Source organism: Megascapheus bottae, chromosome 4 (assembly GCF_031878675.1).
Source record: "Megascapheus bottae isolate mThoBot1 chromosome 4, mThoBot2.hap1, whole genome shotgun sequence".
NCBI classification, from domain to species: domain Eukaryota; kingdom Metazoa; phylum Chordata; class Mammalia; order Rodentia; family Geomyidae; genus Megascapheus; species Megascapheus bottae.
In genome coordinates, this window is record NC_143512.1 from 5,274,959 (window position 1) to 5,419,137 (window position 144,179).

At 42.0% G+C, this 144,179-nt stretch overlaps 1 protein-coding gene and 1 pseudogene across 2 annotated transcripts; one reads left to right on the top strand and one right to left on the bottom strand.

Moving 5' to 3' along the window:
- Nucleotides 1-5,217: 5,217 nt before the first annotated feature.
- On the bottom strand, nucleotides 5,218-6,013 carry LOC150063904 (small ribosomal subunit protein uS5 pseudogene; annotated as a pseudogene).
- A 3,990-nt stretch (nucleotides 6,014-10,003) lies between these two features.
- Sh3tc2 (SH3 domain and tetratricopeptide repeats 2) lies at nucleotides 10,004-68,892 on the top strand. Of its 2 annotated transcripts, none has more exons than XM_090331260.1 (17): nucleotides 10,004-10,124; nucleotides 17,484-17,582; nucleotides 22,550-22,677; nucleotides 25,918-26,023; nucleotides 27,858-28,001; nucleotides 29,623-29,824; nucleotides 30,539-30,612; nucleotides 33,461-33,656; nucleotides 40,032-40,165; nucleotides 43,070-43,111; nucleotides 43,236-44,927; nucleotides 45,036-45,216; nucleotides 61,481-61,631; nucleotides 63,142-63,264; nucleotides 65,046-65,196; nucleotides 67,078-67,274; nucleotides 68,701-68,892. In XM_090331260.1, exons 1-17 carry the CDS (start codon nucleotides 10,073-10,075, stop codon nucleotides 68,890-68,892), a joined length of 3,864 nt encoding a protein of 1,287 aa, XP_090187386.1. In that variant the 5' UTR covers nucleotides 10,004-10,072. The 2 variants fall into 2 exon arrangements, with proteins under 2 accessions (XP_090187386.1, XP_090187387.1); XM_090331261.1 differs by lacking the exon at nucleotides 10,004-10,124 and adding an exon at nucleotides 12,425-12,493.
- The last annotated feature ends 75,287 nt before the right edge of the window (nucleotides 68,893-144,179 follow it).

The following is a 144,179-nucleotide window of genomic DNA, read 5'->3' on the forward strand; positions in this document are numbered from 1 at the left end:
GAAACACTTCCACTAACACAGATGATCATAACATAAGCAGTTCTGTCTCTTTCCCTCTTTCCCCTCCTCTCATCCCAGCTATGAGAGCCAGATGTCCACTGCTCTGCTTCCTGTGGGGATCTACTGGACCAGTTCAGAGACATCTGTACACCAGTGGAGGGAAAATACAAACTGTACACACACACATACATACCTATGACTGTTGATGGTCAGGATATTTTAAACAATTTTATTTTATTTTTTATGTGCCAGTCCTGAAGCTTGAACTCAGGGCCTAAGAGTTTTTATGCTCAAAGACAAAAAGGCACTGGCACTTGAGCCATGGTTTCACTTATGCTGTGTATGTGTGCGTGTGTGTGTTTAAGTGGAGATAAGAATCTCACAAACTGTTCTGTGTAGGCTGGCTTTGAACTGAAATCCTAAGATTTCAGACTCTAGGGTTACAAACAAGATTACAATTTAGGGCACTTAGTCTTAAAATTTATTATTATTTTTGTGCACGTTATGGGGCTTGAATTCAGGGGGCCTGAGTACTGTCTCTGAACAATTTTGTTCAAGACTAGTATTTTACTACTTGAGCTATAGCTCCATTTCTGGCTTTTTGGTGGTTAATGAAGATAAGAATCTCACAAACTTTCCTACCTGGGCCAGCTTTAAACCACAATCCTCAGATCTGAGCCTCTGGAACAGCTAGGATTACAAGCAAATTTATTAAAAAATATTTTTCTTTTTTTGTGCTACTGATATTTGAACTCAGAGTCTCCAGTTTCTCAGCCTTGGAACCATGTTTTCAGGTCCTATTTTGCCATTTATTTATTTATTGTGGGTCATGGGGCTTGAACTCTGTCCTTGAGCACTTCAGCTCAAGGTTACCACCCTACCCCTGGAGGCACAGTCCCACTTCCAGTTTTCTAGTGGTTAATTGGAGTTAAGAGTCTTATATTCTTTAGTGCCCGGGCAGGCACTGAACCACAATCCTCAGATCTCAGCCTCCTAAGTAGCTAGGATTACAGGCATGAGCCACTGCGCCTGGCTTGTCTCTTATTTCTGAGAGAGCGTCTTGCTCCCTGCCTGGACAGTAGTCTACCTATTTTCTGCTTCCTATTGTAGCTGAGATGACAGGTACACACCATCATACCCAGATTCCTTGGCTGAGATGGAATCTCCAGGGCTTGTCTGCTCAGGCTGTCCTAGAACTGTGATCAGTGATTTCAGCTTCTCAACTAGCTGTGAGACCCTGATGCCCAGCTCGGTATACCCTTTCCACAAACAGAACCATTATGAGCACTGTAGGGCAGGCTCCTTTACGGGCCACATAACAAGATGCGTTAGGGCTTCTTCCTCACCTCCTGGACACCTTCTTGGTTTTCACTGCTAAGCAGGGCCTCCCAGCCCTGGGCATTTGAGCTCCTCCCAGGTCTCAGTCTCCACGTGTCCTCTCAGCCTTCTCCAAGTGTGGGAGCCATGGAGGAGGTGTGAGGAGTGCAGTGTGAGCTCCCTGCAGGAGTTACACCCAGTGACCTGGGCTGGCACCTCCTTCTTCCTGCCTTGCTGGCTGGGGCAGATGCCTGAGACCCAAGTTTCTCTGGAAGAAAAGTTGAGCAGAGGAGGAATTCCTCTGCCTGGGAGTGGTAGGGAGGGTCAGCTTAGGTCATGAACTTGATACACACACACACTCACACACACACACAGACTCTCTCTCTCTCTCTCTCTCTCTCTCTCTCTCTCTCTCTCTCTCTCTCTCTCTCTCTCTCTCTCTCTCTCTCTCACTCACACAGCCTCCTATCACAGCTTCTCACTAGGGAAGGTCACTTTCAGATGAGAATTAAGCAGTGTCAGTGTGTGTGGACACAGGTAGCTGAGTTCTGACTTGGGAGTTTCAGTATGGGTTTCCCCCAACATTCCAAGGAAACACAGATCACGTGACCCAGCCTGGCCCACCTTGGTTTCTCATCCTGTGGGTGTAGAGGAGGAGAGGAGGAGAAGACTTAACAACACTGAAGTACTTGTACAATGCTGACCTTTCTGGGTGAGGCTTCTGGTTGTCGGCCCTTGGCCTCAGCTTGCTGTGAGGTCAAGGAACCAAGCACTGACTGATACCATTTCCGAAGAACAGAGGCTCTTCGGGCTGGGGCCAGAGTCAGTTTAGTGACCTCTGCCCTGGTCATCAGCCTGCCTTTCCATCTGGTCTGCAGCTGATTCTGTTAGGGGCAAGTGCCCAGCCTCGCAGAGGAAAGCTGGGCTGACATCTCGAGATTACACAACGATTTGCATTACAAGCTGAGTTTTGCTCCACAGATGTCAGTGAAGCAGAGAGATAGGGACAAAGTACCTGGTTCCCATCCTGATTCTCTTGCATCTGCTGTGAGAGCAGGACAAACCACTTTCTCTTCCATTCCTCATGTGTAGATAGGTATGGAGATGATTAAATGTGGGCTTTTTTGTGAATCCACCACAAGAAGTATTAATGTCCACAAGGAATAGATTTGAAAGTAATGGATAATATTTGAGGGGTTATGAATACAAATGAATTGTGACTTAAAAGCTTTCCATCCTGGCCACCTTTCCATCTCTGGCTCCATCCCAAATCAACCCTACACCTTCTTCCAATGGAAAGATTATTTCCCATACCCTACCCAGGACTAAGTCTAGCATTGTTTCTAATGGCTTTATATCAGTCAGGAATTTTCTTTCAACCTTCTCCACTCTATCAGATTCCTATTTATCCAGGCCACTTCCTCCATGAAGCTCTCCTGGTTTTTCCTACTGCCTCCATCATGTCTCTGAATACTGACGTTCCTCTTTCCTTGTCCAGCATCATAATACCTAGGATGCAGAGACCCGATGCCTCTCACCCACTCAGCCAACCTGGTTTCAGGCCTCCATCCTCCCCCACTCAGAAGCAGAGAAAACATTGATTATAAAATGGGAAAGCCCAATACTTTTTTCTAGTTTCACGCACAATGCCACCCTCCATATAGAGTTGACTATTTTACTACTGGTCACCAGAATGTGTGTGGGCTCCTCCCACCCACCAAGCCGTTCTCAGCAGATGAGAGAAGCACACGCTCTGTAATCTGATTAGCGTGAACATGCTCTGTGTGCAGTGGCTGTTGGATAGGGTTCAGTCTCCCGCAGGTGTCTTGGGGAAGGTGCCAGCCAGACATCTCAGGCCGTGGACTTCTGAGCAGCTGGCTGTAGCTGGTTCCCACTAGATGCTGCTAGTGGCTCATGCCTGTAATCCTAGTTACTCAAGAGGCTGAGATCTGAGGATTGTGGTTGGAAGCCAGCCTGGGCAGGGAAGTCTGTTGAGACTCTTATCTCCAATGAAGAACCAAAAAGCTGTGGTTCAAGTAGTAGAGTGCCAGCCTTCAGCCAAAAAGCTAAGAGGCCTTGAGTTCAAGCCCTAGTACTGACATCAAACCAATTAAAAAAATCAGAGAGTTATAAAAGGTATAAGTGAACAGCCAGATAAAGAAATACTGAGGGCAGAGTGTGTGGGAAGAGGGTTGAACCTATAAACCATCTTCCGGCCATTCTGTGTGTTGGGCTTCCAGGAAGCTCTTTAACTCAATGCTTTTGAACTTCATTACTTAGGCATAGTAGATTAAGTCACTGGGCATTGGTGATCAGTTCAGCTTTCAGCCTCTCTCCCCTTCCAGAGGAGGTCAAAACATCTGACCTCAGGCCGGGAGTTTGGTCTAGTGGTAGAGTGCTTGTCTAGCATGCATGAAGACCCAGGTTCAATTCCTCAGTACCACATACATAGAAAAAGCTGGAAGTAGTGCTGTGGCTCAAGTGGTAGAGCTCTAGCCTTGAGAAAACCCAAGGCTCCGGCCTTGAGTTCAAGCTCCAGGACTGGCAAAACACCACCACCACCACCACCATCACCACCAACAACAACAATAACAACAGACTCTAACCTCCGATTACACAGCTGGTTCTCTTAGCAACCAATACCCAACTTGAGGCTTGAGGCTTTCATTGCTCATCAACTGTAGCTTTTTGTTTGTGTGTTTGCTTGGTGTTTCAGTCTGAGACTGTGGCACGATCTTGGTGTCTGAGTTTTCGCTCATTGACTGGTACTGTACTCTTGGCTGTAAAGGAGGCTGAGATTTGAGAATTGAGATTTGAAGACAATCTGGCAGGAAGTCTGTGAGACTCATATCTCTGATTAACTAGCAAAAAGTCAGTAGGGCAGTTGTGGCTCAAGTGGTAGAGCACCAGCCTTGAGTGTAAAAAAGCTCCAAGGAGAGGTATAGTGGCTCATGCCTGTAATCCTAGCTACTCAGGAGGCTGAGATCTGAGGATCCTGGTTCAGAGCCAGCCTGGGTACTAAAGTCTGTGAGACCCTTATCTCCAATTAACCACCAGAAAACCAGAAGTGGCACCTTGGCTCAAGGGGTAAGGTGGTAACCTTGAGCTGAAGAACTCGGGGACAGTGCCCAGGCCCAGAGTTCAAGTCCCACGATCAACGACAACAACAAAAAAGCTCCAGTACTAGCATGCATGAGTGTGCATGCGTACACACACACACACACACACACACACACACACACACACATATGCATATGCACACACCAGTGGCTTCTTGGACAAAAGATATTCTCCTCACTCAGGAAACTCTATGGGCTTTTGGAGCTCACAGGAGAAAGCAAAGATCTGTTTCCTGTGGTGTCACAGATCAGTCCCTCATTACTGCATCAGCAACATCATCCTTCTAATCAGGCCTTTCCCCCAACCCCAGCTCCTGCACCACACCATTCTGTTACTCTTGAGTAACCAAGATCTCATGGCTTCTCAGGGGTGTAGATCCAGCCACACTATTCTCTGGTCTGCATAACCACAGGAGGCTCCTCAAGACACTCGTCACTTCTGCCCTCTCCCAGCCAGTTTTAGTTCTCCACATGGCTGAAGGGCCCTGCCAAACCTTCAATCCTGTCCCAGCCTTCTATGGCTACCAGGACCTCTGGTGGCTACCACTCTACTCAGAATTAAGGCAGCTACCTTTAAATGCTTTCCCCAGCTTGCTTGCTTCCTTCCTTTCTTTCTTTCTTCCTTCCTTCCTTCCTTCCTTCCTTCCTTCCTTCCTTCCTTCCTTCCTTTCTTTCTTTCTTTCTTTCTTTCTTTCTTTCTTTCTTTCTTTCTCTCTTTCTCTCTTTCTCTCTTTCTTTCTTTATTCAAGCTTGATTTGCTTGATTATTTTTGTATAAAATCTTATGTTGTGGCCACAGCTGGAGCTTGGGTCCTCTGCACCGAGACTCTGGTGTGGGTTTTCACGAGGTGGTCAGTGAATTCCTGGTAAGGAGATTTGGTGAAGACGGCTTCTCCTCAGAGGTCAGGGGTCAGGTAACTGGAGGTCTTAGAGATGGCATCAAAGGTGGCCTTGGTGAAGTTGCCCGAGGTGGCGGCAGTACAGCCCCTAGCTGAGGGGTAGCAGTCGTTCGATACCAGCCATCATCCACAGCCTCTTGGGGACAGGAGCTGAAACATTCCCTGTGCCTCTGGGGGCAGGGAGGAGACCACCAGCCCCGAGCCACAGCAACCTGTCACCTTGCATGGGACAGTGTGGTGAGGCTTGCCAATCTTGTTCCCCCAGTGGCCTCTCTGTATGGGGACAGTGGAGATCTTGGCCTTGATGATGGCCCCTCGATGGCAGTGGCAACCTCCCTGGAGCACTTCAGACCAGGCAGACATGGCCGATGTATCATCCAATGCCTTGAGCCTCGAGCGCTGGCCAGCGTGGGTCTGCTTCTGCCCTGCATGTTTTCCACACCTCGTCCTGGAGGGAAGCCCCAGGAAGAAGTTAACGATCGCAGACCCCTTGATGGAAGGGAGAAAAGATAGTTCTCCTCCAAAGACTGGATCTTCATGTCCTGAACCAGGTAGCCCAGTTTGGTGATGGGGATCCATTCCTTGTCTTCAGCCTTGCCTCCACCAGCCCCGCGGCCAGGACCCGGCGACCGTGACCTTGGCCCCAGAGGCCATGACAGCCTCCCAAGCCTGGGTCCCCGGGGCCTGTAGGCCGTCCCACCATTTGGTGTCCTCCCAAAGAAGAAGAAGCTCTCCCCAGCTTTCCATACCCAGGCCCCATCCTTTCTCTGCCTCCTCCCATGGCTTCGTTTGTGCCCTTGGTTGGGCTGTGACTCCACTTCTCTCTCAAGGACATTGGTCCTGACCCTTAGCCTAGCCCCGAGGGACCTCGTCATTATCATCTCATCCTCAATTTGTAAACCACTCCCTCTTCATTTTTTGTGTGAGTTCCAAGGCTTGAGTTTGGGGCCTTGGGCTGTCACTCAGCTTTTTCACACAAGACTGGCATTTTACCACTTGAGCCACTCCTCCATCTCTGGCTGAATTTATTTATTTAGTTGCTGGTTAATTGGAGATAAGAGTTTCTCAGATTTGTTTGTCTGAGTTGGCTTTGAACTGTGATCCTCATATCTGTCTCTCCAGGAGCTGTGTGTGAGCCTCCAATATCTGGCTTTATTTATTTTAAATGATAGGATACTACTGTATTGGAGATGTGTCTCAGCAGTACAACGTGAGACTAGTAAAGATGAGAGCCCGAGTTCAAATCCCAGGATTGTCTTTCCCAGTGTCATAACAGATATGACCTCTAGTCCAGTTTGACTTCATCTTAATCAATAAACTTACTTCCAAATGAAGTCACATTTTTCAGGTACCTGGGGCTTGAGACTTCAGATGTATAGCATGACGCTGTAATCCTAGCATTTGGGACACTGAGGCAGGAAGATTGAGAATTTAAGGCCAATTATGACTTGAATACATACTATTACCTAGTCCTTATTCCATCTCTCTCTCTCTCTCTCTCTCTCTCTCTCTCTCTCACACACACACACACACACACACACACACACACACACACACACACACACTTTTTGGAGAGAGGATGCAGTTCAACCAATCAGGATTTTTCAGTTCTTTCCTGCAACCATAGAACTCAAGTTACTATTGTCTCAACTAGATCGCAATAATTTCAAGAAAAGAATTAATTTCACATCTGATTTAGGATGGATTTGATTTGCATATTCCTGTCCTTTTCTTTCCTGTACAGACCACTCAGAGCTCTGGAAGAGTGCGTTTTCTAACATAATTTAGAACATTTAAAAGTTGGGAAATTAAGTGTGAAGATCTAGATTTCTGGTTTCCATGATAAGTCCGGATGTCAAGTCACCAGGCTTTTCTCCTGCTGCTCCTTCTGTCAGGGATTCTCTCTTTATTTTTATTTTATCATATATTTTTATTGTAATTAATAGAAGGGTTACATGATATTTGCCAGATAGATGGTGCATTAATTCACATACATTGATACCCTTTCATATGTCTTGGTCCCCATTTCCCTCCCCCCCACCCTCACCCCTCCTCTTGTTTTCCCCCGTTCCCTATCCAATTTCAAATAACCATATACAAATAAATCCCATATATCAGGTAACAAAGTGAGATACTGTAACAATATGACTCTCTTTATTTTGTCTATTTTTTTTTGTTTGGTCATGGGACTTGAATTCTGGGCCTGGGTGCTGTTCCTGAGCTGTTCTGCTCAAGGCTACCACCCTACCTCTAGAGCCACAGGTCCACTTGCAGCTTTCTAGTGGTTAATTGGAGATGAGAGTCTCACATTCTGTAGTGCCCAGACTGGCTTTGACCCATGATCCTCAGATCTCAGCCTCCTGAGTAACTAGGATTACAGGTGTGAGCCACTGTACCCGTCTCTAGGAATTTCTTTATTCTGATATACCATCTGACCCATTCATGAGCAAAGCAGTCTTGGTTTCTTGCATCTCAAGGGAAGCTGTGACTTCTCTAAGAATGAACTGTTTTGTTTCAAACTTGCTAACATGTATGCAGCTCAACTAACTGCTGCAGGGTGGCATCTCTGACAGTTGGTCTGGGAATCCTTCTAATAGTTGGTCTTAATCATTTATGGTTACTATCCCTACGTCAGAGTGGTGTGCAGCTAGACACCAAAGCTCATGCCTGTAATCCTAGCTACTGGAGAGGCTGAGATCTGAGAGCTGTGTTGGGGAGCCAGCCCAGGCAGACAAATCCAGGAGACACTGATCTCCAGTCAACCAGTAAAAAGCCAGATCCGAAGGCATGACTCACCCAGCAGAGCAGCAGCCCTTACTGAAAAGGCCACGTGAGAACCCATGGCTCTAAGACCAATACTGGTGCATTCGGGCACATACAAATACACAAAGTGATGTGCAGACAAGGAAAAACTGCACAGGCAAGTTGGACAAGTCTCATCTTCACTCTCATGAGACTCTTCTGATTCTCATGTGGTTCTGAGTCTCTGTGTGACATCTTTTAAAGGAACACTTATCATTTTAGGCCTAAGATGTTAATCGTGTGTGTGTGTGTGTGTGTGTGTGTGTGTGTGTGTGTGTGCCAATCCTGTTTCTTGAACTCAGGGCCTGGGCACTGTCGCTGGGCTTCTTTTTTGCTCAAGACCATCTCTTTATTACTTGAGCTATACCTCCATTTCTGGATTTTTGGTAGGTTTTTTTTTTTTTTTTTTACCAGAAATAGTCTCACAGATTTTCCTGCTAAGCCTGGCTTTGAACTATGATCCTCAGATTTCAGCCTCTTAAGGAGGTAGGATTACAGGTGTGATCTAACATCACCTGGCTTAAGGTTCACTTTAATTCATAATGGGTTTTTGAAAGGGTGGCATGGGACAGGCATATTGTGGGAAATGAAGACTTAAATAGGTGTGCCCATTGAGAAAATGCTCTGCTTAGGCAAGCATGGTAAGAGACTACATTCTCCCTGAGCCCCTGTTCCCTCTGGCCTCTGTTCCCCAGTCCTTCATTCCCTGGCCCTCCTCTGTGTGTCCTGGAGTCAGAAAGGTGATGTTTCTGGACATGGGATCAACTAGCCTAGTCTCATTCCTAAATGGTGGGGAGGGAGTTAGCAAAGGACTCTATCGCTTCTGCCACAGCAGCAAGCTGACTCTGAGCTCATCCTCTTCTGTTTGCTTCCTGGTTTTGCAGCTAGCATCTAAATCTGAGCAGGCCTATGACCTCCTTGAAGAGCACATGGCCTTCTAGTTTCCACCTCCTCTCCAGCCACAGGGTCTCTTTTCCTTGGATCATTCACTGGGACCTTGGCTTTGAACATGAAGGAAACACCAGGTGGTCAGGAGTCCCTGAGCTTGTTAGACTAGCTATGGCTTTGTAGCCTGCAACACATTCAGTCCTGTCTTCTTCATCTCTTCTGAGAGATCTTCTGGGAAATGATCTGAAATATGTCCACACTTGTCCCCTGTATTCATTCTGCTTTGCTGGCTCCCTGAGATAGGCAAAGAAATGCATCTGGAACTGGCACAGCTAATATTTCATTCACTCTAGAGTTGAATGTGTTGGCATCTCCAGCTTCTCATTTATAAGTTGCTAGGCCATAGGTGGTGATTTTTCTGGATTCCTTCACACTTGAACTTGGGGAGTCAGCAGCTGGGTGGTAGCCTGTCGAACAAAACTCAGCCCGCGAGGAATGGTTCACTGGTGCAGTGAGATTTTTGTGCCCACAACTCCAGCAGCTTCATCAGATAGTCAAGAAGGCTTTTGCCAAGAGAGGCTGGATGGGATCCCTTTCCAAGTGCTGGCAGGGGAGTCTGTGTGGGCCAAGGCAGTCAGGGAGCCAGTAAGAAAACAGACCTGATTCTGAAGGATGCTCTCCTCTGCCCTCCTCTGCTCTGGCAGCTTGCACAAGAACCAAACTGTGTGTATCTGGATTCTAGAATTTGAGGAATGTGCCACAGCCTGATAGGCACGAAGCAAACTGCAGGGAGGCAGGGAGGAGCAGCTCCCAGGCCAGAGGCTGACAGGGAAAGGAGTGTCAGGCCTGCTGAGGCCCAGAGGCCCCTCCCATCCTCCCGGGCCTCCTCACTGCAGCTGGGATATCAAAGACTGCATTGTGCTTTGAGTGGCCTTGGTCTCTCTCGCGTGCCAGGGAGGAGGCGGGAGGAGGGACACTGCTGGGAGACTCCCCACTCTCTTCTAGCTGGTGTTCCCAGGGGCCCTGGCCTGGGAAGGATGGTGCACACATGGGTGGCTGCTTCTGTATCCCCGGGGAGCGGAGTCCATCCTGGGGCCAAGGTGAGTTTCCTGATGGGAAGTAGAAGGACTGCCCTGGCTGGTGACTGGTTCAAGAAAGGCATGTCTCACTGTTGCTGGTTTGAGGTAGAGGACCTTCTTAAGTTTGGAAGGTGGTTATTCTTTCTGGCTACCTCATTTCCCTTCCTACTTTTGCATCTGCCATTCTGGCTTTGTAAAACTAAAGGAATGGAAGCTGGAGGGGCTGCTTTTCCTGGAGCTAGGGGCTTTGGGCTTTCTTTGTAGAGGGGGAGCAAGCTGCTGTTCTGGGCAGCCACTCCTAGGGTGTGACTAAGCCCTTCCTTCCTTTCTTCCCAAGATTCTCCAGGGCAGGAAGAAGTTTCCGGCAGTGAGTTCCTCTGTGGCCTATGGGGGGGTCATAAATTTGGCTTCAGTCATTCAACTCTATTTTTGTCTGGGTTGTTGCCTCTGAAGAAAAACAGGCTGTTTCCTGCCTCCTACCTGTTACACTGGTGGTTTGAGGCACACCAAATTGAGGTCATAGGGAATTGTAGCTTTCAGATGCAATCAAGTCATCTGGGACCAGATCCAGACACAGTGACCAGCCATCCATGTTTGCTGGGCTTTGAGGGGTTTTCTGGGACTCACTGTCAGTGCTAAAGTTTGGAGAGTCCCAAGTAAATGGACATGGCTGGCCACCCTGAGGCAAGCTCTCTGCTTCTTTCCAGGGCAGAACCCAATACTGAATTCAAGAGCTTACAGGCCATTGTCAGGATGTATAGTGGCTTTGGGGAAGAGTGTGGATTGGGGAAGTCTCACTCAGAAAACAGAGGAATTTTACTCCAAGAACTCATTCCTCGCTCTAGTCTTCCTGGAGCACAGCCCTAGTTTGCCAGAGCTCAGGGGAGAAAAAAGCGCCCAACTAGGGGCTTTCCCTTGTAGACAGATAACTCTCCTGTGGTCCTGTGACCCGGGCTCTTAGAAGGTACTCCAGGTCCTTAAAGTCTTGGCTGAGCCATCTTGGCATGGATAGGAGGGAGGCCTTCCTAGGCACAGGCCAACCTGGACCTAAATCTAGAAGCTAACCCCAAACCATATCACTGGCATAGCAGACCATATAGCCTTTGCCTACAGCATAGGGATTGATCAATTTTCAAACCCTCCCCTTAAATCCTAGGGTTGAATCCAGGGGGCGGGGGAGGGGCACTGGTCTAGAAGGCATTGACTCAGCCAGTTTCCATTAGACAGGTATCATCAAGAGCCAACGGTTCTGAGACTAAAGTGTCTAGGTAATTAATGGAGTAATTAATGCCTGTCTTTCAGTTTTCTCATTTGCCAATTGTGGGAAATAGGCATTCCTCAGGACGTGGTGCTGGGATGTGAAGTCTACACGTGAAGCATATAAAAAAGCATGAGACACCATTAGGAAACATAAACACCATTAGGAAACATAACGATCCGGTTTTGAGTTACATTTTTATGAGTCTAACAGATCAGCTTCTCTCTCGAGGCTTCATTTGTTCATCTATGTAGTGTAGGGTTGGTGGAGGGATTTTTCAGGAGCTGTGTTTCTGTGGCTTCACTCCACCTGCAGCTTCCTCGGGATACCAGGTAGGGCTGGTATAGCTCTGTCTCTGACAAAAGCTTCCTGTAGAGCAGAGTTCTGTAATGTGAAACAAAGGAACCTGCACTGAAGACGGTATCAGAATTCTAAGGCACTCTCATCTGATTACTATATTTTATCATCTGTGTTTTGCTAGTGGTAACTAGGTCGGTCCCTTGAACTTCACCAAGAGTCAGCCTACTGGTTTTTTTTTTTTTTTTCTGTTGAAGTTGTTCATGCCCCTCCCCATATCTTTCTCCTCACACGTCCGGGCATTTCCTGGAGGGAGGTGTTGGGGGGGGTGAGGTCATTATCACACCCTAGGTCTGAGGCCAGTTGATATACACTTCTATTCTAGCTTCTCCTAGATATTCTAGAGAAATGATACAAAGCCACTTAACAGTTTGATCTTAAGCATACGTCTTTTATGTGTCCAGAACCTCCATTCCTGTCTGTGGATCTATGCTAATGTCCGTCATACAGGACGTTGATGAGGATGCATTGGGTAATTCAGCCCAGGGACTTGCCAGAGAGTCTGGACTGTTTTATTGTTGGTGGATATTGGTCCCTCCCACATCCCTACTTCCTGCTTCCTGTCACAGCTGGAGCAGCCATCTGTGCTCGTGCTTTTCTGGCTGTTTCTGCTATTTTGTCTGTGAGATGGGAGTTAGCAGTGAAGACCAAACTGTGTGGTCAGGATAAGGGAGGCAGGAAAGAAGAGATCTCCTGATAGCCCAGAGCTCTGGACAGCTGATTGGCTGCTGTATCACAGTGTGATGCAGTAATGAATGTTGGCGTGGACTGTCCGGTGAGCTGCATGTTCTTGGGTGGACCCTGCCTGTGGCATCTGGTGTTCTTAGGGTTTCTCATTTGCTCTCAGATATCTCCCACGTGCACCTGGTGAAAAGGTGGTGCTTGGTCTCTGGCCAACCCCTCTGACACTTTTGTACGCGCTTCATTTTTGCCAGTGTGTAATAAACTGTGAAGCAAGTATAGATCCCAGAGAATTGTCACGTCACTGTTACCTCATCTAGAAGTGTCTAGCCCTTCTCCCTTAGCTTCTTTATGAATAAATGGTGGCAGACTTTTTTTTTTTGGTGGGAGAGAGAGATTTGTCTGAAATGATCCACCAGTGTTTTTAACTTTCTGTTCTGCCTTCTGGATAAGTGTGAATCGTTAGTATGATAGTAAGAGATCAGGGAAACAACTGCTGACAACAGTAAGGGATGGATTGTTATTGTTATTTTGCTGGTACTCAGCTCCTGAGTGGCGGGTTCTCTATTACTTGAACGATGCCTCCAGTATGACTTTTTGCTGATTAGCTGGAGATAAAATTTTTGTAGTCTTTTTCTGTCTACGCTGGCTTTGAACCATAATTCTTTGGAACTCAGCCTCCTGAATACGTAGGATTACAGGCATGAGCCACTAGGACCCAGCTCTTTCCTTTTTAAAGAAATAAACCATTACAGAGGCACTTAGGGTCCCCTAGATAGCTCTTTTCAATCTGATTCTTACCAAAGTGAATCACTTTCATGAATTCACTGCATTTGTGCTCAAATCTACAATTATCACAAAGATTTGTTCTGAGGATTCTTAAACAAGCAATATCATTATACAGCTTAGATAGATGTAGCTGTAGCTCTCATTTGATATTTGTTCCAGCATGGACAATGTGGGCTTACATCATAAAAACTGCTGATGATACGCTTGTTAGATCAAAAAAGAAAAAAAAACAACGTGGGTGTCAAAAAAAAGCATTCAGGGAAATCTTCAGTGCTTAATTTGCGGGGAGGGGGTGAGTAGGTGAGTAGGAACATAGAAGTTAAGAGAGAAGGGAGTGATTTTTTATTGCTAGAAATTTCCATGTGTGAGATGTTTTACTGATCAGAGACTTTAGACCTTCTAGTTCTAAGTCTGTTACTATAGCAGAAATAGCAAGGTCTGTACCCAGTGATGTGGATGACCTCTGAGTTTTGCTAACTTGCGTGACCTTGATAAAATCACCACTCTCCGCCAGGAGCAAGTGGCTCACACCTAGTAATCCTACTACTCAGGAGGCTGAGATCTGAGGATCATGGTTCAAAGCCAGCCTGGGCGCCAAAGTCCATGAGACTCTTATCTCCAATTAACCATCAGAAAACTGGGAGTGGTGCTGTGGCTCAAAGTGGTAGAGTGGTAGCCTTGAGCTGAAGAGCTCAGGGACAGCATCCAGGTCCAGAGTTCAAGCCTCATGAACACCCCTGCCTCCCCCCCCCAAAAAAAAATCACCACTCTTATCTGGGCCTTAGTATCTCAACAGTAATTTTAGGAATGGAGCTAAATGACCTCTTTAAATCCTCTATCATTCATTTTCTCGAATGATTCTTCCCTGCCTTCCTGCCTTCCTGCTTTCTTGCCTGCCTGCTGGCCTCCCTCCCTGCTTGCCTCTCCTTCTTTCCTTCCTTCCTTCCTTCCTTCCTTCCTTCCTTCCTTCCTTCCTTCCTTCCTCCCTCCCTCCCTCCCTCCCTCCCTCCCTCCCTCCCTCCCTTCCTTCCTTCCTTCCTTCCTTCCTTCCTTCCTTCCTTCCTTCCTCCCTTCCTTCCTTCCTTCTTCTTTCTGTTCTTTCTGTACCTATCCTGGGCTTGACCTTAGGGCCTGGTTACTGTTTGTGCTATTGTGTTCAAGGCTAGTGCTTTACCACTATGAGCCACAACTCCATTTCCAGCTGTGATAAGAGTATCACAGACTTCCTGCGTCGGCTGGCTTTGAACCGCCTTAGATTTCAGCCTCCTGAGTCGCTAGGATCACAGGTGTGAGCCATGAACACCTGGTTCCCACAAATCCTTCCCACCCTCTTCTCCACACTGAGGTCACTGTTGGGATTGCTGTTGGCAAGCCACCATCTCTTCTTACGTTGTTGTGTAACAGGGACGCAATCTTAGACTTCTGGGGCCATGAGTCAAGGGGGGGACTAGGTGCCTGGGATCCATGGTGGCCCCCAGGGAGAGTCACACAGATGGCTGCATGAGAATAAGGGCTGTGTGCTGCATATCGGCTCGTTTTCATGAAAGGCCAAACATCTGGGTTATGGTTAAACACTCGGAGTTCTAAGTGATATTAAGCATCTCAGACAGACAACACAGAGTGTTGTGGGATTTCTCTAGCCTGTGGTTCAACTTTGTCCTAGGGAAGGGTGCAAGCAGCCATGGCAGGTGTAGTTCTAGAACCAGTGGTTGAGCCTCACCTGGAACACATTAAAACTGCAGAGCCTTGGCTTTCGGTACGGAGGCAGAATCTACATTTGATCGATAATCCACATGATTCACGCACACAATGAAGTTTGAGAAGCACAGTTTATTTCTGTGGTTCTCAACCCTGGACACATTAGAATCATTTCAACAACAACAGCAATAATAAGTAGCTGCTGCACTTGCTACAGACCCCCCAAATCAGAATCTCTTGAGACAAAGCCAAGGCTTTGGTAGTTTAAATTTTGGTGTTTGAACAGAGGGTCTATCATTCGAGTCACATCTCTAGCCCCTTTTTGCTTTCTATTGTATTGTTTTGTTCTGGTTAGCATGGACTGTGATCCTCCTTTTTATGTTTTGCATGTAGTTGGGATGCCAAGGGCATACCACTATACCTTGCTTTTGTTGTTGTTGTTGGGCCTGGTAAGCTTTTTGCCAGAGTTGGCCTTGAGCCACATAACCACAGTCTTCCAAATTTCCATTTCCCGAAGAGTTGGAATTAAAAGCATGAGCCACCATACCTGATACATTGGTATTAAAAAAATAAAACTATTTAGGCAATTTAAATTGGGCAGTTGGGATTTAGAAGCACTAATTTGTGCCAATCCTTCACTGCTGAACGGAGAAATTAAAAATCTCCAAGGCGGAGAGATCAAATGTCTTGACCAAGGTCATTGACCGAAGATGGTATGAGAACATCTGACTTGTGGTCATTTTCATATCCAGTGCTTCTTTTTTTCTTTTTGCTTCAGTTGCTGCTGGTTGTGGGTATGTGTGTGTGTGGGGGGCACGGAGAGTAGAACTCTTATGTGAAATGATCTTGTCCCGTTGTTGCTCATTACTGGCAGATTTCTGGCTAAGCTGCTTAGCTTTCAGCACTGAAGAGCTAACGAGATTTTCTGGGTGAAGAACCATGTGTTAAAGGGTTTCTCCTTCTTCCTGTCTGAGCTGAGATCTGTTTTATTCTCCTTGTGTATCACTGGAAATGGTGCTGACTTTTCCCACTGGGATAAAAGAGTCCTCAGAGGAAGCACAGAATGGAATGGTGCTTGGGTGTAGAATAAGGTCTGCCAGTAATGCCCAGTAATGAGCATAACTCCTCCATGCTCTCTGCACTCATAGATTGTCACTGGAGACACAAGTCTAGAAGGTGGTAGCTCTGTACCCACTATTCCATGGGAAACTGAGAGGATTAAATGAGTGACCCATAAAGAGTAGTCGAGCCAAGATTCGGAATCGTTTCTACAACCAGCATAAGCTGTTACTATTCTAACCCCATGGTATAGTTCTTGAGCCCTTTCATGGTCAAAAGGACACAGACCATAGCACCCAGCAGTGTGTTGGACTTGTATTTCTTTGTTGCATTTTTGATGGTAGCATAAAGGATGGCTTCATCCAATAGCAATCTTGGTTGACGTCCTGGGTTCTTTTGTATCTATTTCCTTGTGTGCTTTATAGCTATATTCTCTTTTCTTCCTTTCTTTGCTAAAAATAAAATTATTTTAAAAAGCGGTTTCAATTCAACCAATCAGTTTATAAGTGCAATGTATCTTAATCAATAGCACCCCTTCCATTGTTCTACATTCTCTTTTCTGCCTCCTCCTCCTTCTTTTTCCTTCTTCCTATCTTCTTTCTCTGCTTCTTTCCTTCTTCCTTCTTTCTTCTTCCTCCTCCTCCTTTCTCTCCTCTCTTTTTCCTCCTTCCTCCTCCCTACTTCCTCTTCTTCTGTGTGTGTGTGTGTGTGTGTGTGTGTATGTGTGTGTGTGTGTGTGTGTGTGTGTGTGTGTGTGTGTGTTATGTTCCTGGGGCTTGAATCTAGGGCTTAGAACTGTCCCTTAGCCTTTTTGCTCAAGGCAGGCAGAGCCACAGCTCCACTTTTGGCTTTTTGATGGATAACTGGAGATAAAAGTATCACAGACCTTCCTGCCCAGAACGCCTTTGTATGGTAACCTCAGATCTCAGCCTTCTGAGTAGTTAGGATCTCAATCTTCTGTCATCAAAATACCATCCCTTCCCCCCTGGGCCTGTGTCCAGATCTTTATCTCCATTTCTGTTGTTTCAGATAGAAACTTTTCAGAACCAGGAAGAGAGAGGTTTCAGAGAGGATTGTAGTTAGTGGCCAGACAGAAGAACAGTTTGGGAACAGTCACACATTTCAGAACTGTAACAGCTTGCTCCTTCAGCTTTCTAATCATCCCATTTGTCCTTTTGTCACTCCAGTTTCTCATTAGCTATTCAAGTGGCTTATACTGTGGTAGAGTCCACTGGTACCACTACCTTTAGTGTAGAAAGCCATGGAAGGTACTGGGCCTGTGGTGGGAATCTGATCTTTTAATAAAAGTGGGGACACTTGGGCTGTTGCAGGATTGAGATAGGATGCATGATAGTTCGTTGCTAACACTGGACTACAAAATAATTTTTGGTTGATGGTGGGAAAATGAAGAGTTCTTCCATCCCCTCTTCCTCAAGACCTGGAGAAAAGACTATCATTTGACAAATATGTGTAGGCTATCCTTATAACTTGTTTTCACTCTTCCCAGCAGTCTCTCATTTCACCATCTTCTTCTTTAGGCAGAGAAGGCCCTTTCAAGTGTTCAACCACATCAAGCCAGCACATTGCCTCATCTGAAAAGGAGGAAAGATGTTTCCCACATCAGAAGATGACTCAAGGTATCCAGGTCCCAGCTACATGTGATTTTCATTAATACTTTCTGTGTGAAATACGTAGCTATCTATCTTTCTCATTTGTAGAACCCCAGCCTTTTATCCACCTTTCCAGGTGCCACACTAAGTGGAGTGTGTGTGTGTGTGTGTGTGTGTGTGTGTGTGTGTGTATGTGTGTGTGCATATCATTACTGGAGTTTGAACTCAGGGTCTGGGTGTTGTCACAGCATTTTTTTGCTCAAGGTTAGCACGTTACCACTCGAGCCACAGCTCCATCTCTGGCCTTTCTTTTTAGTAGTAGTTAATTGTATATAAGAATCTCAATGATTTTCCTGCTCAGTCTGGCTTTAAACTGTGATCCTCAGATCTCAGCCTCCTGAGTAGGGAGGATTCTAGGCTGTTGCCATCAGCTCTTGGCTCCCAGATGCCTGTTAGCATGACTTTATGATATTGGCTGCTTTACTCATAAACCTTCCTAGGCTAGAACTCAAGGCTTTTCAGAATCTACTGCATATGAGGAACCCCATGTATACATTCTGAGTTAGAGATAGTATATCTCTAATTTAAGGTGATGGAGCCTCATATTTATATATAGTTATATAATAATTATATATTAATACTTATTTATTATCATATATTTATAATAATCATACATTCAATAATAATGATTATATTCAAATAATTATGTATTTGATATGATACTTCAAAAGTTGTTTATATGCAGTTGGTGCTCAGAAATGTTTGGAAAGTTAAATATAGGAATCATTTTATGAGTACATGGAGGTCATGTCTATATTCTGTATCATGCCAAATAAAGTCGTAGAAATATAGTAGGATTTGAACCAATAATTATTAAATAAATAAAAAAAGGAAAATGTGCAAGATGAGATTGGCCAAGCAGAAGGGAGTTTATGTGATTCTTTCAGGAGCAGGAAAAAAAAAACAAATGTGAAATCATATGAGAAAAGCCTAATATATTTCTTATAAGGTCGTCTCTAAGAAACTCTAATGAAACCAATAAAGGAAAGTAGGTGGTGAGTGGGTGTGGTGCCACACACTTGTAATCACTACTTGATGCAGGAGCATCATAAGTTCATAGCCAGCTTGGACAAAGAGAGTAAGATCCTGTCTTGAAAATGAAGTAATGCCAGGGCTGGGAGCATGGCCTAGTGGTAGATTGGCCTAGTGATAGAGTGCTTGCCTAACATGCACAAAGCCCTAGGTTCGATTCCTTAGTACCACATAAGTAGAAAAAGGCTGAAGTTGTGCTGTGGCCCAAGTGGTAGAGCATTAGCCTTGAGAAAACCCAAGGACAGTGCTCAGGACCAGAGTATAAGCCCCAGGCCTGGCAAAATAAATAAATAAATAAATACATACATACATACATACATACATACCAAAGAAGGCAGGGACATCGTTCAAGTAGTGGGGTGTTTGTGCCCTGTGTTCAATCTCAACCACAGGCTCCTGGTTCAAGTCTAAATTGTTACCAAAAAGAATTGCTAGTAGCAATCATTACACTTGGGGTAAACCTTTTACTAGAAACTCCTAGGACAAGCCTGCGACAGAGCAGGGAGCTTTATTCTGCGGAGGGCCATTTGGATAGTTATAACATCACTTCAGGGAAGTACTAGATTATCAATACAGGCAAATAGGCTACAGGCAGCTGACCAGAGAACATCATGAGTCTTTTCTGTCATGTACCAAATGACTTTGAGACCTTGTATGGCTTGCCAGGGATGGAAGATGAAATGAACTGGGGGACATTTTTTTTTGTGGGTCATGAGGCTTGAACTCGGCTTGGGTGCTTCCCTGAGCTCTTCAGCTCAAGGCTACCGCCCTACCCTTGAACCAAGTCCCACTTCCCATTTTCTAGAGGTTAATTGGAGATAAGAGACTCAGGTCCTTTTGTGCCTAGTCTGGCTTTGAACCTTGATCCTCAGATCTCAGCCTTCTGAATAGCTAGGATTACAGGCATGATCCACTGTGCCTGGCTTGGGGGACAATTTTTTGAGGGTAAACTGTGCCAAGTGACTTGCTGCCTGTCCTCTTCTCTTGACATACCCAGCTGCAGGTGAAGGCACCAAGTCTTTACTTGGGAAGCCATGTCAGAGAGAGAAATCATATCACAGCTCCACAGTCCACTTATAATAAGGAAGGGGTTCGAATCCCAGGCTTGTTTGTAGCTACTGTCATCCAAAGCTTTCTCTCTCTCCCTCCCTCCCCCTCCTCTCTCCCCGTTCATCATCTGTCAGCTTGGAGCACCTTAGGAAAAAAGTTTAACTATAGTACCATCTGTTGTTTTCTGAGTGCACAGTGTCAGCATTTTGTCTTACTGGTTTCTGAAAGACAATGAACAAGCAATATCTCTAGGTGAACAAAGCTGACTTCACTCTGAACTTGTCTGGCTTTCAGCATTTTCCTCCATGATGTTTTTTTTTCCCACTCCTGGCTTGAACTCAGGGCCTGAGCACTGTCCTTGGACTTTCTCAAGGCTAGAGCTCTACCACTTGAGCCACAGCACCACTTCCAACTTTTTTTTTCTATGTATGTGGTACTGAGGAATTGAACCCGGGTCTTCATGCATGCTAGGCAAGCACTCTACACTAGGCCAAACTCCCGGCCCTCCATGATGCTTTTTTGTTGTTGTTTGTTTTTTGTTTTTTGACACGGTCACAGTGTGAGACAGAGACTTGGTTCTAGCTGCCAAACTTTTTCTTTGAAGAATAGCTCCAGACACCATTAATTAGATGTACGATTATTATTGCACAACTGGCTTCCAGAACGATTAAAATACTGTCATAATGCATTTCACACTTCAACTCTAATGAACTTGAATCGCTGCCCCATCTGGCAATGCAGGGATATTGTAAGTTCCCACCCACACCTACTTGTTTTCAATGGTAGCTCAGAAGGAGTTTGTTCACATATCTTTTGTGTTTCATAGATATGACCTCAGGAACATAGGAAGGGGCTTTCAGTGAGGTGAGCAGGGACTATTCCAAGGAGATCCTAAGAGACAATTTGGATATGGTTTTGAAATGCGGGAGAAAGGGAGTTTTGTGGAAAGGAATCAGAGTCAGCTACTATCAAGGTTAATAATTATCAGCAGATGAATTCAGTCATGAACAGTACTTGCTGAAGTACCAGAGAAGGGGCAGAGAGCAACAGCTAGTGCCCTGATCCTATTTTTTTTTAAATGTTCTTGTACAAAGTAGTGTGTGTGTGTGTGTGTGTGTGTGCGCACGCTGGGACTTGAAGCCAGGGTCTCACGCTCTTTCTTGCACTTTTGTCTCAAGGTTGCCACTCTCCTACTTGAGCTACTCATCTACTTCTAGCTTTCTGCTTGTTCACCGGAGATAGTACAGAACATTAAACATGTGCCAGTCATAGGGGATTTAGTAAAAAAAAACAACAACAAAACAACACAAAACACAAAACAACAAAACCTTTAAAGCGCAGTAGGTTGGGCTCATCAAAGCCACTTCACTCATAGGAAAAGTCAAGCACAGAGGTGATTTTTAACCCTAAAAAGTGACTGTGGAGCAGAGCCAAGTCTTATACATGAGTCTGTGTGTCTCCTGCCTTAGCTTCATCTTGGAGCTGCTCCTCCTTCTAGAGGCCAACCTGCAGAAAAGGATTATCTGATGGGGCTGAGTGGGTGTCACCAGAGGGGTCAAGACTGGGCGAGATTGGAGCACAGGTCAGGGAGGAATCAAGTGGAGAAAACACCCACCTATAGTTGACATCAAAGTCAGGTGGCTGTAGCATGCTGGGCGGTAGGTTTGGTAAAGACAGCAGTCCAGGGCTGCCCTGCAGACCCATGCTTGGATGATAGAGCCATCGCTAACCTTCAGGAATTTGCAAAGACCGTTGCAAGTTGGAGATAGAACGTAGATCTCTGTGATTATGTGGTCCAGTGCTTTCTCTGTTCATTCTGCTGGCAGATTATTAACAAGATTGGCATTTGTTGTCTCAAGGAGATGCGCTTGAAAAGACAATGCCTATAAAATGAAGCTTCTCAGCACGATCTGTGCTAACAACCCCATCCAAACACATATTCCACCTCCAACTTGCTCTATCACCCACTGTTTTGTGACCCTATTGTACTTTTCTCTGTCTAGAAGGAATGTATTTATGGAATCACTTGCCAAACAGCCTTTGAGCTCTGTGATTACAGGCAATAGGTACAGTCAGACATGAGCAGTGGGGACATTTAAAGGGAAATTCAAATGGAGAATTCATTCTCTGTTCTCTCTCTTCTATTTCTCTTTCTGTCTGTCTGTCTTTTCCTTTCTCTCTGATGATCTGTTTTCTTACACACTGCAAGCTAAGTCTCATCTAAATTTAGTCTTCTGGCTCTATAACCTTGTGAAAGTGGTAGGAAGAGAAGAGGTCTAATAAGTTGCTAAGCACAAATGCTTGAACTTGGCTCCTCCTCGTGATTAACCTTGCCCTGAAATATCACTCATCGTTATGTCCTCTTGTACTCGGTCCCAGCAGCTATTTTGATCAGTGATTGCCCTTTGCTCATTATTATATCAATGAATGGAGCATTCAATTAGAAAAATGTAGGTATATAGTGCATCGAACATAGAATTGGTTGCATAGCATATAAATATACTTCTTTCTTTTGCCAGACCTGGGGTTTGAACTCAGGGCCTGGGTACTATCCTTAGCTTTCTCAAGGTTAGTGCTCCACCATTTGAGTCACAGCACCACTTCTGGCATTTTCTGTGTATGTGGTAGTGAGGAATCAAACCCAGGGCCTCATGCATGCTAAGCAAGCACTCCCAGCCCCTAACTATACTTTTGTAGATAAGGGCCAAATAGAATTCATTCAGAACCTGCACAGATCCTCCATGGAAAGCAGTGTATATCCCTATCTGTGCCAGCAGAACAGAAATAACCATTGTGTGTGCACTGTGTGTGTTGCTTGTGTTGCCTGATGGTTCCCCCTGTGTTCTGTTCAGATCTGACACTCTCCTTCAGTGTAAAGAGCCGCTCTCGGAGATGTGTGAATGGATCCTTACAGGAAGCTGCCCGGAGGCGGCTCTGGGCACTAGAGAACCAAGACCAGGATGTGCGTGGCCTGTTCAAGGTGAGTATTGGCAAAGAGAATATGTTCTGACCCTTGACCTTGTGTCTTGCCACTGCAGCATCTCCAGAACCTTGGACAGCACCCCAGAACAAAGTAGGCCCTGAAGAGAACACCCAGTTGACAGCGTGAATGAACAATTACATTCACATTCTTGTAGAAATATGGGCCCATTCTTTACTTATCAATAAACAAGGCAACCTGTTCAGTGAGTTAAAGAGAATTTGGTTTTGTCCAATGATCTTGGGAGAGTTATTCCAACTCTGGAACAAAAAGGGTTAGAATAATGGTTCTAGTCTCCAATGCATAGTATTCAAATTAATTTTTGGTACTGTGGCACAGTATGTATCAAATTTTTATTATAATCATTAAAAATGTTTAATTCATTAGAACACTCACAATTTATCTGCAGAACTTTTTATCACCCCAAATCGAGTCTCTCTTCTCATTACATAATAATTCCCACTATCCTGTCCTTTCCACGAGTCAATAACCATTCAATATTTATTTATTTATTTACTAACTGATTGCACTAGGACTTGAACTTCGAGCTCTTCTTTGGCTTTTTTGCTTGAGCCATACCTCCACTTTCTTTTTTTTTTTTTGCTAGTTAATTATGATAAAATTCTCCCAAATTTGCCTGGTCTGGCTATGAGCCATAATTTGCCAGTCTTAGCTTCTAGAGTCGTTAGGAATGAGCCACCAGCATCCAGCAGTATTTATATTTTTAAATAAACAGAATTGCCAGTCAAAATATGGTAACAATAAATATTGGCATGATGGAAACACAATAGGTTAAATAACTCCTCTCCGTTTTACTTTTTTATTAAAGAATTTATTAATTGATTTTTACATCATATTTCAAATGATGTTTTTAATAAAGAAGTATTCAAGACAGGAATCTCTATATACAATCATTGGCACTTAGAGTTTGGAACATAATTAAAATTAGACTGAGGGTTTGTATGACATAGATGTATATTAATCTATATACTTTTTTGTATCTGTAATTATTATACCACATTGCTATAACCAATGATATACAAAAGGCCTAACCAATGATATACAAGCTACCAGCTAGGAGTTAGAAATTGATCCAGTTTGCTTAGAACAAGTGGTGGGGAAGGGAATATTGCTTTATATAATATACTAAAATCCTCTAGTTATTTTTATTTATTTTTTGGTCCTGGGACTTGAACTCAGGACCTGGGCACTGTCCCTGAGCTTCTTTTGCTCAAGGCTAATGCTCTACCACTTAAGGTAACTTATTAGAGATAAATGTCTCATAAACTTTCCTGTCCAGGCTGCCTTTGAACTCTGATCCTTAGATTTCAGCCTCCTGAGTAGCTAGGATTATGGGCATGAGACACCAATGCATGGACTCTAGTTATTTTTAACTTGCAACTGGTTAAAAACTGAACAAAGATACAAAGATAATGTCTAGGTTTTCAGGAGGAGAAAAAAGAGATTGTATCTGTTAATTGTGCTTCGATGAGTAGTTTATGCTACTTAAGCAGGACTTAAGGGACTTAATATTTTTATTTTATTTTGTATGGAATTCAGAAAGTTGGGGACCAATGCCTCCAAGCTGTGCACTGATGTACTAGATTTCCTTTTAATTCAAGAAGCCTTTGATATAGCAGCAGTAGGGCGAAGGCTTCATTTGGATAAGCTTAGGGACTGTGATCTGCACTTAGTTGCATCTAATGTCCTTCAAAGCCCTGCTTACTTACTTACAATGACTGTTAGCAAATTAATTCACCTCTTAATGTCCTGGTCTTGTAACACACATTGTTCTTTTATGTGCCTCCAAGAGAAAAATATTATTGGGTATGACTGCATGTTTCCTTACTTTTTATTTCAGAATCAGTTAGCTGTTAAAAAAAGTACATCTTAGAATAGATTAAATTTGGTAACTGCACTTTTCCTAGGGGTATGATGGACATTCCATGAGGTGTCACTCCTAGGGCTCTGTCAGCTTTTGCCCGCTTCCTCTTTATTTGCAAGATCTATGTCCTCTGAGGATCTGGGGCCTCTTTGGGGACTCCTGTGGCAAAATCGGAAACAGAGTCGAAGTTAGAACCATGGAGTCTGACTTTGCTGAAGGCTCTTCTTTCCATATCTTCCTTTTCCTTGGGTTTTTCCTAAGGGAAGGGTCTCTGACCATCACTCGTCTGTAGGCAACCACCAGAGAAAGACTGAAACCAAGTCTGGGCATTGGTTTGGACCTTTCATTGTCAAATGATAATGATGACGCTGGCAACAACATATTTTCAGAGTTGGGAGCTGGTGGCTCATGCCTGTTCATCCTGCTATTCAGGAAGTTGAGATCTGAGGATTCATAAGCAAAGGCAGTCTGGCAGGAAAGTCCATGAGATTCTTATATGCAAATGACCAGCAGAAAGCCTTAAGTGGAACTATGGGTCAGCTGCAGAGTACTAGCCTTGAGTGAAACAGTGCTCAGGCTCTGAGCTCAAGTCCAGTGGCTGTACTTGGCAGTGCATAATTAGAGCCTGTATTACTACACAGAGATCACCACTGTTCCTTTTAAAGGCTGTACAATATGATAATATTCCATTCCATGTGTGAGACATACTTCCTTTCAGTTACTCTTCTGTTGAGTAATGTTTAGATTGTTCTCATTGAACTTGGTTTCTGATTTTGTTTGTTGTTAGTTGTGGGGCTTGAACTCTGGACCTGGGCACAGTCCCAGAGCTTTTCAGATCAAGGCTAGTGCTCTACCACTTTGAGCCACAGCACCACTTGCAGTTTTCTGGTGGTTAATCAGAGATAAGAGTCTCATGGACTTTTCTACCTGGACTTGCTTTGAATTGAGATCCTCAGATCTCAGTCTCTTGAGTAGCTAGGATTACAGGCGTGAGCCACTGCACCCGTCTCTAGGGATGAATACCAGGAATCTGGAATAAACAGGAGGGGAAGGCCAACAAGAAGGGGAGTAGACAAATGGAGAGTGGAAGGGGAGTGAATACAGTCAAAATATTCATTGTCCACATATGAAAACAGAAGTAGGGAAATTGAGTGTGTGGATGGGGTTGGGAGAGAATTATGAAGGTGACTTTGATCAGGATGCTTGTACTCATAAACGGATGTGTGAACTGAAGCCCTTTTGTGCAATGACTTAAAGGTAATTTATTTTCAAAAAGCAAGTTCTTGTTCGTTCCCAGGTGAGCTTGTTTAAACAGGATACTTTCGTCCCCAACTAACTCTGGTCCTTGCATCTAGGACCTTTCTGCAAGGCTGGTGAGTATCCAGTCCCAGAGGGCGCAGTTCATCATCACTTTCAAGACAATGGAGGAAATCTGGAAGTTCTCCACCTACCTAAAATTAGGTATGACATGAAGCAGGCAACTGAAAGAGGACCCACATCACACTGCAGTCAGCTGATTGAGCTTGATACTAAAGAGTCGGTCTGATTCTGGTAACTTAAGGCTATAGACGACCCCCCCCAAAGTACATGAATAATTTTTGATATATCACAGACTACCCAACACTAAATTCAGAGCAAATATTAACTTTAAAATGTCATGTGAAGAGATCACTTTTCTTTGTCCAGGGAGAGCTTTCTTTATAAGGTAACCAATCAATTGGCAAGCATTTTGCTGACCTACTAACTTGGTGATGATATAGACATAAGGTTCTTTTGTTCATTGAAAAAGAGAAGACATCTAGAGTAAGAGCAAGTACCTGCTCCAAATATTGACACTCTAGATGCCTTATCCCATATGTTCTTGGAAAGAAGTCAAGGAAAAAGGTAGAGAGTAATTCTATGCTCAAGTGATGTTGGACTACAGGGCCAAAGTAAGGATGGAAAGTACTAAGTGACAGTAACACTGTGATGAGAAACACTTCATGTGCCTGCTTGAGGGGATAAAAAACTCACGATAAGGAAATCATGGTTCCAAAGCCAAGCCAAGTCAAGCCAAGCCAAGCCAAGCCAAACTAAGCCAAGCAAAAAACCACCTGGAAGCATAGAATTTTGTTGTGAATATATGCTACATGTTTTCTTGATCCATTCATCCACTGAGAGGAATCTGGGTTGATTCCATATCTTGGCTATGGTAAACAATGCTTCAATGAACATGGTGGTAGTGGTAGCTTTAGTATAGCCTTGTTTGTGGCTAGATGTTCACGAGTGGGATTGCTGTGTCATAGAGGAAATTTACATTTAGTCTTTTAAGGAACCACCATACCGCTTTCTAGAGTGGTTGAACAAGTTTACATTCCCAAGTCATGGTAATTTGTCTGTTCTCCACACTACATTATCTTTTGTGACCACCAGAATTCCTCTACATTCAAATTATGCTTTATGAGTGAGTTCAGTGCTCCATGAAGCACACTAGCCACACATAGGACTTGTTAGAAAATAGAATATCAAGCTCCATTTCAGACCTTCTGGATGAACACCTGTGTACACAAAATAAGATTCCCAGGTGTAATTTTTCAATTATGGAAGGACACAGGCCAATTAATGCAGCAGGCAGTCAGAATGGAAAGAGACAGGTTTCTGCATCATGAGAGAGAGAAGCCTCTGATAAAGCAAAAATTTAATACAAATGAATCATATTATTACATTAACTCATATTATTATGCTACAAAAGTTCATATTATTACATTATACATATTAACACATCATAATTCATAGGTACAGTTATATGTATTACTCAATTTTATAATTGGCATAGATTTTAGTGTGTGTTTTTAACAAGACAGGGCCTATTGGGTGTTGGGTGATGGCTGGGGTTGGAGCTGAGGGGCTGATATAGATTCCAACTTAGGGGACTGTGAAAAATCTCTTTAGCTACTATTGCACCAGAGTATAATCTCAGGACAGAACTTGAGAGACCAGGACCTGTTAGAGTCAATATTAAACTTGAAGAACTCCATGTGGTGTTAGAAAATGATAATCAGGTTTGATCATCTCACTGTGGCTGTATGTTATGCTGAAAATGGCAAATATCCTTTACTCAAGGCTTGCATTTTCCAAACAGTTTTAGAGGAGTCATTTCACTCTAGAGAGTTCTTAGCAAGCTTTCCCCACTGTTCTGTTTCTAGTTAGATGGTAGGCTGGAGAGAGGATCTGGGGATCAAGTGCAAGTTTAGGTGGGTTATGATTAGTCAAGGAATAATCTCATCTTGTTCAGGAATCTTGGTTTCATTTCTAGGCTATGTGTCCACGTGTCTGGAGTACCTCCTTTTTGATCACAAATACTGGCTCAACAGCAGACTGGTGGAGGACACGGAGATCCAAGTGTCTATAGATGACAATCACCTGGAGAACATGTACATCAGTCTCCTGATACAGGAAGGTTAGCATGGCCTGGGACAAAGATGGGGGTCTTCTCTGGATGGAGGTTGTTGGAGTCCTGAGCATAATTAGTACACCAGGAGAGGTAGAGCCATTGACACAAGAAAACGTTTATAAGGGACACACCTATTATAACCATATTTCCAGTATCCTGCCTAGTCGTACCACAAGCACCACCCAATGACAGTGTTGGTCAGTCTTATTGGGGTCTTAGGGTGTTAAAAAGGTAACCATTTGGGCTGGGAGATTGGTCTGGTGGTAAGAGTGCTTGCCTAGCATGTATGAAGACCTAGGTTCGATTCCTCAGTACCACATACATAGAAAAAGCCAGAAATGGTGCTGTGGCTCAAGTGGTAGAACTCTAGCCTTGAGAAAGCTCAAAGACAGTGCTCAGGCCCTGGGTTCAAGCCCTGGGACTGGCAAAAAAGTAAAGATACCCATTCAAGGGCCTTACCTAGTCTCATTAAGTTCCTAGAGGTAAGAATTTTGACATTAAAAAAATAAGGGCAGTTGGGGCTAGTGGCTAAGGCTTATAATTCTAGCTACTCAGGAGGCTGAGACCTGAGGCTTGCAGTTCAAAGCCAGCCTAGGCTAGAAAGTATTCAGAATTTTATCTCCAAGTAACTACCAAAAAGCCAAAAGTAGAGCCATGGTTCAGATGGTAGAGCAAAAACAAACAAACAAACAAAAAACCAACTTAGAGTCAATGTCTAGGATCTGAATTCAAGCCCAAGTACAAGCACAAAATTATAAAATAAAAAACTCAGAGATTCAGGCAAGGAGCATAACCTACTGGTAGAGTGCTCGCCTAGCATACATGAAGCCCTGGATTCAATTCCTTGGTACCACATACTCAGAAAAAGCTGGAAGTGGTGCAATGGCTCAAGTGGCAAAGCATTACTCTTGAGCAAAAGTGTCCAAGGACAGTGCCCAGGCCCTAAGTTCAAGCCCCAAGACTGGCAAAAACAAAAACAGCAACAATGAAACAACTACAAAAAACCCTAAAAGATTCTCAAGTATTTTAATGACATCCAAGACTGAGAAACATGTAAACATGAGCTATAATTGGGCTATGAAATGGATTAAAGTAATGCTAGAGTTCCTTGAAACATACCTGGATTGCCAGTAGACTGGCAGACAGTCCAGTTTGAGGACTTAATTGACATACTGAAAGAGCCAGAATTGCATGATACTTTTGAAAAACTGATTCCCTTTTCTATTGTATTGTACAACTCATATAAGAAGGAAAGAATATTATGTTTTGCTACTAGAAAATTTAGAGTACTTCTGTTCCTCTGTATCAACTGAATTCCTTGCCATTTGTTAGATTCGTCTTGAGGTTGCCATGATCACTGAAGCCTTCTTAAATGCCAATCTCTTTTTGTAGGCTTTTGTTTCATCTTTCTTCCAAGGTAATCTACCCGTGAAGCCTTAAGTTATGGTGACATGCTAGTATCTCAAGTGGATTGCTTCTCAAGGGCTTTTTTCCTATTGGTTTCCTCAGGAGCACAAGGACCTTTTGGGCCTCTCCCCGGCCTGTGTCCCCAGACAGAAACTGTGGTATGATAAACCCTTTTCCTTCCTTGCTACTTCTTAGAAAGGGCTTGTCTCATCTTCTGCAGGTCACTTTGTCTGCAGAACCCTGTGCTCTGTGGTTCCACCCGTTGAGAAGGATGGGGAGTACTTGACGCTTTGCAAGAATGAGTTAATCTCAGTGAAGCTGTCTGAAGATGAAGTGGAGTGGGGAGGCGTGTCCTTAGTGACGGGCCAGCGGGGCCTTGTGCCTGTGTCAGCCTTGGAGCCTCTGCCTGTCCCTTTCCATCAGTGAGTAAACCCCTGTCTCCTAAGTTCTAAAAGCTCCCAGTCCACCCGGATGCCTGCACAAAGCAGAGCAGGCATGCTTCCATGTGTGGACACCCATTGACTGGAAGATTAGCCAAGCTGAGACCAACTCAAAATTTCAGATGGGTTTTGTACACAGGATTTTCAATACAGTGTTTCCCAATGCAGACTATAGGCTCTTTGTGTCTATTTAATTTATTTTGGAGACATGGTATTTATTTATTTAATTTATTTTTGACACTGTAGCACTGTGTTGTTCAGGCTGCCTCAATTTCCCATCGGATTTTTGTGTAGGCAAGGAATCTACAATAAAAAAAATTCCTCAGGAGATCTGTGTATATATATATATTTTCCACACTGAAATTTATGAATCCCTACTAGGAGCTACTGTAGACTCAAATATCCAGGGTTTTAACAAACACTATTCCAGGCCATGGAGTCTGCTGTGTTGTTTTCAGAGAACTGGACTGTAAAATCAATGTTTGCTAATTATGTAACTGACAAAGTAATTGTAAAGCCAGAAAATGCTCCAGATCTCCTTTTCACAGTGCCCAGTATAAAGAAAGTTCTCAATAAGTGTTATTAAAATAAGTACTAATACTTATCATCATCATCATTATTTTTCTAATGAATTATTCTGCTTGCCATTCTACATTTTGAATCTCATCTTTGCAAACCTCATGTTTCCATTGACAGATGGTTCCTAAGGAATTATCCAGGAAGCTGTGGCCTTTTCAGGAAGCAGGATTGGACAGGCTCCTATCAGATTGGTATGGCCGAGTTGAAATCATAGCATTGCTAGGAAGATGGTGTTTTCTTGCCTCCTAAGTTCAGCCCCAGGTTTGAGTGAGTCACTGTGAACTCCTGTCTTGTCTCAGTTACTGTCTGCACATTTGGGTCTCTTTGCCTGTGAAATAAGAGGCCTGCATTCAGGACATCAGGTATAAAGGCCTACAGGGGCATACAGATGTTTAGAGGGCTGGATGTTAAGGAATACCAGAGATGCCGGGGATTTAAAGATACGTGGGTGAGGCCTTCCTCTACTCCTGTGTGGGCCAATTGAAATATTTTGTGAGTCAAATGTAGCCTGCAGGCTGCCTGCATACAACTTTTGGCAAAAGCATTTTCTCATTTGCCTCGGAGTTATGGGAAATACTCCTTGAATGTAGGAAGACTAGCACAGTGAGCATACAATACATGTTCATTGAGTAAATAAGTGATACACACCAACTATATCTGTATGAATATATTCATATATACACATATATGCATCTCTCTCTCTCTGAATATATACTTACACATCTATCATGTCATCTTTGTCCTTACAACTCCCTTACGGTTACAGCCCTAGAAAAAAAAGTGCAATTTTATTAGTTCTAAGACCAAGTTAACACTTAGAAAATGAACTACGCTGAGTTGTGAGTCTGTAATCATGAGGCTGAGATCTGAGGATAATTTCTCAAAGGCAGCTAGGACAGGAAAGGCTGTGAGACACTTCTCTCCAATAAACTCCTCAGAAAAAGCTGGAAGTGGCACTATGTCTCAAGTAGGAGAGTGTTAGCCATGAATACAGAGAGACTCAGAGATAGTGCCCAGGCCCAGAGTTCAACCCCAGGACTGGCAAAAAAAAAAGAACTAGGGGGAATTATGAAATGCAAACATTGGAATGAATCAGTAATTGACCACAAACAAGATGTTTTGTTCTGTTTTGTCTTGTAGTTGAAACTATAGAGTATTACAGTCTGTTCTGTGTTCAAATTCTGACCCTGGAATTAAAAGCAGTGTGAGTTTAGCCATTCATTTGACTTTACTGCAGTACTACTTTATCACCAGTCAAATAATTCTCCAAATCATTTAATTCTGTTTCTCTCATTGTACAGCCTAACACATGGTATCTCTCATTATCCCATAAAGCAGAGTGAATCTCTGATCTTGAAGATATAATCAATAGAAGCTTGACCAGAAATGTCGGATAAGTGTTGAGCCTGTCATTAGTAGAAAAGCAAAAGCAAATATAGAAACCATGGCACACAGAAGCCATTATCCCCACCAGAGCAAAAGGGCAGCCTGCTCATCAACTCTGCTTCCACCTCCTTACCCAGAAGAAAAGGAGATTGCAATGGGAGCATGGCCTTGCTCCTTAGAAAGTTAGGGAGATGTGAGACCAGGGGTATAAATATGCTGTTAATTGGATTGTAGGATGCTCAAAAACATCGTTATTATCCAGGTGTTTTGGAAGCTGAGATGTGACGATCATGGTTTGAAACCAGCTCAGGCAGGGAAATACCTAACCCTAAAAAGCCAGAGTGGCTTAATTGGTACAAGCTTCGAAAAAGCTGAGGTTTCAAGTCCCAGCACTGGCACACACACAAAGTGCCTTTATTCAATATTAGCTGGGCAACATATCAACTGGGCAAGTGCCATAGGCAGAATGAGAGTCCAGTATAACGATCCCTCTGGGTCACCAGCCTATTCCATCCTACCAGTGACAATGCCCTGTTAAGGGTTCTGGACATCTTGCAGTTTTCTCTCTTTGTCTCTTTCTAACATTTATAAGCATCAGCTATTCTTAGTACCTCACTTTGCAGTTGGAAAGATTGAGGGTCATTGTTGCCAAAGCAGCTAGGAGGACATGCAGAGGTGTGTATAAAGATTCGCACATATATGCCTGTGGATTTGGCTAACATGACTGTTTGCACAAGAGTGGCAGAAATGAATGAGGATATTAAAGAGACACGTCTCAAGTTCCCCACACTGAACATTTATTCCATTTTAAATCATGTCCAGCCTCTTAGAAAATCACCTCTTTCTTCTCTTTCCCCTTTTTCTCCCCCTTCTTCTCCCACTCTCTTCTCTCCCTCTTCTTTTCCATCCTCTTCTTTCTCCCTCTCCTCCTCTTCCTCCTCCTCTTCCTCCTCCTCTTCCTCTTCCTCCTCCCCCTCCTCCTCTTCCTCTTCTCCTCCTCTTCCTCTCCTCCTCCTCCTCCTCCTCCTCCTTCTCCTTCTTCTCCTTCTCCTCCTCCCCCTCCTCTTTCTCCTCCTCCTCCTTCTCCTCTTCCTCCTCCTCCTTTATTTCCTTGAATTCAGGCCTCACATTTTCTAGCAGGTGCTTTACCTCATGACCTTGCCTTAGTCCTTTTAGATTTTTAAAACCATCAAAAAAAAACCCAATACATTGGATTTCAGTGGATAAAAGTAAATGTCATTCCTCTTTATTGAGTATTCTAGTCTGGCAAAAAAATGAGAATCCAGGGCCGGGAGTTTGGCCTAGTGGTTAAAGTGTTTGCCTAGCATGCATAAAGAACTGGGTTCAATTCCTCGGTGCCACATACATAGAGAAAAGCTGGAAGTGGTGCTGAGGCTCAAGTGGTAGAGCTCTAGCCTTGAGAAAGTCCAAGGACAGTGCTCAGGCCCTGAGCTCAAGCCCAGGACTGGCAAAAAAAAATGAGAATCCAGGCATCTTCTGATCATTTAATCTGACTGCTTTTGGAAGGAAGAAAACTTTGCTTATCATTAAAATTCTCAAGTGTGGGAATCTCTCAGTCCATGTTACATTTGCAGGTAGGGGAAGGCTCAGCTGGGAATGTCTTCAGTTGACCTGTGTGCTATTTCCCCACAGGCAGAGGAAGATGTAAGGCTATGATGGATTATCAGCAGCAAAGAAAGGGTGAACTGAGCTTCCGCCAGGGAGAGAACCTCGAGATCATTGGCTTTGTCATACCGGGGCTTCAGTGGTTCGTCGGGAAGTCAGTGAGCTCAGGAGAAGTGGGTTTTGTCCCCACCAGGAACATAGATCCCGGTTCTTATTCTCCAATGTGAGTATAGCCCTGGAGCCTGTTGCCTTACCCTGTACTTCCTTCTTCATCGGGCTCGCAGATGAGTATCTGGAGAGCCCTGGTCATCTAGAGTGGCAGAAGCATGTTCTGAGCACCTCAGCAGATGCACCCAGCACCAGGCAGGAGGAAAGTGCACACAGAGAGAATGAGGGTAGTGTCTTTCTCTATGCTAGGAAAGAAGCCAATTGCCCAGTCAAAGGGCTTGTTGATAGGCACTAAGCTGCAGCCTTGGTCCTTAGAGCCCAGTGCTCATCCCATCCAACCAAGGACCACTTGAAGGAGTGGGCATGGATTCCAAGCTTGGTCATTGGTCGTTTCTCTTCCATGTGGGTCTGGAGGTACAGGCCCTGGATGTCCTCGCACAGTGTTCCAACTGCAATGGAATGCCTCCAATCATTGTTGTCTAGTGGAGCAGAGAGCATTTGATATTCTTTTGCTCTTTGAGTTCAGAAGGCCTGGTTCTGAGGAGCAGACCCATCTCCTGGAGCAATCAGCAGCAGACGACTGCAGGCATTCACCTTGTGTTGAGTTTGCTGTCATCCAGTGCACCGCTAGGTGGCACTCTCATCCCGTGTTCGCTGGTCTGGTGTTTCTGAGGGAGGTGCTTCCTCTGGCTGTCCATCCTCTTCCTCAATATATTCTTTTACAAAGTGTGTGAGAGGATGTGTGTGCACATGCGCACATGAAATTGGCAGTAGATTGAGACTGAGATGTCTCCAGAGGCCTGAGATTCAGCCATGTCCTAGACACACGATAGCATTTATGGTAGATCGCCTTCTTTGGCACTACAGATTGTAACACCAGCCAATTTTAATGGTTCTAACTTCCAAGAGACACATTATTTATAATTGACATATCTTTCTAGTTGTTATTCTGATACATCTAAAGCACAGTTAATTACTATTATTGTATTGATTTATTTAGATCTTCAATTTAGCACAATGTCACATGGTTGCCAATGTATGATTTATTTTTATCAGCTTATGTTAGTTGTATAGGGAACATTGCAGTGTTACATTTCCACATATATTGACAATGGATGTATTTCAATCAATCTTTCCCCCTCTCTTACTCCTCCTCTTCATTCTGGCTCCACTTTCCCTTTTTTGGACCATATTCAATCTTTTTCATCCTCCTGTTGGCCCAACAGCAGATGCTCGTATCTGTCCCACAAATAGAACCCTTTTCTCCCTCCTATCACCCTTCCTACAGTTTTCATAGAGGTCTGACTGATTCCATGAATCTGATGAGCAACTACTTAGAAGACGAGAAAAGGGGAAGAGCAAAAGAAAGATAGAAGCTGTTGCTGGTGGCACACCCCTGTAATCTTAGCTACTCAGGAGCCTGAGATCTGAGGATCACAGTTTGAAACCAATTTGTGAACAGAAATGCATAAATTCATCTATTTAAAACTTTATGTCTTTTCTAATTCACATAATTTTGAAGTTGATTCATACCTTGGTGGATAGAGTTCATTTTAGCTAATTACTGAAAGGTAATGTAAGCACTGAGATGTCTAAACTAAAAAAAAAATATCATGAAGGTGAATAAATCAATGTGCTCAAAACCAGAAAAAGAACTGGCGTGGGATAGTATTAACCACTTTTAAAGTGATATCTTGGTCTTCATGTTGTTTATCTGCTTTTTCTTTACAATCCCATCTCCTGTGGTGTCACTTTTAGCTGATGAAGATTTTGCTCCTGCGGCTTGAATTCAGGACCTAGGCACTGTCCCTGAGTTCTTTCTTTTTCTGTGGGGAGAGGGTTCAAGGATAGCATTCTACTGCTTGAGTCACAACTCTACTGACGGCTTTTCTTTTCTTTGTAGTTAATTGGAGTTAAGAGTCTTAGGAACTTTTCTATTCTGTCTTTGAACTGCAATCTTCAGATCTCAGTCTCCCAAGGAGCTAGGATTACAGGCCTGAGCCACTGGTGCTTGGCTCACAGCTATAGTGTGATATATAAATAAGTGACATATTCTATTTTATATTTAAAATCATACTGTTGCATCATCAAGTGCATTTTTCAGCAATTATTCCAATGGTGTTCCATGAATTGACAGTTTCCAGGGGTCAGACCTTTTTGTGTTTTTAGTCTTAAATATGCTTAAAAATACCCTTAAATGACAATTTAGCCAGATGTAGAATACCAACTTCTAAGTATATATGTGCCTGTGTATTTGTATATTTTTGTATGCTTATATGTATGTAATAACAATTATATCAAATTATAAGGCAATTGAATCAGAGTTTTACCTGTTATGCTTTTTTTAAAATTGTAATTAATGTGGCCGGGAGTTTGGCCTAGTGGTTGAGTGCTTGCCTAGCATGCACGAAGACCCGGGTTCGATTCCTCGGTACCACATACATAGAAAAAAGCCAGAAGTGGTGCTGAGGCTCAAGTGGTAAAGCTTTAGCCTTGAGAAAGTCCAAGGACAGGGCTCAGGCCCTGAGCTCAAGCCCAGGACTGGCTATGTATATATATATATATATATATATATATATATATACATAATTGTAATTAATAGAAGGGTTACATTTTATTTGCCAGACAGAAGATACATTTCTTAACAATCATTGCTACCCCTTCTCATGTTCTGTTTTTTTTGTTTTTTTTTGGTCAGTCATGGGGTTGAATTCTGGGCCTGGGTGCTGTCCCTGAGCTCTTCAGCTCAAATCTAGTGCTCTACTATTTGAGCCATAGTGCCACTTCCGGTTTTCTGGTGGTTAACTGGAGATAAGAGTCCCATGGATTTTTGTGCCCAGGCTGGCTTTGAACCACAATCCTTAGATCTCAGCCTCCTGAGATTTATGTTGTCTTTTTAGAGGACCAGTTTCCTTTTCTTTCCTTTTTTTTGCCAGTCCTGGGGACTAAACTCAGTCCACTGTCCTTGGACTTTCCTCAAGGCTGGAGCTCTATTACTTAAGCCACAGCTTTTCTATGTATGTGGTATCTAGGACCAGTTTTCCTTTTCTTAGCCATCCTTATTTTCTGTCATTACAGTTTTTGCCTTGATTATCAGGTTCTTTTTCCATTGTTTTTATTTCATTAGCTCATATTGTTGCCTTTTATATTTAACTCTTTCATCTCAAGAAATTGAACAATGAGATAATGGATAAAAGGAGCCAGAAATAAAAATTAAGGGACATGGATAACTTGGAAAGATAACCTTAAAGAAAAGTGATGTTATTTTAATTTATTTTACTCAGAGTATGGTGTTAAGTCTTCAGTATGATGAGACTCATGTCTTTGTTCAATTCCAGAATAATTTTCATTCCATGTCCTTTCGAATATTGTTCATTTCTCTCAATCTTTTAATCTCTCTTCTGGAATTTCTGATAGAAGTATATTCTATCCCTCATCTCATTTAATCAGTTATTTTTCATATTTCTTATCTTTTTCTTCTCCAGGCTGCATGATGGCTGATTTCCTCACAAAGGTCTTCATTTTCAGTATTTGTCTCTACTACTGTGAACAAACTTGCTTTTTAATCCATATACATTACCTGTAATTTCTGTGCCTTTATTATTTCTAGATTTGTATTTCTGTATTTTTCATAGATTGGTAATTCTCACTATTCCATCCCTTCATTGTAGCCTTTGTTGTGTTTATTTCATTGTTTAAATTCTTTACATTATCATGACTTCTAGGGCATCTGAGAACACTTTTTTTTGTGGATAGTTCATGTTTGTGGTTTGTGGAGTTTTTTTTGGTCTGTTTTTGTTCAGTGTTCAACATTTTAAAAGATGGCCCTTTTATGAATTCTGCCATAAAACAAAACTCCCTGTAGAGAAGGTTTTGCATTTTGCTTTTCCTGAAATCTTAGGAATGCATGCTCCCAGACTGTGTGTCTGAGGGTTGTTTTTTTTTTTTTTTTTTTTGTGCCAGTCCTGGGCTTGAGCTCAGGGCCTGAGCACTGTCCTTGGACTTTCTCAAGGCTAGAGCTCTACCACTTGAGCCTCAGCACCACTTCTGGCTTTTTTTTTTCTATGTATGTTGTGCCGAGGAATCGAACCCGGGTCTTCATGCGTGCTAGGCAAGCACTTTAACCACTAGGCCAAACTCCCGGCGAGTTTTATTTTTTTTTTAATGTCAAATTATTTGACATGCCTACACCTTGCCATGTAAATTAAGAGCCTGTACCACTTTCTGGTACAAACCTAAGTGAGGTTTTTTTTTCCCCCTAGGGATTCAAATAGATGAAAAGTGTAATATTGGCAGGCCATAAGCTTCATAATCACCTCTTTAAGGAAGTTGATTCTTTTTTAGACTCTAGGCTCTATGAAAAAAATTTAATTCCTTCCTTGCCACACACAGGCCCAAGGTCATATCTCCTGTTCCTGCAGGGAAGCACAGTTCTAAAAACCAGCAGGGTCTCTAGGCCGTTCCCTTTCACCTGTCAATCTAGGTTCCATTTCTCCTTTTGTTCCTAGATCCCAGAAGTTACCTTTCCTTTTCTAAGGTTTAAGTATGTGTTGAAATATTCATGTTTGCTATATGCTCTCTCTAGGATTTGTGGGAGAGAGAAAGGGGAGAGTAACCTTTTGAGACACTTCAGCTTTCCAGACTCCCAGAAATGCAGTCATGTTCTAACCCAGTTTTCACCTTTACAAATCCATCCTGGAGTTTGTCCATTTTCTTGGACTGTCTCTGAATATCTGAAAGTCAGGGTGTCAGTAGGTCAGCTCTGAGGCAAACAATGCATTGCCTCATTTCAACCTCAGCTCCTCCCCTTTCTAGCTATGCATTTACTGAACATGTCACCGAACCTTTCTGAAGCATTTTCTTCAATTAAAAGCATTCACTAAGCCAAGCATACATCATAGAGTTTTTATGAATAAGTGAAATAACAAATACTTGGGCTCTACCTGTATGTATGCACATGTATGTGCACACATGTGAATGTAGTTGTGGATTTCAATTACATGTTGCTGGGAGGCTGGAAAATTTCATGATACTGGGGAGAATATAGAAACTAGGTCATAGAGATGGAGGCTCCATGTGACCAGATACCAGGATGTAACTGTGGTGCCAGCTCTGTCTCTGATGGGCAGTATGACCTGAGTAGTCCTCTCTTCCATTGGATTTGTCCCTAATCTTAATTGTGTGAAGTGACACATAGGAAGTGTTTGTCTTTAGCAGCCCTTCCAGCCCCTCCTTGGGCCTCACATAGCCACAGACCTTCTTATGCCTGCTCTGTCCATTCCCAAATGCATTGTTTGGCCCTCAGTTTCTTCACCTGGGAGGCCGGGCTAAGAATAATACCCACCTCACAGGGCATGGGTGAGGATTCAATGAAATAATATACAATTTCTTACTAATCTCCAAAGTGAAACTGTTATTCATTCTTGGGCTTTCAAGGTCATTTTCTTTAAAAAATTTTTTTTAAAACAACTCTTTAGAATTGAAAGCAATCTTAAAAATTCGTTCAGTTAGCTTGTGGACTGAATGTTTTCTTTTATTTTCTTATTTTTTTTGCCAGTCCTGGGCTTGAGCTTAGGACCTTAGCACTGTCCTTAGACTTTCTCTTGGCCAGACCTCTACCACTTGAGCCTGAGCACCACTTCTGGCTTTTTTCTACGTATGTGGTACCAAGGAATCGAACCTGGATCTCCATGCATGCTAGGCAAGCACTCCACCACGAAGCCAAACTCCCAGTCCCCTGACTGAATGTTTTCTAAGCACTTATTTCTTTTACTATCAATCTATAGTGAGCAAATTAGTCCTAAGAAATAAGTTATACAGAAGGAAAATCTTTTGTTTATCACCATTTCTTCTGGCCTCCTGATCCTCTCTCTTCTCACTGTCCTTCAGCAATCACCTTCTCCTTTTGTCACATCATGTTACTGTTCTGTATCATGGAATCAAGTTTCAACAATCCCTAAAGAGTCCTTCCTATAACATAAAAATACACTTTTATCAATCCTCTAAATAGTACCATTTGTTCCTAATTTTTTCCTGAAATACCCTAAAGACAAAGAAACTTCAGTTTATGGTTCCTTATTCTTATATGTAAGGCAACCAACTCCCATTTCTCTCATTAATCATGGCACCCTGTGGTGACAAAAAACATGGATCTGGGTTGAAGAAGGCTTTACTTTTCTTGGGAGATGGCTTGCTTGAAGTATATCGGCTTATACTCATTCAGCAATCATGTAGCCTGGTTTCCTGTTCATGAGATGCTAATAGACCTTCTCTTTTGACAGCAGGCATACTGCTCACAATAGAGCAGAGTCTGATTTCAAATGGATGGATGACTTCTCTAAGGTCTTTATCCTAGTGTGGAAGGAAGAAAGTGGAAAGACTGAGGTCTTGCACTGATTTTCTCTTCCCTCTCCACCCCCACCCCCCATAGGAGCAAGAATTCTGTCTTCTTCAGTGATGAGGAAAGAAGCTCTCTGTGGACCCTGGGGAGTGACAGGAAGGCTGAGTGTGTGACTTTCCTGCACATGCTGTCTCATACTGATATCACATCTGTCTACAGGCTTAGTGAGTATTTGGTTTTCAGACCCCAGTGAAAATCCAGACTCCTCAAGACTAGGAAAGAATCCCTATGCAGGAGTCTCTACACTCTAAACCCATCCATTTAGGTCTATGACCACTATTGAACTGATGATCTACATGATGTTTGGCTAGTAGAATTTCATATTCAGATTAATTCTAGGATGGCTCAGAACATTTGCCTAGCAACTATGAGATATGATTAAATCAACTCCGCTTATGTAGATGGTCAGTTGTTTTGGCCTTGTGTCCTAATCTTGGAAAGGAAAAACTTCCTCAGTTGTAGCTAAAGTCTAGGCTAAGAGTAAAGGCAGAGTGACAGAATGTTCCAGTTGGAAAGACCCCTGAGATTATTTCTCTCACTTTACAAATTGGTAAACTGAGGCCTGAGAGAACCAGTGCCTGAGCCAGTATAAGAAACATCCAGGAAAGTCTATTTTACTACACTGTCCAAACCCAAGATGAAAATGGCTTGTTGGGCATATCAGTCTTGGGGGTGCAGGGGTGAGGGGCTCTGTTTTTAGCATGGTTGTTTTTGGTAATGTTTGAATGAGTGAATGAATAGCTCTGATTCCTGTCCATTCCATATCAGGAAGCCAATTCTCTCAATAATGGTGGATTTGAGGAAGGACCCTTCTCTCCCACCTTTCACACCTCTCTGATGGTGATTTGTCCCCTTCTGTTAGCCACTTAGATGAGCCATATTTCATGGGGTCAGCCAAAGGGCTCTGTACAACAGATCCTCAGGCCAGATTCTTTGAGTAGAAGTAGTAATTGGGGGCTTTCTCTGTACATAGAGGCCTTTGTAAGGAACACCTATCCCAGACATCAAGCCCCAGCCTCGGTGTCATTTTCTCACCACCAGTAGATTACACTGCTTCATCAGCCAGGAAGTTGAAGCCACAGGCACTGCCCAGTAGATGGGACTAGACATCTGGAATTAGGGCCATGCCTTGAGGGGAACAGGACAGAAGTGAATGGCAGACTTGGAGCAAAGGTATCTGCCTTCTGTTGATCTAGAAGATTCAAGAGCATACCTCGGGCAGCCTGTTGCCTCTTGCTGAAAGACTAGGAATGAACTCTATTGGGTGGTTGTGTAGGCTGTCTGGGAACCAATGCACCCAATCATCTTATTGGTCATTTCTTTCTCTCTCAAGGCTCATGCTCTGGGCAGAGATGTACAGATTCTGTTCTGCATTTTCTAACTCTGGTAGCACACATGCCCTCACTGTCCTGACGCCAGGGCAATTATGGCAGTAAGAATGTCAAGTACTCCCTCCCCCCAATGTCAGAGGCCAGAAAGCATGAACATCACTCCAGATCAAACTTTTTAGCTTGTCCATCTTTTGAGGGTAAGCAGCCTTTTATTGCCTGGACGCACTTGCAGTCTTTGGGTGTTTGCGACAGTAATCACAGAGGCCTTTCCCAGAGAACAAGAAGAGGCTTAATTTGATGAGTCTGCTGACAATTCATGGGGAGACACAGAAGCAGGGCTTCGGTTACTGTTGGCTTCTAGTTAGGAAAGTGAGCTCTTCTCTCCAGCAACTCCTGTCCTGTGGTGCTAGAAGTCTTGCCTTAGTCAAGAACATTCCCTGCCAAACCAATTTATTTTCTCCACCCTTACCTCAACTCATATCACTTTTATGAGGTCAGGTGGCTGCAACACAGCGCAGTTACCCTCTTCTCTGACACTACCTTTTCTTTTTTCTCTACCTTTTTGGCATCTTTCTTCCCAGGGAACACTGATGCTCTTCAGTATTATTAACAAGTCCTCCCCCTCACCCCCCACCAGCCTTGTCCCCTCTCTTCCTGCTTAAACTTCACTCTAAAATGCTTTACCTCTTGTGATCACATTCAGTGGTGGGACTTTGGCTGGATTCTTGTGACCTCTTAGTGACTATATTTGCATAGTTTCTACATCTTTCCTCAGGGGTTTGAAACTTCATCCATTCTCTGTATAGGACTCCTGAAAGTAACTCAAGAGTTAAAATGTAAATGAATAGAACTGTATTGAATATTCTTCCATTCTTCAGCTCAACCCACCTAGAAGTTTCAGGGCAGAAATCCTTAGTCTGTAAAGTGTGTGACCGGCAGGCCAGCAGTCAGCTCAATTACTGTAGGTTCCTGCTGCTGTAGCACGTTAAGGATAACATCCTAGTGATACCTATGCAGGGTGTCCCAGCCTTTGAATCCTTCTGGGACCCCACAGACCTTCATGGTTACAACTATAGTTTTTTTCTTTTGCCTAGGCAATGTTATAGCTTAAAGAGTGTTAGCTTAAAGAGTCTAATAGTTGAAGTAGCAAAAGGGGAATGACTTTTTCTGTAATAATCTCCAGTTCCACATCACATTTTATAGAACGTACCTCCAAATTTCCTTCTCTAGGTCTTACTTCTATCCCAGTTCCCAGTGATAAATCACATCAGACTAAACAGGATGAGGAAGTCTGTGCAGACTGTGTGTGTGTGTGTGTGTGTGTGTGTGTGTGTGTGTGTGTGTGCGCGCGCGCGCCAGTCCTGGGGCTTGAATACTGTCCCTAGTTTTTGCTCAGGAGTGGAGCTTTACCACTTGGATCACTGCTCCACTTTTGGCCTTTTGGGGGTAGTTAATTTGATAGGGATCTCATAGACTTTCCTGCTTTGAAATTCTATCCTTAGATCCCAGTCTCCTATGCACCTGTGAGTATAGGTGTGAACCACTGGAGCCAGGCTCTATGCAGTTCTTAAATTCATTCAGAGGGAATAAATTCTGCCCTTCAGGCAGAATTCTGTTCCTTCAGGCTAAGTGATGGTCTGAAACATCAGTGGAGGGCTGGTGGCCTCAGCCTCTGGAGGCTATGGCACGGTGGTAAGTTCATATCTAACACCAGATCTGTCCTTTGTCTCTACCTAGGTGGGTTTGAATCCATCCAGAATCTTCCAAATGATCTCAGTGGTGAGTAGAGATCCTGCTAATCTTGACCTCTCACCCTTCAGGTCAGTGTGCCTGTTTTCTTGCCAGGAGTTGGCCTCCCTGGTTGTAGGTAGTCAAGGGTGTTCACCTCTGCCTGTCGTTTCAGCATCGCAGCCTGAGGGCTTCAAGGAAGCCAGGCCAGGTGGATCCTGGGAGGAGACTCAAGTCATGGGCTCCAGACGTTCCAGCAGCTCTGTGGACTCCAGCATGGAAGATGAACTCCTCTCAGCCACTTCAGACAGCTATCATCTGCCAGAGCCCGATGACCTTGATGACCCGGAACTGTTCATGGACCTAAACACTGGTGGGGATGAAGAAGAAGCTGAGAACTTCACCTCCATATTGACATTTCTGGATCAAAAAGGGTACACTGACAACTTCAAGAACCTCTATGATTTCTCCTTCTCTTTCCTTACTTCTTCCTTTTACAACTTCACTGAAGAAGATGAGCTTGTGGTCTACCTGGAGGCCTCAAGGAAGTGGGCCAAGAGGAGACACATGACCTGGGCCCATGCTCGGCTCTGCTTCCTCCTGGGCAGGCTGAGCATCAGGAAGGTCAAACTTTCCCAGGCCAGGGTGTACTTTGAGGAGGCCATCCATATTCTGGATGGTGCCTTTGAGGACCTGTTCCTGGTGGCTGCTCTGTATGTCAATTTGGCTGCCATCTATCTGAAGCAAAGGCTAAAGCATGAAGACTCAACTCTCCTGGAAAAGGCTGGAGCTCTTCTGGCCTGCTTGCCTGACCATGAGTTCAGTGCCAAGAATGAACTTGACGTTGTGGCCTATGTGCTGCGCCAGGGGATTGTAGTAGGCAGTAGACCCCTGGAAGCCAGAGCATGCTTTCTGGCTATCCGATTGCTCCTGAGTTTAGGCCGACATGAGGAAGTTCTACCTTTTGCCGAGCGCTTGCAGATCCTCTCTGGACACCCTCCTGTCTCAGATGCGATGGCGGCCATCTTGAGTTTTCTGTATGATAAGAAGTATCTTCCATACTTTGCAGTGGCCTCTGTCCAGCGATGGTGTAGCCAGAATGCCCAGAGGATATCCATTCCTATTTGGCAGGTCTCTTTGGTTCTCCAGAACACCACCAAGCTCCTTGGCATTCCCTCTTCTAGCTGGGATGAAGTTTCTGCTGTGGCCTGTCCGACACTCAAGCAGGCACTGGCTGGCTGTGAGGAGCAGACTGATCGGAGCACCCAGAGAGCCCTGTATCTCATCCTGTCCAAACTGTACCTCCAACACAGGTCACCTACTGGGGCCATCTACTACTTGAGTCAGGCCTTGGTGTTAGGGAAGCTGCTGAGTGAGCAGGAAGCCTTTGAGTCATCCCTCTGCCTGGCATGGGCCTATCTTTTAGCCAGCCAGGCAAAGAAGGCTTTGGACATCCTTGAGCCACTATTGTTTTCTCTGAAGGGGACTCAGTGTGGGATCCAGAAGGGAGTGGTCCATAACCTCCTGGGACTTGCACTTCAAGATGAAGGTCAGATGAGCAGGGCGGCCAAGAGCTACCTCCAGGCTTTGAACAGAGCTCAAGAGGCAGGAAATATGCGCAATCAGGCAGTGGCCATGGCTAATCTCGGCAACATTAAGTCCTGGACTCAGCAACCAGACAGGGACTATCTCCTACAGGCTGTCCGACTGTATTCTGAACTTGAGGCCAGCAAGGAGACAGACGTGGAATTGGTACAGGTGCTCCTTTGGTTGGCCCAAGATATGGTGGCTGGACACCAGCTGACTCACAGCCGCTTTTGTTATGAGATGGCATTGCTGTTTGGCTTAAGGAATCGACATCTAAAGAGTGAGTATATCCTGTGCTGCCAGGGAGCCTTACAGAAAAATCATTGGAGCATGCTTTGCCCAAGTCCTGTCTCAAGACATCTTATGCATATCCCTGCTTTATGTTCAGGTCAGCTTCAGGTCACCAAATCCCTCTGCCATTTCTACAGCTCTGTGTCCCCAAATCCTGAGGCATGTATCACTTACCATGAACACTGGTTGGCTCTGGCTCAGCAACTCAGGGACCGGGAAATGGAGGGGAGGCTGTTGGAGTCTCTTGGGCAGCTCTACCGGAACCTCAACACAGCCAGGTGAGATGGGCTTAAGGAAAGTACTGGATGCTGCTTTCTTTCCTTAAAAAGGGTCAGGGTCTGCACTCACAAGAAGTCAAGTGCATGCATGTGGTTTATGCATTAGCATCATGACAAATAGCATGAAGAGCTAGCTGTCACTTAGCTGTTGGGTCTTAGGTATTAATTTCTTTCTGTGTCTCAGTTTCCTTACCAGCAAAAGAAGGATAGAAATGGCTATTTACCTTGTAATGGTAGTGTGAGGAATGAATGAGTTAAAATGCACGGAACACTTAAAACAGTGCCTCCTCAATAAAAAGGCTCAGTTATGTTTGCCATGTTACTATGATTTGTGTGTTTCCATAACAACCCATCTGGTGACCATAGCTGAGGATGTCTACTTCAGAGTGGTGGCAGTTATACCAAGGACAATGGAGTCTCAAGAAGTTCTTCATGGCCGGGAGTTTGGCCTAGTGGTTAAAGTGCTTGCCTAGAATGCATGAAGACCCAGGTTCGATTCCTCGGTACCACATACATAGAAAAAAGCCAGAGGTGGTGCTGAGGCTCAAGTGGTAGAGCTCTAGCCTTGAGAAAGTCCAAGGACAGTGCTCAGGCCCTGAGCTCAAGCCCAGGACTGGCAAAAAAAAAAAGAAGTTCTTCATTACATGAAGACACTTGGATTCTGTGACTGGATACAGAGTAAATAAATCCATTGAAAGCACAGGTATAAAACTGCCTAATAAAAGAAATATTGGATTGGAATCTTATCTTTAAAATGAAAGTAGAAATGATGGAAGGAAGTTTATTTTCACTCAGGTTCTGAACATTTGAATGAATATATACACTAAAAGAAGTGCTGATTTTTCAGTTTAATTTTGTTGATAAACCTATATAATAGAGCTATGAAGTGTCATAGTTCTATTATAACTATGGCTTGTAGTTAGAATAATGTAGTAATATAAAGACTATTATATGAATAAGTATAATCATAAACAGGCATTGACTTCGTGAGTGACTTTGTGACTGACTTCTTAATGCTATGATTAAAAGCTTTGTTCTTACAAAATATACCAAAACGTAACTGCAAAATTCCACAGCATCTTTTAACCCTTTGGTACTCAGCTGATTCTTTTTTTTCATATATTTTTTAATTGTAATTAATAGAAGGGTTATATTATATTCATCAGATAGAAGGTACATTTCTTCACAAATATTAATACCCTTTCTCATGTCATGGTCCCCATTTCTCTCCCCCCTTCCCCCGCTCATCTTGATTTCCCCCCTTCCCTCTCTTATTTCAAATAACCAATTAAGCATATATAAAATATATCAGATAACAAGGTGAAATATTGTAACAATATGAGATAATCAAGGGACAGCAAAAGAGATGAGAGATAACATAGTACATTAAGGACAACAATCACTCATTATATGGCTTTTGTTTCTAGATCCTGGAAGTCCTTACATTTAGCGTCATACTATATGACCTTATGTATCTAGATTTTGTTCTATTGTGAATCTCTGCTAGGAGAGCCCAAGGTTTCTACTGATTATGACAAATGAGGGAAACCATTGAGCCTATGTTCCTTTGAGACTGGCTTACTTCACTTAATATGATTTTTTTCTAAGTCTTTCCATTTCCTAACAAATGGGGCAATGTCATTCTTTCTGACAGCAGCATAGAATTCTATTGTGTATAAATACCACATCTTGTTGATCCACTCATCAACTGAGGGACATCTGGGTTGGTTCCGTATCTTTGCTATGGTAAATAGTGCTGCAATGAACATTGTTGTGCTGGTGGATTTAGTATGTCCTTGTTTCTGGATGATTGGGTAGATGCCAAGTAGTGGAATTGCTCAGCTGATTCTTACTGAAACATTTCAACATTGCTTGCATCTTCTGTGTGTGTGTGTGTGTGTGTGTGTGTGTGTGTGTGTGTGTGTATACACTTGTACAGGAAATTGAACATAGGACATGAGTGCTGTCCCTTGGCTTTTTTACTCAAGATTGGTTCACTAACCTCTTGAGCTACAACTCCACTTCTGGCTTTTTGGTAGTTTATTTGATATAAAATCTCATGGACATTTCTGCCAAGACTGGCTTCAAACTGTGATCTTCAGATCTCAGTGTCCTGAGTAGCTATTGGGGCTCACCTTTTTTGTCCCTTCATTTCTGTAAGGCTCCTTCATTCTGGTTTATTAGAGGGAAGCCTGTGGTTCTGTCTCAGACAAGTCTTTAATAAATCCCATTAAATTCCACAGAGTATACAAGATTGTCCAGTTCCCTTTGCAACATATATGCTTTGTAACATTGCATTTGTAGTTATGAATGACTTCTAAAACGGAAGATATTTCTAGCATTGATGGGAGGCTCATATAATGAGAGCTTTTCCATTTTCAGCAACAGGTTAGCCTTGGGGCACCTGAATGATCAGCTGATATGAACTTCCTCTGAGCATTCTACCATTCCCTTTCTCTCACTTTTACAAGAGCCATCAGTTTTCCAGTTTTCCAACTGTCTTTTTGAGGGGGGGAATTTGGGATTCTTGCAGCATGCGAGGGCAGGTGTGAGATCTGGCCCTGCCTCATCTGCTTCCATTCCTTCTGGACATCCTAGGACTTTGGATGCTTCTGGAGCAGATCTGGAAGGTAAGAAGCAATCACATGCTTTTCGTGATCCACTTTGGAATGTGGCTTTGGGAAGATTGCCTTTTTTTCCTTTTTCATACATTTTTATTGTTATTACAAAAATGATATATACAGGGGTTATAGTTACAAGTCAGATAAAGAGTATATTTCTTTTTAAATGATATCATCCCTTCCTTTACTCTCTCCCAGTTTTTTCCCTCCCATCCCCACCCACAAATTGTAAAGTTCATTTTCAATACAGTATCTAGTGACTATCATTGCTTCATTTGTTCATTCGTTGTCCTGTCATTTCTGTGACCTCTTGCTCTCCCAAAGACAGATAAGTGAACAAACAAGAGAAAAAGAGAAGAAAACAAATTAGTGACAAAGAAAAAAACAAAAACCTCTTGTTTCCATTTCCTGGAGTTCATTTAGATAAATATTTAGATGATCAGATGCATATAGGTTATCGCGCCTCTGTGTTCCTCTTCTAAGAATATCCTCCTCTGGTCTCACTATATATGGATGCCTTGAGAACTGTTTAAGTTATTATGTTCCAATGTAGTTTTTAAACCATCCAGTGTGTTTACTTGTAGGTTCATAGGTGCATTGTAGCTACTACATAGGAGGGAAACCGTGCAACCTATGTTTCTTTGGATCTGGCTTACTTTGCTTAATATGATTTTTTCCGTCTTTCCATTCTTTCTGATGGAGGAGTAGAATTCAGTTGTTTATATACACCACAGTTCCTTGATCCATACATTCACTGAGTGGTCTCTGATCTGATTCCATATCTTGGCTTAGGTGAAGAATGCTGCAATGGGCTGGGAGTTTTGCATAGTGGTAAAAGTGCTAGCCTAGCATACATAAAGACATAGGCTTGATTCCTTGGTACCACATACCTAAAAAAAAAAGCTGGAAGTGGTATTGTGACTGAAGTGGTAGAGCTTTAGCCTCCAGAAAAAAGCCCAAGGGAGTTCAAGCTGTAGGACTGGCAAAGATGCTGCAAACAAACATGGTTGTGCTGGTAACTTTAGTGTGGCCTTGTATGTACTCTTTGGATACATGCCAAGTTACTTGAGCTAATTCTAAACTTTGGCAACATAGTAGGTTATAAAATCAATCCTTAAAACCCAGTAGCTTTTCTGGATGCTAACAATGAGAAGATCAAGACTAAAATCAGGGAAGCTATCCCATTTTTAATAGCCTCCCCCCACAACAACAACAACAACCGAGAATTACTTTAATCAAAGATAGGAAGGACCTCTATTGTGAAAACTTAAAAAATCTGAATAAAGAAATTGAAGGAAATTTAAGGCAATGGAAAAACCTATCATGCTTCCGGATCATAAGAATTAACATGAAGAAAATGGCAATATTGCCCAAAGTGATTTATAAATTCAATGTAGTACTCATCAAAATCCCAGTATTCTCAATGAAGTAGAGAAAGCCAATCCAAAAATTCATATGGAATTAATAAAAGACCTCAAATAGCAAAAGCAATCCTTATCAGGAAGAATGATGTTGGCGGGAATATCAAAACCAAACATCAGACTCTATTACAAAGCCATAGTAATAAAAACAGCTAGGTACTGATACATGAAATTTGGATTTTAAGGGTGCCAAATAGGTGTCAGACCTACTGCTGCCACTTGCTTCTACTGTGTGAACTTAGTCTTAGATTAATCTGAATCCTAGCCTTTGCTGCTGTTCTTTGCTGTCCAACCCTGCCCCCGTCCTCAGTTGTCAAAACCACTGGAATCCTGAAAGAAGCCAAAGAGAGCAGCCTGACCTCTATTCAGGCCCCATATAAGACAGCACTCAGCATCACTGCTGATGATAAGTGCCCAAAGAAGAGGTTTGTAGTAGAGTTGTGGTTGGCACAACAAATGACCAGAGGAAGCCCAGTTACACAGTGTGAGAGGGACAGTCGAAAATGGATTAAGAGCCAGAAAACCAGAGCTGCTGTTGACGTAGTATTAATGGGTCCCTCAAAAAGTCACTTCTCTTATTTGTTGTATTTTTAAACGAAATTAGGAATTTTGCAGTTATGTTTGGGATCAGTTAGTGAGCTATGCATGCAATTCTGGCATTGCTCATGAATTCTAGAATTCTTGCCCCCCCCCCCAAAAAAAATCTTGACTTGTGGGGACAGTGACTTAAAGTTACAGGCATTTCAGGGCAGCCCTTGATATCAATAGCCTAAACTTCCAGGATATGAAAAACACTCAAGTATGCTCAATAGTTCTTGAAGACAGACATGAGGTCTAGCACAAGCTAGCTATACAATCTATGTGCATAGGGGAGACAGATGTAAATTCCTTCTTCCCTGAATTCACTGTCCTGGAACTGAGGCTGCATTGACATGGCTGCTGCTGCTAAGATGGAGAATTTGGATGGTTTGGCTCCAATTTGTAGGGCTCAGGGAAGGAAAGAAAAGTGCTTGGAGCTTGGAGACAGGCTATCTGGTCTTTAGTGAAAAGAACAGTGGGCAGAGTGCCAGTATCACATTGCTATCTCTGGCCTGCAGTGTTATCTGCAGAGCTAACTCACACAGCCGGCCTTTCCTTAGGGAGTACTGGCTGATAAGGAAACAATTTATGCCGAGTGAATTGGATATGGGGATTTGTAGCCAAATGAAGAATGCAGTTAGGTGGTTTTCTAAAAATGAATAGTTGGTTTGTTCATTTCTCAGTTGAGGGATTTTTGTATGTCTTTGAAAATTAAACCAACATTGATGATTACACGTTAAGAAATAAAGGTCCCCTTTACAAATGTCCCTTCTCAAGACTCTCTAAAAGTAATTACCCAAAGATTTAAAAAAATCCATGTAGAAATATTTCATGCATATGAAAGATTACATATGATATGCACTTTCTATGTTAAAGAGTAGATATAGTAAATATAATGTCCTAGCTCTATGTCTTAAGTAGGAGCATGATAAAAGTTCTGTTACCTGTTGTCTCACTGCATTGTCTTTTTTTTTTTGCCAGTCCTGGTTTTGGGCTCAGGGCTTGAGCACTGTCCTTGGATTTTCTCAAGGCTAGCACTCTACCACTTGAGCCTCAGCATAACTTCCAGCTTTTTGTTATATATGTGGTACCGAGGAATCGAACCCGGGTCTTCATGCATGCTAGGCAAGCACTCTACCACTAGGCCAAACTCCCGGCCCCTGCATTGTCTTTTTGATGTGTCAGGTACTATAGAAGGTGCTGAGGAATTCAATAGTTAGGGAAAAATAACTTCAAACTAACTATCCCAAATGGCCAGCCTGCACCACGGGGGTGAAGGGTTACTATAAGCATTGTGGGAGTTCATATTATCATTTACAAGCATTCAAGCTGAGACTGACTAGTGAGGAACTCGTAGAAGAGTTTCCTGAATTAAGATAGATCTGGATTCTCTCAATAATAACATTACTGAGTTAGAAGCACATGCCACTAAACTGAACCTTTGCAATTTAGTTTATAACTTGGTGTGCTATATTCATAGTGTATCACTGTAATCTCTACCACCTATCTGTAAACAGCTTCATGAAGTCCCCAGGGAGGTGATAGCCCGTTGTCCACCCTCATTGCATCTGTCTTTGTGGATTTTCTTTTTCTGGACATGTGATGTAAATGGAAGCTTTTGGTAGGTCAGCTCTTGTGACTGGTTTCTTTCAAGAGTCATCTGTGTCACGTCGTCTAGCAGTATTAGTAATGTTCTCTTCATGGATTTTACTTCTTGGTTTGTTCATTTCTCAGTTGGGGGATATTTTTATGAGGGATTTTTTTCATTTTAGGATTATAACAATGCTGCTGTAAACGTTCATGAACAACTTTTTTATATGAAGATGTGTCTTATATGAAGATGTGTCTAAAATTCTCTGAGTATATACATTAGAGTAGAATTACTGACATGAAGTCTATGCTTAAACTTTTGTAGAACAATCAGAAGACTTTGCAAAGAGGATGAACTAATTTGCATCCTCACTAATGATGAGGGAAGGTTCTGTTCTTTTTGTTTTAGCCATCCTAGTGGATGTGGCTTTATTTACATTTCTGTAATGACCAGAAATGCTAGACATTGTTTCATGTGCTTGCTAGCCTGCCTGCTTGCCTGTCTGCTTTTCTGCATTCTTTCCTCCCTCCCCACCTTTTAAATTTTTTTTTCTGGTACCAGGATCTGAACCTGGGGACAAAAGTATAAGAGTGACTTCATTGATCTATGTGGTGTTTTATCACTTGAGCCACATCTCCACACTAACTTTTTGTTGGTTAACTGAAAGTCTTGTGGACTTTTCTCTGTGGGCTGTCTTTGAACAGTGAGCCTCCAGATTTCAGTCTCCTGCATAACTAGGATTATTGAATTATAGGCATGAACCACTGTGCCTAGCTATATTTGTATATGTGGTTTGAAGCAATGTCTGTGTAAGTCATTTGTTTGCTCACTTGAAAGTTGGGTCCTTTGCCTTGTTATTGTTGAGCTGTAACTTTGTTATGCATTGTGGATGCAAGTCCTTTATTGGTGCCTGGTTTGTGAACACTTTCAGCTGGTGGATTATCTTCACTTGTTTCATTGCCTCAGAGAATGAGTTGAGGGATGTGGTCCCTGTACTGGTTGATTTTGATTATCAGTGTAATTGAATTGAGAGGTGCCAAAGAGATTAGTAAAGCACACTTCTGAGAGTTTTTTTTTAATTATGTTCTATTAACTTTCAATAGTTGTATAAGAGGTTACTATTCAACATGTCCGTTTATGAGTATAGTGCATCTTAATTAATATCACCCCTTTCTATAAAGATGCTTCCAGAGAGGAGTATACATAAGGGCAGGTTGGATCTACTCTGAATGTAGATGGCCCCATCCTGTAGTCCGGAAAAAGTGGAAGAAGGAAAAAAGCCCACTGTGCTTGGCATGCTCTTTCTCTCTTTCTGCTTCCTGGTCACCATGACATGAGCTGTCTGCTTTGCTTCAGCTTCTCCTCCAGCATGGACTGAAACCTCTGGAACCATGGGCCAAAATAAATCTTTCTTCACTCAGATTGTTTTGCTCAGATATTTTGTCGCAGATATGAGAAAGTGAATAATACATTTTGATCTCTTTGGACCCGCAAAACACTTTTCCTTCTTTCTTTCTTTCTTTCTTTCTTTCTTTCTTTCTTTCTTTCTTTCTTTCTTTCTTTCTTTCATTCATTTTTCCCTTTTTTTTGTGGGTCAGTGGGCTTGAGCTCTGGGACTGGGCACTGTCCCTGAGCTCTTCAGCCCAAGGATACTACCCTACCCCTGGAGCCACCACCTCACTTCCCGTTTTGTAGTGATTAATTGGAGATAAGAGTTTCAAGAGTCTCACGTTCTTTAGTGCCCAGGCTGGCTTTGAATTGCCGTCCTCAGATCTCTCAGGCTCTTGAGTAGATAGGATTACAGGCATGAGCCATTGTGCTTGGCTGTAAAATATTTTTTTTTAAACTTTTGGTAGAATTTATCTGTGAAGATATCTGGGATGGAGATCTTTTTGTAAGGAATTTCTGATGATTAGTTTAATCTGGTAGTTGTTTTAAGCATGTTTTAAATTTCTATTTATTCTTGATCAATTTTGGTAGGTTTTTTTCTTTCTAGGGATATATCCATTTCATCTAAATCATGAGTAACTTACTCATGCAAAATTGTTCATAGGATTTCCTTATAATCCTTTCTAGTTCTTTGAAGTTGGTAGTCATTTTCTTTAAGTGCTTGATCTCTTCTTGCCTTTTTTTAAAATATCATATTAACCAAACCTTACTTCCATTTTTAAGGCTTTTATTGGTTTCTCTTCCCTATGCTATTTATCACTGACATATTTTTTAGTATTTTCTTTTAAAAATATTTCATTGTCAGAGTTCACCAGGTATTACTTCTCAAGCAATGATACCCCTTCTCATGTAGTATTTCCTTTATTCCACTTCCTTTGTGTTTATTTTATAGGTACATCATCAGGTTATTGATATGTGATTTTTCTTTTGTTTCCAGTCTTTTTCTCTTTCCCCAATGTATTTCTTCTTTTTCAATGAATTTACAGGTATAAGATTCCCCAGTTCTGGGCCAGGAGTTTAACCTAGTGGTAGAGTGCTTGCCTAGCATGCATGAAGACCCAGGTTTGATTCCTTGACACCACATACATAGAAAAAAGCCCCAAAATGATGCTGTGGCTCAAGTGGTACAGTGCTAGCCTTCAGAAAGCCCAAGAACATTGCCCAGGCCCTGAGTTCAAGGCCCAGGATGGGCAAAAAAAATTCCCCAGCTCTTGTGTTTGTGACACTATGGAGGTTAAGTCTACCATAGGTCAAGTGAGCAAGATGGCTCTAAGGAAAGTTAGAAAACAGCCAGGCTTAAAGAGTTTCTCAAACTTAAAAAAAAGCAATAAAGCTCACTATTTTCAACAAAATCCAGCCAATTTTTAAAGCAAACATTCTTTGGTTATTTTGTGTTCTTTGGTTAATTTCTAGAAAATAGACAACGTTCATTTAGACATTTTTTGGCCAACATTTTCTTGCCTTCATGAAAGAGTATGTTTTTAGGAGTCTTTACCCCATTATTCCAAAGACTGGTCCAAATTAGAATCTTCTAAGTTTAATGCTCCATAATTTCTAATACGTGAGATTCTTTTTGTATGTGTTTGGGAGAAAAATAAACATCTGCTTCTGCTTTGCCACCAATGTGACATGAAAAGGAATTTCAGGAAGTACTTTTGATGTCACAGGAAATTCTTGCCGTCTGGAGGTCACTGTCTATGCAAAATAGCCATTTTGTACAAGAAAACATGCTGTAATGCTATGTTTATATAGCATGCATAAATCACTGATTTCTTTAAGGTCCTCAAAATGATAAAACAAATTATACATGAAAAATAAAATAGGAGAAAAAAAACAACAAAAGATTAGCTAACAGAGAACAGGTATTTTCACATACTTGGATGTGGTTACTGTAATTTCTCCCCAAGTTTCCTGGTAGCTAAGGTAAAAGGTGGAGGAGTCAGGTCATGAGTTCCTCATTGTCTGGTAGAAGAACATGAACAAACGTATTATCAGAGCAAATTTTTTTTCTGGTATAGATTGTAGGAATAATTTATTAATTGGGTCTTGATGCAATGGACAGATTTCTTCCACTGGTTTCCCTTCAAAGTACTTCTGCTTTCATTGAGTTCCAAGGCACAAGGGTTCATGGAGGAGGCAGTTTAGAGGGAAAGGAGAGAACTTCCAGGAAGGGGCAAGCAAACTCATCAGAGAGGACTCATCAGGGTGGAACATTTGAGGAGGGCCTGAAGGTTAAGGAAGTGCTTGAAAAGTAGAAGAGGATGAAAACTGCCATTAGAAAGGCAGAGAATTGTAGAAGTGTTGGGAAAGTAAGGCCTATTTGAATCACATTTTGTAGATTTGACAGACATGTGGGTGATAACTTGAATACAAGTATGTATTTTGTTTTCTCACCCTAGAAAAATCATGTAGGGAGATGGCTGAGTGCTGAACCTGTAACTATTCAATGAGTCCATGTCTGAGAAAGGCTTAATCCATACCTTCCTGGCCAAAGAATCAGAAGTTTAGATTAACTGGACAAATAAACACACTGGATGGTTAAAAAACAAAAACCAAAAAACAGAACAACACCGGGACGTGATAAATTATGCAAGTCTCCAGACATTCACACAGTGAGACCAAAAGAGGATATTCTTAGGAGAGGATCACAAAGGCTCAATAGCTACGTGCTTAACATTTATTGAAATGAACCCCAAGAAATGGAAACAAGAGGGATTTTGCCATTTTGGTTGTCTTTTCCTTATTTGTCTTTGAGAGAGTAAGTGGGACCACAAAAAGGGGGAGATAAAGAGTGAACAACTACAGCAGTGGTGCACACTAGATACTATATTAAAAATGAATTATATAACTTGTGGTCGGGATTGGGAAAGAAAAACGGAGAGAGGGAGGGAAGGAATTACATGGTTCCAAAAGAAATGTACTCAATACCTGCAATACCTGACTAACCCCTCTGTATATCACACACACACACACACACACACACACACACACACACACACACACACATATATCACAACCTTGGCCCTTATGCTTGGCAAGAATTTAGACAAAACTTAAACATAAGATAACAGAAAATTTTACTGGAAGAGAAATATGCCAGAGAAAGAGCATGTGGCATTGAAAAGCCATGACAGTTCAGATGACAATTCAGTTTGTCTCTGCCATTTTGGGCTATTTTCAACTGTCTTCCTTGGGTCCAGAGCTTGCCTAAGGTTTAGTGCAAACTGGATGGCTTTCTGATTAGTGAGTTTCTTTTGAATTGCCTGTTAAGGTTGAGTGAGACACCAAAGGTTTACTGTCCCCTTCAATTTCCTTATTCTTTTGTCTTTATTACTTCCTCATTCTTTTGTACTGTCTTAATGTGCCATTTGATTGTCTGCTGGGTTCATTTTATCAGCTTATCTTGCCATCTGTAAGCTGCCCTGGCTTCAGTCCCCTAATTGTCTACTTCTGGCTACTCTTCTACTGAGCTCATATCAAAACCTCATTGAGTTGTGTTTGTGGGAATGGCTTAATTTTTTTCCTTCATTTTAAAACAATTATTGTCTATCATCTGATTGGTAAAGGCAGTCTAGACTGATTTCCCTACTTGATTTCACTGGTACTAGCTCACATCCCTGACTTTTCTTTCACATTCCCTTGGTTTTAATCCCTCCTATTTGAAAGTTTTTCTCTGGAATTTAGAGATAGATGGGAGCTGATGAGGGAGGAAAAGTAAATTCTGAAAACTTGGGCACAGTCCTAGGGTTTTTGCCTGGGAAACTTTGTTGTCCTTTTGTTCAGTAACTGAAGATTCATGTCCTTACTACATCCTGATCACAACTACAGAATCTAATTTGATGAAGCTTTTGATCTCTCAACAGAGCACTTCTTTGTCCAAATGACACACACAGACCTGGTTTGGACCTTGTTCTAGTTCAACTGGTGGTGGCCCCATGAGAACTTTATGGCCTTATTGGATTGATTCAACAAATGTTTACTAAATATTTACTATGGTTAAATACTGTGTTAGAAATCAGATTAAAGGAGTTCTAGGCCTGGAGCTCACGAAGCTTCACAGAATAAATAATACAGGAAAGAAGCATTGTATATATAGTCGCTGAATGTCACCTAACATGCAGAAAGTGCCACAAAGAATATATATGTATGTATATATATAATATTTATCTTATTTTATTTTTGTGCTGGTACTAGAGCTGTACTCAGGGGTCATTTAGCTTTTTCGCTCAAGCCTGGTACTCTACCACTTGAGCCACAGCTCCACTTTCAATGTTTTTGGCAGTTAATTGGCAATAAGAGTCTCAATGACTTTTTCTGCCTGAGCTGTCTTCAAACTACATTCTTCCAATCCCAGTCTCCATTGTAGCTAGGATTATAGATGTGATCTACCAGCATCCAGTGAATAATATTAATTTTAGAAAGAGGAAATGCCTTGCATGCAATAGGTCCTAGTGGAATAATAATTCTTTGCATGCGAATATACTAATAGCCTAGAATCTCCTACTCCTGGAACTTATTCTTATCCTTATACTTCTTATTTCTGTGAAGTGGAAAAACATGCTTCAACATTTGTTTTTTCAATACAGCTAATCACTCACACTTCTGTAATCCTAAGCAAAAACAGTTGATTTTGCTGTGTCCTCACTTGATCCCGGGTTGTGATGTTTCAGCTGCTACCTATTGTGTGTGTGTGTGTGTGTGTGTGTGTGTGTGTGTGTGTGTGTGTGTGTGTTGGTCCTGGTGCTTGAATTCAGGGCCTGGGTGCTCCCCCTGAGGATTTCTTTTTTCTTCAAGACTAGCGCTCTACCATTTGAGCCACAACTCCACTTTCAGCTTTTTTGGTAGTCAATTGGTAGTAAGAGTCTCATGGTTTGTTCTGCCTGGGCTAAATGTGAATGGTGATCTTCAGATCTTAGCCTCACGAGTAGCCAGGATTAAAGGCATGAGTCACTAGAATTTTGTAGATGAGAAAACTCTTTAAGGCTTTAAATTTCTTATATGCTTTCCAACTCTGAGGGAGGGATGATTAAAGTGGTAAAAGAAAGTAAAAGTCAGCTAGCTGTGGTGGGCACATGCCTGTAATCCTAGCATTATTCAGGAGACTGAGATTAGCCTGAATTATATTTTAAGAACTTATTTCCAAAAAGCAAAAAGCAAAAGTCTTCTCATAGCTGATACGTCAGCTACCTGCATGTAGAGTCTGTCTTTTAGGTTAGATGCTGGTTTAAACAGGTATTATTACCTATTCTAGATCTCCTTCCTTTACTTTTATTTCACTATTGAGAAATAGATACACAGTTCTGATCTCTTGAGGCTGTTAGGATGATGAGATGAGCTAAGGCACATGAATAAAGCTCCTAGCATGTGCTATAAGCTCAATCAATTCTTAGTAATACATCTGTCATCATTAGTATATTACTGCAAGGGTGCAAAATAATACTGCAGAAATGAGCAAGGGAAGTTGATTTAGTTAAAAATAAATCTCCAGATGTCTGAGTTAAGAACCATAGTGGCCTAGAGTTTGTAAGGGAATTGAATGAGAAAAATGTAGGGTGCAAGTCCCTACCCCATCACTCTGGCAGAGCGGAAGTTCTTATTAGAACAGAGCAGAAACAATCAGTAGAGGCTTGCCTTGCCCAGAGATCAGTCAGATTCATCCAGGCAGGGTGAGGACCTGCAAAGCACTAGAAGTTTAAGAGGTTGTCTAGGAACACAGGAGTCACTTAGCCACAGGCTCACTGGGTGATGAGCAAGCAGAAGGAAGAAAGAAGTTGTGAACCCTAGAGACTAAAGTGGCAGTCAGAAAAAATGAGAGAAGGGGCAGAATCAAGATTGATAGGCAAGGAAATCAGGAGTGACAAGTGAGTGATGACACACATTATACTTGTTTTCATCTGTGGGTGATGGTGGGAGGAATTGGGATGCCCGGCCATTCTAGGCCATGCCCTGTGGTTTAGCTCGTGGGGACACAACACGCAATGGAGGCCTAGTGTCAGTGGTAAGAAAGACTCAACAAAGCTGTGGACCACTTTCCAATTTTAAACTTTTTTTGGGGATTTTTAGTGGGGATCATGGATCAGATGTACATCTCGGCAAGAAACTTTTGTCTATAGAAGTTCTCCATTTCTGTAGTGTCTTGATGTTGGGGTGTATGAAACTGGATTTCTGTATGTCTTGCCTCTCTCCCCACCCCAAGTGGTGTTTTTTTAGAGAGAAATGTATATCTTCTCTCTTGTATAGTCTGCAAGCAAAGGCTTTCACTGAGTTGATTTATCTGTATGAATATAAGTCTTGCTCCCTGAGGGTCTGGAGGAAACAACTTCAGTTCAAAAACAACCCAGGACAGCAAATAGTGATAAAACACAGCTGGAAATTGGATCAGGATGAGGTTGTCATCATCATCCATTGCAGTGAGGATGGAAAGAGCTGTGGAGGCCAGGCCTGCTGCCTAACCTCTTAACCCTGCTATTGTCCTGGAGTAAGGGGTAGGGGATGGACAGGACTTCCCACAGTGAAGAGGCTGATGGTAATTGTAGTTCAACCGGGGAGGTTGGTCTTCACCAAACTCGTATAAGGAGATTGGACTCATAGCACAATGTCAGTAGTAAATCTGACACTAATGCCTGAGAGAAGCTGATGTTCAATCTGGATGCCGGTAATCTTAATGCCAAGGGCAAGGCAGTGGGAAAATCTTGAGCTCTTCTTTTGTAGTTCTCGTATGTGCCAAATGCCTGTACCTCTTCACAAGGCTTACAGCTGCCTCGCTGCCAAAAAGGATCAGGGCTCATCAGTTAAGGCCATTCTTGCTTCTGTTGCAGTAGAAAAGGGACCCAGTGGCCCCTTTGTGATGAGACAGTGTCTTAGTCCATTTTCCATTGCTGTAACTTGAGGCCAGGTAATGAATAAAAATGTTTATTTAGCTCATGCTTTTGGAAGTGCAAGATCATGGTGCTATTACTACCTGGCTGTGATAAGGCCTTGGCTGACAGCATGGCAATGTTGATAGTGTGTGGGAAGACAGGAAGGCCATCTATAGGGCAGGGAGAGGGCAGTGTTGCTGTCTTCCAGGAACTCCCTCTTGTGGGAATGGACCATGGGTCCATGACAGCCACGTGATCCCTATTAAGGGCTAGGGCCTAATTAATGACTCAGTGACCTAGGATATCTTAAATGCCCTTTGCTTTCCCCCGTTACCACTGTGTCAGTCACTTTTCATCATGGTGACAAAATACCTGAGAAAACCAACTTAAAGGAGGTTTAAGGTTCATGGTAGATTGTAAGTGTCTGAGGTGTTGTAAAGCATCTTGGGAGGTACTAGTGCAGGTGAGCTGTTCGTCATGTTTTGAGAAGTGTGGAAGGTGTGGATTGCACCATGGCTGGGAATCAGAAGGCAGTTCTGGTATTGAATCTCTCCCTAGTGTGCTAAGCGACCTTCTGCAAATCATTTTCCATTGGTGGGTTGGTTTCCTGTATAAATAAAAAGGTTGAACTGGATCAGCCAGACTCAACGCATGATGCATAATGGAGTCACAGGGTACTTCAACTCAGGCGCTCATGACATTTCAACAGACGGGTAAATTCTTTGAAGCTCCAGGTGACTCCATGTTGCTAGGATTGAAAACTATCAGAAATGGAGAACACTTTTTCTTCCAAGGGCCCTGTGGATATGTAGGCTGTTCAAGATCAGTAATAAGCAAACATGTCTCTCCTGCAAACAATTTCAAGGTCCTGGTAGGAGCTGAGGGCCAAATGTGTTCTCCACTGCTGTAAGATGATTTATTATTCCTTCCTAGCCTCAAATTATTAGGGTGTATAACCTCATGTTAGGCATGAAATTTCTAAGTGATACTTGTAAATCAATTAAAGAAGACCACATAATTGTTTTCCAAATAAACAAAGGGAATAAATAAAGCACAAATCACTTTTACCTTGTTTTGATTTTTCTCCTTAATAAATTATCAAAATCTTCATGATAAATGCTACCACTCTGCTCACTTATTCCTCTATTCACTGAATAAATATGCATTTGGAGTCTATGGTTAGTTGCTTGAGAAAATATTATAGTCTCATCGGTGAATCAATTTCTCATCATATGCTCATATCTGGAGGCCTTGCTCTAAACATTCTCATTTTATTGTATCATTCAATTCTCACAAGAGTCTTTTAAAACAGATACAATGGTATTCTCCAGTTTGTGGATGGGGAAACCGAGGCACAGCGAATTTAAAAAAAAATCTGTTCTTTTTTGCCAGTCCTGGGCTTGGGCTGAGGATATGAGCACTGTCCTTGGGCTTTCTCAAGGCTAGAGCTCTACCATTTGAGCCACAGCAGCAATTCTGGCTTTTTTTTCTATGTATGTGGTACCGAGGAATCGAACCTGGGGCTTTGTACATGCTGGGCAAGCACTCTACCACTAGGCCAAACTCCTTAAAATCTATTGTTAATGTCACACAGCCTATGTAGCTGGGATTCAAATCAGGCCCTGGCCTCTTTGTGGTCTGGGACAAGGCTGTTCCCTCCCAGAGGCTCAGTTTCCTTCTGAGCCCAATCACCTTTGAGACCCTTTGATCCCTCATACCTCACAGGTGCCCATCTGCTCTCAGGTCCCTCAGGCGGTCCCTCACCTGTATCAAGGAGAGCCTGCGCATATTCATCGACCTTGGGGAGAGAGACAAGGCAGCAGAGGCCTGGCTGGGGGCCGGACGCCTCCATTACCTCATTCAGGAAGATGAGCTGGTAGAGCTCTACCTGCAGGTGGGTGGAGAATTTGCCAGTGTGGGTATTAAAGGAAGCATCTGTAGCCTCAAAAATGACTGGCCAGAACCAGAGAGGAGTAATATCCATGCCAATAGGTTGAAGGTACTGAGATGGACATTTGGCATTCATATGAACTTGGAGAGTCTGTATTCTTTTGGAATTTTACTCACCACGTGGAACGTGCAGGAGTAGATTAGCTCCCTGACTTTCAATTTCCATCATTTATAATTTAAGTTTCTGGTTTTGCTACATCCATGAACATTATTTATTATTTTCATTTAGTATTTTTTCCCCTTATACTTGGCTTTACATGATAGTGTTTGAAATCATTGGCTTTAAGTATTATTTGTCTTGTTTTCTTTTTCTTTTTTTATTTGCCAGTCCTGGGCTTGAGCTCAGGGCCTGAACACTGTCCTTGGGCTTTCTCAAGGCCAGAGCTCTACCACTTGATCCACAGCATCACTTTTGGCCTTTTCTATGTAGTGGTATGAAGGAATTGAACCTGGGTCTTCATGCATGCCAGGCAAGCACTCTTCCACTAGCCAAACTCCTGGCCCCTGTCTTGTTTTTCTTTCTAAGACAAATATTTGATTATTAAGGTGTTGCTTGTCACCAGTGGATCATGCCTATGATTCTAGCTACTCACAAGGCTGAGATCCAAAGGGTGAAGATTCCAGTCCAGGCAAGCCAAAAATTGTAAGAGACTTCATATCCAAATAAACCAGCAAATGTTTAGTCAGAAGTTATGGCCCAAGTGGTAGAGCAGTAGTTGAGCAAGTACAAAGCTCTGAGTTCAAACACTGGCACTGGTAAACCAACCAAACAAACAAACACATAAACGAGGCATAACGTATTTAGCTGCATACTGCTAAAACTCACTTTTAGCACCACCAAAAGAATTCTCTGTCTCAAAATAATGGCATTCGCAGGGAAGTGCATGGAACTAGAGCAAACCATGTTGAGCAAGATAAACCAAGACCAAAGGAACAAAAGGCACATGGTCTCCTTATATGTGAATATTAGATCCAAACAATATAAGCATGATGATTCAATACTCAGGTACTCTAGATCATTGACATGAACTTGGAGATGTAAATATATCTACATAGACATGTAAGTCTATGATGGGATATATTTTCTACAGACATACTGATAGACCGATATATATATCTATGACATATAAAGACTCAGCTTAATTTTAATTATGCTCTTTAATTTCTATGCCAGTGATTGCATATAGATATTCCCTCTTTGAACACTTGTTTGTTAAACATGACATTTGAAATATGATGCAAAAAAATCAGTGTGAATAAAATCTTAAAAAAAAAGAATTCTCTATCTCATGATGGGAAACTGTCTGATAAAGAATCACTGCATCTTCTTAGCTCTATGTGTATGAGGCCATTTCAGATTCAGGGGGCTTTAGCAGTGGGTCAGATCAGATGATCGGGATCTATTCCTGCCATTCTTCACTTTGCCTTCATGAGCGGCTCTCTGTCTCATCCAGGCAGCCATCCAAACAGCCTTGACGTCAGAGGAGCTCTCCTTGGCTCTCAAACTCCATGAAGAAGCTGGTGACCTGTTTTTCAACGGGACCCGTCACAGGCATCGTGCTGTGGAATACTACCGGGTAAGCCACATCCAGGCAGTGTGCAGAACTGCTCTTGGGCACTGACGGGCAGATCCACACTGGATTTTGACCCAGGTCCTTCTTTCCCTTCCTCACGGGTTTTCCTTTTACTTCCCTTACCTGCTTTCCCTATTTGCAATCTTAAGTACTTTTAGGCCTGGGAAATAATCTTTCCCAGGTAGCAAGCCTTAGTCATTCTGTCTTTTGAGTGTACAGTACTTTATAGTGTGTAGCATGCCTCCACATTTGCCTGGATTCCCCATTTTCTTCTGGTGCCATGGTGCTAGAAAGGGCTTTGGTGGTTCTGGGGATGGAATCCAAGTCCTTTTTTTGCTTGGCAGATGGGCAAGTCACCCATTGAGGTATGCAAGAGGCACACGAGGGAACACTAAAAACATTTTGTTATGATTGCATCCAGCATTACTAAAAACATACTTGTAAAAATTTAAGATGCATACTAGCAGCTCATTAAACCCATGATTTCACAGATTTATTGCAGAGGTTGAGGCAAGAAAATAAGAATTGATTTTAAAAATGCTCTTGAGATCAATGAGCAGGAATGATAATTGTTCATCACAGACTGAAGCTCAGGAAATTTCCTGTAGTATTTGATCCTAAAATTTCACTTACTCAGACATTAGCTCATTTGTTCAGTTTAGCCATCAGACAAGATCAAGTATCAAATATGTGAGGAAAAGTGGGTAGAATAGAAAACGTACCACTGACTACCAAACACTTATTTTATCCCTCACTTTCTCTGTCATTTCTGCTCTCCCTCCCCTGCCAAAATTGGGTCTTAAACGCAGGGCTTTGTGTTTTCATTTGAAATTTTTGCTTACAGCTGGCACTCTACCACTCAAACCAGCCTTCCAGTCCTGCATTTTTTCAGGTTCCTTGGAGATGGAGTCTATGGACTTATGGAATCTCAAGCACTTCTCTGTCCAAACTGGATGCCAACCATGATCTTCTGATGCCTTCTGAGTAGCTGGGATTACAAGCATGAGCTACTGGCACCCAGCAAAGTATTTACTTTCATAGACATCAGAAAATGATGCTCAGAGTTTAAGTGACTGCCCCCAAATCCCATCACAATGAAATGAATGGAAAAGGCCATTTATTGCACACTGAACACAATTGTTGATGTTTGCAGTGCTTATAGACACTGTACATGCTCGTACATGCACTTAGCCACTGAGCATGCTGAGAGTCATTTTAGACACTTTGCACACTCATAGTGTTACTAACTTGTGAGCATGCTCACATGTGCACTTCTTAACTCTGCTGTGGGTGCTCAGGAAGCACTAGAGATAAGAAGTGAGGGCCGGGAGTTTGGCCTAGTGGTAGAGTGCTTGCCTAGCTTGCACGGAGACCCGGGTTCGATTCCTTGGTACTACATACATAGTAAAAAGCAAGAACTGGTGCTGTGGCTCAAGTGGTAGAACTCTACCCTTGAGAAAACCTAAGGATGGTGCTCATGCCCTCAGCCCAAGCCCCCGACTGGCAAAAAGAAGAAAAAAAAAAGAGATGAATTACTTCTTAGGCGACCTTAGATAGGGCCTGCGCTCTTTTCTGCTCTCAGTTGTTTCAATTTGAGGAAGTCTGATGATTCTTAACCTTTGAAATCTGGGAAAAGAACCAAGAACATGGTCCAGAAGAGCCAACTGAAAAAAGGCATGTGTGAATATCCAGTGGCCATCCCCAAAGGAAAGCAGTCAGGAAAGGGCGGGCCTCTGAGGTAGGTGCTGTTCTGTGGACTAAGACTCCCGTGCTTCTGTTCTCAGGTAGGGGCTGTTCCTTTAGCAAGGAGGATGAAGGCACTAAGGACTGAGCTCCGAATCTTCAACAAGCTAACAGAGCTTCAGATCAGCCTTCAGGGCTATGAGAATGCTTTGGAATTTGCCACACTGGCTGCCAGGCTGAGTGTAGTCACAGGTAAGTGGTCCTTAAATGTCCAGTGCATTGGGTAGGAGTGAATGCTACTCAAAGGTGGCTAGAAAAGTAAGAGACCAGCTCGTGTTTCAGGCTTCAGCATTTTAATCCCAGGTCTAATCGTTAGAGAGACCATCATTGAGCACGTTGGTTAGTTTTTACCTCCATTTTTGTCATTGGTAAAGCAGGGCTAAAGCTCGTGCTCACCCTGGAGTCCCTAGCACATACTTGGACAGAGTTGCCTCTGCTGTTCTATTTTTCGTCTCATAGTTACTATTATTTCCTGAGTAAGAGGTCAATGGTATTTTATCCTCAGGGTAGGCAGTGCTCCCCTTATATAAGAGTTTTGATCTGAGCTTAGTTGTTTGATTATTAATCAAACGCATATTTTCCCATGAAATTTAAATGTAAATGCAGGTCAAGTTCCCACTTCTCTAACTCATTACATATTTGAAATAGCTTGCCCTTAAAGGGAAAGAAAACTAGTGGGAAACAATTTGTGTTATTCAACAGAACAAAGGTACAGTAAAAAAGAAAAACAAACTCGTCTTGAGTGTTGGTGCTTGAAGGTAAGCAGGTGTGATTAGAAAGACTTGATTTGATACAGGGGAAATGAAATCTGTGATGGTTCTAGAAGGGACTTCTGGGCATTTTCAAGGGCATCTGATGTGGATGATGTTGGACTTTAATGTGTCTAATTGCACTTGAGAGCTTGCACTTGTTTTTTCCTACCTTTAAATTCACCGCAGAAAATCTCATTTGAGCTGATCTGTTAAACACAGGCAAGGTCTCAGGGCTGGCTCACCGTTGTAAGTGACTGCTCTGTATCCTGTTGAGCCAAAAGGGGCAGATTTACCTCCCATACCTGTGCTTCTCTGTGATGTGTTTGTTTTTGTTTTTAGAATTTTCTTTTCTTTGGTTTTTTTTTGTAACTTTGGCTTTTGGCCCTTTGATGTTTATGAGTGATGTTTTTAGATGATATCCAAAACCTACCTTAACAGATACCTCAAAGATAGGATAGAAGACTTTGTTTCCTGGGAAAGGCCACTTTTGGTTATATGGGTTAGTTATTAAAATAAGAAACACATTTAAATTGAAAACACCAAGTCATAGACCCATTAGGAATAAAAGATGGAAAGCATGCTGTAAAAACAAATGGATTGCTACAGTGTAAGGGAGATGACAGCTGGTTCTCTCACAGAGAATGCATTCGTTATACACTTATTCACCACAAGGATTCCTAAGCTGTGCAACAAAGCTAGTTTTTATCACCATGTCCCACCACAGAATTTAAGACATTATTGTGTCATCTGCAATACAGAGGGCATTTTCGTCAGATAATCATCTAAGACCAGTAGGCATAGTATTAGTTTATCTCAGAGATCCCAATGTTCCCTTTGGTAGAAAAGGTGAAGTTTTACATTTTGGGGGGTAGTGTTACTTTAGTAATGTCTATGTCTTCTGAAATAATAAGCCTCAAGAGGGCAGGTATCTCTTCTGTGTTGTTTACTATGTTCCTTATACAGTCCCTAACGTCTGTAATTCCTACAGAAAGTTTTATGGAGTGTGCTGGGCGAGGTGGCTCACTCCTGTAATCTTAGCTACTTAGGAGGCTGAGATCTGAGGATCGCAGTTCAAAACCAGCCTGGGCACTAAAGAATGTGAGACTCTTATCTCCCATTAATCACTAGAAAATGGGAAGTGGGGCTGTGGCTCAAGGGGTAGGGCAGTAGACTTGAGCTGAAGAGCACAGGGACAGTGCCCAGGCCCAGAGTTCAAGCGCCCTGACCCACACACCGAAAAAATGTTTTACAGAGTGAATGTGTAAATAAATGATGCAAAGCGCTGGCTATCGGACATCCTTCTCAGTTTTTCCATTCCTAGGAGATCAGAAGCAGAAGCTGGTGGCCTTCCACCGACTGGCTACTGTGTACTACTCTCTGAACATGTATGAGATGGCTGAAGACTGCTACCTGAAGACTCTGTCCCTCTGCCCACCATGCATGCAGAGTCCCAAGGAAGCGCTGTACTATGCCAAAGTATATTATCGCCTAGGCCAACTCACCTTCTACCAGCTGAAGGTGAGAGGCAAACTTCCCAGGCTATGTGAAAGCTACTGTTCAATAAGACTTGTGCAAGGATAGTAAAGAGCCTTTGGGGTGGAGCTAAGATGACCAAAGAGCTAAGATGGAAAGTCTGCCTGGATAGAGTAGGGAGTGACTACATGGAAGACACAATGGCTTTTTCCAATAAGTCCCATGGGTGACATCAGAGATATTCCTAGTTCTGCTGTAATTACTATGATCACTGCACCTACAAAATATTCTTGGCACATTACCAAGTGCCTATGAATCCCTTTAGGATCTATGTAAATATATGAACTACTCCCACAAAAAGACTTATAGGCTCCCAAAGCAAAATAAGGACAAATAATATTTAATAGTATGTTCACAAAATTTTCTAGGTCAACTTCAACTCATAACTATCTAAACCTTTATGCCATATGAAATGTTAGAGCTAATGAAGTGTGGACTTTGATTGGAAATATACTCAAGTCCTAATAAGGCCTCACCATTGATATTCCAGCCTGCTGTGCTGGAATTGAATCTAGAACTTCTTGGCCTTCTGAAAATCTATTCCAGTTATGACCTGAGAACTGTATCCACAAGTTTGACTTCTTTGTGAGGGATCCCTAGTCCCTAGTACAATCTTGAATTTATTAGTACCATCAACTCCCAAATCTGGCCTCTGTTTAGCCCCCTGAGAACACTCAGGGCAGAGGCCTCTTTTTTCTTGCTGTCCAGACTTCTGGCATGAATTAATAGATTGACTTATAAGGGTAAAATGAAAACCAGACCTCTCTTCTTGAGCCTCACCTAAAAAGGCATGTTTCTCTTCCCTGACTGGGGAGGTGGGGGACTTCTTAAGCCATCTTTCTGTACCACTGAAACTCCTTGAAAGTGACTCGGGTATAAATTATGTATGGTCTGATTGCATCCACTAAGACCACTAGGGATCTTGAAGAGAAGCATTCAACTCAATCAACGTTAAACAGAACAAGTGATTTATTGGCTCAGGTATCTGGAAAGCCAAGGGACGGTTGGTTTCAGGTAGTTCTGGTTCCTGGTACTCTAACAAAACCAAGAATTCCCCAGATCCCTCTGTATTTCTACTCCATAGTGTTTCTTGGCTTCCTTCCTTTCTAGCTACTCAAAGGCTGCAGCCCACATGTCAAAGGATAAGGAGCCATTTGTTGGGTCATAGCTGGCAGGTCAGGTTGGGTCGTGGACACATCCCTGAAGTATTTGTTTCCAAATACTAGACTGGGTAAGATGCCATCTCTGTGACTGTGATTAGCAATTGTACTGGCGCCATAGTGAAGTGGAGGAGCAGCTCCCCAAAGGGCCCAGGACTTGGGGACAGGACACTGGGTAGAGAAAAGCCTTGCAACCTCTTCCGGAAGTGTTGCTAATCTTTGTCTCTTCTTCCCCCTCCACCTGGGGTTAGGATGCCCACGATGCTACGGAGTACTTCCTGTTGGCCCTGGCAGCGGCCGTCCTGCTGGGTGATGAGGAGCTGCAGGATACCATTAGGAGCAGGCTGGACAATGTCTTCCGGAGCCCCCTGTGGCACAGCAGTCCCTCAGGGTGCTCATCAGAGAGGGCACGGTGGCTGAGTAGTGGAGGCCTGACCTTCTGACCAATTGCTATGGTCAGCCACTGCCTCCAGTCCCTGGGTTCTTATGTGCTAACCCAGAAGACCAAAGTCAGCAGCTGGCCCAGTTCAAGAGTGAAGCCCAGCATGACAGGGGCTGTCGGGGATGTGGCAAGGAGCTGGTGGTGGAGTTTTGGTGAGAAGTCTGCGCTCCACCTTGGCCCTGAGAGACTTTGCCCGTGATTGTGGCTCTTCTATATCAGTAGTCTCTGAGATACACTTTTCACCTGATTCTGAAGGGAATGAGAAACTGTCCCTCCTCCCCCTAGAGAGAAAACCAGACACTGCCTCAGTGAGCAGGCAAGCAGGTTGTGCTCTCACCAATCTTCTCAGGGAAAGAACCCCCACCCCTCTGCCAGTGGAGTAAAACTCATAGTTTCTTCCTTCGAAACCAAAGGGGATGCTACTCTTCGCACAGAGACTGGCAGGAAGCAATTCAGATTGCTCTGGGCACTACAGATACAGCCTCAGAGTGGCCAGGCAGAATACACAGGCCCTGAGGTGTGATTGGCACCCCATCTCTATCCTACCTCAAGACCTTGCTCCCACATCACCTCCAAAACTCTAGGGAAATCTTCCCAGGGCTAAGGCTTGAAAATTGAGTATTGAGAAAGTTTTGAAATAAATTACATGTAAATAGTGTACATCATTAAATATTCCCTCACACACATCTTGTCTCCTTTTTCATGGGGATAGATGAAATGGTGGGTTAAATACTGAGACGTTTTACTGACTTCGGGGTAGCCCCTTTGCAAAGAATCTCCATTAGTTATCACTGCACAATGTGGTGTGGCTTGAGTCAGCATTTGTTCTGTAGGGTTTCTGTAGGGCAAGGAGCCAGCGGTGACTTCAGAGACCTTGGCTCAGGACAGGTCACAGGCCACTGTAAAGTCAGCTGGACAGCACTCACCTTGAGTTCAACTGAAGAAGGATCCACGTCTCACAACTCAGGGGAGTTGTCAGGAGTCAGTAGGTTTGAAGCTGCCCCATAGTTGCTTGCCATGTGGGACTGACTCTTCATGGTGGGGAGGGATTCACAACATAGCATGCCTCATCCATGAGCAAGCGAGAAAGGTAGGTGGCAAGGAGAAAGAAGGTCTCCATCTTTTCAAAACCTAATTGTCTTAAGTGACATTTCCTTCAGGTTGCCTGTTCTGTGTATTATAAATGAGTCCCAGGACCTGCCCACAAAAGAGACGAATGGCTATCAAGAATATGAATCCAAGGAGATGACAGATGATCACCTCTTGTTGCATCGGAGCTGTTTGTTAATGGAATTAGAAATTCTCTAAAGCTTGAACTCCAAGCATGTCTCATTGACTAGCAACTTCAGTTTCACCTGAGAGGTGGTCTGAAATGCAAATTTGGGGGTCCTATCTCAGACCTTGAAGCTGAATCTCTGGAGTTCAGAGTCCTAGTTCTCTTAAGAGCTGTCCAGGTGATCTGAGTGCGTAGGAAAGTTCAGGGAGGTCCGCTTTAGCAGACATGCTCAGGTAACGGGTATAGGAATCACCTGGGACATTTGCTGAACATGAACTGCTTCTAGTTCTGGTGTGGTAGGTTAAGGATTTGTCCTTGGGACATGCCTATTTGGTGAACAATTATAAGGATCCTGGAGTAGCTGCTGTAGTCTGGCTCTGAGCTATGTGTGCCTGTCTGATGATTGGTGGTCACCTGTGTCTACCCGATCCCTATCAGCTTAGATTTGACTGGCAGGGACTGCTCTCCATGTTTAGCCTTTGGGGATGTTATTTGTCTGGCAGAGTGGAGGGAGGTACTGAGTCACCGTCACATTTTCTAGTCACCAAACTCAGTTATGTGCATTTTTTCTCTTAGATATTTGGTTGATTGTCTTATGTTCTCTACTCTGGAGCTTCCCCCCCCCCAGGAAAGGAAATGGAATGATTTAATCCACTACTATGCAAAATAGATGCAGTTTTGCTCCCCCAACAAGCTATAAAATCTCCAAAGTGGGAGGAATGTTGTGGTTGAGGCTAGCCAGTTTAATCTCCCATGCACAGTCCTTTCAACAACATTCCTAGGCAATGGTCAGGGCACATGCGTTCCAGAACAGTTACACAGTGAGTATTTGAAGAAGGTTCACTTGGCCCTAGAACCCATACCACAAACCATTCCCTGATTGACTTGGGTTACGGATATTTCTGTTTTCCTACCAACTGCATGTTGGACAGATGGATGATGCTATTTCTATGAAAATACAGTTCCCAGAAGGGTACTAGGGTTTTGATGAGGAATACACAAGGATGTTATTGTAATTAATGTAATTTCACATTACAGTTCGAGTTTCTATTAACATTGCTCTTACCCCCTGCAGCCATGTTTTAACTTTGGATCACAAGAAGCTTTAGAAACACTTGAAATAGTATGTCTTCTCACATGAACTTTTAGTTGGCCACATCTCAGTCGCTATAAGTTTATAGTGTTGTGTATGTACATATACCTACACTTACATGTGAAGGGCATTGCATGTATATTTTATTGGAAGTTTGGGTTACAATTTTTGAACTGTGCATTTCGATCAGATGTACATGTTTAGAATTCTTCCAAAGGGTAGGTGTGTGTGTGTGTGTGTGTGTGTGTGTGTGTGTGTGTGTGTGCCTGCACTAGGGCTAGAATTCAGGGCCTTGTACTCTGGGTTGGCTTTCTTACTCAAGATTGTTTCTCTACCATTTGAACCACACCTCTACTTTCAGCTTTTTGCTGGCTAATTGGAGAAGACAATCTTACAGATTTGTCTGCCTGGGCTGGCTTTGAACCATGATTTTCAAGTCTTAGCCTCCTAAGCCACTAGCACTAGCAAGAAGATCTTTTTTTTTTCTTTTTTTTTTTGCTAGTCCTGGGGTTTGAACTCAGGGCCTGAAAACTGTCCTTGAGCTTTTTCCTCAAGGTTAGCACTCTGCCACTTGAGCCACAGCACCATCTCTGGCTTTTTCTATGTATGTGGTACCGAGGAATTGAACCCGGTTCTCTGTGCATGTTAGGCAAGCACTCTACCTCTAGGCCAAACTCCCGGTCCGAAGATCTTTTTTTTTTTTTTTAAGTGAGTAAAACATCTTACTGTGTAGTTGCAATTACTGTATTCTGCATTTATATTGCTTACTAACATAGTAATTAGTTTGAAAATCTCACTTTAAAACTGTAAAATGGTCTACTGTGCATTGTTCATTCCTACAGTCTTAGCTACTTATAAGGCTGAGATCTGAGAATCATCTGCCAGACTGTGCAGAAAAGAATCTGATCTCCAACCATCCAGCACAAAAACACAACAAAACAAAACAAAAGAAAGAAAAGTATATTGGACTGGTTTTGTGGCTTAGATAGTAGAGCGATACCCATGAGTGAAAAAGCTAATTGAAGCTAAACATCCTGAGTTCAAGTCCCAAACCCACATTTAAATAAATAGATAAGTAAATAAACTAACAAGCTTCGCTTCTATCAAGAGTTTTCTTCCGTGAGTCAGGCCTGGGGTAGCTCAATATAAGGGAGCTTTGCCTAGTCTACATAACTGTGGGTTCCATAGCCAGCAACACAGATACATTACCCTCACCCCACAGACACACATGCATGTGACGATAGGCACCAGAAAGGCTTCCTGGAGGAAGCCCTGTAAGCTGAATCTGTAATAGAAGAATTTACTTAATTCCAATTGCAAGCATGTATCTACAGACAGAGCATCTATCAGACATAGGTCTGGGAAGGGATTTGGGGTCAGCAATTTGAGCAGAGCTAGCAAAGTGAAGGAGGGAAGGGGAGAGGAGTGAGGGAGACAGATTGTAAAGGCTCTGGACTTCTCCTTAGGGGTGAGATTGAGCCATACAAAGGCCCTAAGCAAGTGAGAGAGACATGGAGGATTATGCACGTTAGAAAGAAGTAGCATGAGATCAGCAGACAGGATGATGTACAAAGGCCCAGGTCTTTCTATTTAAAAAAAGTTAATACAGTGGTTTTTCTTTTCTTTTTTTTTCTATTTGCTGGTCCTGGGGTATGAAATCAGGGACTGGGTACTGTCTTCGAGTCGCTTTGTGGTCAAGGCTAGTGCTGTACCCCTTGAGCCAGAGTGCCACTTCCAGGTTTTTTTTTTTTCTGAGTAGTTTAGTGGGGATAAAGAGTCTCAAAGACTTTTCTGCCCAGGTTGGCTTTGAACTTCTGTCTTCAGATCTCAACCTCCAGAAGAGCTAGGATTAAAGGTGTAAGCCATTGGTACCCAGCTTATTGTATTATATTCTTAATAATGCCTTCTATGACTCCCCTCATCAGTTTATTTTGATGTGAAATGGTGAACTTTTTCTCATATTACATTTGGTCAGCCATGATGCAGCCCATTTTTCTTTTCTTCCAGTAAGCATTAGGCCAAGAAATGCAGCCTACCTTCCAGCTGTGGCTGGAGACTGGTTCAGACCTTCGAGTCTGCTCCTTCACAGAGCAGGCAGAGTTTTTACATCTTAAATCTGAATCATTCTGCTTAGAATTTGAATGGATCAGTGTGCTTGGTTGATTTAGACTATACATCTTACCAAATTTCGGCTCATAGTGAAGTAGAAGTGAATGAATTCCTACAGCTTTCCTTGGGTTACATAGTGTATTCACACACAGACACAATGCATTTCAGCATACCACTGTCATTCTTTTCCCTTCTCTTCAAGCACCCCTGTTGTCCCAAGTTATGTATATGTCTCAGTCTATCCATCTATCTATCTATCTATCTATCTATCTATCTATCTATCTATCCATCCATCCATCTATTCATCCATCCATCCATCCATCCATCCATTCATCTATTCATCCATCCATCCATCCATCCATCCATCCATCCATCCATCCATCTATTTATCTGATCTAGTTTCCATATGTGAGGGAGGACATGACTTTCTCTACATTCTTCCCAGAAGAGCAAGGACAGATAGTAGCTCAGGCAGGTGGAAATTTACTCAAGCTGGATAGGTGAGAGGCAGGATTAGGAATCAGAGATGTGGCTGAGACTGGCTGAAGGCCAGTTTACTTTCTCAGGTGACACTGGGAGGCAGGTGGGAGGAGAAGCTGTTCACTGTGCTTTCAAAATGAGTTTTGAAAGTAGGAGCTCCACTTTTCATTTCCAGGGCTGCCTCTGGCTCAGTGTCTAGGCCATTAGTGCAGAGCAAGGGACAGGTCTTTTCAAGTGAGCTTTCTGAAAAGTAGAGAATGCAGGAGAGCATTAGAGTAGGTAGAGAATGGATGCTGTCCCTTGGTAATAAGAAAATAAGCTAATATGCTCATGTACTTCAGTGAGATATCAAGAGTCCAGCAGGGGGCAGTAACGTCTTTCATAAATACTGTATATGAATGTGAATGCGCTGGACCACCCTAGAGCAGCAGCTTTTAAATCATTTATTTATTTATTTATTTATTTTTTCCCATTGTGACTCACAGTTATGAAGGGAATTTTAAATTTCATTCTGGAACACCTATGTATGAACATACCATTTATTGTTTACGACTTGAAATGCATTCTATTCATATTCAGCCTTTTTATTCTAATGAAAAAGTGCATACACACACACTCACGCACATGCGTGTGCGCGCGCACGGGATTACTCTCTGCATGGATGTCCTATTAGCTGGCGAGAGTGCTGTAGAAAACAAATCGAGAACAGGAGGCTCTGGCATTTGTTCTTTCTTCTGTATCATTCAAAGGATGCCTTTTGAGACCACAGAATGTAGACATCTTAAAAATAAAAACAGCAATTGACATCAGATATGTGTTCTATCTTAGATCTTATACAAATCCCTTGTAGGGATTCTCTCATGTAAGTAAACATCATTTTGAGGAAGTTACTATTATTTTTGAGTTCTGTTGAGATTTAGATAATGGAAATAGATTGCTTGCCTTAGTTAAGGGGTCAAAAAGAAATTGGAGCCCATGACACAGATGCATGCATGAAAAGATTCTATTATATTGACAGCACAGGGGACATATCTCTGGGAGAGATGCTTCCACTAAAATGGTCATAAATAAATGCTGAAAATCTCGTTCAGAAGCTTATAATAAAGGATTGACCCTGATGGGTCAAAAGATTGATGAGCTCAGAACATGATTATGAAGATGTAATGTTTTTCAGTTTCATTTTGCTCAACTTTAAGTTAGTTGTTCAAAGGCACTACACCATTGGAGGGGAGATCTAATTTTCAGGAAGTCTTAGAAAAATAGTGGAGGGATAGTGTACCACAGAGGCTTAGCTTAACCTAGGAAAAAAAAGATGAACCATTTTTCCTGAAAGGAAATGGAAGAACACTGTGATGGCATAGAGAACAGCAATTAAAATTAGTTTATTTTTCTTTTTGGTTGGTCATGGGGCTTTAACTCTGCCTAGGCATTGTCCCTGAGCTCTTTAGCTCAAGGCTAGCGCTCTATCTTTTGAGCCACAGGGCCACTTCCGGTTTTTTGGTAGTTCATCGGAGATAAGAGTCTCATGGACTTTTCATGTCTGGGCTGGCTTTGAACCTCGATTCTCAGATAGCCTCCTGAGTAGCTAGGATTACAGGTCAGAGCCCTGGATGCCAAGCTAAAATTAGTTTTAAACAACTCCCAGATCTCAGAGCTAATGGTAGATCATAGACAACAGAGCAGGGCAGGGAACCAGAGAGTCCTGTGGTTTTCTTCCATCATGGTTCTCATAATTTGAATGGCAGCAGCAGAGAGATGATAGACATGAGAGAAAGTTTTTGAGTGCTTGTGTTTCAGTACTAGGGTTTGTCCTTATGCTCTTCTGGCTACTCATGACCAGTGCTTTACCATTTGAGCCATGCCTCTGGCTTTTTGCTAGCTAGTAGGCGATAAGAATCTTTTGGATTTTGTCTACCTGGTTTCCAACACGATCCTCAGATTTCAGCTAGGATTATAGGTGAGCCACTGGTGCCTGGTGAATAGCTTATTTTTAGTGTCATGTCCAGTAGTTAAGTCTGGGACTTAAATTCAGGGCTGGGATTTGTCCCTTAGCGTTTTTACTCAGGCTACTATTTGAGCCTCAGCTCCACTTCCGGCAGCTTTTGGAGAAAAGAGCCTAGAATGGCTGCAAACCAGGATACTCAGAGTAAGCCTCCTGAGTAGCTAGCATTATAGGTGTGAACCAGGGGCGCCCGATCACCCAAGCATGTTCTTTGAAACAAATAGCCCAAGAGAAGTCCCAATTCACACATCAAGATGTTTTAGTTCTTGTGCATCCATAATGAAAGGAGCTGCTTTCCAATCACAGAGGGTATTTAGAATACTTATTTAATTCACTTACCCTCCCATTTCATTTTCATTGAAAATTGCAAATATTTACCACCATCTGTGAAAAGGAGTTTTCAAATAAGCATTTTCTTCTGCCTGTTATTTTAAGCTTTCATATCTAGAGTACCACATGATGAATACAATCTTTAACTATTTTGCATTTTTTTGGCCAGTTTGGGGCCACAGCACCACTTCTGCCTTTTTCTATGGAAGTAGTACCGAGAAATTGAACCTGGGTTTCTGTGCATGCAAGGCAAGCACTCTACCAATAAGCCAAACTCCCAGCCACTACTTTGCCTTTTTGTTTTGTTTTATTTTCATGGCCCAGATAATATAAATGAAGTTTGTTTGTTTCTTCTGTTCTGTCCTTGAACTTTTCTGGATATTGAAAACTTTTGATGTTGCCTTACCTGGAAATACAGTGGGCGTCTGTTTCATAGAGGTCCCCTTAGAAATGCCCCTGAATTTTTCAGAATACTGTTCCAGGCAGTGTGGGAGCTAGCTACACCTGCTTCTCTCTCCAGGCAGCAATGGCAGCTGCACTGTAATCCTGGTGACCAAACAGACAGCTATTCATAAGGCAGAACAAAACTGACTTCTGTCCTAGGATATTAAGCTAGAGATGCCAGAGGGTGGAGAAAAGAATAACCAAACTAACACCTGGCTTGGAGGATTTGCATTTTATGTTGTTTTAAAGTCCTAAGGGATTATGCAGATGGATATTCTGACCTTCATCCAAGTCCTTGGCAGGCCTTTCTCTTTTTCTGGTTATATAAAATCATTCTCTTCTCCTGTCCTTAAGACAGGTTTTGTTCCCTTTTGCATGAGCTTGTAGATTCTTATAGCTTTTCTTCAGAGTACCTAACACAGTTACATGACTCTTTCTGTGATTTAATTTGGCTTATTTCTTTTTGTTTATCTGAAATCATCTCCAAGAACTCTACCTATAATGGATCCCTCTGGATTTCCAGAGCCTGGCACATGGCAGATGTTCAGTGAGGATTTGAGTGAGAGCCTTTTTTTTTTTTTTGGATGAATGAAACTTTGGATGCAGATCTCGATCCCTTTATCACTTAAGAGAGGGAAAAATGATTACAATCAAAGTCTACTTATGTTGGGCTCATAAGTGGCTGGTGTCAGAGTGACAGAGCTGCTCACAAACATGGAAAGTGCTTTACAGATATTTATTGAAAATAAACATAATCTTTGTTTTTTTTTTTTTTTGCCAGTCCTGGGCTTGAGCTCAGGGCCTGAGCACTGTCTTTGGACTTTCTCAAGGATAGAGCTCTTCCACTTGAGCCTCAGCACCACTTCTGGCTTTTTTTTCTATGTATGTGGTACCAAGGAATCAAACCCGGGCCTTCATGCATGCTAGGCAAGCACTCTACCACTAGGCCAAACTCCTGGCCCAGTCTTTGTTTTTTTTTAAAAAGATTTTATTAACACTGATTTTTACATCATGTTTCAAATGTCATGTTTAACAAACAAGTAGTCAAGAAGGGAATCTCTTTATGCAATCACTGATACATAGATTTTAGACCATAATCAAAATTAAGCTGAGGGTTTGTATGTCATTGATACATATTAATCTATATAATAAAGCATTATGTCTATAGACTATATAGCTCATCATAGATTTGTATGACTATGTAGTTATGTTTATATGGACCATGTCCATAACCTTGGGTACCAAAATATTGAGTTATCGCTCTTGTACTGTTTGGATCAAGTAACCACATATTAAGGATACCATGTGCCTTTTGTTCCTTTTGTCTTGACTTATCTCACTCAACATGATTTTTTCTAGTTTCATCCACTTCCCAGCGAATGCCATTATTTTATCTTGTCAGCTGGCTTTGTAGAATTCCATTGTGTGTGTGAGGATATATATCACATTTTTTTGTATCCATTCATCTGCAGTAGGGCATCTGGATTGTTTCCATCACCTGCCTATTGTGAATAGTGCAGAGATGAACATAGCTTAGCAGGTGTCCTTATCATATCCTGGGTTATAATGCTCAGGGTAGATGACTAGGAGTGGAATGGTGGGATTGTAGGAAGGTCTATTTTCATTTTTTAAGAAACCTCCAAACTGCTTTCGAGAGTGGCCGGACTTGTTTACAATCCCACTAGTAGGGCTCCTTTTCTCCACATCCCGGCCAGTATCTGTCATTGTCTGAGTTCAAAATCTTGGCCATTCTTGTTGGGGTAAGGTGGTATCTTAGGGTTGTTTTTTTCATATATTTTTTTATTGTAATTAATAGAAGGGTTACATGATATTTGCCAGACAGAAGGTGCATTAATTCACATACATTGATACCCTTTCACATGTCTTGGTCCCCATTTTTCTCCCCCCCACCCGAACCCCTCATTTTGTTTTCCCCCCTTCCCTCTTAGGGTTGTTTTTATTTGTATTTCCTTTATGACCATGGATGATGAGCATTTTCTCATATGCTTTTCTGCCATTTTAACCTCTTCTTTTGATAAGTCTCTCTTTAGTTCCTTTGCCCATTTAGTGATTGGTTTGTTGGGTTAGGGGGGGATTAGTTTCTTGAGTTCCCTGTAGATAGTGCATATTAAGCAGTTGTCTGATGTATTATTGATTAATATCTTTTCCCAGTTGGTTGGCTGTCTTTCTACTTTAGTAGCTATGTTTTTATCTGTGCAGAAACTTTTTAATTTTAGGTAGTCCCATTTGTCAAGACTCTCTCCAATCTGTTATGACACTGGGACTCTGTTTAGGAAGTTTTTGCCTGTGCCTATGAATTTCAATGTCTCTACTACTCTATCATGTAGCAGCTTCAGGGTTTCAGGTCTGATATTGAGGTCTTTGATCCTGAGTTTGATTCTGAGTTAATGATTGTGCATGGTGATAGGTTGGGATCAATTTTTAGTTTTCTGCATGTGGCTGCCCAGTTTTCCCAGCACCAATAGTTGATGAGTTGCTATAGGTAACAGTAGTCTCTAATCTGAAATGGGTAATATATTTGACTTGGGATAATCATGTTAATTTAATTTAATGTTATTTAAATTTTGTGTCAGACCTAGGCATTGTACCAAATATTTCATCCATAGTATAGGACATGATCTCCAAATTATCATACAAATAAGGAATCATTACTTCACTCTTCCAGATGAAGGAAGCAAGGGTCATGTTAGGTTTGATATAGGCAGGGATCCAGGCCGATATGAAAATCAATGTTTTTGGTAATTACATATTCTAGCTAAATATTTTCTCTTTTATAACTTAGTATCTTGAAGGGAAATATTTCCTTATGATAGTTTTCCTTCTTTACCTAAGGAGGAGGAAAATCTAGAAACTTTAGATGTAGGAAACTTGGTTTATACAAGTACTACTCCCCTATTCTGCCTCTGAAATCCATCCAGTAATGTTGGTTCTATGGAAAAAGGGATCAGGAAACAGGTGAAACCTTTAGAATGTTTTGGAGCCTAGATATTCAGAGTAATATTTCAGTATCTCAGTTCTCTAAACAATGGAATTATGAGGATGTGGTAAAATAAGTATCTCCCCCTGATCCCACTACCCTATCCTTGTGCTTTAGCTTCTGCCAGTCTTTTCAGGGGTATGAGAAGCACTAGGAGAAAAGGTCAAAGTTGAGCTCCTTGGGACAGAGGAGGCATAGCCATTCATTTCTCTATCTGTTCTTCCATTCATCTATCCATGTGTATCCGTTCATTCATCTATGGGTCGAGCCAACCAACTGAACAACCAACCATCTAATCAATGAAGCGAATAACAAATATTTCACACACCTATGTTCTAGGTCCAAATCCCAGTGAGCAAGGCCATGATGGAGCCCTTGGGCTTCTGGGTAGACTGGGGCCATTGTCATCCTCAGTGCAATGGCTTAGATTCGAGCCTGTGTATCCCAGACACTGTACTGCATACTGTACAGTTGTTATGTTTCTGACTCTTCTTAACATTTCCAAGAATAATTCTATAGTATAATAGTTCATAAACCATAGAGGAAGCAAAAAGTTCAGAGATACAAAATAAGCAATCAATTCGTATCCAAAGCCCTACAGGAAGAAAATGAAAGAGGCAGTATACTGATCCAAGCTTGGCTCAATTTGTAAATAGTGTCTGAAACTTACTGAACTTTTGTTAAGTTGCAAGAAACTTTGGCTCAGTAATTCTTATTCACTTGGACATGCTGTCGCCATGTGTGGTGATAGCATTGAATAACTCCGCTGCTGGTCAAGTGTGTGGCCTCATACTCGTCACTAGTAAAGGGGCATGATGACAGAGATTTGGGGAATGTGGGGAAGGTCAAATGAGTTCATTTATGTAAACTACACAGCATATGTTACAGAAAGATAGAGTATCATTATTGTTCTATTATAGACATTTCCAAAGAATCATGCTTTGGGGAAGAAGATAATGAATTCTGCTTTCACAATGTAGAGGAAGCACTTATAATTTGCACCCAACAAAATGTGAAACCAGTATAACATTCACATCTTCCACTTAACAGTGAGCTGTGAAGTCAGCAAGGATATGTTTGGGTCATCATTGTACCCACAGCACTCATTACTTATTTACTGGATAGACTACGAATAGATCAATACACAAATGGATTGTAGGCATTATTTACGATCTCATGTAAAAATGGATAAAAACACTGAAATAAATATTCCCCATATGGAACACCAGATTTCAGATAGGCAGATGACCTCAGATAGGCAGGTATGTGTGAGAGAGCGAACTTTCGGCAGACTGGAGAGCTATGTGACTTCCAGGAAGAAGCTTCGGGGGAGACTGGTGATGTCATTTTCTTTCCAGTTTTGACAGGAATGGTCCAGGGTTTTAGGGTGTGCTGGGCCAGGCCTTTGCAGTATCCTGAAAGTCTCCCTTAGCCAACTATGTGGCCAGTCTCTATGAAAGAAAAGGACCTTTCTTCCGGTGCTTTAACTTCAAACTGGGGTCAAAGGCCTTAGGCTGGTTTGAAAATAAATACAGGCCCTGAGTAGACAAAAGCCATTCTGGAGCCAACCCTTGCTGTAAACACCAGCCTTCCTCTCCTCTGAACAGAAGTTTCCAGGCGCTTCCTTGGACCCACCATGACCTCACTTAGCCCAAAAAAGACTAACCTGGTTTGGCTGTGCGGGCTCTGGTGGTCTTCTGGAAAAAGCCAGGGAGGCTTCTGAAGGAAGTCAGAACTGGGTCTCAGAAAAAAAAAATCATGTCTACGCAGTCTCAAACTTAATCCAAATTTTACTTTTATGAAGTGTATATAGAAGAGAAGTGGGGGCTGAAGTCATAACATTCATTGTGCATCCTATGAAATGAGGGGAATTGAGGGAGGGGCAAGGCTTGAAGAGATGGGGAGAATGATGAAAAGGATGATATGGAGCAAGACGCATTGTACTTACCAACTGACATGTTGAATGAGAATCCTGTTATTGCATAACTACTTAAAGGTGAAAAAGAATATACAGTATACAAGTCATAACCAATAATAAAGTACCAATATACTTTACTGTAAATTCCAGAGGCAACCAATTCCCAGGCAGTGCATTGTATCTAGAGTTCCTGTGTGGTCACAATCAGATGACGAGTACCACATCGGCAGGGATGTTGGTTGAATTTTGTGAAGGAACATGAAAATAGAATACAAAGATGTTGGAAAATTGCTCATTTGTCAATGATGTGACTATTTGCTGAATCCAAAAGACAATTGTGTCTGCTTTTTGATGCCCATTTCAACTGCTTGAGTTGTCACAGTTTTAAGGATAATCTTCACAAATGATGTCCCATTGTTATGTCTAAACCATGAACAAAACTAGGAATGAAGCCTGATTTGTACAAGTTGTATGTTTCTGTGGTATAAATCATCCTACCTTGGCCAATTTTAAGCAGTGAAGGTGACACTATAAAATATGAATTGGGAAAGAAGCTCTGGGGCTCAGCCTATTTGGTGTTCCTACCTCAAATATCAGAGGAGGAAGCACACAGATCACATCCAACAGCACAGATTATAGCAAATTCAACTAATTAGGAGCAATGAGTTCCAATCATACATATTATCTCTTATCAATGCCATTTATTTAATACAAATATATATTTGCCAGTCCTGGGCTGGAGCTCAGGGCCTGAGCACTGTCCTTGGACTTTCTCAAGGCTAGAGCTCTACCACTTGAGCCTCAGCACTACTTCTGGCTTTTTTCCATGTATGTGGTACCGAAGAATCGAACCCGGGTCTTCGTGCATGCTAGGCAAGCACTCAACCACTAGGCCCACAAATTTATATTTTTTATGTAACAACTTTCATTAATGGCAGTGTTTCACAGCCATCTCTTAAAATCATCCCCAACTTAATAGGTGTCTTTCAGAAGTATGTAATTATGGGCTGGGGCAATCCCATCGGCCCCAAAACAGTGAAAGATGATGAGACTGGTCAGTGAATGGATTCTGTATTGGGTGGACAAGCCGATACCTAGCACTGAAACACATGGGGAAGTAATTCCTGGGACCCACTGGAGATGGAAGACTAATTGCAAAGAGACTTGGCCAGGGTACAGAAGAGATTCTTCAGTGATCCTCGAGTAACTTTAGGAACGTCTTGACACCTATGACATTTACTGCTCAGTATTTCCCTTTGTTGTTGAACTTCACAGTGTTAAAACATGCAGTTGCTTGGCCATTTGAGTGAGCCAATATAGGAAGTGTTGTCTGGCTGCCTCCCTGTTAGCACATTGCTTCCTGAGCATAGGCATGGAAAGTTTTGACCTCCAAATTGGAGCTGCAGTTTGGAACTTACTATAAATGTGACATATTTTAACCTCTGTTATTTGATGCTTGGGGCCTATGTGGATAACTGCAGCACTGAAAACATGAATAACAGTCACTTTTTTTTCTTGCCTGTCCTGGGCATTGTCCTTGAGCTTTCTCAAGGCTAGCACTCTACCCCTCAAATCCCAGCATCACTTCCAGATTTTTCAGTGTATGTGGTACCAAGGAATCAAACCTAGGGCTTTGTGCATGCTAGGCAGGCATTCTACCACTAGGCCACACTCCTGGCCAATTTTTGCAAAGAAAGATTTTTTTTCTTAATTCTTCTTAAGCCATTTTTTCTAGATCAAATTTCAATATAGTGCAATTAACCATCTGTACACTTTTCATCTTAAGAGTTTTTAAATAAAAGTCATTTAATAGAAATTGGCAAAGAATGGATTATTTATTTATGGTACTGAGGTTTGAACCATGGGCCTCATAGCCTAGCTTATCTTACTTTCCAGGCTGGTGCTCCACCACTTAAGCCAACTCCAGTCTGGAATTTTGCTGGTTAATTGGAAATGGAGTCTCTCTAACTTTTCTGCCCAGACTGGCTTTCAATCACAACCCTCTGAATTTCACCCTCCTGAATAGGAATGGGTAATTTATTCGTTGTGATGTATCTATTTAAAATTTTACCTCGTGCTCTCATGAATTTTCTGTTGGAGCTTTATTTCTGTTAATTCTAGTTCTTTTGGTTTGAATTTTGTTGATCTACATTTGCTCAGAAAACAGTTGGTTTTATTGGTGTTTATTTCAAACAAATAGTGAGAGACAAACGCTCAACTGTCTCAAACATCTATGGAAACAAGGACTAAAGCCAGGTGGAAGCAGATTGGACCAGAGCTAAAGGAAATACCTTGGGCTAACTTTTCATTCACAGCAGGTAAGTAGACAGGCAGAGCAGAGGTAATTATCAATGAGGAAAATGTCAAAGAAATGACAAGATTCTCTGTCCAAAGTCTCAGGCTTACCAACTGAAAAGAAGCATCGGTCTCTAAATGCTTATAGACTTCATTGAAAAGCTGAAAAAAATATCTATAAAATCTTCTCTGGAAATCTACATCTACATTACTCCCTCAGTTTAAGAGTTTTATGGACCCTTTAATGCATGTGCAAGGATGATGAGTTAAGAATCCTCAGTCTAGGGGATCTGTTAGGGCCTGTCTAGAACCGACAGGCTGGGACTCAGCATGATAGATATATATAATTTTTGCTATTAGATGCCTGAGCGCTGACACACACACACACACACACACACACACACACACACACACACGTTTTATGGACAAAAATGGAGACACCTAGTAAGGTATGATCTGGAAAGATTTGCCAGCATGACTGCAAAATTGCTTCATGGTAGTTTCATGATTATTTTTAGTTCTTAAAAACATATATTTCAAAATTATCTGCCTGGATAAGAATATCTACTCTATGAGTGATCTTGGGCAAACCATTTAACCAATATGAAATATTAATGGAACCAGCCTTCACAGGGATGCTTTGTGGAATAGGTAAATATTCAACAAATGTATTTGTCATTACCTTTTAAGGGAATGGGTATTTAGAATTTTGTATCGCTTGTTTAGGTCAACTAGATGATCCACTTTAACTTTACATTTTATGAAGAAAGAATCAGAAAAGGGAAGGCCTTGCTCGAGATCACATGGGCTTATCTGACTCACCTAAGCCAGGGTTGCTCTAGGATATACCCTTTAAAGACCATGGAAATTTGGCAACTAACATAATGTCATCACTATGGCACATTCCAATGCAAGAGGAGACCCGACTCCATGGGTCAGTCTCAGGTTCTTATTTACCTTATTTGTAACACCAGCACTTTCTGCTCTGAGTGTAGGGTGATTCAGGGCAGGCTGGCTGTCCTTGGGCATGATATCTACAAAAGGAATGTGCAGGAACCTCTTTCTATTTGGAGGTTACTCACTATCCTTCTGATAGAAGGCTTTTGGAATCCCAGTCGATTGACCACAGCTTCTGCAACAGGCATTTCAACCACACAACTGCAACATCTGAAACTGCTTAGTGTCAAAACCACTCTGGTGTGCTGTTGGCTCATGCGTGTAATTGTAGCTCCTCTAGAGGTGAGACTGAGCATCTCATTTGAAGCCAGCCCAGGTAGACACATATGAGAGACTCTTATCTCCAGTCATCAATAAACTAACAAAAAGCCAAAGTAGAGATATTCAAGTGAAAGAGCACAGGTTTTTTTTCTGGGGGGGAGGGGAAGCTTGGACTTGGCCTGGATGCTGTCCCTGAGCTCTTCAGCTCAAGGCTACCACCCTACCCTTGAGTCAAATCCCATTTCCCTTTTCTAGAGGTTAATTGGAGATAAAAGTCTCAAGTCCTTTTGTGCTGGGGCTGGCTTTGAACCTTGATCCTCAGATCTCAGCCGCCTGAGTAGCTAGGATTACCGGTATGAGCCACCAACACCTGGCTAAGAGCACAGGCTTTGAGTGATAGGCTAGGGAACAGTGCCTAGGCCCTGAGTCAAATCCAAGTACCAGCACACACACACACACACACACACACACACACACACACACACACACACACACACACACACACACACACGTGCATGCACCCAAAGAGCCTGATGGAGTGGCAGGGAATGAGGAGTTGAGACATGATGACCTAGTGTCTGACTCAAAGCACAAATGAAGTTGAGTCTGGTCAAGAAACTTCCAAAGAGCCTGGGCGTTGGGAAATAGTCACCAATTCCATGAGACTGGGCTCTAGCTTTGCTATTGAGGGAGTAGAAGATTTTCATCGGGGAAAATGGTTCATGCTGTGCCTCCCCTAAAAAGAAATAAGCTCTTTCTCTCAGCACACAGTAAGAGGTGACTATTATCCACAAGCACTGCTAGTTTTACCACCAGCTGCTGGTAGATGTTTGTGGAAATGGCACTGGGCATATTGCCAGTTAGAGGATAGGAGTGAATTCATTGCCAGAGGATAGGGGTGAATTCACCCAGCATGTGTGAGGTTCTGGGTTTGAGTCCCAACAACACAATAAAACAATAATGAGCTAATCAAAATAGAAGGATAAGATACAATAAGGATATGAAAATAAATGGAAGTGATATCCTTGGAATTCAATCCCAGAGCTATCTTACAGATACTTCCTTCCTTCCTTCCTTCCTTCCTTCCTTCCTTCCTTCCTTCCTTCCTTCCTTTCTTCCTTCCTTTCTTCCTTCCTTCCTTCTTCTATCTGTCTGTCTGTCTGTCTGTCTGTCTGTCTGTCTCTAACTTTGGTTATACAAAGGGGTTTTAGTTCAGCATTTCAATTTATGAGTAGAGTGTATCTTGATCAAAGTCAACCCTTCCTACTCCACCATTCTCCTTTCTCATTTATCCTGACCCCATCCACACTCAAGATACAAACATTGCCCTGCTTCTGCTCTGCCACATTCACGTCTTGCTAGGCCTTCTGATCACCATACCAGCACTTGTGATACCTTTATCCTTACACTAATGTGATAGAGTGGGTGAAAGCCCACAGAAGACAGAACACAGAGCAATTTTTATTCCATGTGGATTTACTGGACTTTCACGGTGAGTGTCTTTGGAGTTTTCAAAGGCCATATGAAAGATTTTAGAGTTTAGAGGAGTTGGCTTCTGATTGGTGAATGGAAATGATTGGCAGGGGTTCAATTCATACATAAATGTAAATCTGGGTTTGAGATCTGAAGTTTATATGAGTACTTGACTAGGGATATGATAGCTCCTAGTGAGGAGACCAAACATTTGATAGCTTCGGGACCTTGTACACATGACTTAACCTCTCTGGGTCTCAATTTATTTGTCTGTTAAGTGAAATAATCTAGAAAGAAGCATCTGGTGTTGCTCAGAAAATTACAAGAAATGATATATTTAAAGTACTTATTCCAGGGCTTTGTTTAGAACAAAGATTCAATAAATAATAGCTATAACAATTGTGACTATATGCACACCAAAATAAGTAAAAGGAGCAAATGTGCACTGAGCCCTTGCTTCACATCAGATATTAAATAAGCCCTTTGCAAGCATAATCTCATTTCATGCCCATAAGAATCTCAGGGTAGAACACTCACCTTCACAATATGTAGTTGGGAAAACCAATGCTTGGAGAAGTTCCATAATTTTCTCAGTGTTTGCTTGGGAAAAACAAGAACAGGAGTTCGACTTATTCAGCCCAGTATCAGAACCCAAGCTCCTGATCACCAAGCAATTCTGATTTCCTTCCGGCCCTGACTTGGATTCATCACAGGATTGTTTCCAAGAGAACGTTGCCATCAATCAAATTCCTATCTGCCAATCTGTATCACAACATTGTGTGTGTGTGTGTGTGTGTGTGTGTGTGTGTGTGCATGTTGATGAGGGCTAACTTGCTTTTGGGATGAAAACTGAGCCTTTCAGAGCCATGTGAGAAATCATTTATCATCTTTTACACATATATTTTATATGGCCACAGAGAGAAAGAACTACAAATGTGATCAGAGACAAGAATAAGTCAGGAAAAGAACAAGCAGAGCCACCCATCCTCCCATCCCAGTGTACCCCACCAGGAAGCCTCCTTCAGGAACTGAATTTTCCCAGTATGGTGTGCCTGTGAGACATGCAGAGAAATAGACTTCAGGGAAACACATTTGACTGAGAGATTGCTTGGGAATAGCTCATGGAGGAGAAGTAGGCCTCACCCCAGTCAACACACACACACACACACACACACACACACACACACACTACACAAGACACAATCATATATTCACCTGTATATACATATGCTTATTCCAAGAACGCATTCTTTTCTATTATGTGTCATGGTCTCTTTCAAGAACAGATGGATTGATCTATTATGACAGCCCCCGAATCTCCTGGTTGCTATTTGGTTCTTTCATACTAATTCATTCTTTCTGCTTCTAGTTTTCAAATTGCAGAACCCCAATCCTCTGGACAGTAATCCCACCATTCATTCACTAGAAGAATGGAACCCAGTTTTATCAGACAAAGAAGCTCCTAGTGCCATCGGGATGGCACAGAACTATGCCACTGACAAACAATCTTAAAATGTCAACGTTTGCTCCAAGCTTCAAATGTATGCCTTTCCCTTAGGGTTATTTCCAAGGATACATGGTCCCGTTGGCTGAGCTGTGGGCTTCTGTGAAATGATTCAACAACTCTGGTGTGATCTCTCTCTCTCTCTCTCTCTCTCTCTCTCTCTCTCTCTCTCTCTCTCTCTCTCTCTCTCTCTCAATTGAGATTTTCCTCAGTTACAGTTATGTTGTTTACAAAGTTCTAATCTGGCCTCAAAGTCTTTAGTATCTATGAGTCATTTGCAAACATCTTCACTGTTCTGAGTTCTGGCTCTTTGAGCTGTAGAATGGGTATAATAAACACATATATCAAAAGGTTGTTGTAAAATTAATGAGAGATTGTATCTAATGTACTTATTATGGTGGCTGAAATATGATAGGGAGTTAATGCATCCATGATTAGACCTTTCTCTAAGTTGATGACTTAAAGTTTCAATGTGGAAAAGTGATTCAAGAAGTGAATGCAATGACTACAAATGAAGCCAAGAAAATAAGTTACAGAACTAGGATAACAACAAATTTTCCCACCACCCAAGATATTATTATGTACATGTCATATGTATTTATATGATTGTGTGGTTAGTGGTTTCTTTTATTTCCTTCATGTTTGGATTACTGGAGCATAATTAGAACAGATAATCAACATCTCAAATCCAAAGAAGAAAGCAAAGTGACCTCTTTTGAACTTAGCGTATACGTGTCATATTTTTGATCTTCAGATGAATAAGTGACTTAACCTGGGTTTTCTGCACTTTTATTTACTGTGAGAAGCAATTTGCAAGGTTTTGGATGCAATCATAATTTCCTGTAGCTTGGAAAATATTACTTGAAATTAGAATAGGTTTTGAAAACCTGATCACAAGACCAATGAGCTCATAATCACAGACATGTATCTGAAGCCAACTGGTGTTAAAATATATTAAGAAACAAAATAATCTTAGCTTCATTGTTTGACATTCAGTGGAAACCTTTCTGAATTCAAAAGGAAAAGAAAAGCTGGGTGCTGATGGCTCATTCCTGTAATCCTAATTTCTCAAAAGTTTGAGATCTGAAGATCCAAGTTGATAGGCAACCTGGACAAGAAAGTCCATGAGACTCTTATCTCCAATTAAGTACCCCCCCCCCCCAATCTGAAAGTGAAGCTGTGGCTCAAGTGTTAGAGTGCTAGCCTTGGGCAAAGAAACTCAGGGAAAGTACCCAGAACCTGAGTTCAATTCCCAGGACTGGAACCAGAAAAAAAAAGAAAAAAGAAAAAAAGATCCCAACCTCAAAGTTTTGGTATTGAGATATATTAAGTAAAACATGCTATTTGTGAGTTTCTACTAAGGAAAGGAGAAGTCTTGAAAGGCAGAGCCTTGTGCATGTGACACTAAATGGCTGAGGAACAGCTTAGGATCATAGAAACTTAAGAATGAAATTGAAATTGTATACAACTTGTTTTTGGTTCCTTAATAAACAATCAAAGCCAAGAATCTAAAACAACATTGCTAAAAAATACTTCATGGACTATTGTTCTGATGGGTTGACTGGGCAGTTCTTGTTTGGTATCTCTGATGTGGTTTCAATCAGATGTACTAAAACAAGGCTGGAAGAATAAGACATCTATTGAACTGGGCGTGTGTCATAGCTTCCTCATGGACTGATAGCTTATGCTTGCTAGCAGCTTAGTTGGGGCTGTGGTCAAATGTATCCCTGAGAGTTGATTTTTCTGTGTAGCTTAAGATTCTTCCTCCTCCTCTTCCTCCTCCTCTTCTCCTTCTCCTTCTTCCTACGTTTATTTTTTGTGCCACACCTGGGAATTGAACTCAGGTCTAGGCATGGTCCTTGAGCTATTTTGTGCATCACAACTCCATTTTTGGTGTGTGTGTGTGGGGGGGGTTAATTGAGATAAGAGTCTTATGGACTTTCCTGCTCTGGTTGGCTTTGAACCATGACGATCAGATCTCAGCCTCCTGAGTAGCTAGGATCACAGATAGGAACCACCAGTGCCCTGCTAATTATTAAGTTTTATTTTGTATTACATTTAAATAGCTGTACAAAATGGTTTCCGTTCAACATGTCAATTTATGAATATGCTCCATCTTTGAAAAATAAAACAAATGTAAGGATAGACTTTATTAAAAAGAAAAGTCTTTTGAGGACTGCAAATTTTAAAGCAAAAGCTGATTGCTACGTAGAAATCTAGTAAATGTATTTTGCTTGTGCATGAAAATTTACCAAAGTTATTAACCCAAATATCATGATACCAATTATAATGCTCTTAAGATTACCATATCTGAGCTGGATGCCTGTGGCTCATACCTATAATTCTAGTTACACAGGAGACTAAGATCTGAGGATCAGGTTTAAAGTCAGGCAGAAAAATCTGTAAGACTCTAATCTCCAATTAACCACCCCCAAAACCCCAGAAATGGAGCTGTGGTTCAAAGTAGACAGCTCCCAGACTCTGAGTTCAAGCCCCACTACTGAAAAAATATCACCATACCTTTATTTTAAATTATATTACATGCTATTCCCTCAAGCTTTTGGCTAATAAGTGTAGTGTCATCAAAAGCTTTGGGCAACAGCTAAGTCCGTGAGTGCCATTATTCTAGGCTATTTTCTTTCCAACAGTTAAAAAACCTTCAGTGCAATGCATCTTGATCAGTGTTAGTCTACCATTGTTCTTCTTGCTCTTATCTATTCCAACCCATCTAGTCAAGTTACCTAGCTTCTCTTTCATGTAAGCCCATTGAATATTATGGCTGTACTTACCCATGATTCCTCTCTCCATTCATCTGTCCCTTTCCCTTTAGTTCCATCTTTCCCATCACACAAAATATGTTTCAGCTTTCATTCTGATGAACTCAGTTGGTTATTCAAAGGAATTAAACCATAGGTATCTGCTGTGCGTGTTATCCTCTACTTTAGTTGTTTTGATTATTTTGATATGCATACAGCCCTATATATGTTATTTATACATACACATATATGTATATATACACCTATATATGTATATATACACCTATTTATATTTTGATCTAATTCCTATATACAAGAGAAAACATGCACCCTTTGTCTTTTGGAGACTGATTTATTTCACTAAGCGTATTTTTTTCCAGATCCATTCATTTCTGCAAATGATATATATATTCTTCTTCTTGATAAATCAATTCTACTGCACATGGATATATACCTATATAATTTTACATATAATAGATAACATATATAACATAATACAATATTTAATATATTATATATATGATTTTGTTCGTCCATTTACTCCAGGGTCATTGCTGAACTAACCATCCTAATCAAGTGATGGAAAAAGCACAGCTGTGCAACAATAGACAATGCCTAGTATTTCTTACAACATGGTGCCTGAGTTCAGAGGGGGGGGCATTCAAGGAGAGCTAGTCTTCTAGGAGACTAAACTGGGGATTGGAAAGCTTCTTAGGGCATAGTCTCAGAAGTTGCACAGTGATGCTGGCTGAAGCTACATTCTATGTGTTTCACAGGGCCAGACCAATGTCACTATGGAGAAGGATATAATCAGTGGCCTTAGCACTTGGAAGTGTGATTCACTGGGCTCATCTTGGAGTTATATACCAACATGACACGTAAAACCAGAAAACATGTTCCACTTGGGGAAGATTATTTTAAAACTGGTTTCATTTTCATAGACAAAGCAGCAAGGTCATAAAATCCAGCCAGATTTTTTTAGATGTACCTCCCTGCAACTTGTAGCATGCGTATGTGGAGTCTGTGAAATCAACAGAATCAGTTTGGTACCTAATAAATTTGGGAACTGTACTAGGGAAGTTGCCTTTGGTGTTTCCCAACTCTGTGTTGGCCAGAGGCACATGCAGCAGCAATCTAAGTACCTCTTTGTAGGAATCTGGGTCCTGCATCCTGGCCAAAATGGAATAGGCTTACCTTGAATGGACTTGGGGTTGGGTATACTTACATACAACATTACTCTGGGTCATAGAGTAGAGGTTTGTTTTTTGACATGAGAGAACTCCTGATCATCTCAATAAAGAACCTCTTTGTTTTCAGATGAGGCCTCAAGCAAGGCTGTGCGCTTCCCACAGTTGTTAAATTGTGTGGGAGTGACCAAAACTTTGTTCTTTCTTAATCTGATGATCCTCATGGAACACTCCACTTCTCTCATTATAGGGTTTCTCCTTGCTTCTGTAGCTCATCCTGGAACGTCGTTATTTCAGTGTATATTCATAGTGCTGCTGTGAAAATATACTAGGAGTTAGTTTGAGTGGGGAAACCCAGCTACATACATGGGGGTTCCATGAACTATGTTTAGGACCTTAGCTATTTGACTTCATGGTTCAGCTGTGGAATAGAGCTGACAGCTAGAATGCCAGCCTCGTCTCTCCCTGGATAAGTCATAGGCAGTTTCAGCTTCTTATTTTCCCAACTTTGTTTATACACTCAGAAAATACATTCTATGTGCCTGGCATTGCCCCAGACTCCAGAAATAGACTAGTGAACAAAAAACTGAAGCCTTTCTGCTGGAGATGAGAAATTTTGAGAATATTCCAGGATATTGCCAAAGGTACAGAACAGAAACCGTCTTTGTTCAGGAAAAGATGGTTGACAAATATGAGCTATTTTCTCCCTTCACACAGATGAGTTACAGTGGTTAAAAACTGATTTTGACTAAATTAAATTTAGAAGCATTTACTTCATGGATTTTTTTCTTAAAAAAGCAGGACTAATAAGATGACTACAGAATGGATCTCAAATCAAGACTTTCAAATTAGAGAATTAGCCACAACGTACTACCATGAAAATGATTAGTTACTGAATTAATTTTTAATTTCCCCCAAACCATTTCCAAAACAATAACTCCCTGGCATTGCACTGCATCTTTGAAAACTCTGCCTCTCCTTGGAATTCTTGATATGACCTCATGTTCTTGCATTGTTAAATAATCTCAACATTTTTTGGGTGTAACCAATTTAACAAGTTAACACTTGATGCTTTTTATACAATGTGTCCCTGAAAGGAACATGACAGAACAGGGCCTGGAGATTACAGCACAGCTATAGGATTTAGCCATCCTGCATCCAGTTCCCTGAGCAATTCTCATGTTTTCATTTGGCCTGTCATACTTACAAGTCACCCAAACAAGCAGCTCAAATTTTATTTATGTTTTAATCAGAGAAGATGTCTGTCATTTAGTCAAACCCGTTGAGCATGAATAATTTGATCGAGTCCATTTTCCCATCACAGGTAATGTGTATACTGCCTGAGTAACTTAACTCCCATGAAGCAGTGCAGTTGAGAATTGGGTTCCCATGGTGATGTGTCATGGAGATGTGATGAGAGTGGGGTGGTCTTCTGTTGTGGTAGATATGGCATACTGTAACGGTTAAAAAGTTTGTTTTGCTGGTTAAATGTCCAAACCAGTCTTTAGAACAAGGTTGTGATCCTGGACAAAGGATCAGATGTCCTGAAGTCTCTAGTTTGCAGTTTGTAATGCTGTGTGAGGTTGACCTTTCAGTTCCACCATTCTAAGATGAACAATAAAAGTTTTGGAAGTTGCCAAATGCCAGTGGCTCATGCCCATAATCCTAGCTACTCAGGAGGCTAAGATCTGAGCATATCAGTTCAAAGCCAGCCGGGTCATGAAGGTCCAAGAGACTCAAATCTCTAATTATCCACTGAAAAGTCAGAAGTAGAGCTGTGTTTGAAGAGGTGGAATATAATGAGCCTTGAGTAGAAATGCTAAGTGACAGTGCCTGGGCCCTAGCTCAAGTCCCAGTAAGTGTATTAAAAAGTTTTTCTAAGTTAAACATGATCTTTGTTTTAGAGTATCTAAACTTAAGTGTGCCCATAACAAACAAAAATCACTAACTACATTCCACTATTAACACATAATGTTTAATTGCATCTGGTTCCAAAGCTTTTTTTTCATACATTTTTTCTTAGTCTTCACAAAAATCCTCTAGAGATGAAGAAACTGGACTTTAAAGCAGTTTCACAAGGCAGTTAATGCATGGTCTGTTTAGCAGGGACTTATCACATGACTATTGCTTATAATTGGATTAAAACTTCCCTACCCAAAGATGTAGAACTAGTGACCTTTAATGTCCTTTCAAGCACCAACATTGTATTAAAAAAAACACCCTGGAATTTGTACTTTGTGAGTCTCATGTCATAGGAGTGATCAAGTGGTATCTGTAGGTTTTTGTGTCCCAATCACAGACATGAAGTTTCTTTATGGAGACACATCAATACAGGGGAATCTGTATAAAATGACATTTTAGCATTTAAAAATAAAGGTAGCTGCATTGCTTCTGGGACTGCTAAGTGAAACGGATGATTTGGAAAATACTTTGACAGGTTGCTATAAACTAAGTAACCCCAAATCACTTGTAGCTGTTTATATGAGAGAAATGAAAAGTTATACAAAGAAACTTGTACACGTGTACATTCGTTATTTTCTAAAACGGGAACGTTCAGTATCTTTTGGCTGGAGGATAAACCAACTGGAATATGCATGCAATGGAACATTACTCAGTAATAAAATGGAATGAACTTCCAGTGCATGCTACAGCTTGGATACAGTGTGTTAATTGAAGGTAGTCTGACTTAAAAGGCCACTGAGATAGCACTTGGGAACTAGATCAGTGGTTGCCAGGTATTGGGAGTCAGAGAGAAACTGATGACAGTGGGACACAAGGGCATTGTGTCAACGAATGACTCTTCCTGTACCTTGACTGTGCTAGTGGCTGGCAAAACGGTTGTATTTTTGGATCCTGAAGAGACCATTTGAAATCACTCAGACAAGGGAGGGAGAAACTCTGAAAGAAAAAGTAGATCGAAGAGAGAGAAGAAGAGATGGAAAGGAGAAAAAGAGAGCTAAAGGACGAGAGAACAGCACCACTTCTGGACTTCTCTGTGTACATGGTACCGAGGAATTGAACCCAAGTCTTTGTGCATGCTGGGTGAGCATTCTATCGTTAGGCCCCACTCCCACCTCCTGTGTTGTCTGTGCAGCATAGAAAGAGTGATCAGAAGCTAGGCTTTATGTGCCCACCTCCCTAAAGTTTCACTGCAACAGAAAAGTGAACACCTTATTCTTTGGCTCTTTGGATAAAGGTTTTAAACGTGATGGCCCTTGTAGTAGGAAATAGAATTCTACTCCTTGGCCAGAAAGGAACACCTGGATGAAAGGCAGGAAATTCCCAAATAGGAAAGGTAGATATCTTTACTGGAAGGAGAGTGCTCATTTTTCCAAAATGAACCCAATATGTCTTACCTCATCAAAAATCAGTTACTCAGAAGGAAGAGCAATTCAGCTCTGAGGCATGTGGAAACGAGAAGAAGGGTGCTTCATTTGGTTTCTGAGAACACACAGCTGGGAAACTGAGTCCAGGAATTTCATCATGCCTCTGATACAATGGCCCCAGTCCCAGTCAATTCGTTTCTCTCTCTTTGTGCTCCCTGTCTCCTCTTGGGCCATCTTCATCCACTCCAGATTCTCCACTATATTCTAAGCTCACAGCCATCTTCCTAACCTACAGACAAGGGAGAAACTCTGAAAGAAAAAGTAGAGTGAAGAAAGAGAAGAAGAGATGGAGAGAAGGAGAAAGAGAGAAAAAGAAAGAGAGAAGATACAGAATTCCAATAAACACTCAAAATTCCTTAATAAGTAATGACCTATTTTAATAGAGTATCTGATATACATCAGTTTAAGTGTAACCTTGCCACAGAATGAATTCTAGAAGTTCAGTGCAGTAAAGGACATTTTAAAAAAAAAGGCACATTGGATAGGGAAGGGGGAAATCAAGATGAGCGGGGAGAGGGGGGGAGGGAAATGGGGACCATGTCATGAGAAAGGGTATCAGTGTTTGTGAAGTAATGCACCTTCTATCTAGTGACTATAATGTAACCCTTCTATTAATTACAATAAAAATCTAAATTAAAAAGGCACTTCCCTTTATTATTCTCTACTTGGAGTCACTGAAGCTCAAAGAAGAGAATAAATTAACTCAGTGTTAACACTGGTATCAATGTCAATGTCAACATCAGAGTTTGCCCCAGGACAACATCTCCTGTCTAAGCTCTGCTATAGTTCAGCTCTGGAATGTCCTTCAAAGGCTGATGGACCCTCAGCTTGTGCTCTCCAGAGGCAGTGTAACCTTTTAAAAGTGGTGTCTAGTGGGAGATCCTAGGTCACGAAGGTGTGGCCTCAAAGGGAATTGTGGGATACTGGTCTTTTTCTCTTGAATAGCTATGAATATAGATGTGAGCCGCTGTCACTGGACTGCCTCTGTCTTGGTAAGTTGATTATCTCAGGCATTTGTCATAGAAACAAAAACTTGTATAACACACCCTCTCAAAATAATGTTTCACAGGACAAATACATATTGAAACAGCTCATTCTCTCTCTCTCTCTCTCTCTCTCTCTCTCTCTCTCTCTCTCTCTCTCTCTCTCTCTCTCTCTCTCTCTCTCTCTTTTTTGCCAGTCCTGGGCTTGAGCTCAGGGCCTGAGCACTGTTCTTGGGCTTTTCTCGAGACTAGCATTCTGCCACTTGAGCCACAGCATCACTTCCAGCCTTTTTCTATGTATGTGGTACCGAGGAATCGAACCTGGGTCTTCGTGCATGCGAGGCAGGCACTCTACCACTAGGCCAAACTCCCGGCCCCCAAACAGCTCATTTTTATTAAAAACTATTTAAAAGCAATCTATATGAATAGCTAATACATTTTCACGATTCTTCAATACGAAAAGATGAAGCAGAGAAGGGCATGTAAGTCCTCCATCTCTTCCTCTCTCTTTCTGTCTCTGTCTCTATCTCTGTCTCTCTGTCTCTGTCTCTCTTGTTAATTTTTCTCTCTGTAGGCACCATGTGACTCACTAATTTATTGTGTATTCTGTGCAGTAGTATTTGGAGCACAGATGATCAATTCAAGGCATGCTTTCTCCTTGTTTTTAAAAATATAGGGCACTTTAACTCTGTACCTTATTTGATTTTTCACTTAAGCATTTATCTTGGAAAACTGTTCTTACAAATATATGGAGTATTCACATTTATTTTTACAGCTGTGAAGTTTTCCATCACATGATGGAAATAATCATTTATTTAGCTGGTATTCTTGGGGAGGGTAATAGTTTTGGATTCTTTCAGAATATTTTGCTATTCTGAATAATGCTATAACAAATAGCTTTATGCACTTGTCATTTACATGTTGGTGATTAAGATGAAGGTAAATTTCCAGAGCATGGCCTTTTGCTGACTTGGTTGAAATGGATGAAATTCTCTTGAAGTTGGTTCTGACCGCATGTAGTCTTGCAGTGATTGATTGAGAATCTCTTTTTCTCCAGTTTTTTCTCCAGTATCAGTCCATTACCAAATTTTATGTCTTTGCATATTAAATAGTAGTGAGACTATTATCTCAGTATTTTTTCAATTCAAGCTATAGAGACACAAAAATTATGAATCGAATCTTTTTCTTCTAAATCCTATCCAGGTTGTTCTCTATTATCACTGTGATGATGGTGATGCCATCACATATGTTTGTGTAGTTTCTGCTTGAGGACACCATCAACATTGTTCAAAGCACACAGATTTGCAGGCCTTTTCTTTCACAGAGAAGATATTGCTTAAGAATGTTATCAAGTGTTAGTCCCAGAGAAAAAGACCTAATCCAACGGGCACATTTCCTGTCTTATGGAACTATATTCTAAACAAACAAAGAAATGAACACAGTGTGACTTAAGAAAGTGAATGCTTTGAGTAATGACACCTGGTGACGTAGTGGAGAATGTGAGTAAGAAAGAACCTGCCCCAATCTGCTGCTCCTCGAGGGATGTTAGAGCCCAAATGGACAATGCATAAAGCAAAACATCATCTTCTGATAGCATTATTTTTCTTATTTTTGACCTGAGCTGACCTCTGGCGTTAGTATTCTGTGGACAACTTTAAGATCATCATTAAGACTCCCCTAGAGAGAGCTAGAGACAGAATAGGCCACTCCAATTCCACTAATGAGCTGGTGGTAAAACACAAATGTCAGTCTAATTCCTGAAGACAAGAACCAGGGCTGCCTTAAGAGGAAATTATCTTCTCCTTTTCACTAAGTCCTCGATAAATAACTCATTGTCTACTTCAGGTTTAGAAAAATCCCTTTGGATTTGGACCTGAGCCCACTTCCCATTAGGTAGTGGAAAGAACACAGAAGAGGATCAAGGAAAGAGAATCATGTTTATGAACCTTACTTCTTGCTTTCTGTGACTTGGGATAAGTATTCATGGGAGATGTAAAGACTATTGGTAGCTTGATTAAAAGCATAAAGTCATCATCTGACACCTTACTTGAGGGTCCTGTCTGCCCTTTTCAGGAAATAGTCACTCCCACCTGAGATTTCAGTTCTGGCCTTTAGGTCTTGTCTCCTGATTTAAGATTCCCATCCACTATCTCCCCTTGAGGCTTTGCTCTTGTTACCTGCTCTGAGACCTCCCAGAAAGTTCATTTTGCCTTTCTGCTGGGCCTTTGTTCACTGCCTGCCACCAGGCACATAGTTCCATGTAGGCAAGGCCTGGAGTAGGCCTGTCTCCCATTTTTCTGCTGACTTTCTCTCTTGAGGCTGACACCTCCCAGACTACATTTCCTTGGGTATCATCTTCTGCTCCCCAGAATGTTCTTCTGTCACCCATAGTTTGTTTGATTCTCCTTGTGTCCCCAACTCAGTGACATATCTGTGTTTTATCTTCCTCTCCACTACAGTATAGTCCATGCTGGGGCCAAGTGCGCTTGGATTAGGCAAGTGGCTTCTAGCATTTTCTTTCTTTCCTTTCCTTTCCTTTCTTTTCTTTTCTTTTCTTTCTCTCTCTCCCTTTCTCTTTCTCTCCCTTTCTTTCCCTCTTTTTTCTTTCCTTCCTTCCTTCCTTCCTTCCTTCCTTCCTTCCTTCCTTCCTTCCTTCCTTCTTTCCTTCCTTCCTTTCTTCTTTCTTTTTTTCTTTATTTCTTTCGTTCCTTCTTTCTTTCTTTCTCTCTTCCTTTCCTTTCTTTTTTGTTGGATTTGAACCCTGGGCCTGGCCTCTGTCTCCAAGCTCTTCAGCTCAAGGCTAGCACTCTACCACTTGAGCCACAGCACCACTTCTACCACTTCTGGTTTTCTGGTGATTAATTGGAGAAAAAAAGTCTCACAGACTATTCTTTTCTTTTTAAATTGTATTTTATTGTTGGGGTAACATATTGTTACCAACATATGGTTGGGGTTACAGTTACATTTGTCAGATTGTGGGTACATTACTTCTTGAACATGGATACCCCTTCCCAGGTTTTGCACCAACTTTTCATACCCAGTCTGGCTTTGAACTATGATCCTCAGATCTCAGTCTCCTGAGTAGCTAGGATTACAGGCTTGAACCGCCAGTGCCCAGCTAGTATTTTCTTTAGCAATGGAGTCTGCTGAGGTTACACAGGAGCCTCTTGATGGAAGTCAATGGAAAACATCCCTAACAATAACACAGCTTACTTAGGCTTTTAAAACCCTTTACACAGAAACATGTGTGAGAAAACTAGGAAGTGTGGATTCCTCAAAGATTAGCTCAATATTTGAATTCAGGTGCCTTAGGGTTTCCCCCCTCCCATTTTATTTTCTTGGAGGATCAAATAATGAGAGGCTGGTTAAGACCAGTAAGACTGGTCTAACCAAGTCACTATATTGTGTTGCCCCAAGGTAATGTGAGCTCTGTGCTGTGTCACATTTCTGTGTCTCACTGTGTAGTGAAATGTCTGGTGTATAGTAGGTGTTTGATCACCTGCAGTGAAAAATGAATGAGTCTTCAGGGACATACCCTAGAACCAGCCATTGTTTATTAAAGATTTTTTATGTGCTGAGCTTCTGGTGCCCAAGAATGACCAGCCTTGTTCCTTCTAGAGCCTAGAGATAAGCAAAAAACCAGAAGCAAATTACCAGGAGAGTCTAAAGCGACCTTGGATCTGGTATTGGCAACTCTGGAGGTCTGCCTGAGGATGTGACCAGGAAGTGAGAAGACAGGTTACTCCAGCACAAATTGAAGAGAGGGGAGGGGCTCTTCCAGGAGTAGGAAGTCAGCTGTGAAGACTATGAGAGAGAAAGGAAGAGAGAGGGAAAGTGACAGAGAAGGGTGACTCCTGCTCTTCTAGCTTTCCCGGGCCCCTCCTAAGGCCTTGTTTGGCCTTGTCTGGGCTGAGGTGTGGTTAGCGCCTGTCCTCGGGAGACAGTGACCTCAGCCATTCAGCCCCACTCACCTAGGGAGAGAACTGTCTTTCCCTGGAGGCCTGGGCAGGGCAGGGATGGCATCTTCACCCCATCTGTCAGTGAGTACTAGTTCCTCAGGTCTTTTCACCCTTGCCAGCTTCTGGCTGCTGCCCAAGTCGCTCCTTTTGCCTCAGGTGGCTGTTTCTACCCAGCATTACCTGAAAATCCTCACCATCTAAAGCAAAGTGAATACCAGACAAGTCCCCTACCTGTACACCCAGGATTACCAGTGGTCCTTTCTCTGGTCTAGCATGGTATTTCATGTGCTCTCCATCCTTCAGCAACAGCAGCCAATCATTTGTTCTTTGACATACGTTAGGTCTTCCATCCACCCACTCCAGGATGCTTATGGAACCCCAAACATGTACTAGAATTGTGCAACACAGATTCTACTTTCATAAAGAATTAGGATGTGTAAGGGGAAATAGTAAGTAAACAAATGAAATAATTTTTGGTTGATAAAGGCTAAGAAAAAAATTGCAGGCTTAGAGAGTTTGGGGGGTGAGTGGGGACAGGTCAGCCAGGGACAGCCTCGCTGAAGAGGTGAAATTTGAGCTGAGTTATGAATGACAAGATGAAGCCAGCCATGAAAAGATCTAGAGGAAGGCCATTCTAGGTCAAGGGGAAAGCATGTGCCAAGACCCTGAGGCAGGAAAAAAAATCTTGGTGTGTTAGAGAAACATCACCTTGGGTATGCCACAGAGAACATGACTTTCCCTGAACTCATTCATCCAAGGGAGAGGTCTGGTGTTCTGATTTGCAGATTGGGAGATCCTGTCTGTTAGTTTCCTCTCCCTGCCCTTTGTAGAAACTGTGTGGTCAAGGATCATTGATGTGTCATTTGAGAGAACATATATTAAAAGTGTAGATTCTGGGGCCTCATCCCAGCTCTGTTGAATCAGAATCTGTGTGGCTTCTGAGCAATCAAAGCACAAAGTATAGACGCATGCTAGCCAAGTTCAGAAGACATAATAAGGTAAGTCCCTATACACTAATTTGGAATCACCGCATGGGTAACTTCTTCTATGAGAGCCTGAGATGAAACACAGGCTCTGATGCACTCGTTTGGAATGGAGCTGTGACTGCGTCCTTTCTAACAAGCTGAAGGCGATTGGGACACTGCTGGTGAAGTTGCTGAATTCGTGTACAAGATACTTACATGTTGGTCCACTCATTTGCCACAATGATGGATTTGTGAGATGTGATTCACATTTAGGACACAGATCAGTAAGATTCAGTTTGTATTTGAGTTGTGTGACCTGGTTGAGGCACATGGGCTCATTGTCTCAGCTGTTCAAGGGGGGTGGTAGTGCTATGTCTATGGAGGCAAGTAATCTAGAACATTCCGTCTCGGTCATCCTTTCATGTAAAATCAAGAAACTTTCTAATGTAAGCGAAGGGCTGTGGAATTTCAATGCCCATTTGAAAACCCAGTTTGGCCACTGAACAGATTCTAAGCAAGTTAGTTTTTATTTACAGCTTTGTGGCTTGATTTGTACCTGATTTGAATTGCTGAAATGAGATTCCTCATACACTAGGCCACTTCTGGAGAACCCAGGTTTATTGAGTTCATGGTTCTGGAGGTTGGCAAGTTCAAGGACATGGTGTTCAGCTTTTGGGAAGAGCCTCATATGGCATCGCATGGTGAAGAGAAAAAGTGTGTGCCAGCTCAAGTCCCCTTTCCTCTTCTTATCCAGTCATCAGTCCTTTCACACATGACCTGACCTGATCACTCTATTGATCGCCAATTACTTCCCAATGGCATCACCTCCAGATACCATCAAAATAGAAACTTTGGGGATCTAGTTTCAACATTATGGTATTCAAATTCTAGTATTGCTCTGGTTGGAAAACACACACACTCACACACACACACACACGATTGCTACAGGGCCCCACTGCTTGTCACACACACACACACACACACACACACACACACACACACACGGTTGCTACAGGGCCCCACTGCTTCTTAAACCTTCTGTTTAGATTTATCCATCTGATACTTCACTGACTCCCTCTCTCAGCTTGCAGCCTTTGTATGAGAAATGCTCACCTGGCAACCTCCTAAAGTTGTGTCCTTGTGTGACTTGTCTTGATGTTCCTGGGTGAACTATTCATTCACTCAGCTTCCTGTGGAAGTGATAGACACAAGGTCAAAGGCTCTGCCTTTGCTTTGAGGAGATAGATGGCAATACTGCACACAGGTGGTAATACTCCACACATATGGCAATACTGCACACAGGTGGCAATACTGCACACAGGTGGCAATATTCCACAAAGGTGGCAATACTCCACAAAGGTGGTAATACTGCACACAGATGGCAATACTCCACACAGGTGGTAATACTCCACAAAGGTGGCAATACTGCACATAGGTGACAATATTCCACAAAGGTGGCAACACTCCACACAGGTGGTAATACTGCACATAGATGGCAATACTCCACACAGGTGGTAATACTCCACAGAGATGGCAATACTCCACACACGTGGCAATACTCCACACAAGTGGTAATACTGCACACAGGTGGTAATACTGCACACAGATGGCAATACTCCACACATATGGCAATACTCCACACAGGTAGTAATACTGCACACAGACTGCAATACTGCACACAGGTGGTAAGGCTCTGTTTCTGGGGGGAAAGGTAGTGCAATGTTGAGGGGGTTTCTGGGGGAGCTTTTAGGAGACAGGAAAATGATTGAGAAGACTACCTTGAAGCTGTCAGATTGGGACTGAATAAAGAGATAGGAAATGGTCCTTCCAAGCAGAGGGCAGAGAAGATAAATCAGGTATAGAATGTGGAACAGGGCATCCAAAGCAGAGCAGGGAAGATTTGTGAGTTGAGCTGGGAAGGTAGGAAAGCCTGGAGAGTGCCTGCTTCTTTTTGAACCTCTCCCAGGGCTCAGAGATGTGGTTTTTGGTCCTTTCCATACTGGGGGGTACCTGGGATTTTTTCATATCTGTTCCTTAAGCACGGTGCCCGGCTCATGGCAAGGCCTCCATAATGGTTGACTGAACAGAACTGACTGAAGACCAAGATGGAGATTGTGGAAATAGATTCTGGGCCCTGCTGCAGGTCTCAAGTGGTTTTCTTTTTTCTGAGTCAGCAGCATGAGTACATTTTTCCTGAATGAATTCTGGGAGTAATTGGGAAGAGGCTCAAAAGTGGAAAACAACTCCTGAAGATTCTCTGCCACTTCATCTATTTATTATCTATCTATCTATCTATCTATCTATCTATCTATCTATCTATCTGCATATGTATATATATACAAACATATATATCAGACACATCTATCTATCTATCAGACATATCTATATGTATATGTGTGTGTATTTATGTAAATCTCAGCCTTGTTCCTGGACTGCGGCAAAGCCAGAGAAAAAGTATTCGAGAAATGACCAGAGTTGTTCATCAAGACCTCATTGATTTCAAAAATAGAAACTGAAACAGAGTGCAACTGACCTAAGAGGAAAGAAAAACGAAGGCGTGGCATCTCCACGGGGGATCTGATGTCTGAGTGTGATACTGAAAGAAGTCAGACCTGTGTCTGCGAACAAGGCAGCCGAGAGGGTCTGAGTCACTGGCACTAAGGAAACCTTGAGCTACACTCAGCTTTCCCTGGCTGCTCAGTGAAAGGCATTTGCTCAAATCCTGTTCTATTTCAGGAAACACCAGGTGCGTGATAGGAAGTCCTGCTCTCCACATTAGGAGCAAGAGTCCCTTCCTCTGCTTTTGGGAGCTCACATGGCACTTGTCCTGGAAAGCCCAGCGTTGTTCTGCCACACAAGTAAGATAGAACGGTTCACTCAGCCTGGGAGACCTCTACAGGATTCATGTCCTCAGACTGGAAAAGACTGAACTTGAGTTGCTCCCACAAGCCATGGGTCAAAGCCTCTGCAGAGTGTCCTAGGTTCCCATAGCAAACTCCACTGTTTTATTCAGTGTCATCTTTCAACCCCTTCTCTCCAGGGGAAGTGATCAGGGTAGGCTTCTCCTCAACAGTAACCTCTAAGTAACCATGACTGAGGCAGACAGGGGCAGGTAAAGTACAGGAAACCTTGGTCCACTCAGCCTGAGTTAGGGACTCCTGGTTCATGTGGGATGAGGGTTCTGGGAACAAGATGCACTTTAAGGATTTTACAGGCACAGTTCTCCCCTCTCCCCCTTCCCCATGTCATCTCCACATAGTTTATCTGAACACCTTGATTAAACTTTCTAGGTTTTATTTTGGGACTCCCTCACGAGATAGTTCTGTTGCAAGACCTTTTTATTATATATAAGGAAATGACTAGTTAGAAAAATCAGCAAAGTTGGGGAATCGTGTTTCTTGCCAAGGAGAGGACTCTCCCCATCTGCCTCTTAAGATGAACCTGTGGTGTCTTATCTAAGAACAAAGTGGGTCAAGAGCAGACTTCAAGAAGGGTAATCATTCATTCAGACATTAGTGGAGTGATCTGAAGACTATGGTAGTTGGGCATATTGGTCTGGTGAGCAGGGACTGCTGGGAGATTTTCTATGCTGTGTGATCTTGGTCTCGTTACCCCCTATCTCTGGCTGCTCATATCCTTTAAATAATGTGATAGTTGAGATGGATGGTTTTGTACTCAATCCTGTGACTATTTGACATAGTATTAAAATGGTGCCTGACTGAAGTCTCCTTAATCAGGAAGATTAAGGAGAGAATTCTGTGGGTGTAGAGTTAATGTCTCATCCTTTTTATGAAGCGAGAAGAGAGTTTAACCTTGTGAGACCCACCCTCACTCCTACATTATAAGTTCCTGTGGAGTACACTTGAAGAGATGGAAATGTACATACATACACATATGCACAAGTGCACACACATACACATACATGTACATGTACTTACATAAGCACACAGACATACACACTTACCCCTGTGGTCATCTCACACACTGTCATGTATATGTATACTAACAAATATACACACAGACACACACATGGATACACACACACACACACACACACAAACAGAACTATATGGAATATGTAGCAGAGAACTCAGGGTAGTCTTTGCATTCACATTCATTGCTGTGTGTAAGGATCTCAGACTTGTTGAGTCTTCGCTTCTTCACTTATTAAACCACACACACATGTAAATACTGTTTTGAATGATTGCCTAAGTTTAATTATATTATTGATATTCATAAAACATATTTTACAAAGATAACTTGGTTCTTTATATCTTCAATCTTTTCTGAAATTAAAAGGCAAGGTTTAGCAAATGAATGAGTGAATGAGGCAATTCTTTGCCTCTTAATTTTCAGTTTTTTTTTAAGTCTTTGTTTTCAAATCTTATTGGCTTTCTGTTAAGAATAGTTTTAAACTGACTGGCTGTTTGATTCAACTGATGTTTTAAACAAGTTTTGGCGCCAGCAGCAGACCTGGTGTGCTGGCAGGGTGGAGTCTGGGTGTGTCACAAGTGGCTTTGGCTGGGTGACAGCTTAAATACAGCCAAACAGCTGGTTCTGTGGGAGTCTCACTGGTGGAAAGACTTCACAGAAACAATGCTCTGGCCCAGGGGAGATGGAAGAGGGCCGAGTGGTGGAGACTGCTGAGCCTCTCTCCCTGCTTGATCTGTTTTCTTCTTCCTTCCTCTAGGCCCTGTAGGGTTTCATGCATGGCAGTATTCGGGGGCAGTCACCTAGGAACTAGGGTCAGGGAAGCAGAGAGACAGAAAACCGGACCTTTTCATCATCTCATCTGGTATTTCAGGGGAAGGCCTTGGATGGAGGGAAAAGAGCCGGCTGAGAGTATTTTAAAGGCTCCCCTCTGTGGCTCTCCGCAGCTCCAGCCATTTGTTAGCCTTTCTGAGATCAAAACACAATCAAAGCTCTAGTGCTAGGTGACTCTTGCCTGTAATCCCAGCTAGTCAGTAAGCTGAGATCTGATGACTACTGTTTGAAGCCAGTTTGGGCAGGGAAGTTCATAAAACTCTTGTCTCCAGTAAGTGGCTCAAAAGCTGGAAATGAAGATGTGGCTCAAACAGTAGAGTGTTTGCCTGGACAAAAAACAAAAACAAAAACAAAAAACACTCAGGAATAGAACCCAGGCAAGAGTTCCGCCCCAGGAGTGGCACAAAAAAGCAAAAATAACAAAAGCAAAAAATGCACAAAGAACATGTAAATAAATGTAGAATTCTGTGGTATATAACAAAAAAACTATCCAGTGATTTGGCAGCCATAAGTATTTATTACAGAAAGAGACATGATAGAAATGCCCCAGTGATGACTGAAGATAGCGTGACTTAATATTGAAGCTGTGTTCTGCCAGGAGAAGGCACTCTAATAATAAAGGATCACTCATTTAGTATAGTAATGCAGTCCTTGGGTCACTTGACACTTGTCAAATGAATGAATGATTAGACATGGCTGGCTTACAAAAGGAGAAAGTAGTGGTGTCCAAGCTAAAGATGTGAGTTGTTGAATTGTGGTATCAAAATAGAGTTTGCGTGGGCTCAGAGACCTGTGGGCTTCAGATCGTCCCAGCTGATGGCCTGCAAGGTAGGGTGGATTTGATTGGACAGTCAACTTCAGTGCAGTTAACTTACCCACCCTTCCCTTTCTGCATTGTTAAGGGTCTGTTTCAAATGAAGCAAGTGTGCCTTCAGATCTTAGATTTCTTTTTTCAGCAGCAAAAAATGCTACAAAATAGGGCTGGAACCTGGGAGTGGTACAGCCTGGATTTTTATGAGCTATTTGGCATGCATATTTAGAGTTTTTGAGGTTTGGCATGAGGGCCATTTATCTTGATCTAGTGAAACATTAAGAAGAGATAAGATCTCTGAGTCTGTGTCTTCTCCATTTTCTCAGCTGACCAAAGGGTATGTGTAAACAAACCTGCCCAAAGCCAAAACTTTACTATGTCTAATTAGATTTGAGGGCAAACCATTTAGGACATAAAGAACTGGATACAATCAGTACAAATCTTCCAAGTGGGGCTTTGATACTCAGCTATTTATTGATAGGCAGACAATGAATGAGTTGCAGAAGCTATTAGTAAAATCTTCTAAAGTTCTTCAGTTAAATCTGTGATTCTAAGGAAAAGGAACGTGGGAGGTGATTTTATTTCAGGCATACTGTAGAGGGAGATTTAGCAGAAGGCAGGAGAATGCAATGGGTGTAGTTAAAGGCCTCCATGCTAATAGAGGGCTTTCTTTGTGATAAGATCTTGATGTGTTTGTGGCTGGGAGTTTGGCCTAGTGGTAGAGTGCTTACCTAGTATGCATGAAGGCCCAGGTTTGAGTCCTCATTACCACATACATAGAAAAAAGCCAGAAGTGGTGCTGTGGCTCAAGTGGTAGAGCTCTAACCTTGAGAAAGCCCAAGGACAGTGCCCCGACCCTGAGTTCAAGCCCCAGGACTGGCAAAAAAAAAAAGACCTATATGAGGACAGTTGCTATTGGTCCTCTGAACAATTCTGTATCAAGTGTCTAGTAGTGGTTGTCCGTTATTTGTGGTTCCAAGCAGCCACTCCCCCTATCCCCTGCCCTTGGCTGCTTCTTGGAATCTCATCCTCAGTGTGTATGGTTTTATTTTGCACAGCCAACCAGAAATTCTTCCCTCCCTTGATAATGCCAGAAGCTTGATTCAAACCACTGTGGGAAGGCAAGGAAAATTCCTATCAGAATCTTTCTCCTAGGACTCAGAATCCTGAATTTGTCACAAAGCAGAAGAAATCCCCTAGGGACTTGGAGATTCCAACCCTGGTTTCTAGCTACAACACCCAGCAACTCTTGCTGCCTGTTTTCAATTTGTCTTAAGGCTTGTTTTCTTTCTGTGAGTGATTCCACCCCCATACGCTATATTTATTTTTCGTTAGAGACTTTGAGTGGTTCCCCATTTCAAGCCTATCTGATTCCCAAGGCTTTTGAGTGTAGCCATTATGCAAAATTGAAGTCTTCCTGTTTTGTCCAGGGCATTTAAGGGTTTAAGAGGTGCTGATCCTGAGAGTTAGGATGAATGATTAATTCTATGTCTCTTCCTTGAGAGCTGGTAAGCATTCGCACCTGCAAATCTTCCTAGTGGGAGAACTATCTGCCATGAGTCAACAGCCAGAGATGTGAGTGTTTTGTATATTAACCTCGGATCTCCCTGGCTGGAGCTGTTCAAGCAGATCATTAATTAAGACGCTGTGAAAAAAAACTCCAATATAACATTCAACACAGCTACTTATTTATTTACATTTTTAATTTTTGTAATTTTTAGACAATGTCAACTTTTGAGTATAATGCATCTTGACAAGTATCACTTCTGGCTATTTATTTTTGTATGTATGTATGTATGTATGTATGTATGAATGTATGTATGTATGTATGGATGGATGGATGGATTTCATGTATCCTAGGGCTTGAACTCGGAACTGGGTGCTGTCCCTGAGCTTTTTTTTTTCTTTTTTAAAGGTATGTTGTGAGCAGGTGAAGTAATTCACCAATAGGCAGATAATATGACACAACACACTTTATTGGTTTAACATAGCTTATGAGACTCATCACATCACACAGTTAATATATTCTAATGCTAACCTGCCTAATCCTAGTGTGCCTATCCAGCATCTCTCTGGGATCCCCGCTGGGACATCTCCTTGGTCCCAGAGAGGAACAGGGCCAGCTGATGGCAGGGACAGATACCAGTCCTCTCTTGGTGTGTGCTCAGGGGCTGCGTGACCTCTTTGTCCTCTTTGGTCCCCTCAGGCAAGGAGCAGCTCCTGCAGGCCAAAGATCCTCAAACCACAGTCTCAGTTAAGGCCAGCAGAACTGCAACCAGCACAAGGGCCTCCCTTTGCTTATATCCAGCCTTGGCTTCCCCTTTCTGGCCAAAACTCCTCCTTGCTTGCTTCGGATTGGTTACACACTGGCCCAAAACCCTCCTGGCTTGTCTTGGATTGGTTATGCCCAGAAATTTCTCTTTCTGTTTGTGCGCAGGAATATGCTTCTAGCTGTTGCTTTATCTCAATGTCGGTGTCTTGGCTCTTAGCTGTTTTTTTTCCCCTATATTTTTTATTGTAATTAGTAGAAGGATTACATTATATTCACCAGATAGAAGGTGCATTACTTCACAAATATTCATTTCCTTTCCCCCAACCCCACCTCTCACCTTGTTTTCCCTCTTCCCTATCCAATTTCAAATAACCAAATACACATTTATCCAATATATCAGATAACAAAGTGAGATACTGTAACAGTATGAGATAAAGGACAGCAAAAGAGATGAGAGATAGCATAGTACATTAAGTACAACAATCACTCATTATATGGCTTTTATTTTTATGTCCTAGAGGTCCTTTCATTTAGCATCATACTAAATGGCCTTATGTATCTAGGTTTTGTTCTATTGCAAATCTCTGCTAGGAGAGCCCAAGGTTTCTACTGATTATGACAAATGAGGGAAACCATTGAGCCTAAGTTCCTTTAGGTCTGGCTTACTTCACATAATATGATTTTTTTCTAAGTCTTTCCATTTCCTTACAAATGGGGTGATGTCGTTTTTTCTGACAGCAGCATAGAATTCCATTGTGTATAAATACCACATCTTGTTGATCCACTCATCAACTGAGGGACATCTAGGTTGGTTCCATATCTTTGCTATGGTGAATAGTGCTGCATGTTGTGCTAGTGGATTTAGTATGCCCTTGTTTCTGGATGGTTGAGTAAATGCCTAGTAGTGGAATTGGGTCATAGGGGAGCTCTATGTTTAGTCTTTTTTTTTTTTTTGCCAGTCCTGGGCTTTAGCTCAGGGCCTGAGCACTGTCCTTGGACTTTCTCAAGGCTAGAGCTCTACCACTTGAGCCTCAGCACCACTTCCGACTTTTTTCTATGTATGTGGTACCGAGGAATCGAACCTGGGTCTTCATGCATGCTAGGCAAGCACTTTAACCACTAGGCCAAACTCCCGGCTCCAATATGTTTAGTCTTTTGAGGAACTGCCATATTGCTTTCCATAGTGGTTGAACGAGTTTGCACTCCCACCAACAGTGTAGTAGTGATCCCTCCTGGCCACATCCCCTCTAGCATCTGTTGTTATTAGTTTTCTTGATCCTGGCCATTCTAACTGGAGTGAGGTGGAATCTTAGAGTTGTTTTGGTTTGCATTTCTTTAGTTACCAGAGATGTTGAGCATTTCTTCATGTGTCTATAGGCCATTTTTGTTTCTCTTTCAGTCTTTGGGCCCATCTTTTAATGGGATGGTTGTTACTTTGGGGATTAGTTTTGGAGTGATTCAATTTTTTGAGCTGTTGATATATTTTAGATATGAGGCCTTTGTCCACTGTATGGTTAGTGAAGATCTTCTCCCATTCTGTAGGCTTCCTATTTAATTTACTAGCAATGTCCTTTGCCCTACAGAAGCTCCGCAGTTTAATGCAGTCCCACTTATCCAGCCTTTCTCTGATTTGTTGTGTTTCTTGGTCCTTACTGAGAAAATTTTGACCTGTGCCAAGGAGGCCTAGTGTGTCTCCTATTCCTTCTTGTAAAGTTTTCAGTGTGTTGGCGTTTACCTCGAGGTCTTTGATCCATTTGGAGTTAATTCTAGTGCAGGGTGACAGAGAAAGGATCCAACTTTAGTTTTCTGCAGGTGCTTAACCAGTTCTGCCAGCACAACTTGTTGAAGAGGCTGTCTTTCTTCCATTCTATTTTTCTGGCTCCCTTGTCAAAGATCAGGTGGCCATAGGTCTATGGTTTAATATCTGGATCCTCAGTTCTATTCCAATTGTCTTCAGGCCTGTCCTTGTGCTAGTACCAAGCTGTTTTGGTTACTATAGCTCTGTAATAGAGTCTAGAGTTTGGTATTGAACTTCCTCCTGTGCTGTTCTTTCTGCTAAGAAGTGTTTTGCTACACAGGGTCTTTTATTATTCCATATGAAATTTTGGATTTCCCCTTCTATTTCTTTAAAGAATGACATTGGGATATTGATGGGTATTGCGTTGAATTTGTAGATAGCCCTTGGCAAGATTGCCATTTTCACAGTGTTGATTCTTCCAATCCAGGAGCATGGGAAGTTTTTCCATTTCCTCAGTTCTGCTTTAATTTCCTTTTTCAGAGTTTTAAAGTTTTCATCAAAAAGGTCCTTTACATTCTTAGTTAAGATAATTCCTAGGTACTTTATTTTCTTTGAGGCTATTGTGAAAGGAGTTGCTTTCCTGATTGTTGCCTCGTTCCGCTCACTGTTGGTATAGAGGAAGGCAGTTGATTTTTGAGGGTTAATTTTATACCCTGCTACCTTTCCAAAGTTTTGAATCAGCTCAAGGAGTTTGGGAGTAGAGTCTATAGGGTTCTTTAAATACAGAATCATGTCATCTGCAAAGAGGGAGAGTTTCACTTCCTCTTTCCCTATTTGGATCCCCTTTATACTTGCTTCTTACCTTATTGCTCTGGCTAGGAATTCTAATACTATGTTAAAGAGGAGTGGAGAGAGTGGGCATCCTTGTCTGGTTCCTGATTTTAGAGGGAATGGCTTTAGCTTTTCTCCATTAAGTATAATACTAGCTGTGGGTTTGTCATACACAGCCTTTATTATACTGAGGAATGTTCCATTCATTCCTAGTTTCTCCAGAGCTTTTATCTTACTGTTTTAGAAGTACTCTGTCTGGTGTGCCATAAGCCTGACCGTTTCTATGGTAATAGACATATACCCTCTCCTAGTGGTTTTATATCCTGTTGCCCACATGCCTTTAGATATAAGTTTGCATCAACAATACACTTCTTTAAGTGTTTAGCAAATTTCATTCAATTGTTTTTAACTGTAATAATTCATTATGTCAGTATTTTCCTATCAGAGTCATTTAATATTTTCACATTATATTCATTAGGTTAGTATTTTCACATTCATTACGCTAGCATTTTCACATTATATTCATTTTAGTATGTTCACATTACATTTGGTGTGCTAGCATTTTCACATTATTACTCCTTTGTTCTACCTTCACATCTTTACGCTCATAGGAATGCATGGGCTGCTTTATTTGATTCTTCATAATAAGCTCAAATTAATAAAGCATGTGCACAAGACACATGCATTATTTAAGGCAATTCACTCAAGGCTAGCGCTCTACCGCTTGAACCACAGCTCGAGGTAAGAGTCCCATGGACTCTCCTGACCACTATGGTTCTCAGGCTTCAGCCTCCCGAGTAGCTAGGGTTACAGATTTAAGCCACAGAAGCTTGGTCTAGCTGTTTATTTTTTATAAACAGTAAAACAATACAAAACAATAGACCAAAAATTTGTTCCAATCTTTTCTAAAATTTTCTATTGTTTCCTTCAAGCCATCCAGTGTGGTCCCTCTTTTTTACATAGTCACGGTAGCTATGAGTAAAGGAATTGTCAGTTAAAAAAAATAGATGGAATCCATTTTTTGAGTAGTTTTAGGTAGGGCAATAATGTAGAAAGCAAGTGAGATCCGGGTATTCCATTGAAGTCATTAATCAATGACAACCCTTTGAATCACCTACCTGGGTCACTGAGATAGTTTTAAAGTATTATTGGGGGGAACAATTAGATAGCTTCTAGCCCAGTGCATGTTAAGTGTGCATGCACAGAAACATATATGTATGCATGCACGCATATGTGTGCGTGTGTGTGTGCGTGCGTGCATGTGTGCATGTGTGCGTGTGTGTGTGTGTGTGTGTGTGTGTGTGTGTGTGTGTGTGTGTGTGTTTACTAGTCCTGGGGCTTAAACTCAGAGAGTGGGTACTGGCTTTAACTTTTCTGCTGAAGTCTGGTACTCTACTATTTGAGCCAGACCTCCAGACCTGGCTTTTTTTTTTTAGTAGTTTCGTGGAGATAAGAATCCCTGAGACTTGCCAGTCTAGGCTGGCTTTGATGTCCTTAGATCTCAATTTCCTCAGTAGGTAGGATTACAGGTGTGAGCCACCACCCATCGCCTAATTTTAACTGACTTGGATTCAGAAAACAGAGATGACCAAATGTGGAAGGAAGTTTGCATTGTTCTCTCTTAGCCTTCTTTTAGCCCACTCGAATAAATAGATATTTATCTGTATATATTCCTATATGTATATCCCAGAGAATCAAATATATATGTATATTTCTATAGCATATGTATATATGTATCCTTACATATGAAAAGCATGTTTTTCAGTGATCTTCATAGGTGATGTTGGAGAGGATCTGTGGGATCTTACGTAGATGCATCAAGGTAGGAGTCTTTGCTGGAAAATCACAAACGTGGGCTGAAATTCTTCAGCAGGAGCAGCAGGCTGTGCCTGGGGTCAGCTGGTCTAAAGGTAGATAATGTCTAGGAAGAGCTGAAGGTGGAGTAGGCCTTGAACACTGAGGGTCCAGATAAACAGCAGCTCGCAGAAGGCAAGGGAACAGGAGAGCGGAGCCAGTGAGAGGAGCTCCAGGCAAATAGTCAGGGCTCTTTCAGTTACCAGAATAGAGAGGAGGGGCAAAGAAGCCAGCCAACAGGTGAGGTAGCAGCTAAAAGACAGCCAAGGACAGGGTGTCACTGGGTGAGCTATTTAGAGCCCTGGGCATCTTGGTGGTGCTGAGCTTTTTCCAAGCAGGGCTGGACACAGCTTAAGGGCCTAGTCCCTGGAGAATATTTGCTGGGAGTCCTTTTGCTTTGTGTCTTTATTGTGGGCTATGCTGCTAGGGATTTTCCTGCTAGGGATTTTGCTTGCTCCAAGCCTTTTGTGTCTTGGGATCTGTCTATGTAAATTTAAGATATCATGAGTAGAAAAGTTGAATAAAAGCCAATGTTGACCCTGTATGGATATATATGTATACATATACATACATAGAATACGTAGAGAGAAATCTGATTATTTGTTAAATAATGCATTATGCCACCCACTTACATGGCACTTATTTATTAGGTATGTTTAAGTCATCAAGAGAGCATGTGTGGAGGTTACAGGCAAACACTATTCTGTTTTATAGGAGACGTGAGCATCTAAAGCAGTTATTATAGGTCATGGACTTGGTTCCAACACCCTCATGAATACCACAGGATGAGTGTACTAGGTACTGGAGCCATTGTGTTAGTGTTTGGGGTTAAGAAAGCCAGAGACTGGTTAAGTTGATGTTGCTATGGTTTGACGATTTGCAAATGACATGATGTCATTGCTCCTCTGAGGTATGTCTGGTGTCTTAGAGCACTGCTTTTGATAATCACTGCTTATGGCATATGGAGCCTGATGAGGCCGGAAGAGAACCACGGTCACAGTCTTGCTGTCATTATGTGCATGAGCTAATGAAGTCTTTGTGTGAATGGCCTTTCTTGTATGCCCAGCCAAAAGGCAGGGTAACAGCTACACATTCCATTAGCAGGATGTCAGCCTGTGGTACACAAAGTTTCCTGGATCAAGCCACTCACTGTGTCATGTGTACTTGGTCGTCCTAGAGCACTGCTCAGAAAGGATGATCTGCTAGGCCAGAGGTCACACAGTGGCTGCTCCTGAGCTTCGCTTGGTTTGTTATTTGTTTCTACCAGATTTGAAATTTCAAATTGACTGCTACCGTTTAACAATGAGAAGATGCCATAAACATCTGTGTTTCTGGTTTCCTTGGGAAAAACACACACACACACAACACAGGATCTGACCTCATTGGTGTTTGCAACTGTCCCCATTCCATGAGTCACAGCTCCCTAGCCATGGTCCACTCCCACTTTGCCTTTTCTTATTACCTGTCTGGCTGCATGAGCAGCAGAGTCTGAGTCCCATGGCCTAAACATGTAACTTATGTAACTTGCTATGTAGAACAGGGCCTGGCAAATCACCGTGTGTGAGCCAAATCCAGCCACTTACCTGTTTGCACAAATCTACCCTCCACCACAGCCTTAAGCCATTGACATTTGATGGCTGCATCCCTACTCAGAGTAAAGTGGCTGGGAAGAGACTATATTACCTCAACATCAGAGAGTGTTTACTACCTTGACCTTTCCAAAAAATAAAGTTGCTGATTTCTGATCTAAACCAAGGCAGGACATTTTACTATCAAATGGCCCAGCAAAGTGTTTTTATTTTTGTTTTTAAATTTTTGCCAGTCCTGGGGCTTAAACTCAGGGCCTGGGCACTGTTCTTGGGCTTTCTCAAGGCTAGAGCTCTACCACTTGAGCCACAGCACCACTTCTGGTTTCTTCTATGTATGTGACACCGAGGAATCGAACCTAGGTCTTTGTGTATGCTAGGCAAGCACTCTATCACTAGGCCAAACTCCTGACCTCCACCAAAGTGTTTTCTAATTAGCAATTTTCTTCTACCTTAGCAGCCTTTATCTAGCTTTATTTTCTTTCCTTGTAGGTGTTGCTTATAATTAGCAAAATGAGAGGTGAAGTGGTAATTGTAGATCTCTGTGCCTGGACTATCAAAGGGTTATGTAATGTTAATTTTACAGTCAGGCCATGGGCCCTTTGATTTCTTTATTTTCTACTTGCAAGCCACATCCATGGGGAAAGAGCAGGGCCAGCTAGCATTATTTACTTCCTGTATTTCTAAGTTTACCTCTAACCCATGGGCTTTTGCCTGTTCTTAATCTCATTGTCTAGTTGTGCAGTGGGTGTGGTTCCATCTCTCACCAGTGTTCCTGCATCTCTTCTTACATTTCCTTCTCATGACTGTCTGTAACACAAGGGGTTTGCCCATTCCTCCTCTTCCTCTTATAGAGAAAGTGATGGAGATGAAAATGCCAGTATCTTGTTTTTCTTGTCTTGTGCAGTGGTTGGATGTGTCTGCCTGACTTTGTTTTAGCCCGTGACAAAAAAGGGAGCTTTTTAATTTTTAAAATTTTTTTGAGTATTTTAGCTTTAGTGTATAAAAGAGTTGTTATTCAACAATACAGTGCTTCTTGATCAGTGCCACCCCTTTCAACATTGAAAAGGAAGCCTTCTGAGAGGGAAATAGTTACTTTTAAGACTATAACACAGATAGAAGAAAGACCTCTTACCTCTTTCTTCCTCTGTTTGTAGCTTTGTGAGGCTGTGACAGCTGCAGCTTTGGAAGCCATCTTGCAACATGAGAGAAGATGATGGTATGTAAAACCTAGGAGAGAAGAAGAGTGGATGCTTGGTCCCTAGGGGACATCCCTAAGCCGGGAACCATCTCTGTTCAGATAGGAGTTGTTAACAAAAACTTCCTATTAAAGGTGCTTTGGGGCCAGAAGTGTGGGGTGCTTTCCGCATATTCAGTTCTCATTCATTTCTCATAATGCTTTTTATGAATAGGCACTATTAAGCCCATTCTTCAAACGAACAGACCGACAATCCTAACGGATAACTTCAAAGCTGTTCCTGCTGAAAACAATGGACTCCTTACTTGGTTCAAATGAATTGAAAGTCGGATAAAATCCAGTTATCCCAACCTCCATTTTTCTCTGTCTTCTGAACTCTCAACCATGCTCTCCAGTGTTCACTTTGCAACCATGTTGTAATCCAGGAAAGCCCTGGATAGACAACACACACCACTTGTTAGACAGCTATGCCTCTTTTTGACCCAAGGCTAGACCTGACCAGTCCTGAGACAATGAGTTGCCATCCAGCTGTGGCTGTCCTGATCACCTCTGGCCACTGAAATAGGCCTGTGAATGGGACCTTCATTATTGGCCCTTTGTTGTTCTTCCTATTTAAAACCTGAAGCAAAAGTCTGTGTGGGGACAATAGGTTGGAATGCTGCCTTTCCTCTTTGTGTGTGTGTGTGTGTGTGTGTGTGTGTGTGTGTGTGTGTGTGTGTGTGATGGGGCTTGAACTCTAGGCCTGGGTTCTGTCCCTGAGCTCTTCAGCTCAAGGCTACAGCCCTACCCCAGGAGCCACTGCCCCACTTCCCATTTTCTAATGATAAGTTGGAGATAAGAGTCTCAAGGTCTTTTGTGCCCAGGCTGGCTTTAACCTTGATCCTCAGATCTCAGCCTCCTGAGTAGCTAGAATTACAGATGTGAGCCACCTCACCCGCCTCACCATTATTCATCTCTTTATTTGATGTGTTGGGACAAGTGGCCCAATCTGATCTATGGAACTTAGACGTTTAGAGCTGGGGACTCTAATCTGTAACATATTCAGTAAATGCTAGAGGAAATGGTTTGTCCCCATGTCACTGGAAGAGGATATAGCCTGGTGGATTCATGCCTTTGGTTTTAAGTCAGGCTGAGTTAAGTTCATTTGTGGCTTTGCAATTTTTAGAGGTGCCACCTTTGAAAAATCCTTTTCCTTCTCTGAGCTCCAGCATTCTCTTCTGTAAGATGAGATAATAGAGACCCAGTGTGGTTGTCTTGGAATTTAATATTCCAATGAGACAGTGATATCAATTACCTGGCATTAAGAGATCATCTAATAATTGATAGATCTTGCAATTAGTGATGTTGCCTTCTTATTGCTACAATCGCTATATCTGAAGTGGTTTATGGGTGGTGATATCTGGAGAATACCCTCCTGGATGAAGTAAAGTAGACGAACTTTTGAGGCTTGCGGGAGGAAGGGCTATGGGGCCTATTTGCCAAGAAAGTAAGATGATAGCCCGATTAGTCTTCTGTCTCTGTCTCTGTCTCTGTTTTTCTCTCAGCTTCTGTTTCTCTACTGTGAAATGCATGTGCCATCTGAGCAGTTCTAGAACTTTTCCCAGCTTAGACAGACCACACTGAAATGATATACCAAGCAGAGGAGTTTGCATTTGATTTGAGAGATTTGAGACTCTATCACCCCAAGATCACTTGCCAGCTCTAAGCCCTGATTTTGTTGAGTCTCAAGAATCAGATGAAGCTGCCCCACATGTTTCTATCTTGTCTGGCCAGAGCCCAGTACCTAGCAGGAGGCAGATGGTCAGTAATGTATCCTGAATGAGTTCCACTGAGTGAAGGAGTGGCACTGCTGAACTCTGAAGGTCAGGCTGGTTTGGTTTCTTGTAGTAAAAATATTTAGAGTATGACCAGGATCACAATTTTTTTTTTAAGCAGGAGAAAGTCATTTACTCCTGGCCATGGCCTTGTACCTAAGCAAACTGTGAGCCAGCACCAGAAAAACCCACACTGAACTGCCAGCCTCAGAGCCAAAGGGGAACCAACTTACCACCAAGCTGTAAGCCAGTCAGAACTGACTGGCTCAGTTGCCTTTGCTTTAAAAAATTTTAAGTAGTTGTACAAAGAGATCACAATTGCATATGCCAGGTACAATGCATTTTATCAGCGTTACCCCTTTGATAATTCTTTCCCATTTTCCCTTTCTATCCCTAACCTCAAGTTATATTGTTCAATTTGACACAATGTACATTGAGTAGGATGTTATTTTTAATTTAAAAAATGCAAACAATTCAATATCTAATAAACTTGATCAGATCATATGTTTCCATTTTTATTAGTCTAAAACTGTACTGGAACAAAATTAGATAATAATAAGAGTAAATAATAATGTATAGTAGATAATAATAATCTTTGTCTATCATTTTGCTCACTATAAATGGCAGTAAATAGTTACCAAATGCTAAGTGCATGATCTGTCGTAGTCCTTTTACACTCTATGGAGTTGGTGCTGTGTGGATTTTTATTTCACAAGTGAGGGAAGTTCCATAGCAATGTAGCTTTGGCCACAGTTGCATGGCTTATTAGAAAGTGAGTGGGTTGATAAATTCAGGTCCATCTGTCTCCCCAGCTGGCGCTCTTGGCAATCTGGTCCCCCTGGCCCTCAGTGTCATTGGCATTGGGGACAGCCACAGTTCACAGAGCTACATTCAGAGGCTATCCCTGGGCTAAGCACTCTCACACGTGAGCTCTCTTAATCTGTGCAGAATATACACCATCTAATGGAAAGACTTAAAAAAAATCATTTTAAGTGAAGTAAGCCAGACTCAAAGGAACATAGGCTCAATGGTTTCCCTCATTTGTCATAATCAGTAGAGACCTTGAGCTCTCCTAGCAGAGATTTACAATAGAACAAAACCTAGATACATAAGGCCATATAGTATGACGCTAAATGAGAGGACCTCCAGGATATAGACACAAAAGCCATATAATGAGTGATTGTTGTCCTTAATGTACTATGTTATCTCTCATCTCTTTTGCTGTCCCTTGGTTATTTCATATTGTTACAGTATTTCACCTTGTTATCTGATATATTGTATAGATGTATTTTTGGTTATTTGAAATTGGATAGGGACGGGGGGGAAAACAAGATGAGGGGTGGGGGTGAGGGGAAGGAAATGGGGACCAAAATATGAGAAAGGGTATCAATGTTTGTAAAGTAATGCACCTTCTATCTGGTGAATATAATGTAACCCTTCTATCAATTATAATTACAATAAAAATATATGGAAAAAAGAATATACACCATCTGTATATTATTAGCTCTCACTTAGAGATGAGGAAACAGACCTTTTGCATGTTTATAAGCACTGTCTTTAGGCAGTGGGTGGTGGAGCTGAATGACAGAGAGGAAACTCTCCTAGGAAAAGAAGGAAGAAGGACTTTTCCAGAGGGGAAACCAGAACAGACCTTTCAATAACTGCTGGGCTGGGCTGGGCTGGGCTGGGAGGAGGCTGCAGTCACACAGTATGCATGGAGAGATACCTGCCTTTCCCATCATGGGACTCAGAGCTCAGTGTATCAGAATACACACATCACACAGACCTGCGTTCCACTGCACCTTCAGCATGAACTTGGTGGTGTCTTTGGGAAAAAGACTTCCTCCTTCTGAGCTTCTGCTTTTTAGTTCTGCAAAATGCGACAGAGAAGCTGTTCATAATGTTATTTTTACTAAAAATGACCCAATAGCGGAAAGAGGTTGGAGAACCCTGCTCCACACAAAGACAAACATTTTCAAAAGTTAAGAGCCCATGGCCATTCATAAATACATATCCCAAGTTGAACACAGATTCATGATTGAATTTTCATTTTGGAATATATAGTGGATATTAAATCATTACTGTTACTCTTTTCATAACTTAAGATCTTTATTGAATAATGCAATCTTTAAAGTATTTTATCTATCACTTTGATGTCTGAACACAAATGTAAATACTTGTAAGGAGAATTAGCAACTTTTTCATGTTTTTGACATTGCTTTGTATTTGTTTTTATTCCAGGTACTATAATTATAAAGTAAGCACTTTTTATTGCTATTGTTTTAAGACTTAAGTGCTTATTCAGCTTGGGTTTAGTAATATAATGAAAAGGTCCATTGAAATCTACTTCACAAGACTTATGGTAACAGATGGCAATCCAGAGGCTGAGGAGTGTCTGAGACTCTACACAAGACACACATGCGCTACACGTATGCATGTACATACATGTACCCCTACATACATATACCTGTAACCTGCATGCATGTCCTTACAGTATAGAACGCTTCCCCACATGCCCACATGTAGGCACGCACATGCATGTGCTTATAATGTATTCACATAGGCATGTGCACACAGTATACTCATGACACCTGTGTACGCACATGTGCAAACATGCATCACTATATAGATTCAGCATACACATGTGTGCACATACACATCTTATGTGCAAGTGTGTACACTCCCTCCCTCCTTTGTCTAGCTAATACTGGTTACTATTCAGTTCTCAATCTGATGGTCACAGGCTCAGCTTAGCCCGCTGCCTCCCAGGTGAGCCAAGGCTACTCTGGTTGTGCTTTGGGGCATCTAGTACTTTTTTCTCTTTGGTTTCTACTTCAGTTGTCAATGAATTATTGTAGTAAGTTGCACAATCAATGCACGTTGTGCCTGAGTATTAATTCTGTGGCTAGCAGAGGCCAGCCTGACCTTTTCAAAATCATCTCAGGAAAATCACCCAGCTCCCTGGCACCTGGTGAGTCTCCCATAGACAGACAACACCCCTGCCACAGTCCCACGGGATCCCACAGGATCTCCTGGGTGTACCAACTGGGGATTCTCCTCATTCAGGTGGCAGCGACCCCGCACCAAATACCTTGCATCGAAATTCCAACCTTTAGGTCTGGAATGGTTTTGCAGGGTCCCAGGGAGATAACCAGGCACCAAGAATGCGGTGAGAATTGGTAGAAGAGGAAATCAATTTAAAGCACTTTCCTCGTCTTCAGGAAAACAAATTGTAGCAGAGAGAATGCCTAACAATTGTGACATGTAGACAGCACTTTTGTTGATATCCACCCCCACTGTCCCCTGGGAGGTTAGGAAACACCAACACCTGCCACACATAACAGGGCTAGTGAGTCACTTTTCTCCCTGGCCAGATGACAGTTGTAAGCAGATCCCGCATAGACATCAAGGGGTCAGAGGACATCAGGTGGATGAAGATGGCAAACACGAGCAGGGTGGTAAAAAGTGCTCCATTTAAGAATAAAGCCATGTGTTTTCATTCGTTCATTTACTTAAGAAATCATTTTAGGCATCTTCTAAGTGGGAAGCCCTGTGTTACTGCTGGGGATGCAAGCAAAAGTGGTCTACACTTAGTCTAACTTCTGGGTGTTCAAGTCTAGCTGCAGAGATAGAAGAGGAAATGGCAATCAGCATAATCGGTGCTCCAACAGGGATGTCCCAAAGAGCAGCTCTGCAGGACACAACAAGGGTTTGTGGAGAACAGAAACTTGGGGCTGTGCATCAGCTGCTTGCCAAACTGGGAAGAGGCAAGAAAAGCCAGGAATAAGGGGATCATGATATACTAGATGAAGTGGCAGAAGTTGTCTGTGGAGATAGGAAGGCAGATTCCAGGTGGAGGAATAATTCATCCATGCATGCTCATCCATGCATATGCATCTATGCATACTCATGCATGCAAACTCATCCATGAGTACTTATCCATGCATACTCATGCATGCATACTCGTGCATGCATACTCACCCATGAGCACTTATCTCTGTGTACTCATGCATGCATACTTATCCATGCTTACTCATCCATGTGTACTCATCCATGCATACGCATCTGTGCATACTCATTCATGCATACTTATCCATGCCTACTCGCCCATGTATACTCAGCCATGCATACTCATCTATGGACACCATGCAGCAGCAGAGAATGGCAATGGACATCAGACTGAAGTACCCACAGGCAGAGAGAGTGCAGGTCTGACGGGATCTGGAGCTCTGCTGGAGGCAGCAAGCTTGACTCCTGCATACTTGGGTCCAAGGGATTTGGGGAAATGGAGCCTGGCCTTCATCTGGGCCTACTCTCTCCAGCCTTGGCCAGGCTGGACAAGCCTCGCTCCTCATGTCTCTCCTACATTTTGGTGCCTCTGTCATCCCTACTCATATTCTCTTGTGCTGCAACGTACCCTGCATATGGAGGAACTGGGTCACGATGGCCTAATGGTGTTACCTCTGTGACCCTCAGAAGCTGATGGGGTTAATGATACATCCATCTCTTCAGTCTCACCTTCAAGTTCACAAAGTTACTCTTGTTTTTTCCTCCCTTTCCACTCCCTCCTCACTTTGGACACACCAGTTCCTCCTTAGATCACCTCATTTCTTTAGGGAAGCCTTCCTGAAAAGCATCCATCATTTCTGAAATCCTACGTACCCCTCCTCACACTCATCATTGTGGTGTGACTAGAGAACCCCTTACTCCATCTCTTGGATATGAGCACTATAAAGGGATAACTGATTCGCTCATGAAGACATCCTTTTACCTAGAACGCTCCTGAATATATATTATTAGGATCTAGCCTTTGGTTATTGACTTAACAAGTGATCATGTTAATTATACTCAAGCCAGACCAATAATCTTATTAAAACTCATGATTTTCAAGGAACATCACAAAATTAAAGTAACGCATCCTGGTCGCTAGAGGGCGTTGTGCAGCCATAAAGCTGGGAGGCCTCAGGGACCCCAGCCCCTTTGTGAGAATGGAATGTCTAGTATACTCAGTCAGTTTCTATTCTATCCAATACAAATCGAGGCTCATGGAATGCAATTTAAAAGTAAGTTGACTCCACAGCCTGGAGTGTACAATCTTGATATTGAAGCCTAGACTTGTTCTAAGCCATAGCCAACCTCTTTTTCAACATTCATGTGTGTGTGTATGTGTGTGTGTGTGTGTGTGTGTGTGTGTGTGTGTGTGTGTGTGCATGCTTATAGATGCATGTGTATGAGTACATGCTGGAACTAGGAATTGAAGTCAAGGCCTTAGGCTCTTGCATGGCTGTTTTGCTCAAGGCTGCTTGTTCTCAATGCCACACCTCCACCTTCTGCTTTTTAGTGATTAATTGGAAATAAAAGTCTCACAGACTTTTCTGTCCAGGCTGGCTTCAAACCTCAGTCCTCAGATTTCAGCCTCCTAAGTCGTTAGGATTATGGGTATAAGTCAGTATGCCTGGATAACATTCTTACTATCATGTAGGAAGAAACTGTGTCCATCCAGATTGTTTTGGACTTTCACTATGCGCTGCTCTCTGCACTTGCTCTGTCTCATGAAGTCCACCCTGTGGCTTGCATGATTACCATGAAAGGCGGAGACTGGGAATAGGCCCTAATGGGGACACTTGATTCATTCACAAGCTGATTTTGGAGGAAGAGCCATTTAGCAGCAACCTGGAAGTGGAGTAGGAATGGCAGTCTTTGCCTCTTGATCCCATCTGGCTTGATGACATGTGCGAAAGCCCTCTCCTCTCTTTGGCCTCCTGTTTCCCCATCAGTGTCATTGTATAAGTGTCTTTACCCTGAACCTTTCATTAGGGAAGGCTGGTGTCTTTGGTGGCAAATGTGTAGGATTGGCAGTTGCTATTACAGGAATCTCTGTCCCAACTCTTAGGTTAGAGGAACTTCCACATTGATGAGAAATGGCCTAGGAATTGAGCCTGAATGCTTAACAGAAAGGTGCTGGGAATTTGGGTCCACGCATAGGAACAGTGCAGTTTAGAGACTTAGTTAATACAGTCTCCTACGGTGCGTGGTCTGTTTGCACCCATTTGTCTGGGAGGCTGAAGAAGTACACAGATCTCTGGGTTCCACCTTCAGAGATAATGACAAAGCAGTGCTGGAGAAAGGCCAGGAATCTGTATATTAACTCACAGATAACTGGTGCATGTTGAGGAACCACTAACCTGCTTTTTGGCTTGTGTGTATTGGAATGGCTTGTGTGTATTCCAGAAAAGGTGTGGCTCACCTGTGTTCCTTATAATTCAAGTCAGATCTGAAATCTTCTTAAAGGATCTCATTTTAAAGGAGCTCTATTTATAACTTAAATGTTCACTCCAGTAAAGTTCTCTGTTGGGGTGTTAATTTTCCTAAATGAAGGACTCACTTCCAGGCTAGTTAATTTAAACACTGGATTAAGAACATGTAACATTTTGCTTAGTTGGAAGACCTGAAGCTTTCATTTCTGGAGAGTGAGGAGAGGGGGAAGATTTATGGTAGGAGGTGCAAAGAATTAGATTTCAAAGCCTGGAGTTAAGCTCCTTTAGGTTAAAACATTTATTTGTCATCTGACTCATAATCACTGCTCACCTGGGACAGGTGAGTGCCAGAGCAGTGTCCCCGGAATGTAGCTAAAAGCCTGATGTCCTTGAATTTGCTATTTCTGAAGAAGGTGGGCATCCATTACTTCTGTTCACAATGCCCACTTGTGTGGCTGGAAGTTCTGTGATCTCTTCACTAAGTTGGAAAGAAGCTCAGACAGGAAATTCCCTGCCTCATCAAACGTCTTTTGACAAGCCCCTGACAAGGGGTATTTCATTGAAACCCTTATCTCCTTGACTTACTGCTCCAGGCTCCTGAATTGTCTTCCTTTTCTTATTGATGGGATAGTCACAGAATGTGACCAGGCATGCCCAGAACAGATCCCGGAGAAGAGATCCATAGAACTACAGATAGTCTCATACAACAACGTGGTCAGAGAGCATAACAGAATAAACATCAGAGATGTCTCAGTAGCTTTTCACTTATCACAGCATGGCCAGAAACCTCCGGGGAGAGACAGGACACAGTGACAACCAGGTTTTTACCAGGTCAGGTAAACAAGCAAGTGCGACAGGTGTCTATACCCTTGTAATCTGCCCCGTCATGCCAAATCAGTGGCACAGGCTGTCGGATGAAACTTCAAATGGATGTAGGGCCTGCATGTAATGTTTGTTTGTAGGGTTGGTTGGTGTTAATGCAAGTGAGGTGCCATGAAGAGAAGGAGGAACAAGAGGTTATATAAGTGAGAGACATGACTGACTTCATATGATTCTTTCTGTGCTCTTGGCTTTGGCTGACATGTATGTTCCAATGTAGTATGAGTACTAAGCACTCTCATTCCCTGAATTCCCACCTTAAGGTATGAGGCAGAGAGAACATTTGCATATTACTGGGAGGAGACTAAGGTTCAGAGCTTGGTACTCTGGCACGGCCAGGAGAAAGCCTGCATCTCTGTATTCTATGCCAACTATTACATTAGTAAGTTTTACACATGGAGCCTTGTTGGATGACATTCTGCACAGGGAGAATGTGTGAACTAAAAATGAAGCAGGCACACTGTCTTGAAGTTGCTCTCTCCTCAAGGCCTTCCCCCAAGGAACTCTAGTCAGAAGCCACCACAGAGTTTGCTGAAGCTTTTGACCTAGGTCACCCAGAACCATTGTGGCTCTTTGGCAAAAGAAAGGAGTCGTGGATTTCTTACAATAAGATAAAGGCTAGGGTTGGGGTTCATTAATCTGATGATACATATAAAATGGATCAGTTAGAATAGAAATGTTAGTGTCGGGAATCTTCAAAAGGAAGTTGAAAGTCACAAGAGATAAGGCCTGTTGTAAATGTCTAGTCAGGCATCCTGCTCAGTTGATCACAGGACAAGCAGCAGAGCCAGTGTGGGCAGCTGGCTTATAGGCCTGCAGCGGAGTGATCGAGGCATCTTGAGCAGAGACCTGTGCTCTTGAGATCCCATGCGCCATGGAGCCATGCAGACTTGAACTCAGGTCCCTAATTGGCCACTTTCTATTGTGACTTTGGACAGGAACGCTGAATCTTGTTTCTTTTTCATGCGAAAACTTAGAGTAATAGCGGTTGTGGGAATGAAGGAAATCAAACTTAGAAAACACATCAGCACAATCATAAGCACTAAAAAACATCAGTCATCATAGCAATAATTGAAAACCCTAAGTGGAATGGCTCTTTCCTTTTACTTATCAACATGCCTATCACTCCTCCATTTGACCAATCTTTCCCATCAGTGCTTCTAGGATACCATTTTGCACTTCTTCCACCTTTCCTGTCCTTACAGATTTTGATATTAATTCAGTAATGGCCCATTTCTCAGCCACCATGTTTATTGAGGAAGGCAGACTTTGCTTTGGTTTACAGAGAAACATGACAGGGATGCACCAAGGGTCTTGGTCTAATCTAGAATACTGGAGTCTCTTCTAGAAGTCAGCCTTGATGCCAGGATCAAGGGTTTTCATGGAAAAGTGCCATAGGCCAATGCTGTTAGAACCATGTAAGCAGTGTTTCTAGAAGAGAGTCTGAGAAATGCTTATAGGATCTGGCATGTGAGTTTTCAGCCATAATTAAATATTCTTTACAAGCTATTAATACAAAAGCCTACATGATTTTATATTTAGGTGGTAATAAAATTTTTTTCTCTTTCTTTCTTTCTTTCTTTCTTTCTTTCTTTCTTTCTTTCTTTCTTTCTTTTTTTCTTTCTGTGCCAGTATTGGGTTTTATTTAAGGTCTCATACTTTTGCCTGACTTTATCTCTTGAGCTATACTCATACTTTTGCCTGACTTTATCTCTTGTGCTATACTTCTAGTTCCAGTTTTTTGTTTTTGTTTTTGTTTGGGGGGTGGTTGGCTGGTTAATTTGGGATAAGAGTCTCATAGACTTTCTTGCCTACTCTGGCTTTGAACCATTATTCAAAGATCTCGGCCTCCTGAGATGATCCACCAGCACCTGGCAGGAATTTCTTTCTTGAATATGTGCATGTGAAGAACATCACCAGGCCAACAGTAATGGATATCAGGTAAGAAAAGTGTGGTTAGTATCTGACAGAATCATGAATGACTTTGAAAGTCTGATGGTGAAGTTTAGGAATGCTGATTTCCTGCATTGTTATTGTATAGAAGAGAAAATAGAAACTGAGAGAGAGAGAGAGATCTCTTGCTGGGTATCATACAGTGAGTTAGTCACTGGTCTTAGTCATAAAAATATATTTCATTGTCCCTGAACCTTAAGATTTGGCAAAGGGATAAGTCAGGCTTGAGCTCCAGAAGACAGTTGATTAATGACTCTCTGTGCTGTTAGTGGCTGCTATCTGCTTGGAATCTGCCTTCTCACATTCATTTCTCTGTCAACTTTTCATTTGTGTGTCTACTGTCAGGCTGTGGTTAGAAGTCCTCAGGAGGGTTTGTGGTTGGTGTCATTTCGCTCTCCTGACCTTACATCTCAACACTGCTGACCTGATTGGTGGTGGGAGCATTTCAAGTCCGGATGGTTCTGCTCTACCTGTAACATGTGTAGCTAGAGGTCACAACTGCCCCTGGCTGGCCACCATCCAGGGCTGAGACAATGAGATGGAGTATTGTAGAAGAAGCCTCGGTGGCAGAAGTGCTTGCTGACAGATTCACAGGCTTCCTGGCAACAGTATGTGCATGCTCACTGCAAACCAGCCTGGCTCTGGGGGCTGACCCTGCTTTGACCTTGGGCTTCTGTTTACTCAACCGCCTGGACAGCTCTTTCTTAGAGTAAAATAACATAATAACACATTCAGGGCTTCCTTTTTTATTTTTACAATAGTCCTTGGAATAACTATTATTTCATTTTTAGTTAGGAGGAAATCATATCCTGGAGCAGTAAATGAGGCCTTTCCTGGTCACCATACTTGGTGAATGGAACTTGGGATTGATCTCTAACAGGTGCTTCTTCTTCAATACCTCCAGGGCCACAGTGGTGCCCTGAGCCAAGAAGCTGCCAGAGAGGTCTCAGACAGCTGGCCACCTCCCCATTCACTCCTGCATTTGTCATGCAAATGTCATACATCTTTATTTGTTTTGATGCTCAATTTGTTGTTGTTATTGGTCTTGGGGCTTGAACGCTGGTCTGGGTGCTGCCCCTGAACTCTTTAGCTCAAGGCTTTCTCTACCATTTTGAGCCACAGTGGTTAATTGGAAATCAGAGTCTCATGGACTTTCATCCCAGGGCTGACTTTGAACTTAGAGCCTCAGATTTTAGCCTCTTGATTAGCTAGGACTACAGGTATGAGCCATTGGCTCCTGGTTGGTGCTCAGTTTTTAAATTATCTTATTATACCTAATAATGGGTTTTATTATGACATTCAAATAGCCTCATGTTTTACCCGGGAAGCAGACATGGAAAGGAGAGGAGAAAGGGAAGAATTAGGACTAGAATATAGTCTTTTAACCCAATTAGGAAAATTAGTTCTTTCCATATAAGTGGAGGCTCTTGTGCCAGTTAGCAGTATTCATTAGAAGATGGATTGCTAAGAGGACTCACACAGTTTGCATTTTTTGTCTTTCCTCTAGACCTCTCCAAGCTTTTGTCTATACATCCGATGCACAGGCACACACATAGTTTTAAGGAATTGGTTCATTTAATTGTTTAGTTAGAAAACTCCGACCCTGTGGGTTAGGCTATGAGACTAACAACTCAGGAAAGAGTTGATCTTTCAGTGTGATCTGAATGCTGTGTCCTGGAAGAAGTCCCTTTCTCAGGGTTCAGCCTTTCGTTTTCAGAAGACCTCCAGCTAATTAGATGAGTACTTGCTAGCTTATGGATAGTGATTTGTTTTACTCAACAGCCACTGTGTTAATCATTCTTCTAAAGAATACCTTCACACCTCGATCTAAATGCATTTGACCAAAAATATCTGAGTATATAGGCTAGTAGACAAAAATAGCCATTATAATGTATAAATTTATAGTATATCATACACACTAATCTTTACTATCATTTATTGTGAGCCAGGCACCATTATTTGATTGGATAATTCCAGACTGATCACAGCACCACACCTGAAAACTAAGAGATATAAATGACAACTTCCAATGTAAAGCATCATTCAGGCAGAAGCCAAAGAGGATGATTGGCATTGGGTGGGCTGGAATTCAAGTCATACCTGCAGAGAAACAAAGAATGCATTATCAGTATTTAACTTGGGCCAGTACTTAATCTCCAAATTTCTTTTCTCTCATTTATGGCACAAAGTTAAAAAAAAAACCAAACAAACAACACTTGCCTCATCAACACCCAGGGTCCTTGACAAATACTTGCTGACCAGTGTTAAAGGAATTACTAGGGATGTTGCCTACATTTCAGAAGACAAGCCAGTTTATCTGTAGTCCCTCACACAGGGCCTGGCATGTAAGGAGATCATGATGGATTTGGCTGTGTGTTTTGGGTGTGTTCTTCCTCATTGAGGCATGTTCTCTGCTGTTGAGACTCACCTCACAGGGACCCCAGGAGAGGTGTGGCTTCTAAGAAGGCCTTACCTCTAAATACTTGGATTGAGCAGCAGGCTGTGTGGCCCAAGTCAGAGGCTATTTTTTGCCTAATTTCTTGGCATAATCCTGGAGCAGCCAGTTCTCCAGTGCTCCTGGAACTTGTTCCCAGAGCTCTGGTTATGATAGGGTTTGGCGGGGGAGCAGTCTCTGAAGGCCCAGGTAATGTGGTCTGGAGCTGGGTGAGTCCTGGAGTCTCTGCCAGCACACTCTGCTAATTTGCCATGCTGCCAGATGCCCTGTGGCACAGAGCACAGCTCGCTACTTCTTAATAGAAAATAGCTCCTTTTCTTCCTAAGGGTACCACCTCCCTATGGACACTCTACCAATTAGGCTAATCATCTCTTTTATTTGAAAACAAATTGCACTATTGATGGAATTAATTGGAGCATGGACATATCAGCACCTCAAATCGATGTTATGTTAACAGTTCACCCAGCATTAAATAAGGCTATGGTTGTACTATTAGGATAGGACTCCAGTTCTGACACTTACCAGTATAAGTTGGTGCCTTTGGGTCAGTTTCTTAATCTCTGTTGTGACTCAGTTTCTTCATCTTTAAGATGAGGATAATGTTAATTTGCCTTTAAGAAAGTTGTTATGGTAGTTGAATGTATCCACACACAGAAAGTCCACGAAGTCATGTCTATACATGATACGTGCTCGGTATGTTGTATTCCCACCACCGCCTCCACCACCTCCAATTTCATCATCACCTCCACCACCACCAATACCACCATTAGTATCCTAATTGCTACTTCTACCTCTATTCTGTGTCAGGAACTCTACCAGATATTGAGGAAAATCACAATGCACCCTCCAAATACCACCCCTGATTTTACAAAGCTTATATTCTTGTCAGCGCGGAAGATAAAAGCAGATAAGAAGATCAAAAGGTCATGGACTTTACTGCAGAATGCCACAAATATTCTGGGAAAGCTGGCAGAGTGCCAGGGGTCCCCTAGAAGAGGTGGGGAGCGTCAGAGATGGCCTCACAGAGACCATTCTGGTTAAATGGAACACGGAAGGATGAGAGAGAGGGCAGAAAGGACTAACAGGGATAAGGACAGCATGTCTAAAGGCTTTGAAGCATCCAGGAAAGTGGCACAGTCCTGAGGAAAAGCCAATGTGACTGAAAGGGAGTGAGAGTCACAGTAGCAAGTCAGCACTCAGAAAGCACATCCTGCATGTCAGACCTGCTCTGGCTGCTGTTCTGGTCACTGACCCAGATCTTCAGGCCAGTGTTTGGCGGACACACTAGCATAAGCAGGTGGGGAACTGTCATGGTTGTGCATGCTGAATTAAGAAGAAACTGAAATGAATCAAAAAGGCTTAAGCTTGACATTTTACACACTTTAAAATACAGTCCCAATATCATTTCCGGAATTTTTGTTTTATGATATCTTAAAATTATTTTCTGTACTTATACAAGTAATAAATATAATTTCCTTATACAAATGTGAAATGATATGATAAATTTATTTTTTCCATATATTTTTATTGTAATTAATAGAAGGGCTGCATTATATTCACCAGATAGAAGGTGCATTACTTCACAACGCTTTCTCATATCTTGGTCCCCTCATATGATAAATTTAATGTTCTCTCTTTTTTTTTTTGTCAGTCCGGGGGCTTGAGCTCAGGGCCTGAGCACTGTCCTTGGACTTTCTCAAGGCTAGAGCTCTACCACTTGAGCCTCAGCACCACTTCTGGCTTCTGTGTATGTGGTACTGAGGAATCGAACCCCTGTCTTTGTGCATGGTAGGCAAGCACTCTACCACTAGGCAAAATTCCCGGCCCAAATGTCCTCTTTTTAAAAACACTGTCCCCCTATTTTATTTTGATCGTAGGTATCTCTTAGAAGTAAAGATGAAATTTTCTATCTTTCTCTAAACATATACATTGAAATATGTCTATAGCTTAAAATTCAAAAACTAGATTTGAGTTGTAATTTAAAAAGTAAACTTAAGTCAAACTCTTCTGTATGCATGTACATGTGTGCACATATATTCACACGTATAACATGTAAATTTGTCAACCTAGGTAAATTTACACACATACGTCTGTAAATATATGTCTGTGTGTATGCATATGTGTGTATACAAATTGACAGTACCAGAGTTTGCACTTAGGGCTTCATGCTTACTCTACTTGCTTGTTAAGTTGATGCTTTACTGCTTGAGCCATGCCTCTAGTCCAGCATCTTGCTGAACATTTTGGGAAATCTGTCACACTTTTTTTTTTTTTTTTTTACCATGGGTGGCTTTGAGTTGCGATCATCAGATCTTAGCCTCCTGAGTAACTAACATTGTAAGTGTGAGTCACTTGTGCCAAACTATGTATTTAAAACTACTTCGTAGGCTGGGAGTATGGCCTAGTGGTAGAGTGCTTGCCTAGCATGCACAAAGCTCTGGGTTTGATTCCTCAGTACCACATACACAAAAAAAACCCAAAAGTGGTGCTGTGATTCAAGTGGTAGAGAGGCACTAGCCTTAAGAAAGCCCAAAGACAGTGTCTAGACCCTGAGTTCAAGCCCCAGGACTGGCAAAAAACAAAAACAAAAACACAAAATAGTCTTCCTAATCGTCTATCCAGTTTCTCAAGTGAGAAACTTACACTTGGATCCTGAATGTCTTCCAAGAGCCGATGTGATGAAAACTCATTCCACAGCCTGTGGTGCCACTGGGAGGTGGTAGAACCTTTTGGAAGCAAGAAGAATGTCATCAAATCAGTGTCTTACTCCTGTGATCCCAGGTCTAGAGAAGCACAATGGAGGGGTGCAGGGGTGTGTGGCAATCCTCCTTACTCACATGGAGGCACACAGGTAGGTGAGTGGCAGTCCCAGATATGCCGGGCATTAAAAGGGAGACTCTGTGCCAAGAAGGTGATGGTGGAAGGTGCTTACTTAGCAATCCCAAATCCCCGAGTTCAATCCTCAGTACTGACACATAAGTAAATAAATACATAAAGAAAACCTAAAGGGAATTAGATGTAGAAACTTAGTCAACAGGAAATGTAATAGTTGAGAGAAGACCAGCAGGAGAAGTCAGGACAATGCAGGGAGAAGAAAGGATAGAAGGCAGATCCCTTAGAGCTGGAGGGGTCAGGAACAAGTGAGGTGGTCTGAACAAAGCACAGAAGCCACAATTCTGTGTTGGGCATTTGGGAACATAGAGAAAGGATGCTGTAGGGAAGAGGTGAGAAACATTTTTTTTCTTTTTGCTTCTCTTTTCCAGCTTGCAACTTTACCACCAGTGCCTCTCATTGGTTAAATCTGTCCAAAATCAGTGGAGGAGGAATACGCGTTCCTGCAATACAACTAAGCAGCAAAGGCATCTGAGAACAAACAGGCAACACGCACGCTTCTCTGTACACTTGCTTGTGATTTCCTAGCAAAGACACCAAGAAGTGGGATTGCTGAATCATAAGGTTCACAATCCAATCTATTTCATGGCTCTCAAGTCTTAAATCTCAAGTCTTACACATGCTAAGCAAGCATACTACACTGACTTAAATCCCAATCCACTCACTTACCATTTATTTATTTATTTATTTATTTATTTATTTATTTATTTATTTATTTATTTATTTTTTGGGTGCAGTTTTAACTCACGGCCTCATTCTTGATGTTCTATCACTGATAACACACCTCCAACCTCTTTTTGGTTTTATTACACTGTTAACTTTGAGATTGAGTCTTACTGTGCCTGAGAATAAGCCAGGAATATGATCAATCTATTTTAGACATCCCATTATAGTTGGCATGGCAGAGCGTGTGCCACCATGCCTACCTTTTTTACATTGAGATGGGGCCTCACAGACTTTTCTTCCTTTTTTTTTCTGGGTTAGCCTGAAACTGAAATCTTCCCACTCTTTGCTTCCTACACAGCAGCTCCTCACAAAGGTTGCAGGTAGGTGTCACCAAATTCCTCTCCAAAATGATCATACAAGTGTGTATTACCATGAGCCCTGTGAGGATATGTTATTTCCTAGCAAGAAGGCCTGTGCTTCACATTAACCAATGCTTTCAATCTTATCATTAGAGTCTACATTGAAACCTTTCTCCATACTTACTAGCCCAGGCAGGCCAAGACACTGTGAGTACTTAGCTCACTCTATTCCAATCCCAGTAAAGGGGTAGAGACAGAGCTTTGGAAAGCTTTTTAAAACCTTAGTAGGGAGTTCAGGAACTCCTCCCAGTCCTTTCTGTGTCAGGCTCTGTCCTCGGAGGCTTTGTGAACTAGAACATCTTTCTTTATGTTCATGATGGTCCAAGGTCTTAGTGGGGAGGCGAGCCTTTGGGATTCTTGATACTTCCCATGATTTGAGCCATGTCTTCAAAGTTCTCACTGTCATGTGGCATTATACTGCTGCAGGACCTGCCACAGAAGATTTCAGAAATTGCTTTAGGGTACAGGCAGGTACAGGGCATAGAAGGAGGCTTGTTAGACATCCAAAAATTGTCAGTCCAAAAATGTGGACTCTTCTCTACCTTCTGTTTTTATTGATCTGTGGCAAATTCTTTGTTTGAGATGAATGTGTCTCTTAAGGCTGTAGAAATGATCTCCATGATGCAGTCACCATGTACTGCCAACACTGGAAGAACCTTCTGAATGTGCTGATAACATTCCTTTTTATGGCAGGGAAACACAAAGCTCAAAGAGGTGGTAGGGTGCAAACTACTGTCTCTGGAATATGCTGAAAAATGCCCTCCACTTAAGGATACTTCTGAAATCCACTATGTTCTGACCTGAAAAAAAAGTAGTCTTTGAATATGCAATACTGATTTTAAATTTCTCTCTTCCACAACTTTAAGACAATTCCATTGTTTAAATCAGTAAGTTTGTGGCAATGTGGCAACACCCAGAAGAAACGCATGCAGTCTGTTTCTTACATTCTCATTCACCCTACCAATGTCTTCTACTTCTTTCCATGATCTCCTGCACAGATAAAGTCAGAATGGAAATTGAATTGACTTTGGCTCCCTGATCCAGCCTAGACTTTTCTTCTCAGCAACTCATTAAATTTTAGATTGATAACCTGCATCTCTGGAGGAAGACTGTAAGCTGAATTTGTGATGTATGTTTGATCTGCTGAAAGGTCTGTAGTTGTTCAGGGTCATGAAGAGAAATATCCAGGAAACCCAGGTTTTGATCTCAGCTTGGTTTCTAATTTATTATGTAATGACTGTGGCTTAAATTCCACCCTCCTCCAAGTTTCTGTGTTAGAAACCGACTCCTCAAATTCTTATCTGAATAGTTTTTGAAGGCAAGGGCTTTGAAAAGTGATTGGGATTAGATGAAGTTATGAGAGTAAAGCTGCCATGATAGAGTTAGTGGCTTTATAAGGAAAGGGAGAGAGATTTCGTTAGCATGATTGTCATCTTGCCAGTTGATCCCTTCAACCATGTTAAGACCCAGCAAGAATGCTCTTAAACTCCTAGCTCCAGAACAGTGAATTACCATAACATCTGCTATTTATAAATGAGTCACTCAATGTCATTCAATAATAGCAACACAGAACAGATGAAGACAATGACCTTGAACAAGGATATTTACATTTCTGGCCCACAGCTTCCTCCAGGCACAAAACAAAGAAGTCACAATTGCCACTAGTGGTACCATTAGTGGTGTGAGAGCCACTGTGACATCAGAGATGATTTTAGGTAGCAAAAGGACAATCATTTAAATGGTAAGGTGACAGCTCCAGAATCCATAGGTCTGGTGAGAGGCCAGGGAATCTGCATTTCTAATAATTCCCCAGGTGATGCTTTTGCTGCTATTCTGGGAATTACACTTGGAGAAACCACAGCTCTAAGTTAGCTATTCCCATCCAGTGATCCAGGTTCAAGAGGGATTCGTGAGTGTCTCTACCTGGAACACATGGCCTGTTTGTTAGAGGGAAAAGCACTGGGGAGATTTCTCGTGGTCAATAAATGGTCTGGACCAGAAGCAAAACATTACACTTTCTCTCCACAACTAACTCATTGGTTGGAACCATTACCAGCCATCTCACTACCCAAGGCAATGTGTGAAGTGGGGCCCAAAGGAAAGAGAAGAGGAACAGTGGAAATCCAATCTAGAAGTCTAATCAACGAGAAAGATTACTCACCAATAATGGCTTGATAATGGTTCCCACCCAGTCACTGGAAGACAGATCACCAGAGACTTCTTGGAAGGCCCCAGGTACAGCCAGGCAGTGGTCTCCTTGTTCTAGTACACTACCCCAAGAAGAAGGAGTGATCCCAGAACCTCTCTTCTCAACCAACCAGTTTAGTTTCCTTCCATCTACAGCATGGACTGTTGGGAGAGAGATGTCAAGAGGGTCTGCCATGTGAAAAATGGGTAAGTGAAAGAAAGGTTTTGTATCAAGAGTGAGATGGGAGGGAAAGAGAATTTAACCAGTTATATCTAGTTCTCTGAGAACTTCTCATGGCCCATGGCCTGGGTTTGACAATATATAAATATGGTGACAAATATTTGAATCTGGACACCCTAGAAATTATGTTTCAGAGGAAGAATGATTGAAGCATACTGATAGCAGAATACAGCTCCAGTTTGGTATCCAAGATTAGCATAGGCAGGATTCGAAGCTATACAGACATGGGGCTATGAAAGCAAGGTGAAAGGATGCAGGATTGGGCAGAGCAACCAGGCAAAGCCTGATAAACCTTTGGAAAACCCAGTAGGGAGGTGAGGGGCAAATGTTCCCCCAGAGTTGGTTAAAGTCGTCAGACAACCTCCCTCAATAGCTAGAAGGGAACTCAGATCAGGAAGGTCATGTTCTGGAGATGGGAATGGCTTGGGGGAGCCAATTGTTGGACAGCAGAAAATAGGGAAGCTTCTTTCCACACTTGCTACCCTGGCCCTGCATATCCCACCCCTGCTTCTGCTCTCTCATTCCCTTGTTCTGCTTTACTTTCTTCTTAACATTTGGGCCATGCCAAGTTGCCATAGTTCCCAGCAAGTAACATGCCTTTCCTTGTTTTGTCTGCTCATTCATTCTCAGGCATCAACTCTTCCAGGAAGTTTTCCCTAAATCCCAGGCTGGGAAGCCACCTCCCTGTTCATGTATAGAGTATTTTCTTTACACAGTCACATAATACCAACTTCTCTCTGGACATTCCTATGTACACTGGGTTTTGGTTTATCTACAGGACTGTACTTTATTTACCTTTGTATCTACAGAGTGCCTAATAAGGTTGCAGTAGGTTGCAAGCGCTCAGCAGGTGCTCACCTTCTCATTTTCGCAGCCTGGAACATGCTTCTGCTCCATGGGGCTGGTGGTTCACAAACTCACTTATTCTGTAAGAGCCACCAGAGTGCCCAGAACAGAATCTCATATATTATACATACTTTTTCAGAAAGTACGTTTTTGGGTTTGATTGTTGTTGTTTTAGTAACTTGAGAGCCTGTCCTTTTTTTTTTGACAAAATTGTTTCAGCCTACACTCTGAATAAAAATGATCATGGACTTGAGCAGCCATTGTTTAGGGCAGAAGCAAGCAAGGTTTTGGAAAGTATTTGAAATTATTTCTTAAGAAAGGAAGTTTCCAAGAGAGACACTCTAGTGCATTTGTTTCTAGGTAGGGAGTCTATAAAGATAAGTGAGTTCAGATTATTATTATTTTTTTGCCAGTGTTGGGGCTTGAACTGAGGGCCTGGCCACTATCCTTGAGCTTTCTCAAGGATAGCACTCTACCACTTAGCCACAGCACCACTTATGGCCTTTTCTGTGTATGTGGTACCAAGGAATGGAACTCTGAGCTTTGTGCATGCTAGGCAAACACTTTACTGCTAGGCTACAGTCCTGCCCCGCCCCCCCGACCCCAAGTGAGTCCAGATTTAAGTTCAGGTCTGTACTAGTTTATAAAGGATTCTGGAGAGGCAACAAGGTGCCAACCTTTGCAGGGAAGTTAAAAAAATGCCCTTCCGTCCATAATCCACTGGCCAGGCCTCAAAGGCTACAGAGAGCTGAGATTTGACATGCAAAAGAGGATCAGGAGCTTCAAACCAGCTAAACAGGAAAAGGAAAGGCCCCTTCTATTGTTGAAGGGTGAAGAGGAAGACCAAAGGCACCATCATCTTTCATCAGCCACTCCTAGTGGGAAACGAGCTTTCTCTAGGCTTTCTCTCAGAAGGCAAGGGCAAAGAAGGGCCATATCTTTCCCCATAAAAAAAAGCTTGATTTGAATTAGACATTAACCCTAAACTAGACTACATATACTTGGAGCCAAAGGAGAGTCTTACTTACTTACTTACTTACTTGGGCTGTGTTCTGTCCATCCTGTCTGTGGTAAAGACTTCTTGGATGTTTGCTTCAGCTATTCATCAGGATGTTGTTTTGAGCTGTTTTGTTGTGGTCACAATGGACTAGTGGCCAATTAGCAAGACAGGTAGAGGCAAAAATGGTACAGGCAATAATGGAATATATTATTAAGGGCTTACCGTGGACTTATCACCATCTCCTTTATTCCTTCTAATGACACGAGATGATGTTGGTTATATCTCTGTGTACCCACAAGGACCTTAAGCTCAGAGAACTTAGTTTCCTACTCAGGGTCACAGAAAGTAAAGAAATAGATGAAGGAAGCCTTGATCCCAAATATGAGCAATTCTCAGACAGTGGTTTTCAAGCAGGTGTGATTGCATTCCCCTACTCACTACCTAGGGGACATTGGCGGTATTTGAAGACATTTCATGGGGAGGGAGGGAATACTAAGGATACTGTTAATTGTGCAATGCAGAGGACAGCCCTCCCCATAGACAAGTAAGAGCCCTCATGGCCCTAGTACTAAATCTGAGAAATTCTTGGTCATTCTTGAACATGGCACTGTACTAGGTCTTCCTAATTTTCCCTGATTTCCTGAATGATTTATTCATAGTACTCTTCATCTTTCTCTTATTAATGTCGTTTGTAATTTCAGTGAATTGTGAAGTACTTGTGGATAAAGACTGTGCCTGTCTTGTTTATCATCCACCCCCCATCTCCAGCTCCTTAATTGTTGGAGGAGTAAGTAGGCAAGTGGACACAAAATTTAAACAATTTGGCAATATCACAAGTGCTTGCCTGCGCATGCGTGAGGAGACAATATGGAGACTTGCTTTTTTATTTTTTTATTGTAATGTATAGAGGAGTTACAGTTAGTAGATGGTAGGTGCATTACTTTCTCACACACTGATAAACCTTCTCATGTTTTTGTCCCCATTTCCCACTCCCCACCCCTTTCTAATCATCTTAGGGAACTTGCTTTTATCCAAATTCAAATCCTCTGCTCCATATTACCTGGCTAAGATGATTCTCAGTAAAACTGGCAGAGGTCTGGGAATAAGCCCCTGTCCTAGCTTTTCAGGAGGCTAGAGTCCAGCAGAGGAAGGAGAAAAAAAGAAAACCAAACTGGGAAAGAAATAAGGGAGAAAAGAAGGATGGGAAGAACCTCACAGCTCAGCTGAATCCAAGTGCTTATAGACCATGTGAGAACATAGTGTAGAGTTGCCCAGTTATTAAGAGAACACCTTAAAATGACTACTATCAATCTTTCTCTTCTTTCAGTAAAGATGGCCAGGAGAATATTTATCATCTACCAGTCTTCAGGGACTTTGGGCCTCTTGTAATTTCCAAAAATGATGGTAAGTGATTCTATAAATTCAAGCTCTAGAGGTGCCCTACTGTCAAGTACCAGGTTTCTCTTGGCTCCATCCGGATTTACCTAAGTACATGACATGTAGGTAATGGAATGGTTAAGAGCTTCAGATATGAACATAAGATGAGCTGCTCAGGGGAGAGGAGGTTGCAAAGAGAATGTCAGGAAGAAAGACTAAGCTGGGATCAGCATAGGAACGACTGGAATCTATCCCAAATTTCTGGGTGTCTTGGGAAAAACAATGAGGTCCCAAGGCTGGATTGTAGCTCAGAGTAGTTGTCTGTAAACAGGGGAGAGCCCAATTGGGAATTAAGGTAGTCCATAGAAGCACAATACTTTGAATGGCTTTTCAGGCAGATTGCGTTTAGTATTCTTAGCTCCAAGAAATTTGTGTTGCCATTGTTAGAAATGTGCTCTTCCTTCTTCAAACAAAACAACCGGGAACCACAAAAATCACTCAGTTACTCTCATTTTGATTTGCTTGAGGGTAAGGAAAAGAAAAGAAACAATGGAAGGAAGTTATTAAGTTAAATCAATTGCCTTCTATATGCTTTAAGTCTGCAGGTCACTTTCATATCATCTCCTATGTGGCATTTTTGTTTGGTGGGGTTATCAGATCTCTTTTACTAAGGAGAAAATTTGATCAGACAGATGACTTCAGAGTTCAGTTAGTACGAATCTAGAACACAAAGTCAGGGTTTCTTACTCCATTCTTGTACTTTTTTTTCGTTTTTGGTTTGGGGTTTTTTTTTTGGCTGTTGAAATATTTTGTGTTTACATTTTATTGTCAGGGTGGTATATAGAGGCGCTACAATTACCCTTATGAAAAATGTACATTGGTGCATTTCTTCTTAATTTTGCTACCCCTTTCCATGTTTTAGTTCCACTTTCCCTCCCTCCACCCCCTCTCAAGTTGTAAAGTTCATTTCCCACATATCGTCTTGTGAATATTGCTGTTACATTGTTTAAGCCTTTGACCTTTGTCTCATCATCTTGTTTTTCCTCTTTCCTTTCCTAATTCAAATAACCAAATAATTATATGTATACAATATACCAGGTACCAAAAAGTCAGATACATCTTACGGCATTCTTTAGCTCTTTCTGTGCATCATATTGAAACCAAGTCATGCTTGGTTTCCATTAAATAGCATTAATTGTCTTCAAATTAAATTCTAGGATGAAAAGTTCTATGAAACAATACTCTGGCCCATTAATCATAAAGAGAAGATTAATAGTAGAATCCATTTCAGATGTGCTTATGTTAAATGGTCCTTCAATAATTGTTTATGTAAGAGCTTACTTAGGAAAAAAATTCGTTCTTAAAAAAAACTGTGTGTGTGTGCAAATAATTGAAGCAAACAATAGTATTCTTGGAAATCTTTTAGACAAATAATTGTGTTCATGTCATTATAGCCCCACCTTGCCTGGAGTCATATCCCCTGTCTTCTCTTGAATCTAGTTCTACCTTTCTGGATACCTCAGTCTACATCCAAAGTCTCAGGTCCCATTAATTTGTTTTTTTTTTCCCAGTGTACTTTTTATATTCTATCTAGATCTCTTAGAGAGAAAGCTCTACAAAGCTGGAGGGCCTGGTGTGACATGGCTGTTGTGTCCTCAGCATGATGTCTGTCTTAGAATAGGAGGTCAATAAATGTTAGCTGGATGAATGATTACCTGAGGTCATCAGTCACAAAAGATAGACATATTAATTCAAGTTGTCTCTTCAATTTGTATTTCTACTCCTACCCTGACACACAGATTGGAAGTTTTATTTGTCAGAATGAAATCAGAGTGTCTGAAATAATGTAGTGCTAATATTAATAGGGAATTATCCTGTCTTGTGAAGTTATATAGGGTCTCTTATTATGTTTACAAAAATAGGAGAGTGGGATGGTGAATGGTAGAGGAAATTTAGCTTCTATTTACATTTGCATTTTGTGATGCCTCTCTATGATCAGAGATTATTGATGCTTCTGGCTGGCAGATACTCTAGAAATCAAGTGGCAGTACTAATAATAGTGTGTCAATAGCATTTTTTTTGCTCACTTAATTCTTATAACTTCACCTAGGAGGTATACCTAGTTACATCCCCATTCAACAGGTAAGGAAACTAAGGTATAAAGAAGTCATATAAATCAAGTTTCATAAAGCCCCATGGGTGCCTGTAGTGGTTTCTGACTTTCCAAGGCATTTAAACAAGATCATTGGAAAGTGAAGAAGTAATAGTCAGAGCCTGCTTTGCCACTTCTATGTTCAGGGCAGGGTTATAATCAATATATTATGTATTTCCTCTGAAAAAATAAAGTGCTAAGAGATTTAAATTCTTTCTTCTTTGTGCTGATATTGGGGTTTGAACTCAGGATCTTGTATTTTTGCTTAGCTTTTTTCCTTTTTTCTTTCTTTTCTCTTATGAGCCATTGCTACCCAGCTAGATATTTTTTAATTTTTTTATTGTCGAGGTTACATTTACCAGATAGTAGGCACATTATTTCTCTCACATAGGTTTTGTCCCCATTTCCCTCCCCCCACTCCTTTGAATCATCTTGTTTTTCCCCCTTCCCTTTTCTATTTCAAATAAACAAATAAACCTATGTGCAATATATCAGATAACAAAGTCAGATACAGAACAATATGAAATTAACCAAAGGGCAACAAAAAAGAAGAGATATATTATAGTATATCAAAGACAACAATCACAGAAGATAAAGCTCTTGTTTCCATATCTTAGAGATTCTTTCATTTAGTCTTATGCTATATGATCTTATGTACCTAGGTTTTGAGCTATTGTAGTCCTCTGCTAGGAGAGTCCTAGATGTATACTAATTATTACAAATGAGGGAAATGAATGAGCCTATGTTCCTTTAGGTCTGGCTTACTTCACTTAATATGATTTTTGCCAAGTCTTCCCATTTTCTTACAAATGGGGCAATGTCATTCTGTCTGGCAGCATAGAATTACATTATGTACAAATACCACATCTTGTTGATCCGATCATCTACTGAGGGGCATCTGGGTTGGTTACATATCTTTGCTATGGTAAATAGTGCTGCAATGAACATTGTTGTGCTAGTGGATTTAGTATGCCCTTGTTTCTGGATGATTGGGTAAATGCCAAGTAGTGGAATTGCTGGGTCATAGGGGAGCTCTATGTTTAGTCTTTTGAGGAACCGCCATACTGGTTTCCATAGTGGTTGAACGAGTTTGCACTCCCACCAACAGTGTAGTAGTGATCCCTCCTGGCCACATCCCGCCAGTATCTGTTGTTATTAGATTTCTTGATCATGGTCATTCTAACTGGAGTGAGATGGAATCTCAAAATTATTTTGATTTGCATTTCTTTTATGGCCGAGATATCAAGCATTTCTTCATGTGTCTACAGGCCTTCCTTACTTCCTCTTCAGAGAAGTCTCTAAGTCTTTAGCCCATGGTTTTTGTTGTTGTTTTTATTTTTGTTGTTGTTGTTTATGGGTCATGGGGCTTGAACTCAGCCTGGGCACTGTCCCTGAGCAATTCAGTTCAATAACCCATCTTTTAATGGGATGTTTGTTTCTTTGAAGATTTGTTTTGGAGAGATTCAATTTTTTTTTAGCAGTAGATACATTTTAGGTATGAGGTCTTTGTCTGTTGTATGGTTAATGAGATCTTCTCCCACTCTGTGAGCTTTCTATTTGGCTTGCTAGCTATGTCCTTTGCCATACAGAAGCTCCCCAGTTTAATGCAGTCTCATTTGTCCAAACTTTTTTTTAAAAAAATATGTTGTGTTTCTGGGTCTTGATTAAGAAAATTTCAATCTGTGCCAAGGAGACCTAGTGTATCTCCTATTGCTTTTTGTAAAGTTTTCAGTGGTCTGCTTTTACCTCGAGGTCTTTGATCCATTTGGAATTAATCCTGGTGTAGAGTGACATGGAAGGATCCAACTTTAGTTTTCTGCCGGTGCTTAACAAATTCTGACAGTCTGAAGAGTCTGAAGAGTCTATCTTTCTTCCATTCTATCTTTTTTTGGCTCCCTTATCAAAGATTAGGTGGCCATAGGTCTGCAGGTTGATTTCTGGGTCTTCAGTTCTATTCCATTGGTCCTCAGGCCTGTTCTTGTGCCAGTACCAAGCTATTTTTGGTTACTATAGCTCTGTAATAGAGTCTAAAGTTTAGTATTGATATTCTTCCATCTCAGCTAGTTATTTTTTTAATGGTGTTTTCATTCTACAGATAGGAAGACTTAGATTTTGAGGATTTTGTCAATTTCCACGAGTAACAAAACCAAGTCTGAAAATCTCAACTCCAAAAAGAATGAGCAACTATTTCTTATTCTAAGAGGTCTTGGTGCCAACTAAGTTTCTATGATGACACTTGAACTTGTTGACCAAGAATTTTTTTGTCTGGAACATTTGTTTTCAGAGGTAAGTCCTGAGTAATAGTGAGTAAAATAAGGTAAATTTAGACGTGTTTTCCTTAAAAGTTTTCAAAAGAAAAGGAAAACAGGAAGGGCAAGGCAAATATCAGACAAGAAGAAAGAGATCTAGGGAGTACAGGTAAGCCTGGCTATAATAGCAGTGGCAATAAGAGTAACAACAACGTTAGTTTTGAATGTACACCATGCGAACTTCCTTATACTTATTTATTAGTACCTATATATTGAGATTGACCAGCTTTCCCCATTCGTTTAAAGAGGAAACATAAGCTTAAAGCGCAAATAGGAGGCATTTAACCAAGGCCTGTCTGGTACCAAAGCACACAATCTGAGCTCTTAGTACTACGGCAAAATTTAGCTCCCAGAATCCTAGGGACCAAGGTTTTTTTCTACTAGCATCAGCTGTTGAAACTAGTTCTGTGT

Coding starts and splice junctions, on each gene's coding strand:
- Sh3tc2 (XM_090331260.1), top strand. CDS start 10,073: ATGGGTGGCTGCTTCTGTATCCCCGGGGAGCGGAGTCCATCCTGGGGC. Junction 22,678..25,917: donor ATGTGCGTGGCCTGTTCAAG/GTGAGTATTGGC, acceptor CCTTGCATCTAG/GACCTTTCTGCAAGGCTGGT. Junction 28,002..29,622: donor CAGTCTCCTGATACAGGAAG/GTTAGCATGGCC, acceptor CATCTTCTGCAG/GTCACTTTGTCTGCAGAACC.